General features: G+C 38.8%; 3 protein-coding genes and 1 long non-coding RNA gene across 4 annotated transcripts; 2 read left to right on the forward strand and 2 right to left on the reverse strand.

Moving 5' to 3' along the window:
* The first annotated feature begins 6,939 nt into the window (after positions 1 to 6,939).
* Positions 6,940 to 30,499, forward strand: rps6kl1 (ribosomal protein S6 kinase-like 1). Its single transcript, XM_084393179.1, has 12 exons — positions 6,940 to 6,987; positions 7,841 to 7,916; positions 11,585 to 11,890; positions 13,863 to 13,987; positions 15,800 to 15,892; positions 16,020 to 16,067; positions 17,037 to 17,169; positions 20,364 to 21,602; positions 23,427 to 23,516; positions 23,630 to 23,712; positions 25,327 to 25,422; positions 26,990 to 30,499. The coding sequence occupies exons 3-12, from the start codon at positions 11,746 to 11,748 to the stop codon at positions 27,098 to 27,100; spliced, it is 2,163 nt and encodes a 720-aa protein (XP_084249305.1). The 5' UTR covers positions 6,940 to 6,987; positions 7,841 to 7,916; positions 11,585 to 11,745; the 3' UTR covers positions 27,101 to 30,499.
* Positions 19,004 to 25,367, reverse strand: LOC311280761. The gene is made up of 3 exons (XR_014625724.1): positions 25,303 to 25,367; positions 19,490 to 19,623; positions 19,004 to 19,292 (listed from the first exon to the last, which is right to left on the reverse strand). It is a non-coding gene; the product is annotated as an uncharacterized lncRNA (long non-coding RNA).
* Positions 30,500 to 32,890: 2,391 nt separating the features above from the next.
* On the reverse strand, positions 32,891 to 60,652 carry dlst (dihydrolipoamide S-succinyltransferase). The gene is made up of 15 exons (XM_084393444.1): positions 60,512 to 60,652; positions 57,682 to 57,715; positions 57,508 to 57,550; positions 57,361 to 57,422; positions 53,529 to 53,603; positions 53,400 to 53,455; positions 49,881 to 49,989; positions 49,266 to 49,430; positions 48,496 to 48,569; positions 43,716 to 43,813; positions 40,003 to 40,133; positions 38,788 to 38,861; positions 37,179 to 37,262; positions 34,321 to 34,488; positions 32,891 to 33,539 (listed from the first exon to the last, which is right to left on the reverse strand). The coding sequence occupies exons 1-15, from the start codon at positions 60,572 to 60,574 to the stop codon at positions 33,405 to 33,407; spliced, it is 1,371 nt and encodes a 456-aa protein (XP_084249570.1). The 5' UTR covers positions 60,575 to 60,652; the 3' UTR covers positions 32,891 to 33,404.
* Positions 60,653 to 61,781: 1,129 nt separating this feature from the next.
* Positions 61,782 to 89,211, forward strand: prox2 (prospero homeobox 2). The gene is made up of 5 exons (XM_084393443.1): positions 61,782 to 61,798; positions 62,968 to 64,129; positions 67,115 to 67,222; positions 81,765 to 81,959; positions 88,467 to 89,211. Exons 2-5 carry the CDS (start codon positions 62,999 to 63,001, stop codon positions 88,632 to 88,634), a joined length of 1,602 nt encoding a protein of 533 aa, XP_084249569.1. The 5' UTR covers positions 61,782 to 61,798; positions 62,968 to 62,998; the 3' UTR covers positions 88,635 to 89,211.
* The last annotated feature ends 54,968 nt before the right edge of the window (positions 89,212 to 144,179 follow it).

Raw genomic sequence — 144,179 nt, forward strand, 5'->3', positions numbered from 1 at the left:
CCTAGTTCATTATATGCAAATAAATGATAGGCTGTTACTGGTTTACACAGTGCTGTTTCAAAACGATGCATCTTAAAATTGAGGCATTAAAATTGACAACTGGTCCCTGGAATTTTTTTTCATGAATATGCTGGTCGGGAACCCCTGGTATAATACATAAATTATTCCTTGACTGGCCAGTCTTCATAGAAACTACCAGCGAGTGTGCTTGAGAGACACTGAAATGAATGGGATTCAATGCTGGAACTATTCCGTATTCAGTGTATGGAAGTCTATGGGAGTGTCGTAACTCTGTCGTTTTTCTACGGCTCTGGTGTTGCGTTACACACGAGAAAGAACCTCATTGGTTCTCAAACGTCAAGCAAGCATGCTTGCGCTTATGTTTATATTTGAATAAAACTAAATTCAATCTGTTCATCATATAAACAGCGATCGTGTCTCCTCAGAAAGTTTTGGACTAAACCGCTCAATTCATATGGATTTGTTTTACGATCTCTTCATGAACTTTTTTCTCAAGTCAAAGTGGTAGTTGCGTAGACTGTTAATGGAGGGACAGAAATCTCTCAGATTTCTTTAAAATATCTTTATTTGCGTCTTGAATACAAACGAAAGTCTTACAGGTTTGGAACGACATGAGTATGAGTAAATGGCAATTTTTAGTTTCGGGTGAACTATGCCTTTAAACTTGTTTATTAAACTGTTGTATAGAATCAATTTCATATTTGCAACCATGCAGATATTCGAGAAAAATTGCATTCTTGTGTAATAGTGCTTAACTATATGATATACAGTAAATATAAATAAAAACCCACACTGGCATTTTTGCCCTCAATTCTTGAACTTTAGTGGCATTTCACTGCATTCTGATGGGCTTCATCACGCAGTCAGTCACTCGTATCTAAAAATTTTCTTAAGCTGATACTTAGTTATGTGATTAAAGTCGAGTTGACGTTGACTAATCGCAGATGCTTAGTAAAAACACAAGAGATGGGAATGCTAAATGTCTATTGCACCTACATAACAGCTTATTTTTATAGCTTTGTAGTTATTTAGTCCACGGGTTGCTATATTTCTCACATTTCTGCTCGTTCTAAACTCAGATACAGATAAAGTAGCACAGTAAGAGTGCATTTATTTGAATGCATTAGTGAGAGAGCCATTGCATGTGTGAATTAATCCTCCCTGTCTGTGCAGCGTCTCTCTAATAATAGTGAAGCTGTGGGTTTTAGTTACTTCAAAACAGAAGGAAATATATGGTAGAACTTTTCAGTTTCTAAGCTATTTTATTGATAAATCACAGAACAGTGTTGACAACACATTTCTGCGCTATGAATGTTCTAGTGTGCGTGATCTGCGCGCTACTATCTGTGTACGTGTGTGTGTGTGTGTGTTACGGCGGCGCATTAAGTTAGAACGGTGATTAACTGACCTGTACAATAAACGGTGTAAAACGTGCATTCACCTGATCAATACTGAGTATATAGATGGTACAAACAAACATAACTTGAGGAGCGCTCTCAGAGTATGCATCTATTTGTCATTTTAACTGATGGAAACGGAGCTTCAAAGATTTCTTATCCTGCGGCCCCCTCTATAGAGCAACATTAGTATTACAGCCAATGTAAATCTATGGGATTTGGGGGAGTTTTTGAAGTTACGTGATTTACACGAAAACCTTAAGTCTGATCAGTTAGAGGTCAGAACAGTCTGAAGGACTGTTGTCTTCTGCGAGGCAGCCAAGCTTTTTAGTAGGGCTGTCAACTTTAGTTGTTTAGTCGACTAATCGGTCGATGCCGTCTTGGTCGACTGACATTCTCATTGGTCGACCAGTCGCATCAATTTTTTTTTTTTTTTTTACCAATAAAGAAATTTTCATTGATTTACTCCTTGATATTTATTCCTTTATAAGCAGTTATATATTACTATATTGTAAATATAATTAGCCTATGTTTTATCCCCAACTTTAAATGCTTTAATTTAGGCTATTTTGTAACAGCGCCACAGTTTAGCGCACCACGTAGAACACTCGGGAACCGCACCTGTGGCTGGCTGCACTGCTGCTTCGCGCTCAGTAAGGAATATAGGTAGTAATCTCTATGTGTCTGTCTGTCCGTTTGCATTTTGATTATTTCGAGAACCGTTCATCCAATCGACTTCACAAGGGAGTGCAGTGTCGCATTTGGTGCAATATAGACAGACACGCGAGACGCGACACGTTCTGAATTAATAGTAAACTACAGAACAGCGCGAGCGGGAAGCGGCGCACCTCACGCGAGCAGGGCGGCTATATTCTCCGAGAACGGACACTGCACTAGTGATATAAAACGCACACAGTCTGTTAACTTAAGCAATACTTTTAAGGTAGTCTAATATTTTTCTGACTAACAAATTACTGACACAGTAAAGGGTAGATTTAAATAAAGAAAAACTAAATTTAAATAAAGAAAAAAAACTCAATTTAAATACAGAAAAAATTTAATTTAAATAAAGAACAACGAAATTTAAATAAAGAACAACGAAATTTATTAGAAATTTAATATTATTTATAAAAAAAAAATATATTTTTTTTTTAGTCGACTAATCATTGTGCAGGACAGGACTTTGGTCGACTAAGCATTTCTTTGGTTGACTACAGCCCTACTTTTTAGTGTCAAAATCACATGACCAGCGACTATTCGACATCAAGCTTAATGCGTCATTTCCTACCTTCCATGATGAAGTGTTTTGACGCTCGTCTGACAGTTCTCTTCCTGTTTCCGCCTCTTTTGACTGTGTCCACATGGTAATAGCCACCACTCTCAATGTAGTGCTTCACCTCAATGTGCATCGCAAACTCTGCCATGCCTGTAGAAACAAGCAGATGAGCCATTCCTTTAAATGCACTTTGAAACTAATTCAGGTTTTTTTTGAGAGAGTTTAGTTGAACAAGTTAATCAAGTTCTTCGGTATTACTAACAACCCTGGTCTACATATAATTACAAAAGATTGCACTTGGCTTGTGTCTGACAAATGTGTCATTTGTTTTTAAAACGTTGTGCTGCAACATTAACTAATTGCAACCAAAATAAAACATTGTGAAATCATTTTGTGTTCACCCAAAACCAGTATGACTTTCTTCAGTAGAATGTAACACAAGTAAGACTTGTTTTGCTTATGTACAATATAATTCTTAAAAGAACTACAACGGGGATAAAGGTGCACCGGGGTAAAAGGCACATTTGACTAGTTGCAATTGTTCACAAAAATTCACCTCAGCACTTTTCTTAACCACTTTTGACTATGAGAACAGAAATGTGGCTGATCCTTGACGCGATCGCAGACAGTAGAGCTGCTTGATTCTGGTTAAATTGAGAATCACGTTTATTTTTTTTGTTTCAAAAAGATATCACGATTCTGAACAGACAACTAAACAAATCATAATTTACTAGAATTTCTGACAGTATTTAAAATGTTTAATTAATTGGAATGAATTATTTTAAAAAACGGTTTGAATGAATGATAATAAACTAAAATAACTAGCTTCTGACAGACGGCCGTAGGCATTGATTTACGGCGAAAGAGTGACCTCTGACTAGGGCTGTCAACGAATATTCTAAATTCGAATATATATTCGAATAGTTTTAAAAAACAGAATTTCGAAGGTGAAAATTAATATTCGAATGTGGAAAAACACGCCCGCGGTAGCAGAGGCGTGAGTGGGCGCGCTGCCTGAGGGGTCAGGGACAGGTCACAGAAGTCGCACTGTCTGGCACAGCGTCACTGCTGAAAGTTGACTTACATGGAAGATGGCAGAAAGTGCAGAGCCCAACTCGACCGCAGGCAGGTTCATGCACTGCAGGCTTCCACTGGTTTGATTATTTACCATTTCATGTCAAGGAACAGTTCCATGTTTACCACAGCACAGCTCGCTCGGTAAAACCTCAATTAATGTTAATAATATTTGTTTCAATCACTGAATGAAGCCTGCGCTATATTTGGGACAAGAGTCGCGACCTTAAATTGCTTGCACAAAACTCTTGATCAGCACTCAACATTTGCTTATTGTTGTTGTTAATTTAAACCGTTATGCGCAGAGCGTGAGGGCGAGTTCGAGTGAGCGAGAGTGAAGTCTGCGCTCTTGGCCATTAGTTGATTTACTTGTTTTTGTGTAGGTAATACGTTGTCAAATATGTTTAAACTTAAATAAAAAAACTACCTATACAAGTAGTTATGTCTCTTTGTATTAATTTGTCCTGTTATTGACGTAATGCGCGTCATTGACAAAATGCGCAACCAGATGTTCGAATAGTTTGAATATGTGTTTTTTCTTTAGAGGGAATATTCGAACGTCATTTTTAAGCAATTTTGACAGCCCTACCTCTGACCCGACGCATGACGTATTGATGAATGCGGAAGCGCAGAGGATAGAGCGAAACAAAAAACGAGTCACTAATTAGAAGTCAAAAAACAGAATTTTCAAAGAAAAATGTCGGAGGATTTCGATATAAGAGAAGAGGAGCTTGAGTTTGTTGCCCAACCTTATTAGTTTGAACTGCGAGAAACTTTAAAGCTTACGCTACTCCTACATCATACATGCGTCACGAGTTACTATTTTGGCATAAGTTGACTTGCCCGTCTGCAGGAAGCTAAATAGTTTATTTATATGGATTTTTTGCTTCAGAAGGCCTTTATTAACCTCCTGGAGTTGTATGGATTATTTTTATGATGGATGGATGCACTTTTTTGGACTTCAAAATCAGGAAAGACATTTATTTCCATTATAAAGCTAGGAAGATCAATTATATGTTTTAATATAACTCCAATTGTGTTTGTCTGAAGGAAGATAGTCATATACACCTAGGATGGCTTGAGGGTGAGTAAACCATGCAATAATTTTCCTTTTTGGGTGGACTATCCCTTTAATAATTACTTACGCGGACGGATATCTTGCTGTGAAGCGGGAGCGATCAGGCGGCGGAGGATTCTGCTCTCTCTTAAAGCCTTCCTCGAAGGACTATCTTCGCCAATCAAACAATAATTGGTCCAAAAATAACGAATCTCAATGTAGAATTTGATATGGTCTCTCGGGTGCCATTATAAGCAACATTTGGCAAGATTTTATTCAGATTACAGGCGCCCCGAGTTCTTCGCGCCAAATTCACTCCTCCGCCCTAGACCCCAAAACACCGCCGATTTAAATCACATTTATCATCAGATAAATCTTTACAAGTCTTTACAGCTTCTGATGACAGAAACAATACTATCGTTGAGGTTTAAGTATACGAAATAGTACTCTTCGATCCACGATATTATACACAAGGCTGCACCAATGTAGTAAAAGTAATAACAAAAAGCTATACTTCGCGCAGTGCGTGACAGTGACTGGCGTTTTCAACAGTTACAGTCTGGTAACTGATTTCACATATGCTGTATGCTTTTCTTATTACAGTATTTACAGGTATATTGAACCCACCTCGCTCGTTCTTGTTTGTCCTCGCGGACTCGCGGGCGCGCTCTTCTCAAGGACCCCAGAACGACGGAGTCTGAGTCAGTGCCTGATTGGAAATGAATGTGTTTTTATTACATACATTCTTTTATTACATGCTTTTACTTGTGGTATAAAATACATAAATTCATATATTTTACATTAGGGCCTATCACGTGATACAACCAAAGCATCAGGTGGTTTTGAACTAGATTTCATAAATGTTGTAGCCTAATACAAGATGTAATAGTGGGACTGGGAGCATGACGAATACTTGGCTACAGATCTATTTAAAAATGGGAAGCATTTACCTTTTTAAATATATTTTGTTTCATCACTGTCTGTCTCCTTTACTTTCCACCAGGGCTCTAACCACTGTAATTCATAAGTGAATGTTACCAGACAAGAAACATTTTGCATTTTTGACATGAATAAGAGTGAATGTGTGCATATTTTAAAATAAAATAGGCTACTTTTTTTTCTTTTCTTTTTTTAAAATAAAAAAGACATCAAGACACGGTTATGGCCCTGCTTCACACACACACACACACACACACACACACACACACACACACAGGCATATACAGACTCAGTAAAGAATTATTGGCACCCTTTACGAAAATGATCTAAAATTAACAGTTTTCATAAACAACACATGCAATAAATTATATTTTGTGCTTAAGTTAAAGGATACACTGCATATCTTTATTTTTACACAGCTTTTTTGAACAAAATAATGTTTACTGTGGTAATTAACTCAATTAAAAGCACTGATTTCACACAAATTGCCATCCCCCATTATTGCTAAATCCTCCTCTGACAAGAATAACAGCACTGAGATTATTTCTAACAGCGTTGGAGAAAACCTGTTGAGGAATCTTTAACCATGCTTTGCAGGACATTTGCAGTTTCTTTACGTTCTTTACATTCAGGGTTCAAATCTGGAGACTGAGAAGGCCATTGCAAAACTTTCAATTTGTGCTCCTGAAGCCATTTCTGTGTGGATTTTGATGGGTGTTTGGGGTCGTTCTCTTGCTGAAAGGTCCAAGTTTTAGCCTTCTGGCAGAGGCAACCAGATATGGGGTTAAAATGTCCTGGTATTTCTGAGAATTCATTAAGGCTTCAATCTTGAGTCCCAAGACAGTAGCAGCAAAACAGCCCCAAAGCATCAATGACACGCCACCCTCTCATCTGACCACATCACACAATTCAGGTCAAAGTTACAATAATGTTTTGCAAAGTTCAAGCATTGCATTTTGTAGCTTGCTCTTAGGAAGGGCTTTTTTGGTGGATTTTGAAATGTGAAAACCCCCAAAACTAAATGATGCTTTGCCAAATCTTCTTTGCCTCTCTTATCATCCTCCTCACTGAATGGGAATACTATGTGCTTCCGTCCTCTTCCTGGCAAAATTTAAACTGTTGGGGGGTGGGAATCACGATACGCCAATAGGAAGCGTTTGCTGTTTCTGCTTCCTGATGTTGATGATGCGGAGCGGATGCTGAGGATGAGGATCTCGCGCAAGGTTCGTTTTCTGTTCCTCTTGTAATATATAATGACAGCGCATATTAACTGTTAATAACATAATATTCTACTCAATATACAGGCGTAGTTTAATATTGTAATGTTATATAAAAGTATTTGCTGGGAAAGATCTTCGTCATCACCGTCATATAAGGGGGTCGCGAGTGACATCACACGCGTTTGAGACTGTATGATGGTGATTGTATACAATCTATATACAAGCTATAGCTTCACATGTTCATGTCATTGTGTTCTTGCTGTTTCTGTGTGTCTAACTGAAGCTGCACAGAATATTACCATAAAATACCTCAATTATTTAAAGGAATATGGGATCGCCCTGTGTAAGACGAGTCTTTCATTTGTGGTAATTGTGTCTCAAGCCTTATTGTGATTTATTGCAGTAATTATAGTATTTTTGCAGACACTATTATGAATGCCCTTGGTAAATTATGTTTAGGGAACTTCAGTTATTTTCCCTTGCTATTCTGACTTTAACTTTCATTGGGCAAAATTGAATGAACAGGTTTTTTAAAACAGTCATGTGAGTTTTGCCACACCTCGTCATATTTTGGTAATTATATCATGCCTGTTCATATACAGTGTTATTTTAGTATTATTGATATATACTGTTAGGGTTAGTCCCCAAACTTAGGTACTAATGAGCACTTGTGACATTAATACAGCAATATTGTGTTTTGTAAAAAGAGATGTAAATAAATCGACATGATGTAAAGTGCTTTGTTAGAATAAACATTACAGGATCGCAGTCATTCTTCATCAGAAATCACTGAGTATTTCTCAGTCTCTGTTTGAGTATAGAGTGAATATGAACTTCTGCGTTTGGTTTTATTCAGGATAAAGCCTCTTCCACACCATGATCAGATGGAAACACACGGCTGCTTTATGTGACAGAAGTCAGGGGTCGCAAAGGTGAGTTGTGCATTGTGTTTAATTGCACGAAATATCAGTATTATAATATTACTATTACTAATAAACAGATAGTTCAGACTCTAGATTCTGATTGGATGTGAAATAACAGACACAGTCTAATTTGTGAACAATGTGTTACTCATCAGCTGTAAACAAATCATTCTAGTTCTTCCTCGTTTTGAGCAAATCCTGCTCTGTACTTTGACAGCACTCTATAGTAGGGGTGTAACGGTACACAGAAGGCACGGTTCGGTTAGGGATGCAACGATACCATTTTTTCAGAACCGATCCGATCCGATACCAAAAATTCTGAGTATCGGCTGAATTTCTATAACTCTGTGTTGAACTGATAATAAGAACTGAAAAAAGAAAAACAACAACAAAAAATATATGATCATAATCTGACATAAATGCTATTATAAACTAGATTAGTGGATAATTCAGCAGTAAAATTTAGTCTAGAAAAATTACGAGTGCACAATAATTGTATAAAATTTGAACATTTTGTGAAAAAAAAATGTTTAGTGGGGAACAAATTAGAGACAATAAGTGTAACACTAAATCTGGTAAAACTTTACACATTGCTCTTTGTTTTGTTGTAAAATACATTCATGAAAAACAACAACAAAAATCAAAAATATAAATTATTTTATAGCCTACAATAAAATTGAGACATTTTTTAAATGTATAGCACAGCTGTTTAATGAGGTAGCAACATAATAGATAGGACAGAACAAGAACGGCTATTGATATTGTTTCATTGCGTCACTGTATTATGATATGAAAGGCTCCAATACAGAGCGGCACAAAGCGCTTATGCGCATCCCGAGCGCAGAATGATGCGCTTGAAGCAACATGAGGCCGCCGAGTCCGCATTGAAAAGTTTATAGCACAAAGAAAATACATATTGATGCGTAGTGTATTGTACAGTATCTATCTATGCAATAGTCTATTCAGCATTTTCTTTTAACAGTTTTAAATTTCAGTTACTGTGCGCGTGAAGAACAAATAGTGCTCTGACTTTACTCCAGTGTTGTGATCTAACAGACACCCGGTAGAAAGTAACATGATTAAGGTACAGCAATAAAGTCCAGCAAGATAGAGTTGTTTTATGCGAACCATAGACCTTTATCTACAGATCAAGTATAATAATAGTAACACTGAATCATCTTGGAGAGAGTTTCATTGTGTTAACTGTTGTAACCGAACGCGACGCGCTGTTTGAATGAAGAATGACTGACAGCGCAGCTGAGGGAAACGTTTACGTGATCTTGAATTTAACGACTTAAATATTAATTTATATCTCACATTATACTATATAACGGCTTCAGAACACTTATAATATTGTGCACGAAAACTTATGGTGCTTTATAATGTTTGTGTGCCTTTTGTGGGGCTTAACAATAACACTGAATAGTATACGCACAATATCGGATTTGGATCGGCCTTGTCTGACCGATACCCGATCCGCCAAAAATGGCAGTATCGGAGCCGATACCGATACTGAGTATCGGATCGGTGCATCCCTAGGTTCGGTACGTACCTTGGTTTTGGGATCATCTGGGATCATAATCTGACTGTATTCGTCATCTGACTGTATTTATCATCTGACTGTATTCATCATCTGACTGTGTATTCATCATCTGACTGTATTCGTCATCTGACTGTATTTATCATCTGACTGTATTCATCATCTGACTGTGTATTCATCATCTGACTGTGTATTCATCATCTGACTGTATTCATCGTCTGACTGTGTATTCATCATCTGACTGTAGTTATCATCTGACTGTATTCATCATCTGACTGTATTCATCGTCTGACTGTGTATTTATCATCTGACTGTAGTTATCATCTGACTGTGTATTCATCATCTGACTGTATTCATCGTCTGACTGTATTCATCGTCTGACTGTATTCATCATCTGACTGTAGTTATCTGACTGTATTCATCATCTGACTGTATTCATCGTCTGACTGTGTATTTATCATCTGACTGTATTTATCATCTGACTGTATTCATCGTCTGACTGTATTCATCGTCTGACTGTATTCATCATCTGACTGTAGTTATCTGACTGTATTCATCATCTGACTGTATTCATCGTCTGACTGTGTATTTATCATCTGACTGTATTTATCATCTGACTGTATTCATCATCTGACTGTGTATTCATCATCTGACTGTATTCGTCATCTGACTGTATTTATCATCTGACTGTATTCATCATCTGACTGTATTCATCATCTGACTGTATTCATCGTCTGACTGTATTCATCATCTGACTGTAGTTATCATCTGACTGTATTCATCATCTGACTGTATTCATCATCTGACTGTGTATTTATCATCTGACTGTAGTTATCATCTGACTATTCATCATCTGACTGTATTCATCGTCTGACTGTGTATTCATCATCTGACTAGTTATCATCTGACTGTATTCATCATCTGACTGTATTCATCGTCTGACTGTGTATTCATCATCTGACTGTAGTTATCATCTGACTGTATTCATCATCTGACTGTATTCATCGTCTGACTGTATTCATCATCTGACTGTAGTTATCATCTGACTGTATTCATCATCTGACTGTATTCGTCATCTGACTGTATTTATCATCTGACTGTATTCGTCATCTGACTGTGTATTCATCATCTGACTGTATTCGTCATCTGACTGTATTTATCATCTGACTGTATTCATCATCTGACTGTATTCATCGTCTGACTGTGTATTCATCATCTGACTGTAGTTATCATCTGACTGTATTCATCATCTGACTGTACTCATCATCTGACTGTAGTTATCATCTGACTGTATTCATCATCTGACTGTACTCATCATCTGACTGTATTCATCATCTGACTATATTCATTGTCTGACTGTATTCATCATCTGACTATTCATCATCTGACTGTATTCATCTTCTGACTGTATTCGTCATCTGACTGTATTCATCGACTGTTTTCATCATCAACTATTCATCATCTGACTGTATTCATTGTCTGACTGTATTCATCATCTGACTATTCGTCATCTGACTTTATTCATCATCTGACTGTACTCATCATCTGACTGTATTCGTCATCTGACTGTTTGCACTGAACCCTGACATCTGTACCGTGATGGTTCAGGACAAATACACGTACCATTACACCCTAGAAAATAACATAAAACAGTCCTGCCCACAGATATACCATGTTTTTAAAACAGTATTGAAGAATCATTAACAGTTTGCACATACAGCATATAATAAATAATACCACTTGAACTAATGTGTGTGTATGTATATATATATATATATATATATATATATATATATTGGTAACACTTTACAATAAGGTTCATTAGTTAACATTATTTAACTACTTTAGTTAACATGAATTAAGAATGAACAATACTCCTACAGCATTTATTAATCTTAGTTAATATTAATTTCAACATTTACTAGTACATTAATAAAAACAAAGGTTGTATTTGGTAACATTAGTTATGTTCAACCGTTGGATTTTTATCAACAAAGATTAATAAATACTGTAACAAATGTTTTGTTCATTGTTAGTTCATGTTAGCTAATGTTACAGCTAATGTATACATTAACTAATGTTAACTAATGAACTTTATTGCAAAGTGTTACCTATATATTTTCTCTGTGTTGCACAGGTGGACACTGGCCTCGCTCCACATGTGTGTGAACGCAAGAGAGACCAGAGGCCTTGTGGAGGGTTATTAATGACCAGAAATGTGCCACTTCAGAAGTGTTTTCACAACTACAGATCCATCAGCTGGTTCTGGTTCCTGTGGACATTTGCCCTTTCTAACCGATGACAAACATGGCAAAGAAAGACTATCTGCTCGATGCAGCCCAGCAGATTCGAATGGCGCTGGACAGAGAAGTCAATGAAGATTATGAGGCGGCGTTCAGCTACTATAAGAATGGAGTCGATCTGCTGCTCAATGGAGTTCAAGGTACTTTACTGTTGTGTCCTCTGGCGCTATAGCTAAAAGAGCTCATCAAATTATATAGTGACTGAAAATGATTACTGACTGTGAAAAACACATTTTGACCTGGAGGTTCAGTGATGCTGAAAAACACTTTTGGATCACATGTGCACTTTCAACCGTTGGTGACTTATTAAGTGTAAACTCATTGCCTTGATTCACTTCTAATGTTTAATTTAATTGAGGTCAGTCAAGGTAAACAGAAGTCAAAAAGTGATTATTCTTTACTTATCCTTTACTTTCAGTTATTGTTACCAATCCTTGTAAAAATTTAATCTATCAATTTCAATACAATAAGAAAACTATTTAAATGTAACTATTTGGAAATAAAAATGTTGGTAATGCTTTACAATAAGGTCCGTTAGTTAACATTAGTTAATGTATTAACTAATATGAACTAACCATATGCAATACATTTGTTACAGTATTTATTAATCTTTGTTAATGTTATTTAATAAAAATCCAGCTGTTCATTGTGTGTTCATGTTAGTTCACAGTGCATTAACTAATGTTAACTAATACAACCTTTGATTTTAATAATGTCTTAGTAAATTTTGAAATTAACATTAACTAAGATTAATAAATGCTGTAGAAGTATTGCTCATTCTTAGTTCATGTTAACTAAGGTAGTTAACTAATGAACCTTATTGTAAAGTGTTACCAAATGTTTTAAATTAAATGTTTATGCTGATAATAAAATTATAAGTAAGTAATAGATTTGTCAGGTTGTGGTGGAAGGAGTAATTGAAACGATTTTAAATAAGAAATAATCCAAAAGACGTTGAACACAGATATGAAACCCAAGCATGACGACAAGCAAAGACATGCATAGAGAAGAGAGAACTGAAACATAGGGCTGCAAATAGACAGAGTAAATGAGGAACTAGAGAAGTCACAGATGTGGAGAATCAGTTGCTGAGGGTGAAGAACAACCTTAGAGATCAAGGCAACCATGAAAGCAGAAGCTAAACCACAGGAAAAGCATAGACAGGTACAACGGCAGGAAATAAACTTCAAAATAAGATTGTACAGACAGGGCTGTCGAAGATACATTAAAACAGCATGTTGCCTGCAAATATTTTTCAGCTAAATAAACATTGCTTTGAAAGTGGAAAACCAGTAATAAGAAACACATCGCAGGGAACAGAACAAGTGCACTGCAAGATGTCCTCATCCATTCATTGCTATTGTTATTATCACAATGTCAATCATTGCGAAGTTTTCACTCCTGAAACTTTAGTGTTACAGAGGTTTCTGTAAAAGTCAGTATAAACAAAATTTGTTGTGGGCCATGACACAAAGACGGTCAGCCACTGTGTTCAAAACAAGTTAAATAAATTTAAAAAAGGTGGTTTTGCAATATCAATACATAGAGGTAATCACTCAAAAGAAATATAATGAAACTGTACAAATGAAACTTAACTTGAACACCTCTAATTTATGAGGTAGTAATTGTTGTGTATTTCCAAAATACAGGAAAGTTTTCGAAGAGATTAAAGTCCACAAATAAATGTAGAGAATTTAAACAAATTCACAAACAGAACGAATTACATCACTGTGTGTCAGAACTGGAGATGTTAGTTTAATTTGTGAGCTTTTGTTTGAGAAGAAAGACAAGATATAACTTATATTTGCATATATATTTGGATTCCACCTGTTGCCATCCAGAGCTTTGAAAAACGTTCCACGCGTGACAATATCCCATGAAAAGAAAAAGAGAAAAGACGCAAGCGTAGGTTAATCTGTAATGAGGGCGATACATCATTTAAATCTCAACATGAACTATTTTGATTTGGAAAAGGAAAACCGAAACACTTGCATCCTCTGATCTTTCTGGGAACTATATTGTTTGATCATTTTGATAATTACATGATTTAGATTGGAAAAGTGGTAGGATAGATAACATTAAGACTAATGCAGAGTCTTCCGTGTCTTACAGTGGATCCAAATAAAGAGAGACGTGAAGCCGTGAAGCGGAAGACCACTCAATATCTGAAGCGAGCCGAGGAGATCTTCATCTCTTACTTGCAGGACAACATCTCTAAAGGATCCACTCATTTAGGAGTAGGTGACAAATGTGCATGATGAGAACATGATTTTTCTGTTTTGATTTATTTATTTTTCTTACTTTAATGGCCAAACTCCCACAATTCACCCCTTAAACCCCAATAATCAAATTTCTAAGCAACCACTGAATTGAATAACACAAAATATTATTTTAAAGCTTAGAAACTCCGCTTTTTAATGCATCTAACCATTTTAATAAACTATTAACGAGAGCTGAGTAGTCTCTCTAAACGGGACCGTCCGTGTATATAATAATAATATAATATAATAATAATTATAAAATAAAATAATAATCATATTTTTCAAAACTACTGCCTTGAACAACACAAAATCGATGTCATTTGAAAGCTCATAGTCTGAACTTTTCAATGCATGTAGCCAATTTGATAAACTCCTAAGTTGTGCTGAGTTATTTGCTGATAAATATTTATAATCAATAATTTATGATTACTATAGTTTTGGAGTTATGAGTCCTTAAGTTTAACGTGAAGAAATTGTAACAGAAATATATTACTATTATAGAGTAGAATGTACTTAGTAATACTCAAAGTAATAGTAATAAAACTTTATTTTTCTTCCATGATTTAATTTTAACAGTAAACACACAATTTCTAAAAAGATAAAAGATAAAATGTATTTAAGTTTTGTGAGTTCAATTGAATAGACATATGCGTTTTTAATTACTAAAATTCCTTAAAGGTGCATTAAGCAACTTTTCATGTTAAAAATACCCATTTTTCTAACCCATACATGCTTAAACAATTGCCTGATGGGCTGAATGAGCCCTTCTATGATCACTGCGATTGCCTCTATAATCCTGTACAGTAAAATAAATAAGAGGGATTCGGGACGGAATCGACTGGGCGTGACGTCATGCGCGTTCACGCTTACCTGGCTATGTCTGGCAGGTTTGTGTATTCGCCGCCATTATCCGCATCAGCGAAGACAACTCGAGCGACTTTTGCAAAAGTAGAAGATGGATTAAAAAAGGCCGGCTTCTAGTTCATCCCAAACCCCAACGCAAACTCCACATAACTGCGTGCACAACTCTGGTTGCAGTTTTGCGTGTCGCCAGAAGGGGGCATAGTTCTGCAAAAACTCAGAGACTTGCGCAATGCACCTTTAAATATGTAATTAAATACACACACACACATATATATATATATATGCACACACACACACACACACATATATATATATATATATATAGATACATACATATACATATAGCATATAAAATCAAAAGGAATTCGGGACAACATGAAATTCTAAAAAATGTATTTATTAATTTTTTTTATTAATTGTTCAATAAGTTTCATTATTTCAATCAATTAGACATGCTTTTTGAGTACTAAAATTAAATTGTACAATTTAAATGGAATCCAGAAAAATGTAAATGGGGAAAAAAGAAAAAAAGAAATCCCACACCCCTCCAACTGCCGAGATCCTTCTGTTTATTATAAGCGCTGCAGTTTTGTCGTTTTCCACTTTAAATGCTTGGACTCTTTACAGCAGGATGGATTCTGATTGGCTGTCGATGTTTTTATAGTTAAAGCTGCACAAAATCCCTCTAAAAGTAATTGTAACGATGTCGTTCCTCTGTGGTGTTATAGTTGTAGTTGTGGTGTGGACTTCGCTTTTCTCTTAGAGTTAGAGTGAGTATTAAATCTTTATAATTATCGTTATAGTTATCGTCCTTAGAGTGAACAGGTCTTAAGTGGGCGGTTCTTGGCCAGAATAAGCTGCAATGTGAACCAGATGTTTGCTATTAGTTCATATCCTGACTATGTTTTTTCTCTGACACATCAGGGTTATAGTAGCTTACGGTTTCGGTCAATCCGACATCTAAGTTCGCCGGTGGAGAATCTGGCGATGTGCAAAGTCGTTGGAATCATTGATAAGGTACAGTATGTGAGAAATATCTGCTCCTCTCATGCTTCTCATGGCTTACAACTAGTCAGCAATTCTCTATATGCCAAGACATTAAAGTCATTGGAAGTGCAATAGTTGTAATGTGTGTTTTCCACAGGTGCTGACGGTTGAAAGTCTGATAAGCAAGGAGACATTTATTGTTAAGGTAGGCATTTGAAACAGAAGTATTGTGGTGTATGGGTTCCTTTCAGAAGTGAGCGGGAATCAGGCCATCCGGGCCGACACTGTGTTGCTGTCTGGGCTGTTATTACTGCGAGTCTGCTTGGATTGATCCTGTTAAAAGCTAAATCTGAGTACAAACTCGTCTCGGGTTACTGAAACCAGACACTTGAGATATTAGAATTGGCCAGCTATAGAGACAGGTGGACAAAACAAAAAAGTCATTTGAAACCAGCAAACACTATAGGAAATACAATAAATACTACCATGCTGTTTAAATCATGTGCAATTTCAATAATATATCATTATTTTTCTGCATTACAGTAAAGAAAATTTGATTTTTTTGTTGTTGTTTTTATTAAAAGAAACACTCAACATAGCAATCCAGTAATCACATTCATTTCTGTATAATGCCACAGGTCTGTTACATTTATGCATTTGGCAGATACCTTTATCCAAAGCGACTTACATTGCATTCAAGCTATACATTTTTTCCAATTCATGCATTCACTGGGAATCAAACCCATGTCCTTGTCGTTGTTAGTGCCATGCTCTACTGTTTGAGCTACAAAGCTGAAATATTTAGGGATGCACGATATATCGGCCACCGTATCGGTATCGGCCGATATATGTTAATTTTTTAATGTTATCGGAATCGGCCTGATAAGAAAAGTTTGTCGATATATTAAAGCAGATAAATACGTGATAAAAATTTGTTTTTTCAAAGCACAAGTGACCCTGTTCTTGTAGTTATGGTGCTGTATGTCTGAATCAAGCCTTAGAATTTGGTTAAACCAAGCTATCTTACAAGTCAGCATACCAAAAGGGCAGAACAGTCATGTCAATCCTGACTTTGTGTCAGGAGCTCATTTATGTTGCCCTAAAAGGCTGTCTAAAGAGTCAGCTCTCTAGAAAGGGCCTAATTCTGGTGTGAAAAATTCTGGTTTGTGGACAGAGTTTACCCAAGTCGAGCTGGGAGAGCCGTGAGAGGTCGACCATCATTCCTCAGGGAGTGCCCTTCATGGTGAAGCTGCTAAAATACTATGTCAGTGAAGACACTGTGTTCCTCCATCTAGAACGTGTTCAAGGTGAGTAGCACTTTTCACATTGTATATTGTTCCAAAGCAGTTCGGCATAGTATATCCCCTGTGAACAAGACAAATGAGACAGAGGCAAGGAAAAACTTCACTGGTGTTGATGAGGAAGAAACAGGAACCAAGACTCTGCTGAGGAACCATCATATTCAATGAATATGAGAATCGTCTTTGTTGAACAGATGGTTTTCAGTCCACACTTAAGCTGTGTCTGTGTCTCAAACACCCAGAAGGCTATTCCAGAGCTTAGGATCCATGTATGATAAGAGCCTACATGCTCTCGATTTTGTTAGTTCTATCAAAAGGTCACATCTGATAGAAGATCTTTTAAAGGGATACTCCACTTTTTTCGGAAATATGCTCATTTTACAACTCCCCCAGAGTTAAACAGATGAGTTTTACCGTTTTAGAATCCATTCAGCCGAACTCCGGGTCTGACGGTACCACTTTTAGCATAGCTTAGCATAGATCATTGATTCAGACGAGTCCAGTAGCATTTCCTTCAAAATGACCAAAGAGTTTCAATATTTTTCCTATTTAAAACTTGACTCTTCTGTAGTTAAACCGTGTACTAAGATCGACGGAAAATGAAAAGTTGCGATTTTCTAAGCCTATATGGCTAGGAACTACTCTCATTCCGGCGTAATAATCAAGGAACTGTGCGGCCGTACCATGAGTGCAGCAGGCGTAGTGATATGACGCAGCGCCTGAAAATAGGTCTAATAGGTTAGACAAACTTAGTCCCGGTCACGTTGGAAGAAGTTACCGAGCTGGGGACTAATTTTAGGCGCTGCGTCATATCACTACGCCTGCTGCACCCATGGTACAGCCGCACAGTTCCTTGATTATTAATGATCGGAATGAGAGTAGTTCCTAGCCATATAGGCTTAGAAAATCGCAACTTTTCATTTTCCGTCGATCTTAGTACACGGTTTAACTACAGAAGAGTCAAGTTTTAAATAGGAAAAATATTGAAACTCTTTGGTCATTTTGAAAGAAATGCTACTGGACTCGTCTGAATCAATGATCTATGCTAAGCTATGCTAAAAGTGGTACCGTCAGACCCGGAGTTCGGCTGAATGGATTCTAAAACGGTAAAACTCAACTGTTTAACTCTGGGGGAGTTGTAAAATGAGCATATTTCCGAAAAAAGTGGAGTATCCCTTTAAAGGGTAACTTTCGCCAAATTGCAACCTAGGCTATTTTTGTGAATCTACCCGAGTCAAACATTGGTGTAAAAGCATAATTAGAATGGAAACGCCACTTTTAAGATTGACCGTATTTTCGTTTTCGGTCAAAATGCCTTGTGAATGGGAGTGAATGGGGCACTACAATGATAGCATCAAAATCGCTATTTTTAAAACACTAAGAAGGCTCGACACAACATGAAACTTTGCTCGAAGTATCACCAGGGGCTCTACACATGAACTCCAGCATTGAGAACATTGTTTGTGTACACAGAGTTTACTATAAAGAAAGGTTTTGTACGACTCACTTTATCAGTTAGTGTTTCTGGTGGCTGGAATTTTGTCAGTCAAAAGTAGTCGATCTCCGAATGCAACGTAACATGAGGAGAGTAAAGATGGAAAGACCGCATGACAACGATCACGTGTGTTTTGTGTTTATTCTCACACCTTTAGTTCCACTAAAGCACACAAATCAGTTTTTTTATAACAGTAAACACTCTTTTCATGAAGTCGCGATGTTATATTGTGTCATGTTTATCAAAATAAAACTGATTAAAAAACGTAGACTCCATAGGCTGATAGTAGCTATAGGCTAATGTTGAACTTTATTCTTGTTCAGACAGACGCTGTATGAAGCAGTACATAAAGTATTGAATGAAAATGTCTCTGAAACATCTGTGTATTTGGCAAATATTGCATTTATTTCACTTCAGCTGTGGTAAAGTATGCAAACACAGCGCGAGCGTCACTACGGGAGCCAGAAAGTGTCTGACTTCACGTCTCCGTTTTCAGCTCCTCCCGCCTGCATGCGGCGACTCTCGCCGATCGGTTACATCAGCCGCAGCCAATGTTGAACACACCTATGTTGCTGTTTGGGCAGTGATAACAGGAAAATTATGCAACAAAGTTTGTTTCGGCTGAACAGCAGATCTAGAAGAAAAAAGTGTCATAGTCCAGCTTTAGTAATTTCAGTGATGGTACATTTCTGTTTAAAAAAAAAGTGATTAATTTAGTTAATTTGTCTATATAGCATCTCTGGAGAAAACAGTGATGTCTCATACAATTTCTCATACAATGGTGTCAATGCAGGCAGATCAATTATATTGTTGAATATTAAGTGAACTTACTCTGCAGGAAAGTGTACCTCAAGGGCCAGAGTTGAGAACCCCTGCTCTATAGGACATTGGCCCATCTTAGATTGGACACCCCTGCTCGACAGTATCCAAATCAGTACTGTGGTCTATTAATGAAAGGGACGGATCTAGAATTAGGAGATAAAAGTCAGGAAAAATGTTAAGCATTGCTGTTGCAAATTTCATACATGGGAAAATGTGTTGCACACTGAAAAAAAAAGATCCATATCAATCTATACTCTGCATGACATTGGCCCTAAACTCTACAGCAGGGATTCTAAACTCTGGCCCTCATGGTCCACTTCTCTGCAGAGTTTGGCTCCAACCCTAATCAAACACGCCTGAACAAGCTAATTAAGGTCTGCAGGATCACTATAAATGTCCAGGCAAGTGTGTTGGAACAGGTTGGAGCAACAGTCTGCATGAAAGTGGCCCTCTAGGATCAGGATTGGATACCACCAACAATACTGTGGTCTAATCATGAAATCGATGGTGCAAAAGTCAGGAGATAAAAGTCAAGAAAAATGCATGCATGGCAATATTTGTTGCACACGCTCTGAAAGAAATATTTATATCAGGAATCTTCATATCTAGCCCTGGAAAGTTTAGCCTCAACCCTGATCACAGTAAACTGCCCTTTCATTTTCTAGTAACCCTGTAGACCTTGATCAACTTGTCCAGGTGTTTGATCAAGGTTGGAGCAAAACTCTGCAGGACAGTGGACCTCAAGTTCCTGATTTGAAGAACTTTTATCTATATTGTTTCAACAGGCCATAAGTTCCTCATAGTAGGATAGTCGGAGGGCATTTGAAAGAGTGGTCCATCTGCTCACAATGACATATAGTTTAACAGCTCTGCTTTTCTACAGGTGGAAGACTCTTTTCCAGACTTAACAGGGTCAGAAGTGAAGCAGTCAGGGAGTATCCAGAATGCTTCAGCCCCAACCAGCACAAGATCTACCTGAAGAACAGCTACACCCTCCCTGCTAATATACACCAGGATATTTACCTCAATGAGAAATGTGAGAGAACTACACCTCTTGAGAGGCCAGGGAGCCCAGCTGGTCATTGTCTTGAGAACTGTAGAACCCGTTCCTACTGTGAAGATACGGGGCGCCAACAGGGGGGTTCTCCAGGATTGTATGCAATGAGGACAGATAATGCGCTTCCTTCTGTCTGTCCACACAGTGTTCTTAATTCTTTACCTCAGGATAATGTTCCTCTTCCCGTTCATCCCTGTGTGATTGTGGACACTCGGGATCCTCTTGATGTCACTTCCGACCTTCTAGGAAATGATGTCCGCATTGAGCGGATTGACTCTTGCATGGATCTGAACAAAGCCTGGATTGCTTTAGAACCTGCTCAGGGTTGTGAAAGTTTCACTGTTCCAGGATCAAACTCGGATATTCTAGGATTCAGCTGTGCAGCTCAGATCACTCCAGCCTCTTTATTTGGTGAAAACGCACAACCAACCCTTTGCAACACAGTTGACGTACTTCCACAGAGAGTTCGGATAGTTCCCAACACATCACATTTACCTCCACAAAACCAAGCTCATGACGTATATCCTCAAGAACAGGGTGTTACTACCTGTAAACCCAGTGGAAATGGACAGCTTGGACAGTTTGTGGCTGAGCTGAGCAAAGTCAGTTCTCATCGCTATCCATTTGAATGTACAACTCAAAAGCAAGAAGGTATCTCTTTAGACTTCACAAAGATGACTTCTCGGGGGAACTCTGTTGATATGGTGAGGGAGGTTGGGAAGGAGGACATGGAGAACTGGCATTTTTTCAGCCCTTCATATAAACAACCTCAAGTTGGCATGATCTCTTTCCCATCAGCACCCAGCACAAACAGCTCCTGTTGGAGTGAAACTAAACTAGAATACCCTCATATGGAACAGCTGATTAAGGTGAACGGCTTGGGCCATCACGCACAAATTAAGGCCAAGAACTTCAGTGCCAAATGGAAGTGGGGTAGACAGGGACTCCCTGAGGACGAGGTGCGACTGTGGGGAGCTCAGATTCTGTTGGCATTGGAAAGTCTACATGAGCAGGGCATCATGTGCCAGGACCTAAACCCAAGAAATGTTCTACTTCGCAGCAGTGGTATGTCTTCTGTTGCCAAGTCTTTAGCCTTCAACTCTGATCCTGCAGGGCCACTGTCCAGTAGTGATGTTCAATTCTTGAACAAATCCTTGTTGTAAGCCATTAACCGGTCGAGTCGGTTCACAGAATCAAACTTTATTTCTAGGTTGATGACACCAGATGCACATCCGAAGTACACCGAACACTGATCCCTAAACCTACCTGTCACTGTAACCTAAACCAATGAAATCGGCTGCAGGGCGGGATTTCCACTGAACTGGTTTGGGAAAAAAATCATGCGTATCAACCCGGAAATAAAGTTCGATTCAGGCCACATTTACACATAGCCGGGTATTTAGAGAAACGAATATTTCTCCTCCCTCCGTTTTCAAAAATAACATCGTGCACACAGCATCGTTTTCAAAAAAGTTGTCGTTTACATCAACCCGCATAAATACGCCGTCGAGAAACATCATAATTATGTCAAACCTATGGGCGGCAGTGTAGGGAGAAGGATAAAGCCATGCAAGCCAATCAGAATCCTCAAAATCGACAACAACGAATAGCACGAGCGACTTCCAGTTCCTTTCAAAACTCGAGATTCGTTTGTGTGGACCATAGACTGTGGTGTGGACAGACAGCGAAACAAATGCAAACAGGCCAAAAACGTTTGCACAAAAGTAAAAATGAGTACCACCTTACCAGCATCCATGATCAAATAGTAGCCAAACAAACTCTAAACATAGGGCGCTCACATGACGTAAGCATTTTCTGGCGCATAATGTGACGTTTGAGAACCTAAAACCCCGTTTCTCGCAGTTGACACGGCAACACATAACCGGCGTTTTCAGAAATCTCCACTTTGGCCGGAGTTTTTAGAAATAATCGTTTTCTTGGATAAAAACTGCGTTTTCGTGTAAATGACAGGCCAAAACGCAGGGAAATATCTGCGTTTTCCCATCGTGTAAACGGGGCCTCAGTTTGATTCTGTGAACCGGCTCGACTGGTTACCGGCTTAAAAGAACATCACTACTGTCCAGCAGAGTTTAGCTCTAACCCTAATTAAACACACCCGAACAAGCTAATTAAGGTCTTCAGGATTACTAGAAAGATACAGGCAGGTGAGTTTGATTGGGTTTGGAGCAAAACTCTGCATGACAGTTTCCCTCCAGAACTGGAGTTGAAGAGCCCTGTCCTATGCATCTTAACATTGAAACTATACATATATAATCCTGTTCCTGGACGGCTACCATCCTGCTGAGTTCAGCTCAAACCTGCTCCAACACACCTGAGACTGCAAATCACAGAATTACATGAAAATAACAGGCAGGTGTGTTGGACCAGGTTGGTAAACTTCCAAGAGCAGGATTGGCTAACCTTGAACTACACATTGACAGTATGTAGAATCTTTTTCAGTTATCTGATATAATAAAGGAAAAGTTCACAGAAAAACAAATGTATCCATCATTAATTCACCCACGGGAAACAAGAACATACTCTTGTCCATATAAAGAAATAATCGGTGATTTTTATTGTCAAGATCTGAAGGAAAAAGGGCAGATTTAGATGCGTCACACTAGGTTTGATATCATTGTTACCAAACCTCATTGGTTCATCATCATTGGATTGTGATGGCTTTGTATCATATGACTATTTTGCAATATAGGGCTTATTGTCGTTTATGGAACTATTTTGTCATTTCATTGTCATTTCATTGTCAATTTCATTAGATGGACAAGAGCAGCTCTGTCTAGCATCTCTTTTTGTGTTTCACAGAGGAAAGACAACAGGTTTGGAACGTCATTCTAGTATTTTAAAACCGTTGTTCAAATGTATTGCACACAGGTGAGGCGTGTCTTACGTACTTTGGACTATGGACGGAAGTTCAGCCTGAAATTAACCCGAAAGCAATGGAAGAGATGTACTGTGCACCAGGTAAGACATTCAATTGGTTTTTCACAATCACATCAAACTGCAACGTTTCCAAGACACATTCTGTTCTCTTGAGATGTAATAACTAGTTTTTTTTTTTTACTAATTTGGTGCAGAAATTGGAGGCGTATTGAAAATCACAGAGGCATGTGATTGGTGGAGTCTTGGAGCTTTATTATATGAGCTTCTCACTGGCATGGTAAGCAAAACAATTCTGCTTTAAAAGTGAAGAATTAAAACTAACCCAAGAATCACATGCACTGCAAACAGCTCAGATTGTTGGATGATTTGTTAGTGAACGTCAAATTTATCTGTTTTGTCATGTATAGGCTTTGGAGGTATTTTTGCAGTCGCCTTTGAACAAAATCTACTTCAATTATATGGCGTATCAAAACTTAACCTTGGTTACTCACATAACTCTGGTTTCCTGAGAGGAGGGAATGAGACATTGTGTCAGTAGCTGAAGCTATGGGGAAATAATTAGTTACATTTATAGAAACTACATCATGGGCTCCAGGGGAGGGGCGAATGCTAGCTTCTATAAAATATACTGGCGAAGATAGCTGAGGTGGACAAGGGGCCCAAGGGCATTGAGCCGATGGGAGCTTGTCACTCCCTCCCGGCACATCTGCTTCTTCTGCGGCTTGGCTCAAGTGGTCGATTGGAGTCAGGAGCCCAGCACGAGCGCAAGCCGAGTGCGGAGAATAAGTCCGAGCCACTCAGCGCTGTCCCAGCGTTGGCGCGACCCAGGCAGAAAACACAGTGATTGTGGTGATCCTTGTCTTTGAGAGGTTCCCCACAGGAAGAGCCGGTCTCTCCTTTGTTGTCAGCTACTGGGGGTGTCGAAATGAATCGTTTCTACGATGCAGACGAGGACGATTCGGTATCAGTTCAGTAATAGAACATAACCGATTATAATGTACTGACGCTTTTCTGACGTCACATGCTTTGTCGCTGTAGCATTCAATGGCAGAGGGAGGTGAGACGCGAGTGCGAGTGATTAAAAATGCTCCAACTACTTTAAAAGCCAACATCTGGGCACATTTCGGCTTTGATGAACAACCTGGTAAGCACGACCTGCAGAAGACGCGCTGTGTGCGCTCATACCATAACTTGATAAACCACATTAGCCGTTTTCACCCCGAGCTGTTAACGCCTGCAGAGTCTGACTGCTTGAGAGATGCGCGGATGAGCTCCAACGTCACCCGAATCCGCAGCCAAAAATAAATCATCCACCCGCCCCAATCATTTTCTCTGATTTAAGTATCCGCACCCGATAGTCAAATTACAATTATGATTATAAATGGATGATCGTCACCTTCAACAGCGGATTCGGCGACGGTTGATGCACGCATCTTTAATGGTAACATAATACACTGATTAATGAGCGCTGCTTTTAAATGAATATTTCTTTAAAACAACATTTATTTGACAGATTTTCCTTTTCTTAATGGCATAAACAAGCTTTACTCCCTTGAAACTTAAACTGGAATGTCACTGCAACTTCCCGAACAGACGAGCACACACACACGCACACACACACGCACACACACACACACACACACACACACGCGCGCACGCACATCACTTCTGAAGTAAAATAAAAAATTGAGGATGCAGTGCATCGTGATATCGAATTGAACTGAGTCGATGACATGATAATCGTAATCGAACCGAACCGTGAGACCAGTGTAGGTTCACACCCCTATCAGCTGCTGATGCAATGTTGAGTGAACCGAACTCAAAAAGGAACAGCAAATCTCCTTGGTCTTGAATGTGTTGTTTTCACCTGTTCAACTTTGTTTCTCTCCAGCCGCTGTGGCAGTGCCACCCGACAGGCATTCACCCTCACACGCCACTCCACATCCCAGAGTTCATCAGTACAGCAGCCGCCTCGCTTCTCACTGAGGTAACCGCTCTCTCAATACAAGCTGATAGGACAGTGTGTGCAGTGCTTGCGTCATGTGACAACCACCTATTTACGTAATTAGAACAGTCACAATAGAGAATTGTTAGACAGAGAGGACATATCTCACCAAAACATAATTAAACCTATAATTGTGAACCATAATATGTAAACAAAAAAAACATAATATAACGATGCACTAAAGTGTAACAAATCAAAGTCAACAATGTATTACAAAACAGAGATTAAAAAAAGAAAAAAAAAAAGAAATAATGCACTAACATATAACAAATCTGGCAAGGTTTTTTGGGTTTTGTAAATGTCATTCTTTTTAGGACTCGCGTTTCCGCCCACGGCGCCGCCATTTGGTTTTCGCACACGACAACAGTGACCAGTTCTAACGCAATGGCAAAAGTTCGAGCCAAGCCTGAAACTGTTCTGTGGTTGAGCACAGGCGAGCACTGAACACTACTGACCAGAACATGTCACAGTCTTATAAAGACCTCAGGAACTGTGGACACTTGTGTAGAAGTTAAACATGATGATGAGATGATCAATGTAACTCCACAACAACTACACAACTCTCCACTAACATTCAGAAACTCTTCCTGAGTCTCTCCGTAAGGCTGCACTCGCTACTGGTTGTTCTGGGATTCTGGATGAGTGAGATTCGTGTGTTTTGTTATTGCCGGAGTTTCTGAAGCTCGTGTAAAGACTCCGCCCTCTTCTGAACAGAGGCGGAGCTAAAGCTCATTTGCATTTAAAGGGACACACACAAAACAGCACGTTTTTGCTCACAGCCAAAAAGGGGCACATTTGACAAGCTGTAATAAATGATCTGGTATTTTTAGCTGAACTTTCACAGACAAATTCTGGGGACACCATAGATTTATATTACATCTTGTGAAAAGGGGCATAATATGTCACCTTTAATGGATAGTTTGGCATTCAAATTATAGACAACAACAATGTTTGCATACTTCTTTACTTAAATACAATAAAAGCAAATCCAGATAACCACATTTAGCTATTTACTCTTTTTTTTATTTATTAAAGGAACAACCTTAACCTGCTGCTTAATGCTGCATTCATGGCACACATCTATATATACCTAAGTTAAAATGAAATAGGTTTCACAGTAAACATCCCATCTTGCACACATATTTACTAAACGATTCGAATATAGTTCATACTGTATCTTGTGTAAATTTGGTTGTCGTGAACACTTCCCCCGTCACTCCACTCAAACTAAGTTATTATCACCAGTGGTTTCTGAGTAGTGAGACTCGAACAACTTAAAATCATCATAAATATAATTATACATGGATATGACATAAAACATACATGGATATTACATGGAAAACTAGTAAGAACATGAATCCAGTGAGTAAACTGTACTTGTTAATGATCCGCATGTATAACCTCTACTCATAAATGTGTTTGTGGTGCATCACCGTCTTGTTCTAATGCTTTTTATATTAGTATATAAAACCTTTTCTCTTCTGTCCTCGTATGTTCTCCATGACTGACGGTTCCCTGAACGCAAGCGTTTTCTCCTCGTTTCCCCCAGTTGCTCCAGTGTGATGCGTGCTATCGTCTGGGATCAGGAGGCGGTGGCGTGAGCGACATCAAGTGCCATCCGTTCTTCTCCTCCGTCCCGTGGCTCACGCTCACGCCGTAGTGCCGTGTGAAAGTATTCACCCCCTCCATCTGTTTCTGCTGTCACACCTCCAGATAAAGACCCGGCGTGTTGAGCACGATAATCAGAACACCGAGGCTGAGTTTCCTCTCTTTCTGGCAAATATATATACAGGCAAACCACAATTATTCACACACCAGATGTCATTTTTGATATTTTTTGTAATAGTGGGTGCAGGACACTATATTTAGCTATCCTCTTACATAAATGATCTAAAGTAAACTGTGACATATTATACCCAAAAAGTTTTCATACAGTGACTACCAGTAACATGTATAAACATTTGGGATCAAAAATGATTACGACACTTTGACCTGATCATGTTTTCTTTAATTGCTAATGCTCTTTTTACACACAGACTGAACAAAATTAAGCATTGCTTGGTGATTGGTTGAGCTAAACTGGTATTATCTAATTGTGTAGTTAAATTTAACAGCTGACAGATATTCAACATAATTCATGTGTGAGACAGTCTAACAGAAGATGGACAAAACCAGTCAAATATCAACTGAGTTCTGCTCATATTTTATTACCGTTTTCTAAACTATAGTGAATAAACTGATGATGTGAGAAATGTTGAAGGTGTCGGATAATTTTGGTTTGACTGTATTTGCCCTTGAAAATATTTCACAACTACACAATGTTACCCAGCTAACAAAAATACATTGTAAGGATGTTTTACTAACGTTCACATTAAGTAATGAAAACATTATTTCTGAATGTTCTTAGAACTTTTACGTTTTTTTGTTGGTTATGTGAACGTTAAGTAAACATTTCATTTGATCATTCTTCAAACGTTATGGGAACGTTACTTTTTAATGTTCTGAACGTTCTCAAACTTGCATGATTCTTTATTTTTTTTATAGTTGTACAATTATTTAACTTTTGGCAGGTCAAGAAAATAGTGAGTCTAAATGAGAAATGTTAAAAGCTGATGTGTTAGTGCTATACTGCACGTTTGCACAAATATACAGTCTGCATTTAATTAATTACCATACTTTATGGACATTATTTAAAACTCCATACTAATGAAATGGTAAGAGCTAGTATGCTATTCCAAACATGAGCTGAAAGTGTCAGGTTATCAATTAATTTTTAAAAGTACAAAATCAAATCTTCCCTGTGGTGTTTCAGTTTAACCCAAGCTCAGGAAAACCACATGCAGAATCATTCTAAAGGATTGAGTAAATGCTGATTATAATAGCTTTAGATGGAGTTTAGCGCGTGGTATCTCCAGCATTACTGGTGAGAGAGGAAACACCTCAGCGTGCTTTTATATGACCAGACGGCAGAAACAGTGATGTGGGTGAATCTTTCCTGAAGCTCTGACGCGGAGCACAGCCTTGATCCTGGAGGATTTCTGGATTCATCATGTACTTTACCACCATCTGGTGGAAGCAGGAGATATGTCTCCACATCAGCAGTTTTCTACATCACACACAGAACCTGCAGTGAACAACTGGATCGCAGAGAAGCCCTTTTATGCCATTTAAGAGAAGAAGAAAATCATGCTTTTGTAAATCATAATTTAAAAAAAAGGTAGAAAATCTGACATAAAAAGCCAAAATTATGACATACTGTCATATTTAAGAGACGAAAAGTTGAAATTATGACAATCATAATTATGAGATTATAAGTAGATATATGATTTAAAAAGTTATAATTCTGACAAAAATCATACTATGTTAACATTATGACAAAGTAGAAATTCTGACTTAAAAAGTCAAAATTCTGACATAAAAAGTCATAATTATGATGATAAAGAAAGCCTTAATGACATAAGTAAAAATTAGAACATTCATAATTTCGACTATAATTATGGCTTAGTATGGCAATTTTGACTTATGTCATTATGACTTTTTATATCATAATTATGTCAAAAAGTCCAAATGATGACACTCATATTTAAGAAGTCGAAATTATGACATGCTAAGTAGATATTGACTTGAGTCAAAATTTCTACTTAAGTCATAATTATGATATAAAAATTCTAAATTCTGAAATGAAAAGTCAAAATAATGACTGTCATGAGATGAAAATTAAATATATGACAAAGGGTCATAATTAGGACAAACAAATCTAAATTGACAACGTCGACATTATGACAGTAGAAAATCTGACATAAAAAGTCAAAATTATGACATACTGTCATATTTAAGAGACGAAAAGTCGAAATTATGACAATCATAATTATGAGATTATAAGTAGATATATGATTTCAAAAGTTATAATTCTGACAAAAATCATACTATGTCAACATTATGACTTAAAGTAGAAATTCTGACATAAAAAGTCAAAATACTGACATAAAAAGTCATAATTATGATGATAAAGAAAGCCTTAATGACATAAGTAAAAATTATAACATTCATAATTTCGACTATTTCGATGAAAATTGAATATATGACTTAAAGGGTCATAATTAGGACAAACAAATCTAAATTGACAACGTCGACATTATGACAGTAGAAAATCTGACATTAAAAGTCAAAATTATGTAATTTAATATAGATGAAAAATCTAAATTATTAGTCATAATTATGAGATGAAAAGTAGATATATGATTTGTCATAATAATGACTTGTAAATCATGTTGACATTACGAGTCAAAATTATACCAGTCATAATTTGACTCATAATTTTTTAACTTTCAGAATTATGGCTTGGCATGTCAATTTTGACTTATGTCATTATGACTTTTTATATCATAATTACGACAAAAAGTCAAAATTATGATATTTAAGAGATAGAAGTCGACAATGACTTGAAAAGTAAAAATGATGACAAGTCGAAATTCTGACTTAAAAAGTCACATTATGATATAAGAAGTCTAAATTATGACAGTTAAAATTATGGCAAAAAATCATTTCATCTGAAAGCACATCTTAAAACATGTCAGTGCCACTGATTCATGTTTCTAAGGCTCGTTTATAAAAGCTGCTTAAATGTCCTGACTTCCTCTAAACCCCGTCTGTGAAACCAGGCCTGTACGCTATAATTATGACTTTTAATCAGATTTGCCAAGGCATGACTTTTTCCTTATGTGACATAAATGGTCTGAAAGGTCGATTCGGGGCAACTTTGCCCTTTCTGTTCTGCAGATCACATGCAATATTAGCGAACACCAAACATCTCACGAGTTTAATCCTCTACATTTTCAGATGAATGTCTTTTCTTGATCTGACGTGATTACGTTCAATAAAACACTCATTTCTTACTAGATGTTGTTAATTATTCTGGAAGACAAACACCAAGTGTGAATCTGATTAGAAGCATAATGTGATCTTTGAGATGATCTTTTAAAAGCACCACTGATCTCACATGTTTGTGTAAGTGTGAAGCAGATGTTCATGGTCATCTTTCCAGGCGTGAGAATAAAAAACCCCAGTGACCTCAGAGCATCTTTAGCATGTGAGCATGTGTCACCACACACACCAGACCTGCACTGTACCTTACTTTCATATTCTCCAGAAGCCTTGTGAACGTGTTCAACACAACCACAAACACACACCCTCATCTCATGCTGCATTAGTGATGTGTGTGTGTCCCAATGCAGCAGCATCTCCGCCTCCGAGATATACATGTAAAAAAATAAAAAAAAAGCTTTTTTTCTTACACGTTAGGAAGCTGGTTTCCGCCACAGAATAAAACATTTTAAAAGATAATTGCGACTTTTTAATCACACAATTTTGACTATAACATAATTGCGACTTTATATCATGCATTTCTGACTTTATAACAATTGCGACTTTATATCACAGTTCTGACTTTATATCACACAATTGCGACTTTATTTCTCACAATTCTGACTTTATTGCGACTTCATATATTACAATTCTGACTTTATAACATAATTGCAACTTTATATCACACAATTCTGACTTTATATAACGCAATTTCTGAGATAAAAAATAAAATACAAATATTTTTTTTATTTTTTTTATTCAGTAGCAGAATAATACTTAGCTATGTATATGCAACATATATGTATAGTCCAACATACAAAATGTGAAACAGTGTCGTCTGCTATCTGGACAAGATGACTAAATCTAGTGGAGTAATAAAACCATCATTTGGAAACTTTTTATTATAAACGGCTCTTTTCAACCCTCTTTTCTTAGTGATTTGGTCTTTTGAATCTTAAAGATAAAGAATAAGATTATGTTTGAAAGTTAGTCCATAGGATGTGGAACTTTGCATCACTATGGTGTGTAAAAATACACCCAAAGATTTAAGCACAACTATTTACACACATACTAAGTAGGAGAATATCTAACTGTATATTGTAGATTGTGAACATTATCTGTTTATTTGGGGTCAGAGAACATCCTTAGCTCAAACATTAGCCCTGAGGGGACCTTTGCAAAAAAAAAAAGTATAATACGGACTTTCGCGTGCGCACGCGTTTCAATTTGCAGTTTGGTTATAGTGTCGTTACTACAAATGTGGGAAAAGGGATGAGATGAGAGTGAGCTTGGAGCATTCCTCCAGAGATGTGTCGTCTTATAGGGAGTCTGCATTTGAGATTGTTTGTGGACTGTGCTTTACTGTAAGAAAAAAAGCATGAATATCAGATCACCCACATCATGGATTACATAATCAGAGAGTAGCCTATTTCTTTTCTTTTCGTTTTGATTGTTTCGTTTAAAGACATTTCAAGCTTTCTTCAGATGTATTTCTCATGTCTGTGAGGCACACTGAGTTTCAGTTCATTTATGATGAGATGCTCCAGTTCACGAGCAGTGCAAGTCACCGCGGCGCCTCCATGATTATATTATCTGCTATATTTGCTTCTCATTTATTAAATACAGGCAATTGGTTGATGAAAAATTGATTAAAATTAAGATACAATTTATACAAAATGAAATTCACTCTTTTTTTTATGGTAATAAATATCATGTCCTAAAATATAAAATATGCATCTCAATTAGGAGACATTAGGAGGTTCTGGGCTCATCAAAATACACCTCCTAAACTAAAAATTAATAAAACTAGACACATAAAAAAAAAAAAAAAAAAAGAATAAAAATGACAAACAACAAATTAGTAAAACTTTACAATTAAAATGAAATCAGAAAATATAAAATTATACAAAATATTAAAAACTATAATTAGTATATCAGCGATACCAAAATAAAAGTCATGCATCAAACCTGATAAGCTCATATTTCCCCGTTTAACTCTTTCCCTGCCAGCCGCCAGCGTGTCTGATCATTTTCACAAAAGTATATTATTTTTCTTGGTGAGAATGAATCTTAAAGTCCTCCTGTAGTCCATCATCGTATCCCTTAAAACTCATCTCTGATCACCAAAATGACATATTTAAACGTTTTTCATGCCTTAAAATATCTTGAATGTAACTCGACACCCTTGCCTCATTTAGTATGCGCGGTTCTATGAATATGCAAATGAGCCCCGCCTCCACTCACTCACTCAGCTCAGAGATCCACTGGTTGACGATCACACGTTGATCTGATTGGTTACAAGGTAGTTTGTGACGTCAGAAACACCAGCGATTTCAAAGCGTGTTTTTGAGACTGTCTTTGGTTCACTGCAGTTTTAAGGAGGAAATACTCAGCAATGGTGTCGACTTATGAACTTACACATGCTTTGTCTTAAAGCATATTAAAAACACCACATAGACACATAAACTACATTAAAAGCTGGATTTTCACCACAGGGGGACTTTATTCACTGAAGGCCATCAGACACTCTAGTGAAAGGACTGACTTCGCTTCTGTTTGCTGTAGAGAAACGCCAGAGACACAGCTGGAGCATTTCATCCATTTTATTGTTTAAAATCTCATAGTTTTGGTTCTTTACAGGGGCGGAGAGAACCTGAAGCTCTAGAGTTGTGCGGGACACGTCGTGGTGTGAAACACAAGACACCTGCGACACACTTCTGGAACATAGTGTTCATTACACAGAAGAGATTAAATATAACATACTGTATATTACTATCAGTTTTCGTCATTTAGAAACATAATTGCACAGGTCAGTGTGTGTGCTGAATTGTGCACAGAACAGCAGGTGTTCCTGCAGGGCAACAAACGCCGGAATATTCTGAAACCGTACACATTTACATGGTAAAACAAGTTGAGATGAAGCTAATCAATGCGAATCCCACTCCAGACCCCCGCTGCCATCGGTTACTCGTGTGTGTGTGTGTGGCGTATCAGTGTGTGTGTATGTGTGTGGCGTATAAGTGTGTGTGGTGTATCAGTGTGTGCGTGTGTGTGGTGTATCAGTGTGTGTGTGTGGCGTATGGGTGTGTGTGTGTGTGCGATCACATGTCCAGCAGCATCACCCGAGGGTCCTCCACCACAGATTTGATCTTTCGGAGGAAGGTCACCGCCTCTCTGCCGTCAATCAAACGGTGGTCGTACGTCAGAGCCACGTACATCATCGGCCTGATCTCCACCTGAACACACACACACACACACACAGAACGAGTGAGAACGATACTGATACCATGACCGGTTCCTGAAGCTATACTTCTCCGAGAGCAGTTTAATGAACAGATGATGTTATAACGAGGCTGATATAGTAATGTGAAGAGGGACAGAGCTAGAGAGCTGAGCTGGTGATGCCGCCGGCCGGCAGGAGAAACACACGTCACAACATCCCCAGTTTGATGAGAGTTGATTCCGCTTTTCCCATTTTAATTTTTTTCTGGATTTAATTTTTTCCTCTTCCTGTTTTCATTTTTCTGGTTGGTTGCATAAAATTGTATTAATCAAAAAGGCATTATTAAGTAATTCAAATCATGAAACTTGTTCAATTTAACAGCAGTTTATTAACAGTTTAACAGAAATTACATCCTTAATGTTTTTATTTTCTTTTTTAGTCCATTTTCTTTTCCCCAATTATGTGCTTTCCATTTTATTTAGTCTATATAAGTCATCTGTATAGTCAGTTTAATGGTTTAATCAAAAACATATCTAATTAATTTAATTCATAAAAACTTAATTTATTAATTTGTATACAGTAATAGGGCCCTATCAATCTGTTCACTGCAATTCTCTGATTGGTGGAATTTTCTGCACAGCATCATGGGTAATGTAGTTTTCCAGCCCAAATTCCAATGTTAAATGTGATTATTTTAAAAATACATTGAAATAACGTGAATGGATTAACAACCTCTGACCCCGTCTGTCTATATAAGTTACTGTTAAAATGCCTCTATGGTTCAGCCATCTTACCTTCCCAGCGATGGCCACGGGCCGGTCAAAGATGCCGTGCATGCCCAGGATGGCCGACTGCGGCGGGTTGATGATGGGTGTCCCGAACATGGAGCCGAACACTCCTCCATTGCTGATGGTGAAGGTGCCGCCGTCCATGTCCTCCACAGCAAGCTCATTCTTACGAGCCTATGAGGAACCAGAGCACGAGACTTACAACACACACCACAACATCCAATCCGACCCGTTTCCTTCTCTGCGTTTCTCCCTGATCTACTCGGCCGTTAAACCTGGCAGGGCATATGCCTAATGTTGATGATAAATTGCTTTTTGTTCTTCTTTTGTAAGTCGCTTTGGATAAAGCATCTCCTAAATCAGGGGTTTTAAACTTTTTTGGAGGCAGGGCCGTTTATAGGGCAGGGAAACACGTCGAATCAGGTCAAACTTGTGTTGTGGAGAGACACACACAGAAGTCCACTTACATTAGACTTTTTTTCTTAAATATCCACAACACACAACAAATTGTTCGTCACTATAGCAACAATCCCCCCTCCTCTTTGTGACGGGCCCACACACAAGTCAAGTCAAGTCAAGTATATTTGTATAGCGCTTTTCACAATACAGATTGTATCAAAGCAGCTTCACAGTATTAAATTAAAATAATACAACAAGGTTTGTTTCTAGTGGAATTTATTGATAAAATCAAATTAGATATCCAGAATATCCCCAACTGAGCAAGCCAAAGGCAACAGTGGCAAGGAACCGAAAAACTCCATCAAGTGACCTAATAGTGTCCTAAAACTCCATCAGGTGACCCAATGGAGAAAAAAAAACCTTGGGAGAACCCAGGCTCAGTCGGGGGCCAGTTCTCCTCTGGCGTTTATTAACTAGAGGCCGGATTGTAATTTGGACTGTAAGATTAAAAATATTATATGAATGCCTGGCTGAAGAGATGCGACTTTAATCTAGTTTTAAACTGGGAGAGCGAGTCTGAGCAACGAACAGTATCAGGAAGGCTATTCCAGAGTTTTGGAGCTAAATGTGAAAATGCTCTCCCTCCTTTGGTGGTTCTGGATATCCTAGGTATGACCAAAAGCCTTGAATTTAGTGATCTTAAAGAGCGCGATGGATTATAGGGCGATAGAAGATCCGTTAAATAGACTGGAGCTAAGCCGTTTAGGGCTTTATAAGTCAGTAGCAATACCTTGTAATTAATACGGAACTTTATAGGTAACCAATGCAGTGATGATAAAATCGGTGTTATATGATCATATTTTCTTGATCTAGTAAGAACTCTAGCGGCGGCATTTTGGACTAACTGTAGCTTGTTAATTGAGGATGCAGGACAACCGGCTAATAAAGCATTACAGTAATCTAGTCTCGAGGTCATGAATGCATGAACTAACTTTTCTGCATCAGAAACTGATAGCATATTACGTAGCTTAGCAATGTTTCTAAGGTGGACACACACACACACAGTTATTTAGAGGACATGTTTTTATTAGCCATGTTGTTGCTGTTTGGAGCAGGTCTTAATTCTTTCGCTACTGTAATTTGCGCTGAGTTAAATTATTTTTAAAATAAATTTTAAGTTTTTAAAATTGAGTTAAATTAACTTTAAGTTCACTTAATTAAATTAACGTTACACTTTGTCCTGCAAATGTGGCCATGTCTAAATTGAGCATACTCTTACACACACATACAGACTAACATACACACACTCACACCTGGTTTTGTGTTTATGTGGATAACGTGTTTTTTTGTGTGTTTGTTATTGAACAATAAGCACTTGAACTGAACAACTACGCCCGCCTCTCTGTGTGGCTGACAGCTTTATTGATCACTGGGATAGCATTGACTTATAAAAATGACATTTTAAGAAGTAGCTTCGCTGTCGTAAATTACTTTTGCCATGTTGCTGTAGCTTAGCTTGCTAACTTTCCCAGCAGATTAATAGGAGACGATAGGAGCTACCAGAGGCATTGAAGTGTAAGTCATTCGCTTTGGAATATATGCAGTCAAACCAGACATTATTCAGACACCAGATGTTATTTGTGATGTGTTTTTACTAGTGTGATCAGGACACTATAGTTCATTTATGTGAGTGAGGAGGGCAGAATAAAGTAAACTGTGACATATTATACCCAAATATTCTTCATACAGTGACTACCAGTAACATTTATAAACATTTCGGACCAAAAATGATTCAGACACTTTGTTTTCTTTAATTGCTAATGCTCTTTTTACACACAGACTGAACAAAATGAAGCATTGCTTGGTGATTGGTTGAGCTAAACTGGTATTATCTAATTGTGTAGTTAAATTTAACAGCTGACAGATATTCAACATAATTCATGTGTGAGACAGTCTAACAGAAGATGGACAAAACCAGTCAAATATCAACTGAGTTCATAACTCTGAGTTCTGCTCATATTTATTACCATTTTCTAAACTATAGTGAATAAACTGAGATAAAGTGAGAAATGTTGAAGGTGTCGGAATACATGTTGGTTGGTCTGTATATCTCAGCACATTTCAGATGTGTAAAAAAACCCGACTTGAAGTTTGTAAATACGATATAGCAATATTATTTGCCGACCGCACTTTGAAAACCCCTGTGCTAAAAACATAAATATAAAGGGCTCTGATGGCGCTCTTCACACCGGCCCGAGTCATCAGAGGAATAAACCGCAGCGTTTTGCAGAAATTACAGGGTTTGATTTTTCCCTCCACTTGACATCAGCTCCACCAGTGACACCGCCGCTGTTTTTTTAGGTCATGTAACATATTTACCTAAATAAAGATTTCTGGTCAGCTGCTCCAGTTGCAGATAAATAAGCATGTCTTCAGACCATTCGCTCAGTTCCCATCGGCCTCACCTTTTCTCCCAGCTCGTTGATGGTTTTCTCGATGTCGGCGAAGTTCATTCCCTCCACTCCTCTGATCACTGGCACCACCAGACCCTGAGAGACGAGGAGAGAGACGGGTTCAGATGCACAGTCATGCTCTACCACCAGAGGAAGAGTGAGAACACAGAGGAGAAGCAGAAGATCTGGGAATTATGAGAATCGTGTCACATTTGGGGCTTTAATGTTAAGATTTGTTTATGTTCTTGAAAGAAGTCTCACCAAAGCTGCCGTTATCTGATCAAAAATACAGTGAAATATTATGACAGTGTTAATCAGCTGTTTTCAATGTGAATATATAGTGAAGTGTAATTTATCTCCAGTGTATCTCCAGTCTTCAGTGTCACATGATCCTTCAGAAATCACTCTAATATGAGGATTTTATGTTCAAGAAACATTTATGATTATCATCAAAGTTGAAAACAGTTCATATTTTTGAGGAAACGTTCATACATTTTATTTTTCAGGACTCTTAGATGCATATGTAAACTTCAAAAGAATCTTTCTTTTGCAATATTATAAATGTCTGTGTCACTTTTGATCAATTTAATGCGCCCTTGATGAATAATATATATATATTTTTATCTTACTGCGCTTAAAGGGTTAGTTCACCCAAAAATGAAAATTCTGTCAGTAATTACTCACCCTCATGTTGTTCCAACCGCGTAAGACCTTCGTTCATCTTCGGAACACAAATTAAGCTATTTTTGATGAAATCTGAGCCATGTTTCACTCCTCCATAGGCTTCTATGTGACCGAAACTTGCTGGCCCAGAAAAGTTATTAAAGAGATCGTTAATATAGTCCAAGTGACTCCAGTGGCTCAATCTTAAGTTTATAAAGCGACGAGAATACTTTTTGTGTGCAAAAACAAACAAAAATAACGACTTTATTCCACTTTTCATTTCCTTCTCTCTGGGCCTCGTAGTGTTTTTGCGCTGCGCGTCTGTGTTGCACGTCATCACACAACACACACATGACCGGCGTCGGCCAATAGTGAGCCTACGTGGTGACGTGTAACACAGACGCGCTGCGCAAAAACACTACGCAAACCAACTAGACATCCAGAGAGAAGGAAATGAATAGTGGAATAAAGTCGTTATTTTTGTTTGTTTTTGCGCACAAAAAGTATTCTCGTCGCTTGATATACTTAAGATTGAGCCACTGTAGCCACTTGGACTATATTAACGATCTCTTTAATAACTTTTCTGGGCCAGCAAGTTTCGGTCACATAGAAGCCTATGGAGGAGTGAGACATGGCAAAAATAGCTTAATTTGTGTTCCGAAGATGAACGAAGGTCTTACGGGGTTGGAACAACATGAGGGTGAGTAATTACTGACAGAATTTTAATTTTTGGGTGAACTATCCCTTTAACCCTTTGAACGGTGGCGAAGCATCACTGAACTTCAGCTGTACAGCAGAAGCAGACTTTGATGTATTATTTTCCTGTTATCACTGTAAAGCTAATTTGAAAGCTTTACTGTAATGTAAAAAGTGCAACTTAAATAAAGGTGACGTGACCGGCCTCATGAGATTCAGCGTTTCAGAGTCTTTATAAGAGGAATAAATCTGTAGGAATTACCTTTGGTGTCGCGACGGCCACACTGATATCCACGTAATCCCGATACACAATCTCTTTGGTCGTGTCATCAATGACTGCACACATAAAAACAACCGTTAACAGCTTTATATTTATATTTATATACATACACAACTGGCTTTTTAAATCCTCAAGCATATTAGTGTATTGTGTGTGAATGAGAATGGAGAAGTTACACTGGACTGCTGAAGTGTTGGTGTTGTTACACTATCATTGAGATACTATTATAGTTTTTATTAGCACATTTAATTCATTTTTTTGTAATTTTGTTGTGGTTTTTGTCATTGTTAAATACGGTTTTATTTATGTTTTATTTAATTTATTCAGTAAATCAAGTTAAACAAATTTAAATTATTAATTTACATTATTAATATTTTGATTATTACTAATTAATATTAGTAATTTTATTGTGTATTTGTCATTTGTATTAGATTTTTTTATTTTATTTTTTACATTTTTAGTTATATTAGTACTTAAAGTTAAACAATGTTTTTTATATTATATTTACATTTTTAATAAATATTTTTAATTATTTTTATGTTTTTTATTTTAATTGTTAGTAATTTTGTTGGGTTTTTGTAATTTATAGTTTATAAATCTATATAGTTTTTAATACTTTTTATTTCCGTTTTAGTTATTTTAGTCCATCAAGTTAAACCAAATGCTTCATATTTTCAGTAGTCAACATTTGAAGTGGATCAAAACTTTTCATCAAAGTTAGACATGAATTTTGAACAATACCCGTTCTTATGTTAGGAAAACTTTGATCCACTTCAAATGTTGACTACTACTGTATTTCAGTAAAAGTTTGGTTCGTTTCAGAGTAACAGAAGTGTCTGGTTTCAGTGAACAGTAATAACCCGGATCGTGACAGCCCTACAGGCGTGCGTTTCCTCACCAGCAGGAACATGCAAGTCTCCGATGAAGAACATGCAATGGTGTGTCTCTGGGCAAATATAGACACACACTGGCCTAATGAAACCGTGTTAAACGTGGCTGTCTATGTAGGCCAAGCCAATGAGGTTTGGAAGGAAAGAGAGGAGGGGGCGACTGACAGGTAATCTGTAAAACATGTTCTTTAGACTCGAACAGACAACCACATAACCCACACACAGTGGCTTAATCTGAACTAGCAAGGTGTGTGTGTGTGTGTGTGTGTGTGTGTGTGTGTGTGTGTGTGTGTGTGGAGACACATACCAGCGTTAACGGCAGGCTGATCTGTCAAAGCATAGGCAGCAGCTTTCACAAACGCAGACATGAAGCCCAGTTTGATACTGTGTTTCTTCAGGAAAGCATCTTTATATTGTTTCCTCATCTCTGTGATGTTGCTGTCATGAGGAATAAAGAAACATGCAAGACATTAAACAAGGAACAGTTACTCAACCTCGTGCCAACCCAAACCAGCATGACTTTCAACCATGCAATCCGGAAGCAGACGTTCAGCAGAATGTTCACGCTGCTCTTTATCATCCAGTTAGATATTTTTCATTCGCTTTTTTCTGGTTATGGTGTCATTTTGGACGGTGCCTTGAGGTCTGATTGGTTCGTGTTAAGATTAGCACTTTGATAATGAAAACGAGGAAAATAAATAAGCACATGCTAATTACTGTCTAATTTTGTGTAGATAGACACAAGTTGTAATATTACACCGTATTTTCACCTCAGACAACAACGTTGAAAACTGTTGGAAACGGCTCTTCTGATTGGCTGTGATTTCTGATTGATTTATTTGAAAATGCAGTGCGCATGCAGAGAGACTCCGCCCACACACTCTTCTGATTGGCTGTGATTTTGGATTGATAAATCTCATCTGGTGTTCATTCAGCCTCAGCTCACGCATACCAAACGGAAATAATTTACCCAAATCATAATTGGAATATTTACTTTTACAAAAGCACTGATTATATATGTTAATAATGTAATAATCCATGTGTTATTTTCCTCATCAGCTAAAAAGGCAATGCCGGCATTACTGAATATGACTGGAATATCTAAAAATAAAAAACGATGCTATATTTTTAATAAGTAGTCGTTTATAATAATATTAGGGCTGGGAATCGATTAAAAAAAATTAACTAATTAATCGCACAATTTGCTGTGATTAATCGCATTTCCCCCAAACTTGTAATCATCAATATTTAAACGCAGAATCACTAATTAAATTAAACAACACACAAAAAAAGGGGGATAAAAGAAAAATGTCCACACAAATTGGACAGAAAATATATATTATATTATAGCCCTATATTAAAATATTAAACATCAATATATCAATATATTATAAAATCCAATCCAATCCAAGCACAATCCAATCGGACACAAATAACTTCAGCAATGACCCACAGCCATCAGAAACCTGTGTGTGCGAGGCCAGTGCCATTCCAGGTTAACTTTCCTCACTAAAACCCCAATCGAGGATGTTGTGGACGACAGTCTGCCCAGGTTTAGAGTGAAAAGCGCCGAGACGGTAATTCTCCATTTTCCTGTCTCTAACGCCGTTTAGCCTCTCCGGTTTCTCCGCTAACAGAATTAGGACCGTCCCAAGACACGCGCTCTCAGAGAAAGGAGAGAAGACGCGATAAAAATCTTCACTTTCCAAAGCCTTCAAATCTTATTGGCTTGTCATAATAGCCCATAACGGTCCGGGTTGCCTCGCACGCTCCCTCCGAAGGCCCGTCTCAGGGGACGTCCCGCGCAGATGCTAGCAGGCCGCAGACTAGCGCGCTCCTTCGACTCCAGACCGGCACAGTCTTCCTCCATCCCATCAATGCCAACGAGATTAGCGCACGAACACGAACCCCGAGCAGCTGAAAGGCAATACGGCCATTTGCGCTGGGGAGAAATCCTCAAAGTGTCATCTTCAGGGGCGAGCGAGGGAGGCTGCGGACATTAACGTTTCCTTGTAAATTAATAAAGCCCATTTTGCCCTTCTTATCTTTGTTTTGACCAACATTAGGACCAAATATTTACATTCCGCGCTTTAAGTGGCGATCGGATTTCAGAAATCTCTTCCTGTAGGCCAGATCCCAATCTATAACCATTTGGACGGGCATTGCGGAGCTTCTAATCGGGTTTGGGCAATAAGCAACATTTTCACAGGCCATCGACAGATTTCCTCTGTGTCCGTGTCTGGACACGCTTGACATCAGCTCTGTACACAAACATAATATTATAATGCTAGTGACATTTTTCAGTACAATAAACATCCAGATTTCAGTGTTTGAAAGTCCAAGTGGGGATTTAACACTTACTAGCAATAAAGAACAAAATATAGACATAGAGATCAATTTAAGACTCTCTTCGATACTAAAACATCAGGGATGCTCTGATATGAACATTTTGGCCGATACCGATAATTCTTTATACTTGGAAGCCGATAACCGATATATTGGCCGATAAATCTACTTTTTTTTTATATATATATCATTTTTGAGAGCCTGATTACAAAAACAAAAGTCTCACCATTTAAAGCCATGTCCCAAACACACAATTATAATGATGTTCTCATGATTTGATATGAAGCCGATATGACAGACTTGCGCTGCACATGTTGCACTTTACTGTATTTTTCTTTTTTAAAGTGATTTCAATCATATTTCAAGCAATTCAAAAGCATCATGTTGAACAGTGCGCATCTGAAGTATTTATTGGCTTTAATGTATCAGCCAAATTTTCTTATTGGGCCGATAATGATAACAATAAAAATGATCATATATCGCCCGATACCGATATGGTGGCCGATATATCGTGCATCCCTAAAAAACATGTTAATATTGATAACATTATACGAGCAAGAACACACATTTTCCCAAATATCCACACGATTGCAAATAAACATGATACCAGTTATCTAACAAGAGAAGAGGGATAAAACAAACTGGCGGCTGCTTTTTCTGAGACTAAATATCACCCAGTATCTCCTCCTAGAGTTAGACTCAGTTATCTTTTGTAACTGATCGGACTTAGTTTTCGTAAAACGGACGAACAAAACTACGAAAAATCCCTAGACTGGGATTAAGGGTGTCAAAACTTTTAACCTACATGCACCATATATATCTATCAATCAATCTAACCAACATGAGAAAAAAATGCTATCAATGTGCTAAATCATGCTAACAAGTTAAAACATGTTAATATGCTAAATCATGTTAGCTTAGCAACATGCTAACAACGTACAAAATCATGATAACATGTTAATTCATGCAAACAATGTGTTAAATCATGCTAAATCAAGTTAACAATGTTAAATCATGCTAAATTATACTAATCAACAGGTTAAAACATGCTAGCAATGTGTTAAATCGTGTTAGCAACATGTCAACAGCATACTAAATAATGCTAGCACCATGCTAAAAAATGCTAGCAACATGCTAGTTCATGCCAGAAACAAGCTAGAAATGTGTTAAATTATGCTAACAACATGTTAAATTATGCCAGAAACGTGTTAAATCATGCTAGAAACATGCCTGCAACATGGTAAATCATGTTAGCAACTTGTTAAAACTATGCGTTTAAACATACTAGTGACTTGCTAAAACGTGTTAACATTTTATTGACCGAGTAAAATCTTTAAACTTCAAGCTTTTCAAAGTTATTTCAAACTTTCAGACAAGCTAACAACAAAGTTTGTCATCAAACTTTACTTGCCTAGTTTATTACTCTTTATTTACTTTTATTTTTTTAAATGCATAGAGACATCTAGTCAAAGAAGCAGCTCAAATATAAGTGCTTAGTACGTTATCCCCTGACGACCGTTCATGTGATTTCAGAGTTTATCACTTTTTCTGAAATCCCATTAACAAAAACGAGTAGGTGTGCACAAACTTTTGACGGGTAGGGCATTAAAAACACATTTAAAAGAACCAATGACCCTTTATCTGCAGTTGTAGGCTGATGTTACAGGAACAAACCTCATATCGACTTCATTGAAGGTTGTCAACATGGCACAGGTGCTCTGCGCTTCCTTCAGCCGCTGAGCGATTCGCAGTCTCATGCGGTTCATCTTCACCTGCAACAAAACCACAGCAGAGCCAAGCATTCACAACCAGAGTTTAGGCTATTTTCAGTTGTTTCATCTGTGATATCATATTCATATGTAAATATAACTGATTTTAAAGCACATTTTTATTTGGCTATGGGATTTTTTAAGAGTTATTATGACAGAAACTGATTTAAACCACTGAGAAAAACGGATGATCGAGTTGAATTGGGAATTATTTGTTGTAAACTGTCTGTTTCAATTAATTGTTTTATTGTTTCAACTATGACTCAAAATACTAACGGAAATCTCCAAAAGGCATTTAACATGTTTCACATGTAAATACTGCATTTTATTTGGTGAAAAAGACGCATTGATCATATTTCATTATCTTGCATTAAACATTATCAATCAAATGGCAACAACTCAACATGATCTACTGATTTGGCAGATGATAAAAAAAAGAAAAGAAAAATCACCCTTTTAAGTAGAGATGCACTAGGGCTGGTCCGAATACCATTTTTTGAACTTCGAAGCTTCGATAGGAATTAACATCGAATATTCGAAGCTTCGGAGGGAGGGGGCTGAACATATTCTTCTCTCTAATAAAGGCAGGAATCTCTATGTGTCTGTCTGTTTGCATTTAGATTATTTATCTTGCATTTTGAACCGTTCATCCAATAGACTTCACGAGTGCAGTGTCACACTTGGTGCAATATAGACACGCGAGACGTGACATGTTCAGAATTAATAAACTTTTAATACAGAACAGCGCGAGCGGGAAGCGCGCGCGCCTCACGCACATGGCTCCGAGAACGGACACTGCACTAGTGATACAAAACACAGCCTAATATTTTTCTGAGTAACAAATAACTCTCAAATCAGAAATCAGCAGCACAGTAATTACTGACACAGTAAAGGGTAGGCTAATATATTGTTTCTATTCTATTTCCATAATGTCAAAGCAACGCAGCTTATAGCCTACAAGCTCAGGCATGCACTTCTCCCCATACAAACTCCGCTGTTCTGCGCTCTAAAATAAGAGTATTGTATTTCGCCCAAAAATGCTAAAAAAATAACCGTGTGAGAGCGTTTTAGGCTATATCATGTTATAGCCAGATATGACGACGCTTACAGCACGCGTCACCGCAGATCAGCATCCATTCATCAAGCCAACGTGCAATATCGCAAATCAAAGTGAAAGTGGGTCACAGATGCTTTAACACACAATCAACTTCATTAAAAGTAAAGAACCGAAATGATCTTACCAGGGCTGTTGCCGCTCTCTTATTGCGGTCTTTGATTTAGAAATTTTAGCTGACGATCAGTAAAATGCAGCTTATCTGTTGCTGGTGACGTGCACTCCATTACATCTGCCTATAGCGCGGGATTTGAAGTTCGGATTCATATCCATTTTGCAAAAACACATTTATGTGTTCATTGTTCATATTGATAAATCAGAGAGAGCTATCCGATCTGAGAAAACGCATGACAGCCCCATTCAAGCGCGAATGGGAACCGTTTCTAGGGGGATGCCAGGTGTGAAAAAAAAAAAAAAAAAAAATTTAAACCGAATATTCGAATGTCAAATTTGAAAATCGAATACCAACCCACCGAACGAATACTCGAATATTCTGGTACAGCCCTAAGATGCACAATATATCGCCACCATATCGGTATCGGCCAATATATGTTCATTTTTAATGTTATCGTAATCGGCCCGATGAGAAAATTCGGCCGATATATTAAAGCTGATAAATAATGTATTATTTCCTTCAGCTGAGACACTTCAGATGCCACTGCTCAACATGAGGGTTTTGAATTGATTGAAATATGATTGAAATCACTTCAAAAAAAGAAAATACAGTAAAGTGCAAGTCTGTCATATCGGCTTCATAAAATTATATTGAGAACATTATAAATGTGTGTTTGGGACGTGGCTTTTAATGGTGAGACTTTTTTTTTGTAATCAGGCTCTCAAAAATTATATACAAATTTGGATTTAGATTCATCGGCCGATATATCGGTTATCGGCTTTCAAATATAACAAATTATCGTATCGGACAATATTTTCATATCCGTGCATCCCTAGTAATATTGTACCAATTACATCAAAGACGACTGACTAATTTAGGGCTAATTAGACTGTGTCACAGCATTTGATTACTTCAGTCACTTGTGCAGTTGTATATTAGCATGATCATGTTTGACCACAAAATGTCAAGCCTTCAGTTTCACCTGTCACTGTGATGTGGCTCATTATATCTTGACACTCTTCATGTCTGTGATGATATTCAGAAAGTTTCTATTTGATCTGAAATCACTTAAACGTAGGGATGCACCGATATGAAAACTTTGACCAATAACGATAATTCTTTATATTTGAAAGCCGATAACCAGTATATTGGCTGATGAATCTAAATCCACATTTTTTTATATAAGTTTTGAGAGCCTGATTACAAACACAAGTCTCACCATTAAAATCCATGTCCCAAACACACAAATATAATAATGTTCTCATTATAATTTTATACAGCCTATATGACAGACTTGTGTTGCACTGAACAGTATTTTCCTTTTTTTTTGGAAACTTTTGTACTTTTTTGTACTTTTGTTTTTGTAATCAGGCTCTCAAAACTTGTATAAATAAAATTGGATTTAGATTCAGATCAAAAAGAAACTTTCTGAATATCATCACAGAGATGAAGAGTGTCAAGATATAATGAGCCACATCACAGTCACAGGTGAAACTGAAGGCTTGACATTTTGTGGTCAAACATGATCATGCTAATATACAACTGCAAGTGACTGAAGTAATCAAATGCTGTGACACAGTGTAATTAGTAGGGCTGCAACTAACGATTATTTTGATAATCGATTAATCGGACGATTATTTTTTCGATTAATCGATTAATCGGATAGGTGTTTTTTTTTATTCAATTTGATTTTTGTTTATAACTAAATAAAACCCTAAATCAGGGTATTTATGTGTAAAAGTGTACTTTAAAAAGTGCAAAAGCCACACATTGAGTTTTACTAATATAATCTTAAATTTTTACATTTTAAACCCCAAACACAAAAGTTTGTCCAGTTTTTAAACAGTAAAACTTCTTTAAATATCCAAAATATAAATAAACAAAACAAAATATTGAGTTGCGCTGCTCATATAAACTTCACATTATGAAATTAGGACACAAACATGTTTGTAATAAGATATTAAGCAGCAGATTTTGAATTCCAATGTAGAATGCGATCTGTTATTTCTTGATAACAGACCGTTGCGAAGTATAACACCAGAAAAACAGAGCGTTGCTATGGACACAGGATTCTAACCGTAGAGACGGAACGGACTATTTTCTTTAGCGGAAGCAATACAATCATTTTTAAATCAAGAAACTCCTTTTTAAATCAATATTTTGTGTAAAATTATTGATTTATTTGGTGGGTAGCCATGTAATAAGCGGGATTATCCCTTACATAGTAGACAAATGCTATAAAAAGAGAGCGGAATGGAGGTACGCAGCTGACAACAGGCTTGATTAAAAGTACAGAAAAAATTATGTATTACTGCACAAGCACTGACTACAGTGCTGAAAACCACTGACTAGTGACTAAAAAACAATATTTTACTGCTGCTGTTATTAACTGCCTTTATATTTAGTGCTTCACTTTGTAAACACCATTTCATTTAACCTATTTCTGCAGTAGCGCTATTTTACCATCACTTATGTTGCGAGCGAACTGATTGCGCAACCTGATGCTCGATACAAAATAGATCTAGTGTGACTGCCCCGAAGTTAGTAAACAAAGCTGTTTACACAGTAGCATTGAATTAAACTAGACTATACCATTTTCACATCTTCATATAATGAGAACAGTTTTTGCTTGCCGTGCTGATGTTTCTCTCCGATTACTCTCTGCCATTTCGCGTGACTGCGTTGTCATGAAAGTGACGTCATCAGTAACGCTCCCCGTGACGTGAGCAGACCAACTAATCGACAATGACATTCGTTGACAACGATTTTCATAATCGATTATTATCGATTTTATCGATTAGTTGTTGCAGCCCTAGTAATTAGCCCTAAATTAGTCAGTCTTCTTTGATGTAATTGGTACAATATTACTAGGGATGCACGGAAAATTTTGTCCGATACGATAATTTGTTATATTTGAAAGCCGATAACCGATATATTCGCCGATAAATCTACATTTTTGAGAGCCTGATTTAAAAAAAGTCTCACCATTAAAAGCCACGTCCCAAACACACAATTATAATGTTCTCAATATAATTTTATGAAGCCGATATGACAGACTGACAGCGCTGCACATGTTGCACTTTACTGTATTTTCTTTTTTTGAAGTGATTTCAATCATATTTCAAGCAATTCAAAACCCTCATGTTGAACAGTGTGCATCTGAAGTGTCTCAGCTGAAGGAAATAATACATTATTTATCAGCTTTAATATATCGGGCCGATAATGATAACATCAAAAATGAGCATATATCGGCCGATACCGATATGGTGGCGGATATATCATGCATCCCTAAACATTACCCAATAAAGATCCTAATAGAATGAGCACATTAGGGTCGCACGCAGCAAGAGCCGTCAAACTGAGCTGTGAGAAACACATTCTATAGCAGTGTGTAAAACTCGAGCCGCACTGTGTGTTCCTGCAGACGGCAGGCTATCCGTGTGAACGGTGTCTTACCCTGTGCTCTGACCGGGCAGCTTTGGCCCCAGTATCAGCAGGAGCAGCAGCAACACTGGGTTTAATGGCTGAAACTGTCAACAGACACAACAGAAGACAGTATTAGGAGCATTCAGTCCTGCAATGTTTCGTAACAAAAGCAGGATCTCAAATTTAAGGCTTTTTAAGACCTGCAGAATAAAAAATTAATACAATATGGGTAGGGCTGGGCGGTATATCGAGTTTGTACGATATATATATATCTATCTATCTATCTATCTCTATATATATATATATATATATATATATATATATATATATATATATATATATATATATATATACACACACACACACACACACACACACACATACATACATACATATATATATATATATATATATATATATATATATATGGATTGCCGGAACATTTTAAATAGACAACATGGAATTTCAAAAAACAAAACAAAATAAAAGACATTTCATAAAAATTTGTTTTTTTATGAATTCAATTAGTTAGCAAGTTTTTGATATTCAAATTGTAAAATTTAATTAAACAATTGAGATTGAATCCAGAGAACCTAAAACAGAAATTCAGGGAACTTTGGGAACAAATTTGAGAATTCCCAGAACTTGGGAACAAAATAAAATGGAATTTGGGATGAAAAAAAAAAAAAACAGATGTCATAGGGCTCTATAAGCACCACAGAACAAAAGAAATGACGTTTGAAATCATCAGTGAGGTCTGATTATGTAAGCCGGGTAAACTCGTCCTGGCGGGCACTAACCTGGCGTGGCCTGGATGGGCTGGGCTGGCACAGGGGGCACGGGGGGCATGCTGGAGGGGATGGGGCCTGCAGGACCCGGAGCAGGAGGAGGCGCAGGAGCAGGAGCAGGCGTCTCTGCTGGAGGAGGAGGAGCTGCTGACGCCACCGTCGTCTTAGCAGCTGCAGCTGAAACATGTCACAGTCACAGCTCAGACCACTGCAGCACAACATCACTCACTTACAAACATAACCACTTCCTAGGACACAATGACCTGATACTTTATTTATGGTTGTGGTTAATGAAGATGGAAATTTTTAATGCGGGTATACACATATATATACTTCGCCCTGATAAAGATTTCACAAGTTAGTTTACTTGTTTAGAAGCAAAGTTTTATTCAATATATTATCTCAAAACAGCATCACAGAAAATGCATGTTTCAATCTTAAATTCAGTCAAAGTTATGTTAATATGGCAGTAATATACATAACGTTATGTGGATCGTTAACATAACAACACAATGATCATGTCAGGCAACGATTACAGCCTGATAACAATAAAAGAATACAACATAAGATGCATTTAGTCCAGAACATTCCTTTAATATATTACTATTATTATGTTTTGTGGCTGACCTCCTTTCTTGAGTCTGAAGAGAGGCGTTCCTCCTTCCACTTTCCCTCCATCAGGAACCAGCAGCTCCTCGATGACTCCGGCAGCTGGAGAGGGAACCTGCACCGACGTCTGCAGCGGGACACAACACACACACGTGAGGCCCTCAAACACACTTCAGGCCCTCACACACTCACACACGTGAGGCCCTCACACACACTTCAGGCCCTCAGACACACTTCACAACAACCACAGAGCCCTCTTCTGTAGAGCTGAACTTAACTCGTTGTTGATGAACTTCACACCGTAATTGAACTGAATCAACATTGACTTGTGTTGAATAAGACACTATTGTATTTTTTTTTTACAAGCTGCTTTAGAGCAGAATTGAAATCTGTCCAGTTTGAACTTTTACACAATTTATTATTTTTTTTCAGTCGTGATCTTTTGACTAAAATGCCATTTAATTTGTCATATTTTAGTTGACTAAATATCATAAGATTTGAATTTTATTTTACGTTTCACGTTTATTTGTGTAGCGCTTTTCACAATACACATCACTTCAAAGTGCATGAGTCCACATTACAATTTACAGTGATCTGTTATCAGACGTGACTGTCTAAGTTGAGTATTTCAGAAATGCACATACACAATTCACAGTTAGCTAAACATGTGTTAACTTAATGTAATAATTTAATGCAGAAACAATGAGCTCATTGAAGTAATGAATACTTAATATAAACTTATTATATACTCCTGGAGAAAACATATATTTACCTGTTAATATGAATGATATTAAAGGTATAGCGGAGGATTTTTTACTTCCGGGTGGATCACCTATACTATTGGTCCTCCTAATTGTCAATCATTCTGGTGAATCAATCAAACTTATTCAAAAAGTGGAGAGGGCGGTTCTTATCTAAAATTCGGAAAGATCCTCCACTATACCTTTAAGGTTTGAACATATAACAGAGACACAGATTTGAATCCTGTGACGTATAACATGTCTTTATCTTAAACTTAAATAAAACCACCCTTTTCAATTAGTGATATATGCATTCTTTATAACTACTTGCATACAACATTCTTCATTCTTTCAAGCAGGCATATTTATTTGTATATATTAAATCTACATTAATCCTTATTATAGTTATTCAGTCAAAAACATTTTCTCTTTTGTTCTTTGATTAACATTATTGATGGACAGCAACATGTTTATTAGGCTGCTGTCACTTTAAGGACGAATGCACGGATCCAATGCACTGATACACATCAGATATTCTCCCAACTGCTTACATTCACTTTATGCCTGGTTCAGATTACACGATTTTTCTGTCTGTTACGATAGTCTCTGTGTCAGATTACGCGACTCACACTCACTCACTCACTCACTCACTCACACACTCACTCACTCACACACTCACTCACTCACACACTCACACACTCACACACACACACACACACACACACTCACTCACTCACTCACTCACTCACTCACTCACTCACTCACTCACTCACTCACTCACTCACTCACTCACTCACTCACTCACTCACTCACTCACTCACTCACACACTCACACACTCACTCACACACTCACACACTCACATCGTGCCAAAATCGGGCTAAAATCGTGTAATCTGAACCAGGCATAAGACATAACCGACGGTGTTTACGTGAATACTCGCCAAAAACAGACATTAACATAATTTTGCATGCATTTGTCCATTTAAACATGAAAAGAGAGCTCTATTCAGTACTTGTGTGCCGTGTGAGAGGTGGCTTTCTGTGTGCGCACAGAAAACAAACCTGAATTGAGCTCTCTTCCATTATGTCTGCTCTAGTGTTGCACGGTGCACCGATACTTAAAAAGTATCACGATTCTCGGAAATTAAAACCGTCACGATTCCTAAATTTATTAGTATCGATACTTCTAAGAATGACCGTGTTCCAGATTTGTAAGGGCGGCGACACACTGGATGCGTGGCGTGAGCGTCTCAACTGCGTGGCGTGTCCGTTTTTATTTCGGCTCCCTTGTTAACAGGTTAGAGCTAGCACACCGCAAGCGTGTTGGAAGCATTTCCAGGCAAAATAGAACAGGAAAAGATGTTTCTATGTCATTTTGACACGAATACATATTAATAAATGACATTTTGATGTTTGAAAGTCTCTAGGTTTTGACATAAATGCAGATATAAATGTAATTTTAAAAAAAATATCGATTTTCAAATACTGCACCTCTCAATACAGAACGAAATATTCTGTAGCCTATTTTGCCGTCAACACTGCCGACGTTGTCTTTGCTGCTATATATTTATGTTTAACATGAAGTATAGGCCTTCCACAACTCTCTCCCCACATGTCAAATATATCACCAATGAGGCTTATCATATGTTACCAGCTGTTCATATTTTTATTCTAAGTTCAGAATCAAGATAAAGTTATTACCGGTAACTCTTTTGTTTCTTATGATAACTGATATAATGCTGCTAAATTATTATTATTTTTTTTACCTTGAATGTCATTGCTCTAATTTATTTTTGATATTTCATATTTTGTTCAAATGTTCAATATATTTGCTGTTCATATGTTCATTTATTAGTGTGTTACATGATTAGAATGTTGTCCCGGTTTCAAAATAAAGCACAGCAATGATATTTGAGAGTGTTTCTCCCTTTTCAGGAAAAGTATCGAAATCGCAATTCTTGACTTGGTATCGGTATCGAAACAATAATTTCGGTATCGTGACAACACTAGTCTGCTCTTCTCTTTCTCCCAGACGTTCATATTTCTGAATGTTTTATGAGAGTGTATGTGTATGCCAGCTTACGTCCCGCCGGATAGATCAGCACGATTCAATTTAAATGTGCGCATCCACCACAAACACAGGACATCAGCTCTGACTGCATCTCTTTCCAAATCGTCCCTCCCTAATCTCGTTTTTATTCATAACAGATTTTCATCGAAATTTTTGTTATTCATAACTGTTTTTTATTTATTTATCGTCTTGTTTTGATCTGTTTATCCATGTGAAGCTGCTTTGAATATAAGCGTTATATAAAGTAAGCTGACTTGACACTTACACAGCCTACAAGCCCACAGGAAACAAACGCAGTGTATTTTGCACATGGTCTGATTACTATCATTGATTAGTCAGAACCTCAAGCGTAATCATTTTAATCAAAACATTTGATGTTTAACATCAAATCTAGATTTAAAACTGACCATAATTGAAATTTGGAATATATGCACCTGATGTTTATGAACTATAACTGCAGGAGTACTGACACACACTTCACTGTGTTCAGAGTAGTACGTGTTCCTGCAAAACCACTTCTTAGTCTGTGGTTTGCAACCCTTCTGCTGCTTTCTTTAACCAGTTTATGTTTTTTGTTTTGTTTTTTGCACTGGCATGACAAATATGATATAAATTATTAGAACGGTTCTTAGTTGCAACCCATGTAGTTTCAAAATCACAATAAAAACTTCGGAAAGCGACAGTATTAACAGAATCCCCTAAACCAGACAAAACTATTCTTCTTACCTTATCAGTCTCAATTTCACAGACAACTTCATCCTCAGAGACTGTGTCTCCCACAGCTAAAGGAGACACAAACAGGGTGAATGAGGTCCAATCGGGTTAACCGTGTGTAACACACACCTGACCTCTTACCTTTCTCCCACCTGACGTCTCCCTCTGTGACAGACTCCGCAAACGCTGGGGTTTTTACCGTAATAACTTCATTCCCTGCAATCACACGAGACATTTAATGTGGTGCGCAACAGTAGAAATGTGTTAACCAATAGAGATCTTCACACCACTGAAGACATGACTGCACAGAAAGAAGAGCCTGCCTAAAATGGTTGTGTAATTTAAAACAAACAAACAAAACCAATTTGTTTCACTAGTTAATTGGATTAAAAAAGTGCAGTGGACAATCACTTCAGCATCAAAAAGATTAGAAACGCTCTAAGTACGTCTTAGCATTGAGCAGAGTTTATTACACGTAAGGTAAATAATTAATAGTGCTAATAACTCGATAAACATCACCAAATGACTTAAAGTGCAATGCAGCACTCAAAACATGTCAGGTATCGTGATTTGTATTCCAGCATCATTATTGCAACATGATTCCTCACATTTTAAATATTTATCAGCATCCATGGCAACGATGTGCCTTTATATTATCGCACTTATTACTTCACACAAAATATTGATTTGAGTTAATTAGCAAAGTTTTGTGAAGAAATCGGGTTCTAGCAAGCAGCTTTCAGTCAAGACAAACCACACAATAATAACAATCATGCCACTGAATGCTGAGATTAACGAATAAGAATCAAGTATTCTAGAGATGTGCAATAAAGCTAAATATTTCAAAATAATTTGAGACCCCATCCTACGGCTGATAAGAATTTGAAAGGCTGCATCCATTTGTTCGCACTTTACCAGTGCGTTATATGTAAAGCGGGGTGTCAAACATACAGCCCACAATGATGGCCAGAAAATAGAGATGCACTGGTCGACCAGCCATAAATCACAACGGTTTTCACTAGGGCTGGGTATTGACACAATTTTCACAATTCGATTCGATTTCGATTCGATTCAATATTGATTATTTTGGATATCAGGTATAATACATGGCAAATTTTCTCAAGGAAAACAAATCTCTTCACTAATGCTATAAACTATGGGAGTCAGTTGTGGCCTATAGGCTTCATTAGCCGACTATAATATTGAAGGTAAAAATGAACTGATTTGTATACAAACACTTAAATTACACTTTTATTTATTTTTATAATAATAAAGTTATGTGAAATATAAACATTTAAATGGTGACTGTCATAAAAACCTTCCAGATTTATTCAAACATGCATTAAACATTTAACAACATAAAAAATTATAATGAATATGTAATATGGTGTATATATTTAGCAAAATGCTCCTCTCTAGAGTAAATTTTTCTAGCTGACTGACGAGTTTATGGCCACTGGATATGGTTTTTCTGAGGTAAATGTGACGTTACATGACATTGTTTACTGTCATCTTTCCACGGTTGAAACACTGATTGGGCGACTCCACACATGATACAGACTTCGATAAGTTGTACTCTACCTTTTAACACACTTTCAGATGCTCATTCATGTTTATTTCATGCTGTAACTGGTGTTATTAAGGCGGAGGAGAAGATCATGTGCTTCTCTAGAGCTGAGCCAGAGCGATCTCACGCCACAGCGACAAAACGCTATTTATGTTTTTGAATTTCGTAAGAAAATGGACGTAATTTGAAATCTGAGACTATGTTTCATATCAATTGTAACAAAGCACAAACATTATTGCGATTTATTGGATGGGATGCGCTACAATGTTACATTCATTCATCAACTGAAAACAGGATGACTAATCGATTCTTGGGATTTAAGAATTGATATCGGTTCGTAAAAATGAGAATCGATTAAAATCGAGAAATCGATATTTTTTACCCAGCCCTAGTTTTCAGTTTAATTTAAAAACTACTTGCACACAAACTGCTTTGCAATCATTTCCCAAAATGTTATTTGAGTGGAAACATTCTGAAGTCTGTAAACAGGAAGTTCACACAGACCAGAGACGGGACACGCAGAAGGCGGACGCGAAGAGAAAAGAGATGCGTCAGCAGAGAAAAAACTACACCAGCCATAGAAAGCTCACCGTTTGCGAAATACAGAATAGGAAGAAAAAAGTAAATATTGAAATGGTGGTAGGGATTTATATGAATGTATCTATGAAGCGAACTGTCTTCAGAATGGTTTCGATGGCATTTTCTTGTCCTCTTACGGCCGTATACAGCGGTGTTTATAAGACTGTGTACAGCGCTAAACAAGGAAACGCTATAATGCTGTTCCATAAGCGCCACCTACTGTCAGAGAGTGAATTTGCAATTTCTTTCAGTTCGTTTCCGTTTTTGTTGAACAAAAGTCGAGACCTGCACGATTAAGCGGTAAAAGATCGCAGTCTCGATTGCAACACCAGCGCGATCTTATTCCTAAATGACAACAATTCGTCTGTGTCTATTAAACGACAAAATCACACCAGAACATCTAAATCTGCGTTTGCGCTGCTGATGATCCAGAGAGCAGTGCTCATTCATGGACAGGTATGAAACAGCGTCACTAACAGTCTTTTCAACCACAGTTTCATTATTTAGTCTTACAGTAATTCAGATTTTCACAGAAGCACTGGGATAAAAGTCCACAGTTCAGACGTAAACACTGATGTCTACGGAAGAGATCAAAATGGAGTAAATCATCATTCTGAAAGTAACTTGATGCTTCAAATAATGATATAGATTTCATCGTTACACCAGTAGGTGGCGACAAGTTAAACAATGTAGGCTATTTGTCATTGAAAAAATTCATCCAAGAGATTTTTTTTCTAAATGAAACAAGTATTTATGAGCGAGTCACTGAATCATTTATTCAAACCGTTTTTAAAAGTATTCCTTCATATTAATAGACTATTTTTACAGTATTTTAAATTTTTTGAAATGTAATACATATGTTATTATTGTTCAATTAATAATTTTTTTATTCTTCATTTTTAAAAAATCTGATCTAATTCTGACCTTAATAATAACCAAAATAATCAACAGTGAACCCCACTAATGAGGAGCTCAGGGTCACGCTCTTTTACAGTGTCCTTGTTACATGCACTTACTATAGTAACAGCAAATTATGCATAATTACATACATCTGACCCTAAACCAAACCTCATTCCTAACCCTAAGGTAAGTACATTCATATTATTCAGTACTTAAATGTATAATTCAGGATTCATACACGTTTACCAATAAATCTCCATGACTTTTGAGGCAAATATTCATGACCAACCATTCCATGAAACGTCAATGTGTACATGTAAAATAAGAGGAACATTTACCACGGCACAACTCAACTAAGATTAATGACAAGCAATGCGGTTTAATACAAAATAAACATGCATTTAAATAACGCCGACACACCAGTAAGATGGTCACACAAATATGCCAAAAATATTTTTTCCAATATACAGATATTTGTGAAACAAATTTCCACCACTGTTCCAAAATGTTTTGCATGTATTTTTCCAAAACTTTTGGAAGGAATTAAATCAAATCTGATCACACACTTTGACTCCAGCGTTTCAGAAACACCAAACCAACATCTGAGATGCTGCGATGCTATTGGTCCACTGGTTACTCCAGTTATCCAATCACAGCCTCAGGGCAGTCACATGACTTTATTGTTGCGCATCCAGGGATTTGTGTTTCCATCATAGTTTATGTGCATGTCTTCTTATCGGATAAATTATACGCCTCGATTTTTTTTTGTGCGCATTTATAATTTATACATATCTTGGCGTTTCCATTCAGTGTTCCCAAAAATGGGCATAAAAATAGGTGGATGGAAACACAGCTAATGATGCTGTGCAACACTTTTTAGCAGCTTTACCCTTAGCTTACAGAACCAGAGCGTGAGCTGATACGTACTGTGAGCGGCTGTGGTGTTGAAGTATCTGATCTGGTAGACGCTTGACCGGGTCTCACTCCTCCTAGAAATCAACAGCACAGTCCAGTGAGATCTCACCACACACATCCTCTGGGATCAGTGACGTGTCGGACTTCAGAGATACTTACGGGCTGTTCTTGAAGGAGACGCACTGACTAGCGGATGATATACCTGGAGGAAAAAGGAACATCTAATCATGTTTGTTTGCAACTGTCAGAAAAAGAAAGATACAAGACTGTTAAAACCTTTAGAGAAACACCACCTACGTCATGCAAAACAGAGGCAATATAGTCAGAGCTCACCTGAAGTGGCCCGTCTGGCAAGAACACCGTTTCCCTAGAAGAACAAGACGACACCAATCCATCAATGAGCACTGACAGCACTGAAGCACTCACTGTACCAATCAAAGAGCAATGTCCAACAAACACACGATAATCTCATGTAGACAGGCTCTGGTCAATCATTTCATCCCTTTAAACTCATCTCTGATCACCAAAATGTCACATTTAAATGTCAGTTTCAGCTCAAATGTAATAAATTATCAAATGTAAACGAAATTATCGAAATATCGCAAATGTATATATCGCTATAAGCATATCGCCACCGCTTGCAATAACTGGGGTCATGAACACAAGACAGAGAGTAAATCACTCACTCTCGGCTGAATCACTTTAGTAGCTTTAATAAGAATCAGGATATATTTAATTCATACAGTGAAAACTAATCAGGGTTTATTTTTACATTTGATTATTGAGTTTCTGTCATTAATAACCCTAATGTAGGATAACCTGAACCCCTGAACCCCACTGATGTTAAAGTAACACTTGATTTGATTTGATTTGATTTATTTTGATTTGATTTGATTTATTTCACTGATGTTCACTGTCAGAAGTTTAGGGATGTTTTCTCGTCACAAAAAGAATGTGAAACACATGTAGGTTATATAACTTTAAATATATTTTAAAGATAATTGAAGTTTATTCTACACACTTTAAGCATTATCGTATCGCATATCTAATATCGCATTATTAAATGAGTTATCGCATATCGCATTTTTCTTCGATATCGTGCGGCTCTAATACTGACTATGATTGAGACGGTCTTATCCCACGCTTGATAGGCAAACATCAGTGACGATATTAATAATGCAGTAATAATAAAGTTGTTTCTCGTTATGGCTTTGAACACGCGAACTCATTTCATGAACTCTTCAGCTTCACCTCAAGCTGCTATTCCTTTCAGAGTTTCAGTTTTTCTATTCATACGTTCATGATTTCATGTCATATTTTTATTTGCCAACATTAATTTTCATAACAGTCTTAAAATATGTATTTTTCATGTCGGACACGCCCGCACCGAAGCTTTGTTTTATGATCTATCCCAACAGTGATTATGTTTTATTTCATGAAAAAAACAGGATAAGTTAATATTACAAATGGTTTCTTTGCATTTATGTTGTATTTATTGTCAGTAACGGACTCTATATTCACATGGAGTTGGGAACTTTGCAGTGTGTGTGTGTGTATGATCGTGTCCGTCCGTTACCAAAGAGTATTTTTGACCAAACTATGGTAATTCAAAGCTGCACGTGACTTAGTAGGGAACTTTTCAAATGCACATGGAAAACTAAGCAAAGCCAAGATAAAATAATAATTTGCCAAAAAACAGGACCTGTGAAGTTGCAAAAACTGCATTGCCGTTTTATATTAGAAAAAGTAATATTCAATGTAATACTTTAACGTCATATTGTTGTGGATATATAGTTATATATAGCTAATATATTAGATGATAGTTAATCTTACATCGTTATCTAATAAATCAGTGGAAAAACACGGGCACTGATACATGACTGCGTCTGACAGGCCGTTACACACCACTGCTGTCGGCATGTGAAGGCTGAGTGACAGTCAGGCACACATGCGGGTCATGTGATCTATGCGTGTCACAGGGTCAAAGGGAAGGACTCTCATATCTACTAAATTAAAAAGATAATCAATATGCGTTTAAAGTTTTGGTAAATAACAGACTCATTTGGGGGATTTTCCTCCTCTACTTCTCAATTAATCTGTCCTTGTGTCTGTCCCTGGTAAAGTCACCTTGGAATTAAAAATTCTTATTTTTTTACGGAATATTGTAGGATTTATTATAAATGATTTATCGGTGAACATCATCATTATTGTGTTAATAATCTTGACTCAGAATAAGCAGCATCTCTTCTCTTCTCTGATGACGAGGGCGGGGCTATAACAGGTCACTCACATGAGATCAGCCAATAGCAAACCACACCCATCCAACCAGCCAATCAACGCCCCAGATACACAATCAAGCCCCGCCCACATCTGTTCTTGTTATAGAAGGCCAGTTCAACTTCTGTTTCATGACTTCAAAGCACTGATATATATATATATATATACATAGAACATTTTAATTACTGTAGAGAAGATGTTTGCACAAACTGAAATGAAACGCTTATTTTACAAGTTTTCCTCAAATATCATTAAAATGAATAATTATAAATGTATGTGTGTTACATTTTGAAAATGACCCACAGTAGATGGACTACTGTTAATGCAGCTATAGTCAGTAATATTTATGAAAAAATTACGGCAGATATCACTAATAACAAAAATAATGTTTTATTTAATACAGTCACTTTAGAAGATAATAATAAGAGAAAAACAGGGAAAGTGATGCCCTGAAACAGCAGAGACTGACACACGCGTATGACAGCAGCACACACACACACACACACACACACACAAAACTACTAATGCATTAGCATAACACATGACAACAAATATGAATATTAACATGTTTAGCGCGTGTCGTGTTGTTATAACGTTATGAGGTGACAGCTTGATCACATGAGGTCTTTGACAGCAGACGTTTCTCAAACGACCTCGTTGATCTACAGTATTTATTTAACGTTTAATGAACGCATCATATAAAGCCCGAAAAGCCCGTGTAAGTGTCATGAATATAATGTAAATGTCTGAGTTTGTGCGCGAGTGTCCTGCTGCCCTTGGGCCTGCGCGCGGCCTACCGCTGCCGTCATCATTAACGGTCGTTACGCTCACGGTTCATCACCGGTCGGTCTTCCCGCGGGACACACACGGGGAAAGACACACGTACCTGCCGCAGGGCGGTGATCGAGCGCCCGAGGCTCCGGGAGAGACAGCGGGAATGGGACAACATGTCTTCGGGGTGAACCGCGCGCACTGCAGCTCTCTCACACAGCACAGAACCGGAAACAGCGCCGCCGCAATCCGGAAGCAGTCCGGGACATACCATCACGAATCAGAGAGGGGTGAGCGCGAATGGAATGTACCATCGATTTGTTACTCTTATTTCAGTTCAAATGTCATGTAAAGATAATTGTAATTGTTTAAAATTCAGTCTGCATTAATAACTCTAAATGCGCAATATATACTTTGGTGATCCACACACATTGTGTTTTATACTATTTATTATTAATCTGTTACAATTAGCATACAAAATAGTAATAGTAACACGTTGTAATGCATTATAAAGTATGCTTGTTGAAGGTCATTGTGTATCATCATGTTTATAATGTATACTTTTACGAATTTCCTTTTTTCGTTGCAACATGTGTATAACACGTTTTCATAAATTCTGTGCTGGTTCATGTCCATGACTGTGTGTAATGTATTATTTTATTTTATTATGTTAAGTAATCTCAAGTAAAGTTAACGCCATACCTTATTATACTCATAAATGGGAAATTACTTTTTTATATATATTTTTTATTTTGTAGAGATTTATTTTTCCTATGAGAAACAGGAAAAGTACAAATCAACCTCATCCATATCAAAGTTTAAATATCAAAGTCAAATTAGCCTGTCATTTCAGCAATTCCAGCAATAATAATTAACAAAAACAGTATGTTCTTCCGATAATAGAATGAATGAATTAATGAATGAATTATTTAATGATTTGTTCAAATAAAAGTTCAAATAAAATCCACGAAACGACTCTATGCGCAATAGATACTGTTGTGAACCATACATATTGTCTACTGTTCTATACTATTTATTATTAATTAGATTTTTTTTATTAATAATACAACTTAGCATAGAATAACACGTTGTAATGCATTATAATGTATGCTTGTTAATATCATCATATATACTATTACGAATTTCATCTTTAAATTGCAGCGTGTGTATATCTCATTTGCATAAAATGAATGAATGAATGAATTGTTCACATAAAAGTTAAAATAAAATCCACGAAACGACTTTAGTGACCGAGTTGTTTTCGCCCGGCTGTGTGTCTGGTCTCTGATTGGCTGGCATGTTGATGACGGAAGGCTCTGGCCACGCCCACACCACAGGACCGAGATCAGAGCGCGCGCCCCCGCGAGCGCTCACTGTCACTCAAGCGTCTCCGGAGCAACAGGTAAGCGCGCGCTCTCCTCTCCTCTCTCTCATCATGTGCTGAAGTTTCTCTCATAAAACTGCCGATTTTTTTGGCTTAACTTTGTTTTTTTTTACCTCTTTTTCTGTGAGAAAAAACATACTTTGCGATATGAACGTTGTAATTCTTCATTTTAGTATATGAAACGAAACGCATATGCAGTCACAGGCGTAAGACACGTAACGTTAGTCGTTTATGTAGGTTATGTTTCATATTTATTACACGTGTTTTTACATTGAATATTAACGTTCAAAGTGTGTAAAGAGTGCTAAAGTGTGTATAGATATTTATTCAGATCGACATATATAGAGAGAATTAGAAGAAAATCTGTAGATGAATTCAAACTGATATGAAATGCACTTTAAATATATCAAAATACTTTTTTTTCTATCTAGTTATGAGAGTAGTTAGGATTTTATATCTTATGAAATAATGTTATTTTAATGTAATATAATATGTTATTTCTCTATTCTGTTTGAATAACATAGGAATCAGCACAGAAAAAGATGAACATAATTATTTTCATAATAAAACAGGTATAAGAGACACGTAGTCGAATATGTAGGCGATGTGTATATGTTTCATATTTATAACACGTGTTTACATTGAATATTAACGTTCAAAGTATGTATAGAGTATGTATGTATTCAGATTGACATATATAGAGAGAATTATAAGAAAATCTGTGGGTGAATCCAAATTTATATGAAATGCACTTTAAATATATATGAAAAAAAATGTTATTTTATATAATGTACTGTTATTTTAATGTAATATAATATAATGTAATTTCTCTGTTCTGTTTGAATAACAGGAATCAGCTCAAAAAAGTAAAACATATTTTATAAACAATACTCACAATTCAATGTTTAATAAAAAAATAGTTGTGTGTGCATTTAAGAATAAGATGCGTAATGCATGGTACAGAATGCAGAGTTATTGCAATGCCTAATGTATTTCTGATTTTATTTACTACAAAAAAAAGATGAACCGAATTGTTTTCATATATATATATAATAAACAATACTCACAATTCAATGAATATGTTTAATAAAAAAAACATTTTTGTGTGCATTAGCCGTGTGTGGTACAGAATGCAGAGTTAGTGCAATGCCTAATGTATTTCTGATTTTTATTTACTACTCATACAGATTTGTAAGGCTCAAACGGACTGTGACAAGCATGAATCTGAGTCCAGCAGAGCAGAGCGACGGGTGTGAAGGCAACCGATCCGAGCAGATGCTCCCTTGTTTCCGCAGAAGCGCATACGACGAGCCTCTCGCTCCCTACAACGGCTCCGTCATATCCCACCTCCTGCGGAAGACCATCCACAGCAAGCTGAGCTCCCTCGACATGCTCTACTGCGCCAACGAGTCCGGGGCGACGGACGAGGAGCAGAGCGGGGGCGAGGATCTGTCGGCGGACGTCGAGCAGCATCTACAAGCCAAGCGCGCACGCGTGGAAAACATAATCCGAGGAATGGCGGGATCACACGGGGATCCGGAACGAGACTGCGAATCCGCTCGCTCCCGACGAGACAAACGCAAGCAGAAGCTCCCGCTCCACCAGGAGCCCGACGCCAAACCCAAGACGAGCAAAGACGAGGAGTGCCACAAGCTCAAGGAGCAGCTCCAGAGCATGCAGAGACTCCTGCACCAGCTCCAGGAGAAGATCTCGCACGTGTACGACTCCGAGGGCGAGCCCAAACCGGGACTGAGCCGCGAATCCAGCGTGAAGAACCTCCAGGAGACTCTGAAGTGCGAGCTGACCCGGACCGTGAGCGAGAGCATCGACTCAGTCTTCAAGAAGCTCGCGGCGAAGCCGAGCACGAGTCCGGAGTACAAGCCGAGCCAGGACGATTCCCGTTCCGAGATATCCGACTCGGAGGAGGTCAGCAGGGAGCACTTTGAAAGCGACAGCCAAACCGAAGCGTTATCCTTAGTAGTCCGTAAGCCTTCCCAATCCCAGATGATCCCGGGCGTCAAGCGACCGTTCCCGCTCCACCAAACCCCTTTCCAGTTCGGCTACAGCACTCCCTTACACGACAGCCAGATCCTGGAGCACCTCCTGAAATACGGCCCGCACTCGGCCTTCTCCGGGCTTCCCTGCGTTCCCGCTTCCCTGGAGAGGTCGTCTCCGGACTCCATGGAGCATTCCTGGGAAAGCGTGGCCATGAGGTCCAAGGCTCATCATCTGGGTCAGCACCATCATCCCGCGGGACTGGTCCCGGTGGACTCGCTCTGTCTCCCGCACGTTAAGATGGAGTGTGCGGATCTGCAGAGCATGGAGAGGAGCTCCTTCATGGCCCTCAATATATCCTTTCAATAATAAATAACACTTTATTATTCTCCAGTGTTTTCTGTATCAGTCCGACCTAAAGGGTCTGGGTACCGACGATCCTCAGAACGTCAGTTTAGTCTTTTTTAGGGATGCTCGATATATCGGTATCGGTACGGATATATGATCATTTTTAATCTTATCGTTATCGGACTGATGAGAAGATTTGGCCGATATATCAAAGCCGATATGATAATGATATCAAAAGTGATTGAGTGAAATTCCATCTCTCTTAACTGAGATGAAAGCTCTTAGGGTTCTAAATGGAACTCTAGTGTTCTAAATAACTCTTTAAATGCCAAAAATGTTCCGTATAAGAAGCGCCTGATGGAACTGATATCGGCCGATATGTGTTCATTTGTAATGTTGTCGTGATCTGCCTGATAAGAAAATTTGTCCGATGTATTAAAGCCGATACATTATTTCAGCGGAGACGCTTCAGATTCGCACCGTTCAACGTGAGGGTTTTGAATTGCTTGAAATATGATTGGAATCACTTCAAAAGAGGAAAATACAGTTCAGTGCAACATGTGCAGCGCATAGGCGACATACAATTATAATAAGAACATCATTATAATTGTGTGATTTGGACATTATGAGACTTTTGCTTTTATAATCAGGCTCTCAAAAATTATATCAAAATTTGGATTTAGATTTATCGGTTATCGGCTTTCAAATACGAAGAATTATCGGGTATCGGCCAAAATGTTCATATCGGTGCATCCCTTTCCTTTAATGCCACAACAGAACAATAAATGATATCAGAAGTGATGGAGTGAAATCAGATCTCTCTCAGCCGAGATGAAAGCTCTTAGGGTTCTAAATGGAACTCTAGAGTTCTAAATAACTCTTTAAATGCCGAAAAGGTTCCGTATAAGAAGCGCCTTCTTAGTGTGCAAATATTGGCCAGAAAATAGTTTGGTTTGGTTTTTCTCTCTCCTGAAATTCATTAGTATTGATAAAATGGCAACACTTTACAATAAGGTCCATTTTGTCAACATGCAATAAGTACAAGCAATATATTTTTTTAAAGCATTTATTAATATTGGTTAATGCTAGATGATAGAAAATCAATTGTTTGTGTTAATTAACAAATGTTACAGCTTTTGACTTTTGATCAGTAAATGTTGAAATGAACACAATCTAAGATTTATAACGGCCATAGACTCAAACCTTAATGAAATGTTTCCATAAGAATAGACACAAATGAGTCAGAAGTGGCAGTGTTGATCTGATCTGCAGATGAGAAATGCTTTCATTGACTGAGGTCACAGTCTTTAGTGACTCTGCAAATCTGCAAGTCTTATTGATTATTATTTTTCTTCTCAGATGACAGAGAAAAGTCTCTGTTTAATCGTATCGCTGCGACTGAGACACATTAAAGAAATCTCACTGATGATTTCTCTTTTCACAGTTTCATGAAGTTGTTTGCAGGAAAGAAACAGGAGAGGTTTTTTATCCACGCATGATGTTCTTTGTTTAGCTTGAGCTGCTTCTGAAAAAGCCCCCTCTTTGTTTAGTTGACCGTCTTTATTTAACATCCAGTAGTTAACATTGAGATAGCGCTGAACAAACGACCAGCTCTCCAGCTCGACGAACAATCGCAGGATTGAGTGCAGCGGTGAGCCGTTCCACCGACGCAGACTTCAAGGAGAATTTCTGCTTTGATCTCGATAACCCCAAAGAAAATTGTAGCATCTTCTTTAATCTGGGCTCAGTAATGACTTTAAGTCCAGGAAAAGACAAATAAAAAGGAATACAAGGCTTTGATAAGAATTGTTAGGAACAAAAGCCAATTTTCAAAGGCAGAAAAAGCAACAGTTTCTCTTCTGGAAATTCTCTGATTTTTTCCCTCCTCGGACTTGAAAAGGTGCGGGATACGTTTCTGCACTCTCGATGCGATCGGAGTGGATGAGAGAGGTCACTTTTGGTTGTTTGTGAAAAGCAGGCTCTCAGCCATCATTATACACCACCATCAATGGCCAGAGTCGTACATGTATATATCTGCAGTCAAACCAAAAGATTATTCAGACACCAGAAACCATTTCTGATGTGTTTTTACTAGTGTGTGCAGAACACTATAGTTCACTTATGTGAGTGAGGAGAGCAAAATAAAGTAAACTGTGACATATTACACCCAGATATTCTTCATACAGTGACTACCAGTGACATTTATTAAGATTTGGGACCAAATATGATTCAGACACTTTGAGCTGATCATGTTTTCTTTAATTGCTAATGCTCTTTTTACACACAGACTGAACACAATGAAGCATTGCTTGGTGATTGGTTGAGCTAAACTGGTATTATCTAATTGTGTAGTTAAATTTAACAGATATTCAACATAATTCCTGTGTGAGACAGTCTACCAGAAGGACGGACAAAACCAGTCAAATATCAACTGAGTTCTGCTCATATTTCATTATCATTTTCTAAACTATAGCGAATGAACTGAGATAAAGTGAGAAATCTGAATAAATTAGGGTTTGACTGTATATATACACACACACACGTGACAATATTGCAGCATGCAGAGTGCTTCGCTTTTAAACATCATTAGATTTATATAGTGAATCACTGTTTAATAGCAGGTGTTTGTGCTTTACCTGGTTTCTTTGAGCTAAACAATGTATTTTAAAAAGAAACTGGATTGTAAAAGGACGTAAGCTGATCCTCTTCATCCTCACGGAGGAAAATCATCTGTGTGTTTTGCAGCAAAGCAATTATTATCGGCACATATGTAGCAAACGGCCTTAATCTAATTATTGTGTCTGTGTTTCTGCTGTCGTGTCTTAATCCACTCTCTGGTCAACACGGAGCGGGTCGTTCATTTGGGCCGATGAATTGGACAAATTGATGCGTATTTGTTCGGGAGTGTGTGTCAATGCGCAATGCTGAATCGAGGTTGGTCTCTGTGATCTTTTTTTACCGTGAGGTTTTTGAGGCCTTGACGCTCTTCACATTCAGGAAGGTCTGACCCCAAACCATTTGAAGAAAGCCAAACTGATGTTCTTCTACACACGCTACCCGAGCTCAAACTTACTCAAGAACTTCTTCCCTGACGTCAAGGTATGTCACTGTGTTGCACGCTAGTATGGCTCAGTACGTTTATCTGTATTTTATTTCGAAAGGGACAAAGCACATTCATTTACATGAGCACTTGTGTCTGTCAAATTATAGGTCGGTGTTGCTTCTGCTGTTGTTCATTACTATATTGTGATCACTAGAAAAGTATAGGGTTCTGTACAGAACTCTAGGGCTCTCGACTCAGTTTTAAAGAACCCTTTATACCAAAAAGGTTCTATATAAGGAGGAATGTCTTTCATAATAATTTCATGTTTAACAGGGTTTTTTTTTTTTTTCTAGTGATAAAATATATAAAGCTTTATTGCAGACAAAAAAAATACATAAAAATTAAATAATAGCCTATAGAATATACAGTATGTTTATGAGCTGCTTAATAAAAAATAAAAAATGTAAATAAAAAATTAATATTTTTATTTTATTTTATTTAGGGCCGTATTAAATCAGTTTTATTTTTTTTACAAATCCCGTTAAATTAAAACAAAACCCATTTTAATGGTTTAGTTAAATTTTAGTAATAATAATTTGGATAATTTTAGTGATCTATAAGCATGTCTAATTAATTGAAATCATGAAACTTATACAATTTAACAACAATTTAAAAAAAAAGTTTAACAAAAATTACATGTTTAGGGTTTTATGAAAAAAAAAAATTCTAATTCCGGTAATTTTTTTTACTAAATTCTGTGTTTTCTGTTTTCTGGATTCCATTTTACTGGTTTAATTAAATTTTAACAATCAAAAAGCATGTCTAATCAATTAAATTCATAAAAACAATTACTTTTCTTTTAATTTCTATGATTTTTTTTTTGTTTGCCTTTTTCTGGCAATCAAATGAAAGCATAAAACATTAATTTAATTTATCATTTAATCATATTAATTTAAACAAACTTTTTTGTCAAACAAAGTGCTGCACAACAGAGCTTTACTGTTCAAATAAAAAAATGACGAAAAATTGTGATTGTTTCTTAAAAAATAAAGTTTTAATAATAATGTATCATTATTATTATTATTATTAGTGTTCGTATTATTATCACATTGAGACGTACCTAAAAAGCTACCGTACAAAAGTAACGTTTTTCTGTCACAATTTCTTCAAGTTAAACCAAACTTTTATTTTGACGTGTTGAAATGAAACGAAGACATGCAGAACATGCAGGATTAATTTAGAAATAGTCTTTTTGAGGTTTAATATTCACAGAAACTAGTCTATATCGTGATTTTATTTAAGTGCACTGACCTGCTTTTAATTTATTCATAAAAAATCGGACAAATTCCGTTAAATTCTGCATTATACAGTAAATGCTGCGATTTCGTTCGTGTTTTCTGCATCGTCATCATAGGACCCAAACTAAATGATCCCGTGATGGACGGTTCTTTATATGAAGAGCCTTATGTTTCCATATATAACATTTTCTTCTAAGAGTGTCCAGTAAACCAATTATTTATATTTATATTATAAGTATAACTTTATTACTTTTATCTCTATCTATATTTATCCTACTAATCAGTTAAGCATAAAAGTCACGATGGATTGTGAATTCAGAAAAGAACGTTCCATTGCTTTGGCAGAAATACAGAAAAATAACACAAAATTAGACGCTTGAGCAAATATTCCTGTGTGTTGGGGTGGCGATTCCTGAACCGCTGGTTTAACTCTGACAAAGTTAAAAGAAGAGTTTCTCAAGTCAGCAAAAGGAGACAAAAGAGTCTGTGGAGAGGAGCACAACCTCCTCTATTCAGCGTTAACCCTTCAGCCCGCCAGCTTTCAGCACACTACAATAGCAGAGCGCTGAGCCGCGGATAGTGTGTGTGTGTGTGTGTGTGTCTAGCGGCATATCCTGTGAGTGTGTAACGTGTCCTGAGGCACAAGTGTTGTGATGAGTCAACACAACAGGAAAAAGCTTGTGTGTTATTTCATGACTCTCTCGTTGGTTCTCCATCAGACGGCACATCAACAGTTTAAGACACGATACACATTCAGTCAGGAAACCGAAACATTTGGGCTTGAATATTTCGAGAGGATGGAAAGGCGTAGCGCCAAACATTAGTCCCAAACTGATGAGTGATATCTTCTTCTTGCGGTGCGTAGATCCAAAAGGAAATCAAAAATAAGAAAAAAGAAATCCACACACGAATATAGGCCACGGGATCTTATTGTCCGGAGGCCACAAATAAAGTGCAAGAGTGCAAAACGGTTTCGGGTTCAACCCTTTACCAGTGTCATGTGTCCCTCACATATATTGAGGGACACATCCTTCGAAAAATGTGTTTTTAAATGGACGCCTCTTAACCCGTAAGCTGTCAATGTCCCGCTGCCTTTTCCCCCCATCACATATTTCAGTATTCATCATAAATCATCCTGTGAAAAACATTTTGAAATACTTTAATACCTTTTATTAAGCTCCTCCCCCTTGTGGGCGGTGTCAAGTTTCATATTACAACATTTATTTCACTATTTTATAACCAAATCTTTGTCTAATCTTGACAAAACATGTATGGTCGGAAAGGTCGGAGACTCAAGGTCGCATGATGTTGCTGTTTTGATAGAAGTGATATTGTGACGGAAATGTATTGATTTGTGAAAGAAGAACGCATAAAAAAGGCTATTTACTCTAACTCCGCCCACTTACTCCCTTTTCCCATCACATATGAGATCAGAGAGGCATTTATGTTCAATAAAAATGAAGAGAATATTCAAAAAGTGGAAATAAAGTGTCTAACGTGTTTAATAATAATAAGGTGTTTAGGGTTCGGGTTAGGAAGGGCTTTATTGTCCCAATAAGGCAGAATCCATTTAATGATTTTAATGAATATAATAATTTACTCTCTATGTTATTATTGCATACCGTTTAATGTACAACAACACTGAGTTGCAAATAGTATCTGCCACTATTTACAAGTATAAATGGTAATAATATTCATATTCATCGATTTTGCCGATATATCGGTACCGATAGTTGATTGGTGGAACTATCGTGATCGGCAAAATTCCATACTGATAGTTTTTCCGTGTTGCGTCTGTTGCTGCTGCCATTATACAGAGCGAGAGCGCCCTCTAGAGGACAAATAAAAACTATCACTGGCGACTCGAGTTGTTTATTGTAACACGGTGTCCTAACTACACGCGTTGCGCGATAAAAGGTTATTTTCCATGTTAATCAGAGAGTTTGTCCTAACCAGCCGCGACGGCGACACGCGGCGATTATATTATAGAAACGTTTTTTTATTTTTTTCTGCGACGTCGCGCTGGAACAACAAACACAACGTGTGTCGATGATAATCTCAGGTACTGTTTATGTGATTTATTTAATGTTAAAAGCGTGTCATGTGACTTTGAATATCATTTAGTGCTCCAGCTTTGTAGCTGTAAAAGCAACAATGGATAATTCACCTCAGATCTTGAAATTAAACAAATGGAAACAAGAATGTTCAAACTGTGAACAAACAAGTGTATTCTTTGACAAATATTGGTTTCGTAACTCAGTAGCCTATGCATTTTTAATAATGTTTAAATGGTGTAATATTTGTGAATTTGATTATGTTGCTACTAATCCATTTTCTTGCGAGTGCCGTCAAGATTACTCTCTGGTGCCGCGCATGCGCCGCGAGACTCCGCCCACACGCTGTTCTGATTGGCTGACTCCGCCCACACACTGTTTTGATTGGCTGTGGGTTTTGATTGATTTTGACACATCTCGCAGTCGCGTCGAGTCTAGTGTGGACAGACACATTATTTGACGCTGGAATCTTATCGCGTCGTATCTGGTTAGGACACGGTGTGAGGCGGCACAGAGGGAACAAGCTGCACGGAGAGCGCTGACACTTTAGATGCGCATTTAAAACACAGACAGCGAAACGGTATGAATACAGAACACTACAGTCCATGTTGCCATATCATTATGAAGTAATTAATTTGTTGACTAGATGCTTCATTAGCAGAGAAAGAACAGCAGTGTGTTCGCCGTCGAGGCTGAGAGGACTCTAACATTAGTGCCTCAAGCGGTTAAAACAATGTGACAAAAACACACGCAAACCTAATGTTTAATGTCGCAACTGTTACCGTCTACTTCCATTAGTTTATATCTATAGATATAAACTATCTATAGCTGAAGAAACCAGTAATATTTTTATGTTTAAATTATTTTCTGTAGAATTCGTTCTGTAGAACTTCTCATTTTAATATATTCATATTCATATTTATATGTTTGTTTAATTTAGCACATTTCAGTTCAGCACTGGTTTACCTGGTGTCCAGTATCCATTTTAAAAATATCGGTCGATTAATCGGTTATCGGCACGTACAGTCAAAGCTAAATATCGGTATCGGTAAAATCCACTATCGGTCGACCTCTAATAAATAGCATCTAACTACTACTTATTGCAAAGAAAATACTGCTATTTTTACATAGTGTAAATAAAATCTATCGCTATTTTCAGTAATATATGTATATTCACGGCATATAGCCGCTGCCTAAAAAACTGAGGCCGTCACCCAGTGGCTAGTTTTGGTACTGCGCCTAAACAAAATCTCACAGGAACCTCAAGTTTTGTGATATCAACTTGAGATTTGACAATTAACTGGTTAAACTATTATCCACAGGCTTACAGCCTTTCTAAGGCTACAATTTCCACAATTACTATCCATAAGCCAAACCCTGAAGTTCAACATTATATATTACATAGAACTATATTATATATTTAAATAAGATTCATTTTTGTTTTGTTCTTTTATACTAAATTGCACATTATTGAAGAAAAATCCTTGTTTCATTGTTGAAAGTCACAATTTATACTAAACCTCGTCACACCAGTATTTTGGTGTCAGGAAAACGTGTGGTTGAGATTGAATTACTGAGGTTGATGAACATAAAACACTGACAAAAGATAAGAGAAACTGTTTCAGTTTGAATCATGTGGTCAAACAGATCTGATGATGTTAAAGATATAATGTCAGATAGATAGAGATGTTATTTTTAAAGGCGGAAGTGTATTTGGCTACACGTTATTTTAAGGTGACGTAAGTACTGAGTAATATTAATTAACCATGTACTTACTATAGAGTTACAGAGTTTGGTTTAGGGTTAGTTACTTGTAATTATGCATAATTTTCTGTTATTACTATAGTAAGTACATGTAGTAACGTGTAACTACATCACCTTAAAATAAAGTGTTACTGTGTATTTAGATAATTTCTATTAAATTCTGTTTTAAATCACAGATTCTCCACAGACTAACATTAGAAAAGCGCAAAAGCTTGTCTGATAATATTGGTTTTGAAAGCAGTGTTTCATGAAGGTTTGGTTAAATCAGGAATCAGTCATGAGGATGTTTCTTCACCCAACAATAGCAACAAATATGACCACAACAGTGTGTGACAAATCCATGACGGGAAGTCTATTGTGCCGTATATCGAGTGAAACGCTTCTGGAACAAGAACAGATGTGGGCGGGGCTTGATTGTGTCTGTGGGGAATTGATTGGCTGGTTGTGGTTTGCTATTGGCTGATCTCATGTGAGTGACAGGTTATAGCCCCGCCCTCGTCATCAGAGAAGAGAAGAGATGCTGCAAGAGGAACTTATTCTGATTCAAGATTATTAACACAATAATGATGTGCACAGAGAAATCATTTAGAATAAATACTAAAATATTCCATTAAAAAAAATAAACAAGAGGGAGAGCCGTCACAAAGATCATTAGTTATTACCTTCGGGGCCGCTAACACGACACCGTTCTAACAGAAACCCTTAAAACATTTAGAAAAACGTTATCATCTCCGCATAAACTTCAAAAACGTGAATCTGTGAAAGCACTGACGGCGCTATTACGTATTACTGTATGCGCGTTTGAATATATATGTGCGCAGGCATGTTTGTCTTTCTATACAAATTGACCTCAACAAACTCCTAATTACTTGTCTGGCCTTAAAAATTAATAATACCGAATTTTTTCTTCCGCGTATCAATGTGAACTGGAATCAAGGAGCAAGGAGAGTCCCGGCGAACTCCTGTGGGAAGTCACAGCACACAAAGCCTGGACTAATCCCAGTGCCCGATCCCATTCCCGTCAGCCGAAGCCACTTTCCTCCTGACCCCTTTCTCACACTCCGCCAGAAGAAGCGTCTTTGAGCCCTTGGGCAGCTTTGAGCTCTGAGATCGGATCAGGGTTGTAATAACAGGGCTGATGTGAATAGCGGTTTCATCTGCTGTTTGGATAGATGTGATTCTGTGTGCAAGACATCGCTGGGAAAGACGAGGTGTGACCGCAGCCCTTTAAACAGGAGTGTGTCGCTGAAAATAGTGTGGAAAGCCAGCGCTAGAATAACAACAAACACACTTTATAATAATGGTCCGTCATTAATAAGCAGGACTAATGAGTAGTAACACATTGGGTTACGCTTTATTTTAAGGTGTTACAGTGTAATTATATATTTAAGTACTGAGTAATATTAAGCAACTACATGTACTTACTATAGGGTTAGGGTTTGGTTGAGGGTTAATTACATGTAATTATGCATAATTTACTGTTATTACTATAGTAAGTACATGTAACGTGTAACAATGACACTGTAGAATAAAGTGTTACCCACATTAACACTTCAGCTTCTACTATAGAAACAAGCTTAATTACTAACCACAACATTAATGTGTCTGAGGTCATACAATGCATCAGTAATTACTCAAGTGTTGCCTAGTCACTCTTGGTGATCTGGACCATTATTATAAAGAGGAAAAGATGTGTTTCACTTTAAAATAAGGTAAAATAGGAAACACTTGAGTAATTACTGATGCATTTTATGACTATAATCAGAGTAAAAATGATGACTGATTACGTCACGACACACTTTATAATTTGTCATTTAGTTAATAGTTATTAATAAGGCAAATCCCATCAAGTAATCATTGATTACCTAATAAGGAATAATCTCCTAAATGTGATATTGCTTACTGATTAGTTAAGCTTGTTTCTATAGTAGTTAATAGTAGTAGCTGAAGTGTTAATGTAGTGCTACTCATTAGTCCTGCATACAGGTGAAACTCGAAAAATTAGAATAATCATGCAAAAGTTCATTTATTTAAGTAATTCAATTTAAAAGGGGAAACGTCTCAGGTTACGACTGTAACCTATGTTCCCTGAGAACAGGGAACGAGACACTACGTCAGAATGACGCTATGGGGAACGCCTCAGGCGTGACAGGTGTCTGAAATCAAATATCAACTCACAGCAATCATGCTGACCGGCGACAGCCCGTGAATCATTTGCGTGAATGATTGACATGCGACCTGCAAGTATAAAAGGGCGCCTTGCAAACATGACAAACATCCTATCGTCTGAAGGGACTGTTGCAGGCAGGCCCCGAGGCATGGCAGGAAGACGTAGTGTCTCGTTCCCTGTTCTCAGGGAACATAGGTTACAGTCGTAACCTGAGACGTTCCCTTTCGAAAGGGAACTCTACACTACGTCAGAATGACGCTATGGGGAACGATATACCAACGCCACCATGCTAAGGGGAGTGCATGCCAAAAGGCAGTGACAACTGTCAGAACCGGCAATTCAAATGAACGCTAGTACCACTCACCCCCAGGTCACACTGAGCTGTCAGTGACAGCACTCCCTACGGTCATAGCCCAAGCTAAATGACACCACAGAAAACCTCCATAAACATAGTTTAGTGAAAGGTCTACCTGGGCCTGCTCAAGGGCCAAGGACCACAACTTCAACTTCTTAGAAGGGGTCCCTTCTAGGGAATGTGGCTAGGGAACCTGAGGAACCCCAGCCAGTCACTATTCAGGGGAACGTGCCGCCTGAAACGCCACCAGGCAGGCCTGACCTGGTGTCACTATATAAGACACTACAGTCTGGCCACTTCCTGTCTGTCCGAAGACAGAGCCTCTGGACACTTGCCTTTAGGAAGGCATCCAACCCGAGGGACTGTGAAGCAGGCAGTAAACCACTCGGACCGGATCTCAGAGACGGGATATCCTGGAGAGTATGACTCAGCATAGTGCTTTACAACCCTTGCCAGCGAGGGGAGTTTCTCTACTCGATCCACGGATCAACCCAGTGTTTGTGTTTCAAAACACTAAGGAGGCCTGTGAGGGCCTAAGGACTGATCTAACTGGGAGGCCTCATAAGAGGCCTACGACCGACTGATCAGACTCAGGAGACCACATACTCATACTGACCCTCAGTGAGGGGAGCATTAGATCTACCTGGTAGGCAACCAGGCTGTAGCAGGATAAAGAGGTTCCAGGAGGGAACCCGTAGCAGAGAATACAAACTTGAGTTGAGCCAGGGCGCAAGCTCACCTTCGGTAGCTGCCTGATAAGGTCTGCTAAACTGAAAGTAAGCGGCCACTAGCTTACAAAACCCAGCACCACAGTGAAACTACTCAGGGAGACCTGGAGAGGCCTACTACCTGACAACCACAGTATGTGGGAGCTCACCTTCAGAGAGGCCTGGTGAAGCCTACTATCTGATAACCACAAAACGTGGGAGCTCACTTTCAGAGAGGCCTGGAGAGGCCTACTACCTGACAACCACAGTATGTGGGAGCTCACCTTCAGAGAGGCCTGGTGAAGCCTACTATCTGATAACCACAAAACGTGGGAGCTCACTTTCAGAGAGGCCTGGAGAGGCATACTACCTGACAACCACAGTATGTGGGAGCTCACCTTCAGAGAGGCCTGGTGAAGCCTACTATCTGATAACCACAAAACGTGGGAGCTCACTTTCAGAGAGGCCTGGAGAGGCCTACTACCTGAAACACCATGCTAAGTGGAAACACACAGTAAGTGGGAGCTAACCTTCCAAGGAGGCCTGGAGAGGCCTACTACATGATAACCACAGTATGTGGGAGCTTAACTTCAGGGAGGCCTAGTGAGGCCTACTACCTGATAACCACAGTGCATGGGAGTTCACTTACAAAGAGGCCTAGAGAGGCCTGCTACATGACAACCACAAAACGTGGGAGCTCAACTTAAGGGAGGCCTAGTGAGGCCTACTACCTGATAACCACAGTGCATGGGAGTTCACTTACAGAGAGGCCTGGAGAGGCCTACTACCTGACAACCACAATATGTGGGAGCTCACCTTCAGAGAGGCTTGGTGAAGCCTACTATCTGATAACCACAGAACGTGGAAGCTCACTTTCAGAGAGGCCTGGAGAGGCCTACTACCTGACAACCACAGTATGTGGGAGCTCACCTTCAGAGAGGCCTGATGAAGCCTACTATCTGATAACCACAGAACGTGGAAGCTCACTTTCAGAGAGGCCTGGAGAGGCCTACTACCTGACAACCACAGTATGTGGGAGCTCTCCTTCAGAGAGGCCTGGTGAAGCCTACTATCTGATAACCACAGAACGTGGGAGCTCAAGAAAAACCACATTAAGTGGAAACTCAAAGTATGATGGAACTCAACTCCAGGGAAGCCTGGTGAGGCCTACTACCAGAGAACCATGACATGAAGGAGCTTACTTTCAGGGAGGCCTGGAGAGGCCTACTACCTGAAAACCACAGCTGACAGTGGGCCAGACTGGCAGTCCAGTTGACTGTCTATGGGGCTTTGCCTTCAGGGAGGCCTTATGAGGCCTACTACCTGATAGTTCAACCTCAGGGCCACTTAGTACCACAGTATGAGGGATTCAGCCCTCAGGGAGGCCTAGTAAAGCCTACTACCTGATCCCCACAAAAAAAAATGTGGGAGCCCATCTTCAGGGAGGCCTAAAGAGGCCTACTTCCTGAAACGGTCTAATCAGCTGGATGTGTACTGCTGCTGGGGACTCGCCTAACAGGGAGGCCCGGTCGAGCCTACTAGCTGATAGCGAGTCTTTCTGCTACTTTAATGAACACTGCTGGAACCATACTAATAAAAAACTTTCCTAAAGTTTTGACCTAGTGTATGCTCCACAATGTTGTGACCCACCTCCGAGGAGGCCTGTTAAGACCTACTACTCGGTAGTGAGTCTTCTGCCTGAACTACCAGGGCCAACCAACGAAGGTGAGCTGGCCTAGGAGCCCTATCTTAGGGGCTACCCGGTCAAGGAGGCCTGCTGGGGCCTACTACCTAACTGTGCAGCCTTCAAGGCAGAAAAACTGTTACTACAGCGCTTACAGCATCCTGGTACCTAATCACATTGCCAAAGGCAGTGTACTCAGCAAAAAGCAATACCCTCATAGCAGGGGAGTACAACATACGCCACTCTGCCTAGTGGAGGCCCCATTTTAAGGGCCTGCCTACTAAATGCATGGGCGTCAGCTCATGGCAATGCTCTGGCTTCAAGGGAGCGGAGTTCAAAAACCGGAATGAAATGTAGTTAGAACTCCCTGCTCAACCGGAGCCATCGTGGTGTGAGGTAGAAAACACAGAGCTGAGAATGGATTACTCAAAACTACCCCGTGTTTAGTGGGGGAGTAACACCATATGCCCCTGAAATGTTAGACAGGGAGCGGGCCTGCAAGTGGCTCCAAAGGGTAACAGGGATTTGTCCTGTGCCCAGCCTGGGGAAGCGGGGCTTGCTTGCAAGCCAACCAACCTTCACCCCTCGTACGAGTGGTTCAGCTCAACGGGCTGAGTGGAGCCAGCTCTAGAGGCCTAATCCAAGTAGCTCTGTTCGGCAGGGTCTGGCAAACTATCACATCGCAGAGCGAAAGACAGCCTAACCCTGCCTGAAGGATCATACCTCAACTACCACCCTGCATTACTCTACCACCCCTGAATGCAGTGAAAGGGGCGGGCCTTGGCCAACAACTCCCATTTAAGGGAGGAGGCTGAAATCTAGGGGAGGAAGCCTAACACATAATGAATGTGGCAGCTATACTTAGCAGAACGCCTCCAACATCCCAAACCTAGCCTAGGCCAGCTACAGAGGCGGCCCGGGTTAGGGCCGACCTACAAGCATAGATCTACCTGAGAGCTCGGAGGAGCCACAGCCTACTTAATTGAGAGGCTGAAAAACACTCACCTACTGACACCTTACAGAGCTCAGGGGAGCGAAGTACTCAGGATACCAATGTCACAAACCAATAGGTAAGACATAAGATCTATCTGAAGCGCCAGCGTCAGTCTAAACCTAAAGCAAAAAAGTTTTTTTTTTTTTTTTTTTTTAGGAAGACCAACTACTCTACCCCAGGGTGGCTAATCAGCCCTGCGACTAAAAAGAAATGAGCGGTGGCCCACCACGCATAAAAAATTTTTATGACAGGAAGGCCATCACATACTCAAAACAGAAGCCAATTTTCCTTGAGCTTCTCGTTAGATCGTTCCAGCCACCAACTGGGGAGGCTTCAGGGCCCTGAAGTCCATACTTTACCTTTTATTCTAAGAATGACCCCTAGGTCTATACAGGGAACAAGGCTTCTGTAGAGAGATACAAATAAGTGTTAGTTATACACACAAATTCTCCAAAAACCAAAAAAGTTCACCTGCGGCGTGCGGAGTGAAGACTTCACCAGAAAGGTCTCAACGAACCTGGGGTCCACCACTTTTACATGCCTAAAAGCGGCACTCACATCAACCAGTTGCTACGGCGGGCCATCAGAACATAGTTCTCATCATAGGCCCAACCCCAGGACTGGTGTAACGCAAACGCCTGGGGAGTAAAGAAGAGGGAGAGGGCCGGTAGAAAAAGCCCTCCAGGGAGGTCATACCCTTACTTCCGCTGAGCGCTGCTCCGCTTGCGCTGAATGACCTCCCTTAAGTCCCTCTTCTTGCGGGAGGCTCGCCTTCTCTGCGTCCTACTCCTCCCTGGAGGGGGCGCACGAGAGGCAACACTAGACCTCTGGCCCTGTCTATGGTCCTCGGACCAAGACGGACCAGGTCCTCCCGCCTGCCTGGGCCGGGGCCCGGATCTCAGCGGTATACAAGTTTTAAATGCGGCTGAGCGCGCCTTCGCCTCCCTAAACTTTCCAACCACCGCCTCAACGGAGGTGCCGAAAAGTTTAGTGGGCGAAACTGGTGAATCAAGGAGAAGGGCCTTTTCCTTCTCCCCGATATCAGCCAAGTTGAGCCACAGATGCCTCTCCGTGGCCACCATCGCCGCCATCGACCGGCCGATCGCGGCAGCAGTCTGTTTAGTGGCCCGGAGAGACAAATCTGTGGTCCGGCGCAACTCAGCGACCGCCTCAGGGGACAGCCCTGTCCCCTGGTCGAGATCCCGCAGCAGATCAGCTTGGTAGGCTTGGAGCACTGCCATGGTGTGAAGGGCAGCACCAGCCTGACCTGCTGCCATGTACGCTCTGCCATTCAAGCGAGCCGTGACTTTAAGAGGCTTGGATGGCAGAGTCGGAGCTTTTAGTGTCGACGCCCGCCCAGATACGAGATAGTTCGCAAACGTCTCGTCAATGGGCGGCATCGACACATAACCATACTCCCCGATCCCCTCAACATCAGCGAAATTACCCCGCTGATGTCGATGAATACGGGCCGAGTATGGTTTCTCCCATGCCCTCTCGATCTCTGAATGAAGATCCGGAAGGAATGGGAGGCTCCGTTGAGCTGGTGGTCTATGTTCAGGGAGAAATCGATCGTCTAACCGGCCGCGAGCGATCTCTCCCTGAGCGCGCTGTTTCCATGGCAACTGAAGCTTGTCAGTGGCGCGCTCCATAACTTCCACCAACTCAGCGTACATGGGGCAGGATGGCTGACGAGGTTGAGGATCTGATTCATCCTCCTCAGCCATCTCTTGCCCAGCCTGAAGAGCACTCGCTGCAGTTTCAGTAGGAGAATCTTCTCCATCATCCACCTGCAGCTCACTCTCGTCAGCCGATGACTCGTCCGAGAGGTGAACAACCCTCTCGAGACTGTCAGCGAGCTCCATCTGGGAGCCCCATGAAGCGCGTCGCCGCTCTGCCTCGGCAAGAGCGGGACCCGATCCGCGAGGACCAGATGCTGAACTCTCTCCCCTCGAGAAGAGAGCCAGACGAGAGCGGAGCGTTCTCAAAGGAAAACACTCACAGTTTGCACAGGATGCTCCCTCGAGAACATCCCGTGCGTGCTCTTCACCCAGACAGTACACACACATCTCGTGAGTGTCACCCGGCGACAAATATCTTGGGCACGGGTCAACACATTTCACATAAGTCTTCTCAGGACTTGCCTTAGATGTGCGTTTCATCTTTGCAGTAAGCAGACGTTTAATTACAGACAAAAACAGTCCCTGAAGACGAAAAGGATGTTTGTCATGTTTGCAAGGCGCCCTTTTATACTTGCAGGTCGCATGTCAATCATTCACGCAAATGATTCACGGGCTGTCGCCGGTCAGCATGATTGCTGTGAGTTGATATTTGATTTCAGACACCTGTCACGCCTGAGGCGTTCCCCATAGCGTCATTCTGACGTAGTGTAGAGTTCCCTTTCGAAAGGGAACTAATATATTATATAGAAAATTAAATGCAAAGTGAGATATTTCAAGCCTTTGTTTGTTATCATTTTGATGATTATGGCTTACAGCTTATGAACACCCCAAATTCAAAATCTCAGAAATTTTGAAAATGTTCATAAGCTGTAAGCCATAATCATCAAAATTATAACAAATAACAAATAATCTCACTTTGCATGTAATTTTCTATATATTAGTTTCACCTTTTAAGTTGAATTACTGAAATAAATGAACTTTTGCACGATATTCAAATTTTTCGAGTTTCACCTGTAGTTAATGATGTTTAACCTGTAGTTAATGATGAACCATAATTATAAAGTGTCACCCAACAAACGTTTATGAAACAAGTAGTGCCATGACTCTAGATTGCTGACGCTTGTAATACGGGATTCCTCCTGCTCTTCCCATGTTTTCCGATCGCTTCTCAGGACGGACACTGACTATCATAAGAGCACATTATAGTCTCTATAGTCAAAGTGTTGAAACATGGTCATAGAAAACCTCGAAACTTGAGGCGATTTTAAAATTGTGATTTCCAGGCCATGAAAATGTGTGGAAAACAATAACGTAATTTTTCTAATGAAGTAGTTATTTGCTCAGCTCTAAAATATTCTATCAAATGCACTCTTTTAAATAGCCTGATGTGTTGTTGAAGACGTTCACGTAACAGATGTTTCTATCGTCCACATGACTGAATTCCCCGAAATGACCCCGTTCGAGTCTCACACCGCTGCTGTTCGTATGTTTTATGGTTAAAATACGCACCATTCCCTCTTAATCATGAGCCTAATATGCTGAAACGACTAAGCTAATGTTTCTTCTCTAGTCGCATGTAATTACGAATTCACGTAAATAATATATTTTAAATTCAAAATGGCAAAATAGAAAAAAAAAAAGTAGAGAAGTTTGAATCACAAACAGATTTTCAGAGTCGCGCTGGAATACATGTTTGAGTTTTGTGAACAGTAAAGCCCCCCCTTCTTAATGATTGGTCATCTCAGTCAATCTGACATTGGCGAGCGCTGTCAGACCAGTGATAAAAAATGTATTACATTGATGCCGACAGCGTATAAGAGACTCTCTTAATTTGACACATTGTATTTTTTTAATATTTTTTTTATATATCATTTTTTTGTATGTTTTTAGTTCAATCGCTGCATCACGTCCCAGCTGATCAAGTGGTTCAGCAACTTTAGAGAGTTCTACTACATCCAGATGGAGAAGTTTGCTCGTCAGGCCATCATAGACGGCGTGAACGACGTGAAAGACATCTCCATCACCAGAGAGTCCGAGCTCTTCCGCGCCCTCAACATGCACTACAACAAAGCCAACGACTTCCAGGTACTCACGCCTTTACATCTCTACACGTAATATTGGATGTTTGCTGAAACTAAATAGACCAGTTCAAGCAGATACTGCACTGGTTTTAGGTGGAATGCATGTAAATATGGTCAAATGTGTGAAAGTTCCCCTTTAGTCAATCATTTTATCCCTTAGAACTCATCTTTGATCACCAAAATGATATATTAAAATGTTTTTTCCTTAAATAAAAAATTTAAGGTTTTCATGCCTTAAAATATCTTGAGTGTAACTCGACACCCTTGCCTCATGTAGTATACGCGGTTCTATGAATATGCAAATGAGCCCCGCCTCCACTCACTCACTCAGCTCAGAGATCCACTGGTTGACGATCACACGTTGATCTGATTGGTTACAAGGTAGTTTGTGACGTCAGAAACACCAGCGATTTCAAAGCGTGTTTTTGAGACTGTCTTTGGTTCACTGCAGTTTTAAGGAGGAAATACTCAGCAATGGTGTCGACTTATGAACTTACACATGCTTTGTCTTAAAGCAGATTAAAAACACCACATAGACACATAAACAACATTAAAAGCTGGATTTTCACCACAGGGGGACTTGGTAATCAAAGATGAGTTTTAAGGAATACGATTATTGACTACAGGGGGACTTTAATGTTTACAGATTGGCATTGTTGTAAGTGCCTCACATTGTGCTTTTTTTAAGAAAATGATCAAACCAAAATATTTTTTTTTAGCAGTAATCAACATCATACCATAAATGCTGTCGATTGAGCTCAACTTGAGCTTACTTGATTTACTAACAGCTTCCAGCGCAAACCCTCTTTTAGCGTTAAAAACTACTGTCAGGTTTGCGAAAGACAGTGAAAAATTAGTGCTGAAAAGACGTGGACTGGGTTATTTTTGCGGATGACTTTATTGCATTTGTAGGAGTTTCCCTGTCAGGCGCAGTGTTTATGGGAGGAGAGTAATTAACTGAATCATGCAGGGTGATTTACTAAGGTTTGCGCTCGTCAATTTACTGGTATTTGGGCAATTATTTAAAAAGCAAGATGGTAATTTGCGCTGCCCTTGGTAGATTGTGTTGGTCATTATGGAAATGATCTTGTTCTTTAATATGCGTGTCGTCAGTAGATCACGCGCATAACTTTCGCATAACGCTTTTATGCACTAATTTGTTAATAAATGACATAAGTACAACGATTATTTGCTAGATAAAGTTCAGTTACTGTTTAAATGCACATCAGGATTTAGTGAGGGTTGTGTGTTACTGCTTCTCCAGCGTATAGCATGTTTTGTGTTTGTTTTTATAAATGTGTTTATTGATTTTCAAGCATTACAAACATAACCTAAAATCGAATAAGAGAACAACACAGAGAAAGGAGAAAAGAAAAAGGAAGTATCCAACAATAATTATTACTATTATTATTATGGCTCACCACTCCAATAAATCAATCTGAAAAAAGGTGAAAGGAAATTAAATGATTGTACAAACAATATGCCTTCCACATTTACACTTAAATATACCTTACATATTTTAACCTCATTAAACAAACCCTCTAGTAAGAATAGAGGATAAATGTGACCCTGGACCACAAAACCAGTCACAAGGGTAAAAAATTTTAAATAGAGATTTATACAACCGAGATACAACTATTTGAAAATCTTGAATCTGAGTGTGCAAAAAAAATCTTTAAAGTTGTCCATTTATGTTTGCGATTTTGCTCACAAAAACATTTTTTTTTAATAACAAAATATCTCCATGGAACATGATCTTTACTTGATTTTGATTTTGTATCATGTACTTTACTTTACGTGATTTTTGGCATAAAAGAAAAATCTATAATTTTGACCCATACAATGTATTGTTGGCTATTGCCACAAATATACCCATGTGACTTATGACTGGTTTTGTGGTCCAGGGTCACATATTTAAACCCATATATATCAAGACTGGATCCCAGCGTAGAGCATGTTGATCTGCATCATAAACCAGATTCAGAGATTCGGGCTGGTTCTTTCAGTCCTCGGTCCGTTTTGTCCATCTGTTTACACTGGAGTTTTTATTAATGAAAACGAAGCTTTTTGAAAACGCTCTCCAAAGAAGATAAATGTGAAAACGCTGTTTCGTGCTGTAGTGTGGACTGAGAAACAGAGGTATTTGAAAACGGTGACGTAAGTTTAGTCATGTGACACATATTGTACCAATAGATATTGATGTTTATAGCGGTATTGTGCCTGTTATGTGCTGTTCACTTTCACACAGTTGCTAAAATATGTTACTTTGCGAACTCTTCATATCACAGTCCTGCAAAGATGACAGGATTCACTCGCATTTGCTGAACATGAGAGCAGTTTTAGCGTTTTACACCAAACATATAATGCTGAGTGAGAGCTGGACGCTTCAGTGAATGAGGAGATATTTAGCTAAATAAAATGATCCTGTCAGAATAATTGCGCGATATTATTTATTTATCCGTCTGTATCATCTCAGTGAGCTTTTGTGAGGGTTTACTCATGCGCAGTAAAGGTGAATTTAGCATTTTCAGGCGTTTTCCAAAAGTTCCTCATCCGCAATGAAACGCCTGAAACGCCGGTGTGGACGGAGAGCGCTTTCAAACGAAAACGCCGTTTTCAAATGCATCCGGATTAACGTAGACGAAGCCTCAGAGAGATTCAGGCCGGTCCGAGCCGGTTCTTTCAGTCGGCTGTCCTCGTTCTGACCCGCGAGTGGATCCGCACCTGTATCTGCGCATGATCCCAGATCCCAGATCCAAACTGTGGGAAGAGGAAGCTGCAGCATCTGCTAAAACAACTTGAGATTATGCCCTGGCCACGCCTGACTGCCGTTCGGATTGCTACTGATGCGAAAGAAGCCAGAAATCCCAAGAGTGCCGGGCCGGCGGATGGGAACGAGCCGAGAGAGTTGTCTTTACCTCAGCACCAAGACATTCCTTTCCCAGGGCCTGCTTTTGTGTCTGGAGATGCACGAGAAACAAAACTGTCAACAGCGAAGCGGAGCTACTCTTCGGGAAATAATGCCACCGGATAGATCCACCTTCTTCCCACCCTCACACACACACACACACACACAAGCCCGAGTCCTTCAAAGTGATGCGCCGCCTGGATTCCTGCGATGGGAACCCTGTCCTTTCATGCATTTTCCGAGCAGTTAAGTTCGAAGCAACGATCAAAGCGTCCATCCACGCTGCTCACCTAATGATTCTGACACTGTATTTGGTTTAAAACGAGAACATTAAAGATGCTGCGTAAAGATCAAGAACTTGAGCGCATACCTATAGACCTGATGCGCCAGAGAAACGAGCGCGCAGCTTCTTTAGAATATTGTCTTTGAACTTCTGTTTTAGCGGTCGCTGTGTATATCTCTATGGCATCGCTGTCGAGGAGTGATTAGCTGGAGAAGGGGATTTACTAATTGTAAAGTTACCAAAAGTTATCATGAGGATTGTAATATTTAAAGTTGATGTCTTAACAAATGTCAGTAGACCGGGAAGATATTAAACGAGCCGTTCATTCATAAATACGCAAGATCGTGTCGGCGCCAATGGCCTCGTGGTCTGTGCGCCGACATGAGGCGGCCCGAGTTGCGCCGCTCGGGCGGCCCGAGTTCGAGTCCCGGCTCGTGGACCTTTCCCGATCCCATCCCCATCCCCGTCTCTCTTCCACCTCGTTTCCTGTCATCTCTCTACTGTCCTGTCACAATAAAAGGAAGATCACCAAAAAAACAATATACAAAAAAACAAAACAAAAAAAAACGCAAGATCGCAGTGAAAATACAAGACAACGAGCGCAGCGCTGAAAAGGGGCGGGGCTACATAAGGTCTATGGACTAAACACGTAATACGCATGTGCACGCCGTCACAGTTTGATGTTTACGCAGAGATGATAACCTTTTTTTACTTTTTCAATCAATCAATCAAAACTAACTTTAGCTGGACAATAACTTTATTCTAGAGCTGCTGTAAAGCCAAAACAATCTCTGTTACTTTAATTTCCTATTATGACTGTAAAGCTGCTTTGAGCTGCTATATTGTTAAAAGCGCTATAAACATGAAATAAATTATGGGCTAGGGTGTTCTGGGTTTTTGCTAGGGGCTTGCATTTTGGTTCTGAGTGGTTGCTAAGGCATTTTATGTTGTTGCTAGGATGTTTTGAATAGTTGCCAGGTGCTTGAATGGTGGTTCTGGGTGGTGCCTAAGGCACTTTAAGTTGTTGCTATGGTGTTCTTGTTAGTTGTTAGGTGGTTGCTAGGTGGTTGCATGGGTGTTATGGAGGTTGCTAGGGCATTCTGGGCGGTTGCTAAGGTATTGTTAAGTGGTTTCTGGATATATGTGTTCTGGATGGTTGCTAAGGCATTTTAGGTTGTTACTAAGGTATTTTGGGTTGTTGTTAGGTGGTTTATAGGATAGGGCATTCTGGGTGGTTGCTAAGGCATTTTATGTTGTTACTAGGGTATTCTGGTTGTTGTTAGGTGGTTGCTAGGTGCTGGCATTGTGGTTCTGGCTGGTTGCTAGGGCATTCTGGGTGGTTGCTAAGGCATTTCTAGGTGGTTTCAAGCCTAGTGTGTTCTGGGTGGTTGCTAATGCATTTTAGGTCAATGCTAGGGTATTTTGGGTGGTTGTTAGGTGGTTGCTAGGATGCTCTAAGTGGTTGCTAGGTGGTATCATAGGTGTTCTGGGTGGTTGTTAAGGCATTTTAGGTTGTTGCTGGGGCATTCTGGATGCTTGTTATGTAATTGCTAGGGTGTCCTGGGTGGTTGCTAGGTGCTGGCATTGTGGTTCTGGGTGGTTGCTATGTTGGATGTTCTGAGTAGTAGGCATTTTAGGTTGTTGCTGGGGTATTTTGGGTGATTGTTTGGTGGTTGCTAGAATGCTCTAAGTGGTTTCTAGGTGGTTTCATAGGTGTTCTGGGTGGTTGTTAAGGCATTTTAGGTTGTCACTGGAGCATTATGAATGCTTGTTAAGTAGTTGGTGGGGTGTGCTGGGTGGTTGCTAGGAGCTAGCATTGTGGTTCTTGGTGGTTGCCATGGCATTCTGCCTGGCTACTAAGGCGTTTCACTGCACTTACACACTCAGTCTGATCACAGTAGCATATAGACCCCTTTTCAGTTAGTAAACATTGTAAACATTGTTTTTCAAAAAGGGTCTATTGAGTGTGTAATCAGTGTCTGACTGAGGTCTGTTTCAAACGTTTATTCCTCAGGTTCCTGACAGATTCTTGAAGGTCGCTGAAGTTTAAAATTGTTGTTGCTAAGGCATTTTTAAGTGGTTTCTAGGCATGTGTGTCCTGGGTGGATGCTAAAGCATTTTAGGTTGTTGCTGGAGTATTTTGGGTGGTTGTTAGGTGGTTGCTAGGATGCTCTAAGTGGTTGCCATAGGTGTTCTGAGTGGTTGCTATGGCATTTTAGGTTGTTACTGGGGTATTTTGGGTGGTTGTTGGGTGGTTGCTAGGATGCTCTAAGTGGTTGCTAAGGCATTTTACGTTGTTGCTGGAGTATTTTGGCTGGTTGTTAGGTGGTTGCTAGGATGCTCTAAGTGGTTGCCATAGGTGTTCTGAGTGGTTGCTAAGGCATTTTAGGGTGTTGCTGGGGTATTTTGGGTGGTTGTTGGGTGGTTGCTAGGATGCTCTAAGTGGTTGCTAAGGCATTTTACGTTGTTGCTGGGGTATTTTGGCTGGTTGGTAGGTGATTGCTAGGATGCACTAAGTGGTTGCATAGGTGTTCTGAGTGGTTGCTAAGGCATTTTAGGGTGTTGCTGGGGTATTTTGGGTGGTTGCTAGGATGCTCTAAGTGGTTGCATAGGTGTTCTGAGTGGTTGCTATGGCATTTTAGGTTGTTGCTGGGGTATTTTGGGTGGTTGTTGGGTGGTTGCTAGCATTCTCTAAGTGGTTGCTAAGGCATTTTATGTTGTTGCTGGGGTATTTTGGCTGGTTGGTAGGTGGTTGCTAGGATGCACTAAGTGGTTGCATAGGTGTTCTGAGTGGTTGCTAAGGCATTTTAGGGTGTTGCTGGGGTATTTTGGGTGGTTGTTGGGTAGTTGCTTGGATGCTCTAAGTGGTTGCATAGGTGTTCTGAGTGGTTGCTAAGGCATTTTAGGGTGTTGCTGGGGTATTTTGGCTGGTTGTTAGGTGGTTGCTAGGATGCACTAAGTGGTTGCATAGGTGTTCTGAGTGGTTGCTAAGGCATTTTAGGTTGTTGCTGGGGCATTCTGGATGCTTGTTATGTAGTTGCTAGTGTGTCCTGGGTTGTTGCTAGGTGCTGGCATTGTGTTTCTGGCTGGTAACTAAGGTGTTTCTAAGGTGATCTGGTTTGCTGTTCTCATTAACACATAATTTGAAGATTCACTCGTGATGACTGTTGCACAAACACTCAGTCTGATCACAGTAGCACTAGTGAGGGTTCACACTGCATTATTGACCCCTTTTCAGTTAGTAAACATTGTGACGTTTTTGTAAAAAGGGTCTATTGAGTGTGTAATCAGTGTGTAACTGAGGTCTGTGTGTTCCTCAGGTTCCTGACAGATTCTTGGAGGTCGCTGAAATCACACTTCAGGAGTTCTTCAGCGCCGTCTCCCTCTCCAAAGACTCCGACCCCTCCTGGAAGAAAGCCATCTACAAGGTCATCTGCAAACTGGACAGTGACGTTCCCGAGGACTTCAAATCCCCTTCCTACCTGTAAACCCAGAGCGCCACCTACAGGACGCTTTATTTATCATGAGTGTCAATCACACATGTGTCTTTTTATAAGTGAATCGTCAGCTTTATAGACAAATCTAAATATATATTCTAAATATTTTGCTGTTGACTGCCAGCGAGTTTGTTTCATTTTGTCTGTGGAATAGGCTTGTTTATTAATAATAATAATAATAGTTTGGATTTTGGTTTTTCAATGTAATATATTTTGCTTTTATAATGCCACTGTAGACAAATGTGTGGTGTGTTTTTTAGTCCTGGTAATGAACTGGAAAAGCAGTTATGATTTGTGTTTTTAATGTGCATTTGTTTCTTCTGTGAAGTATCTCATGAAGCATCTGTAATAATAAAACAAGGTGTAAATAAGTATAATTTAGCTGTATGATATGAGTAAAGGTGGAATATTGCTGTTTATGTGGGACCCCAGAGTAAAATATATTGCATGTAGAAGCATTTCCCTCAGAATTTGCCAATCTCATGTATACTGGTTTTCATATTCTTGTTTATCATTATCTAGCAGTGTGTGGTTTTTCATTTAATAATAAAAGATTCATATTGCTGCAGTTAATATGGGGTTAATTTTTTGAGGGTTCTGATATAAACGCTTTCTTTCAACATAAAGGAATAATCCCCCCCAAAAAAATTAAATAAAAAATAAATAAATTGTGACAATCCAAACCTGTTTGCTGTTATTTTATTGTAGCAAAACATGACCAAATTGTGACCTGTTTGACAGTCTTCCATCTCTTAAAGGCAGATTTAACTGGTCAAAAAAAAAAAAATTTTTACTTCATCGAAATGGTTCGAAACTTGGTAAAGGTTTTGACACTTGCTGTGTGAACTAAAAGAAATAATTCATGGACATGATTCGAAAAGGTTAAATGGTCCTGAAATACAGTCACATTTGAGCTCACAGTTAAAAATGAGCGCATTGGAAATGAATGTGAGACGAATTTCCTCTAGTGGAAGCGTTCGGTACTGCAGCCGGACAACATCTCACTGAAAGCTCATTTTCTGAGATATCAACCTCAAACTGGGATCACAACATGTTTAGATTTATGGCTTTGATTTTCTCACAGTTTTAGATTAAAACGAGTGTTACAAAATAGTCATTTCATATACAAATTGAAAATAGTATTTATGTGCATTTTTCATAACAATAAATACAAACTTTTAAAAAAAAACTTTTTTCACTTCAGCAATAATCTGCCAAGTGTCGTCTTTAGGGTTAAATATGGGGTAAATTTTTTGAGGGTTCTGATATAAACGCTTTCTTTCGACATAAAGAAATAATCCCCCCCCCCCCCCCCCCCAATTTTTATAAAAAATAAATTGTGACAATCCAAACCTGTTTGCTGTTGTTTTATTGTAGCAAAACATGACCAAATTTTGACCTGTTTGACAGTCTTCCATCTCTTAAATCTCGCCATTGTGTTCAGATTTAACCCTCTGATGCTCTTCGGTCATTTTCGACTGAAAAAATTTATGTTTTGAAGTTTTTTACTTCATCGGAAAGGTATGAAACTTGGTAAAGGTTTTGACACTTGCTGTGTGAATAAAAAAAAAAAAACAATTACGGACATGATTCGAAAAGGTTAAATGCTCCTCACAGTTAAAAATGAGCGCATTGGAAATGAATGTGAGACGAATTTCCTCTAGTGGAAGCGTTCGGTACTGCAGCCGGACAACATCTCACTGAAAGCTCATTTTCTGAGATATCAACCTCAAACTGGGATCACAACATGTTTAGATTTATGGCTTTGATTTTCTCACAGTTTTAGAGTAAAACGTGTGTTACAAAATAGTCATTTCATATACAAATTGAAAATAGTATTTATGTGCATTTTTCATAACAATAAATACAAACTTTTTTTTTTTTTATTCTTTTTTTTTTAACTTTTTTCACTTCAGCAATAATCTGCCAAGTGTCGTCTTTAAAGAAGAGACCAAACTTCAGTCTGTGATCCAAAACATCGACAGTTTTAATTGGAAATGTCAGTTTCAGGTCTATGCTCAAAAAGTGAATAAATGAAACTACTGCATAAATATTATTTAGTATTATAACAAATACAAAATATATTAAAAACATTAGTCTCAAAAACACGCTTTGAAATCGCTGGTGTTTCTGACGTCACAAACTACCTTGTAACCAATCAGATCAACGTGTGATCGTCAACCAGTGGATCTCTGAGCTGAGTGAGTGAGTGGAGGCGGGGCTCATTTGCATATTCATAGAACCGCGTATACTAAATGAGGCAAGGGTGTCGAGTTACATTCAAGCTATTTTAAGACGTGAAGAATTTTTCATTTCATTGAATTTTTTTCAAGGATTTTTTTTTTAAAATATGTCATTTTGGTGACCAAATTTGGGGATAAAATGATTGATTACAGGGGGACTTTAATAATCAGACTGATGGCTCCTTAATGTAAAACACCTCAAACGATCTGAATGAGCTTGATCCGAATTTCAGTCTGATCGAAAGGAGTAGATCTTAAATAGGAAGATATTTAATGAATAATATGTAAACCTTTGAATCCAAATGCTTTCTGAATCAAAACCTTGTGCAACATGCGCAGTGTGTATATTCACGAAATATTTGCTAAACAAGCTGAAAATGTTGCTGAACATTCGGTTTCATCGTTCTTCAAACATCATTAGAATGTTACTTAGTGACAGGTAGTGACATTTAAAACAAGTTTGACGAAAGTCCGTTTCAGAAAAAAAAGTCCCGTGATGAATGATGTGTAAATAAGGTTTTTGTGCTAACCTTTTGAGAACTTATTTAACTTTGAACGAACGTTTCATTGATGTTACGGGAAGAATGTTTGCTCAGTGCACTGCAGCGTCTGTCCCGTTTGGACAGTTGTGGTCACTGTGGTAAAAGAGCTGCGTGAAGTTTCTCCTTCAGCGTTTCACCGAGCAAACAGCAGCATACGTGTCCGGCACAATGACACACTGACGCCGCTAGGCCTCCTTTCCCCTTTCAAAGCTCCTGACGGCTGTGTTCCTGTTCTGCTAACTGGACATCCCCCATGTAAGTCCCTACAGCTCCATTCAAAACATCTTTCCCCGATTCCAGGCCACTAAGGTGCAACTAATCCACCAAATAAAGGCCGTTCAGGAAAGTATGCTGCTCACATTGTTTCCTGTGGCCAATTCAAGGCACATTTCTAAGGCCGCATTCATTGTGAGGGACACGCGAGCTCTCACTACGGCCGTGTCTTAAAAACAACAACAATGCATTCTCTCCTCATGAGTAATGTGCAACATGAGCTCATAGCAGAGATGTGCCAGCGCAGCAGAATCCCATGCGCTCCTCCTCCAAGCACCCGTGCAGTCGACTCATCACTCCTGTCACTCACTGCCTCACAAACACACCAAACGTCATGATCTGATTCAAACATTTACATTTATGCATTTCACTTTTATCCAATGCGACTTTGCATTGCATTCATTGCATTCAGGGTCTATACTTTATAGGTTCATGCATTCCCTGGGAATCAAACCCATGACCTTGGTGTTGCGAGTGCAGCTTCTGTTAATTGCCCTGAAGGTTATGGCCTCTCGGTCATTTTCGACTGAATTTTTTTTTTTTTACTTTATCGTAATGGTGTGAAACTTGGTAAAGGTTTTGACACTTGCTGTGTGAACACACATCCTAATCTGATTCAGCTGTTCTAGTACAACAAACACTTACATTTATGACCATGGACCACAAAACCAGTCGGGTCAATATTTGCAATTGAGATTTATGCATCATCTGAAAGCTGATCTGTTCCAATGATGTATGGTTTGCTAGGATAGGAAAATATTTGGCGGAGACACAATTATTTGAATATCTGGAATCTGCGGGTGCAAAAAAAATCTAAATATTGAGAAAATTGCCTTTAAAGTTGTGCATTTTTGTTTGTGATATTGCTGCATCCACTCACAATTATTATTATTTTTATATATTTACAGTAGGAAATTTACAAAATATCTTCATGGAACATGATCTTTACTTAATATCCTAATGATTTTTGGCATAAAAGAAAAAATTATATTTGACCCATTCAATGTTATTTACCCGTGCGACTTGTGACTGGTTTTTGATCCAGGGTCACATTTATGTATTTCGCTTTAATCCAAAGTTTTTGCATTCATTGCATTTGAGATCTATACTTTATAGGTTCATGGCATTCCCTGTGAGTCGAACCCATGACCTCTGTGTTGCGAGTGCAACTTCTGTTAATTGCCCTGAAGGTTATGGCCTGCAGACACTGATCGATTTTAGCCCCAATTTTCACTCGCCAACAGTTTTGTGGAAATCGCTGAGAAATGCAGAAATCAGAGGGAAATCAGTGCTCAATATATATTTTTTTAATTAAGACATTTTTTGCTAACTGTGATTTGTATATGTATATTTCTGAAATACATAAGACAGTCACTTTAACATGTTTAACATGCCAGATATCTGGAAATGCTGCAGATTTGTTATGTTTGCTTATTGTACACCTCAGGTCTCAGTTTCCCAGCACACGCTAATATTAATTACTATGTTATTAGAGATCCAGGAACTGAAGGTGCTGGAAAACTATTATATTTGTATCATTTTGCCAATTATTCTTTTCCAGCCCTAAAAGGATCTGGTTGTCAGAGACCGTAAGTCGTAGAGATCCCAAACTTGGTGCGATGGTTCCAAATCCCCCGTATTACTGACACACACACACACACACACACACACACACACACACACACACACACACACACACACACACACACACACACACACACACACACACACATCCGTTGGACACTAGGTAGCTTTTTTAAAGTTTTTTTTCCCCAAAATGTTCTGAAAAGCCTACTTTTTCGAACTGCATATAGTATAATCTATTGTTTCAATTTGCACAAAAATCAGCACACATCATGTCAAGACCCTCATGACAAAAAGTTTTGAAAATAAAAATGTTTTATGAAGATTTCTTTTTGTTTTTCTCTCTTGAATATTTCAGCCAATTAAATGGTCTGGCCTTTATCTGGTCAATGCAATGTTCAAACTTTGAATAGTTCAAAGTCCCCCAGTAGTGAATCATTTTATCCCTTAAAACTCATCTTTGATCACCAAAATGACATATTTATATGTTTTTTTCCTTCATGTCTTAAAATATCTTGACTGTAACTCGACACCCTTGCCTCATTTAGTATGCGCGGTTCTATGAATATGCAAATGAGCCCCGCCTCCACTCACTCACTCAGCTCAGAGATCCACTGGTTGACGATCACACGTTGATCTGATTGGTTACAAGGTAGTTTGTGACGTCAGAAACACCAGCGATTTCAAAGCGTGTTTTTGAGACTGTCTTTGGTTCACTGCAGTTTTAAGGAGGAAATACTCAGCAATGGTGTCGACTTATGAATTTACACATGCTTTGTCTTAAAGCATATTAAACACACCACATAGACACATAAACAACATTAAAAGCTGGATTTTCACCACAGGGGTTGATACATATAACAAAACTTGATACATCTAGACAGAAGGTAATTCTGAGGACGCATGTCAAGTTGCATCAAAATCTGCGAATCAACGGGAGGCGCTACAACGAAAAACATCTCATAACTTTCTGAAACAGTTTGTAATAACCTGCTGTTAGGCTGCAACAAAAAAGGAGACGGACACGCCAGTTCTCATCGAAACTCCATGACGAAAGCCGTTGCAAGACATCGCGAGTCTATAACAAGGCCCCAAACGCCACCTGACATTTTTTATTTTTCAAAACCTGAAACACGGTTATTTTGGTTAATAACTCAGTAACTGTGATGCTAGATTAATAATTTTCTTATCCATTTACATACGAAATGTTCTTCGCCACTGACTTTTTCTTCTTTTTCAAACTCGTCCTAGGCCGTTTGTCCAATTTGCACAAAATTTGGTATGCACAATCTGGATAAACTCGACAAAACGTTTTTAATCATTTTAATTGTCATTTAATCAGTTAGGAGATTATGGGCCAATATGCTTCTTCTTTTTTTTTCTTCTTTTTTGTGCATTTGAGATTCCAGAAATAATGATCATAAAGTAAATGACCATTATATATAATACATTTTTGGCAGTCTATGATCATGATGAAAAACTTAGCTGAGTATTTCTCCCAGTTTCTAGTAATGATATTAAACTTCTACTTACCCATGCAAATATCAAGTCATCTGTCCTTTATAGTTTAACCTTCACTAAAGAAATTTGCACCTAATAAACGAGGACATTTTAAAGAAGAATGCGTCTTTTAAAAGGTATTATTGGGGGTCCAAACACAGCCTATCACACCGTGTGACGACATGCCCCATTAACATGTCTCTCTTTTTTCTGGTCAATATCAGCAGAATATTTTTATATTGTCTGTATAAACATTGACTTGCAAAGACAAACTCACCCTGAGGAATATTCACTGGAGTCAAACAAGTGTGCCGACTCAGAAGAGCCCTGTTTATTTCTGCTTACGTGTTTCGCATCGATGTTTTCCTCATATTGGCCGTGGAACACATTAGACCGGCGGCCCTGCGAGGCACTCAAGCAGCAATTACTCCTGAAGTGATAAAATTAAAGAAATTAAAACGTTAGTTTAATTGGTTTGCGAGGAAGAGCACAAAATACAAACGTAGTAATCATTTAAGCAGCGTTCTCTTCCAATTAGGTCAATCTACTACACATTAATTGATTTGTTTCCAATTAAAATGTACACACAGTTGTGTCAAGGTGTGTCTCTCAGATTAATTTATTGTGGCTGTTTTTTTTGTGAAGTGCAAGACGTTTCTCTGATGAGTTCATACAGTTCTCAACGTTCTGCAGACATTCTCAGATCTGGCACTCGACAGGTTCAGGCTAACAGCAGAAATATGCACATGAATCATATCTTTCACATAAAGCACAGCTCGAGGAATAAACAGGTCTGTGTCTGTCCAGTGAAGAACAAGATTAGATATACACACTAAAAAATGCTGGGCTGTTTCAACCCAATTTTGGGTCAAATATGGACAAACCCAAACGTTGGGTTAAAAAATGTAATTTAAAAATGTAATTTGTCCGTATTTGACCCAACATTGGGTTGAAACAACCCAGCTATAAAAACGATTTTTCATTTTTTTTTCAGATTACGTTTAACAATAAAATACTATTTCAGTCTTTCTACTTCAAAATTTCAAGTTTAATTCACTGTGTTGCTGTTTCTGTGTAATGAGTTGTGAAATTTCTGAGTGAGAATTGCATGAAAACCATGCGACCAGTTTTGAATGCAAAACATTACAGCTTTTATCCAGCGTTTTCCTAAAATCATGGCCGACATTGACGTCAGTGAGTGTACAAGAGGGAAACCAGATGTCTAGAACAAAAGGGTTCAAAGGTTATGGGATGAAGAACAAACACACGTGCAGAACTGAGACTCTGATGAAATAGCGCCACCATGTGAATCACACACGTATATTACCAATGCGAGTATCAGAGTCAGAATGAACATTTTGACCGGAATAAAATCTCAAAACCTTCTGCCTCGGGTTAGAAAGTGTCCGACTCATTCAGTTATTTTAAACATATGCTTTTCTAAGGGTTTATCAAACGTTTGGTCGAGCTCAGACTTTATTGATGACAAAACAGCACATTGATAAAGAGCCACTGTGAAGTCAGTCAGCGAGGGATTTACAGTTAACTTACACGAGGACGTCAAAATTGAAATTAATTTTAACCATCTTTTGAAATGTTAATAACATCAACCATATGATAAAACATGAAAGAAATCACAGAATTCATCATTGATACTCACTGATTTCCCTCCAAAATGACCTCATTTCCTGCAGGATGATGTCATGAACAGGCTTTTGTGTGTTACCCTAACCCTAACCCTAACCCTAACCCTAACCCTAACCCTAACCCTAACCCTTGACATTGAGGACAGGAAAAACTTGTAAAACAATATTACCAAAAAAAAAAAAAAGATTTTAGATTTGATAAATTACCTGGAATATTTTTATTCTATTAATAATCTTTTTTTCCCCTTTTCACAGAATTTAATAAAGTGTTTTTGTAGGCCTAGTTATTAAATTTCAGCAACGTAAAACATAAATTCATTGTCCCTCTTCACCTGAAAACAAATCATTGAAGTGAAATGCAACACATAGAATCAACATTGATATATTCACGTTCAGGATAGTTCGCTCTATAAAGGGGACATAGAAATATCACCATATTAATGATCCAGATAAACAAAAACATACATAGAGGAACGACTCTGGTGTTGTGCTTCACTACTGTGACCACAAGAGGGAAACACTGGACTGTGAGATCAGTGTAGATGTGCGGCAGGATCATCAGTCAGACAGAGATCATAGTTGCTCTGAATAAGTGAGTAAACACATCAGTTTAGTGGATTCACTGAATGTAAAACTATATTATGGCAACACCAGTATAACTTATGATTACATGCAGCCAATGTGCTCAACCTGGCCGTATTTAAAGTCACCATGAAATCAAAATGGAATATTGTAGGATTTATTCTTAATGATTTATGGGTGCACATGATTAGTGTTTTAATAATCTGGAGAATAAGTTCCTCTTGCAGCATCTCTTCTCTTCTCTGATGACGAGGGCGGGGCTATAACCTGTCACTCACATGAGATCAGCCAATAGCAAACCACAACCAGCCAATCAATTCCCCACAGACACAATCAAGCCCCGCCCACATTCGTTCTTGTTCCAGAAGCGTTTCACTCGGATATACGGGAAGAAAAGACTGTCGAACTGACTTTACCGTCCTCCAGTGGTGTTTTCCTGGTTTCCGAGGACGGGATTGATCTTGGGATCGTCGAGGGCTCAGAGAGCAGAACTTGAGCTCGGAGACTCCTGACTTCTGCCTAACCTTCACACGGAAGCTCCTCGCCGTGGTTTTGTGTGATCACCGGTAAATCTTTATTAATTTTAATTGGGGCCTCCATTTAAAAGAGCAATTAAAGCGGATTAATGGAGCCCATCCCGTATAATGTCTTCTGTTAATTAGTTTGTCAGCACTGTTTTAATATCGCCTAATGACTTCATATTTCAGGCCTGACATTAAAGAGATGCTGCAAGAAAAGAAATGGGCTTATCTGAATCTGAACGCGGGCCTTTAACGGGAGATGTCCTCGGGCGGCAGGGAAGGTCAAGGGTCGTGGAGACACCAGACGCTCTACACACTCACACACCGTTTATATTTTCAGTAATTCCCTGGATTGGATGTTTTGATATCAACAGTTCAGTTTTCACTAGTTAACTCTTTCCACGCCATTGGAGGTTTCTGTCATTTGTGAGAAAACGCTTTCCGTGTTTACACTGTTATACAGTAGGGGGCGCTATTACACATCTTCTGAAAGATTACTGATCAAAACACAGGAGAAGAAGAAGCAGAAACAAGTGAATATGTAAAATAACGTGATCATCAATATTAAACAGCATATAAATCAAAACGGCCTAATGTTACTGAATTCGTTTTGGGGGTGTTGATGGACTCGATCTGCTCCATCTGTGTTTTGATCATCGTTCTGAATCTCATCTGGATGGAGGCTAGGATGCACAAAAAACATTAAGCTTTTCAGCTCAAAATGTTGCTTTTTTAATGAAACTTACCCAGAAGTGCTGATAAAAAAGGAAAGCATGAAACTAGAATAAAAACATTTATTCGAGAGTCTGTTCATTCTATTGATATACATGTTCAGATATTCATACAACAAAATATTCTGGGGTCCATGAAACCTTTGCGAAAATGATCAAAAACGCTGGCAGGGAAAGAGTTAAATTCATCATTCATAATATTAAGGAATATTAACACTAGTAATGGTCATTCTTGATATCTGGAAATAAATGACGTCATCACTTGCAGAAATCCAGTTCTTGATATAGAAAAATTACATTTCTGCTAATTTTGATATCAGTAATTACATTTCCACTAGTAAAATACTTCTTGATTTCAAAAATTGAATTAACTAGTAGAAAATGTGATTCTTGACATCAGCAATTGAGTTAATGTCACAGTGATCTGCCATTAAAAGGCAGTTACAGACACAGTATATCAGTAATTCATTTCTTATAGCTGAAATTGCAGTTTCACATATCAGAAATGCATTTTTACTAGTATCACAGTATCAATAATGATCATTTTAACAAGTGAAAGTTGAATTGTTGATGTCAAAAAATCATATCTTGGGAATGATTAAAAGCCGAAACGGTATAAACTAGTAACTTTCAGTACGAACAGAGTTCACCCAAAAGTCGAAGATCTGCCATCATGTTCTCACTGTGACGTCACAAACCTGTGGAGGAACACATGAGCACTTCATAGCAGGGTTATTATAGGTAATTAAAACATAAACCATAAAAAAACATTCATTAAAATAAACGTTAACTTACTCTGAAAATGTAAATATATATATAACACAATACAATACAATAAAAAAAATACAAAAATACAAACTAATTGAATATATATATATATATATATATAACTATAATATTATCTCAGTGATATTGACCACGTCTGTCAAGCTCAAAAAAGACAAAAACACCAAATCTTTGGCCAGTTTCACAGCATTCAACATGTGCATTATATAACTCTCAGCTCTTCTGAACACATGCGACAGCGTTATGCTGTAATTCCCTGAAACTCGAGCCATTTTATGTTCCATTGGTGAAAGAAAGTTACGCAGGTTTGAAACAACACCAGAGAAATGCATCTGTGAAATTGACTTTTAGTTTGTAATCTTGGTTTGCAGTCCCTCTGTTGACTGGCTGTCTTTGATTGTCTCAGTGATTGTCTTTGTTCCCGTGTTTCCCCTTGTCAGCCCTGCCTGTATTTACAGCCCTTGTGTTTGATGCTTTTGCATTGCACTCGAGCAATACATTTCATCAGTTCATGCAAACCCATGATGACCTGAGTGTTCGAGCGACAGGAATAATGTACGGACAAGTGGTTTGGAAAATGGATAGATGGACGAATAAAGCAAAATAAAAGAGTATTTCTTGCTTTTTCATGTACGACCAATAAACGTATGATGAATACTGCTGTGAAATGCCCATTATTGCGTGCTGCTGGATGAAGTAAAGCGAGAGAAACACTCGTCCATCTGCCAGGCCAGCTGAGGATCCTCCATATGTTCACTCCTTTCTTTCGGCTCTCATGACCTGTTCCTGTTCACGCTCGTAGACAGAGAGCACTCAGTCCGGCACAAAGACAATTTACACAAGACCCATCAAATCAACAAGCCATGAAGAGACAGCAGTTTGAGACTCGAGCTGTCGAGGAGAACACGCTCAAATACGACGGGGTCTTTCTATGGAAAAGGTGCTTTTCCATTTCATTAAAATCAGAGTAAACTAAGTGTTTACAAATAGCATTGTGTCATCTCAGTGTATGCATTATGCAAACACTTTCATCCAAAGCAACTTACACTGTAAAAAAGTTGAACTATTATTTACTCAATTTTTTTGGTGAAACATTTTTACACTCAAAAAAACTGAGTAAATTTTAAAGCTGTGAAATCAATGAAATATACTGTATGAATTGGGTAAATGCAAGTAAAAAAAATTAAGTAAATCTGAGTAACTGCATCTGGTACATTAACAAATAAAATTGAGTAGAATTAATTTAACATTTAAACATTTAAAAAACAATATTTATGAGTAATATTAACTTGTTTTATTTCCTCTAAACCTTTGTAAAATAGTCGCCTATTCCATACAACCACCAGTATACGTGACATGACATGGGCCTTTATTGTCGATGAGCAATACAGCACATTTTACACTGTTTTTAACATGTATACAATATTGCCTACATTTAAACTTTATTTTAACTTAATTTTAGAAGTAAAAATGAAACATTTAAACATTCAGGTCAATAGGATATCATGGTGATGGGGTTGATGGTGTAAAATTGTCCCTTACTGATAATATAAAATTAAAACAGTGTCCTGGCAAAGACAGAGAGCAGCATAATTACACAAAATAAGACACATACATACATAAGGAAATATAAATTCATGGCAATATATACGTTAACATGCATTTCTTGTTAAGTGTGTTATATGATTGCACCTGTTTCGGTTGCAGTTGATCAGTCTGTGTATTTAAGCTGTTGGTTTTCCTCAGTCCTGTGTCCTGTGGTAAAGTGATGCTGCAAGTTTGCAGTGGCTATAGTTTTTTTATTTATGTTTTTATTAAAATAAATGTGGTGAATCTACAATACGTTACACGTTCTCTCTGTGGATACAGCTACACGTATCTCAATGATGAGTGTTCAGGTCAAAGTTGTGTCTCAGTTATTGGTTGCCCCACATGAATAAATACATAAATCAGTTTCACCGCATGAATACGGGTCTCGGTCACGGCTCCCCTGCTGGAAACCTCTGAAGAAACACTGTCTAATACGTTATGGACAGATTTTAGAAGTTTTCATCTCGAGGCAATTTCAGTCTTCATATGAGGAGAGCACAGGCACACAGTTATTCCAGATGTTTAATCTAAAAGTGAACTGAATACTGTTACTTTTTGTGTCATTTAAGAAAATATGTTGTTTGTTACTGGATTGTAATGTAATACTTTAAAAAAAAATTGTGTTGCATCCTAAAAATTGTGTTGTTGTGCCTTTCTTTGCTTTACATCATGTGTGTGTATATATATAACCCATTATAATCAAATTGGAGCCATTATGATCAATAATTCTGTGTACAATGGATGCTTTTTTTACATTTTCCCATTAATTTAGATAGATAGATAGATAGATAGATAGATAGATAGATAGATAGATAGATAGATGGATGGATGGATGGATGGATGGATGGATGGATGGATGGATGGATGGATGGATGGATGGATGGATGGATGGATGGATGGATGGATGGATGGATGGATGGATGGATGGATGGATGGATGGATGGATGGATGGATGGATGGATAGATAGATAGATAGATAGATAGATAGATAGATAGATAGATAGATAGATAGATAGATAGATAGGTAGATAGATAGATAGATAGACAGACGCAGATAGATAGATAGATAGATAGATAGATAGATAGATAGATAGATAGATAGATAGATAGATAGATAGATAGATAGATAGATAGATAGATAGATAGATGGATGGATGGATGGATGGATGGATAGACAGACACAGATAGACAGACATAGATATATAGATAGATAGATAGATAGACAGACATAGATAGATAGATAGATAGATAGATAGACAGACATAGATAGATAGATAGATAGATAGATAGATAGATAGATAGATAGATAGATAGATAGATAGATAGATAGATAGATAGATAGATAGATAGATAGATAGATAGATAGATAGATAGATAGATAGATAGATAGATGGATGGATGGATGGATGGATAGGCAGATAGACAGACATAGATAGATAGATAGATAGATAGACAGACAGACAGACAGACAGATAGATAGATAGATAGATAGATAGATTGATAGGCAGATAGATAGATAAATATATAAATATATAAATAGATAGATAGATAGGCAGATAGATAGATAGATAGATAGATAGATAGATAGATAGATAGATAGATAGATAGATAGATAGATAGATAGATAGATAGATAGATGGGATGAACATCAGTGATGGAAGGAGGAGAGAAGTTGATTAAAAACAACAATGTGTTGAAGAGCTCATTGCATTTATTGCGGCTCTGGCTTGCATCCCTGCTCATTTGCAGCAGCTCCTCAACAGCACCGGATTCATAAATCTCATTCCCATTATCCCGCTAATTAGCCAGGATTACAGGAGCATGTAATGCCCCCGTTTCCCGATAGATTGATTGGAGGACGGTCTCTTTGTTTTGAAAGCACTTTCTGATTGATGTACAGAGCCCTAGTTTGCAATTGTAATGGCCCAGATGTTAACAATCAAATGCGTTTCCGCTTCAGGAGGTAACAGTCTGTCATGGACGAGGAGCTAGCCGAGTGTGTAACGACACATCACTGGAGTGCAGAGAGAGAGAGGGAGAGAGAGAGAGAGATAGAGAGAGAGAGACAGGGAGAGAGAGAGAGAGAGAGAGAGAGAGAGAGAGAGAGAGAGAGAGAGAGAGAGAGAGAGAGAGAGAGAGAGAGAGAGAGAGAGAGAGAGAGACAGGGAATGGGACGCTTACCACCGATTCACAAAGACGAAAGGGGAAAATCTTTCTCCTGCCGGCTGGTGGTGTTTTACAACATGTGTAGTGTCTTCAGCTCCATGCAAGACTTCCCTTGCTTGAGATTTAAAGGAGACGACTCATCAGGGATCAAGGAAAAGCAGGAGAACACTCTAGAATCCCAGCTAACTCAGAACTTAGTCCAACAGTCTGGAAAGGTTCTCTCAATGTTATGAACAAGCATTCTTCCAGTAACATTAGTATAACGTTCAAAGTTATCTGGTCTTTAATAATATTATTTATACATTGTTCGTGGAACATTTTAACCTGAAACATTTTAGGTGGATGTTCCTGTTTTTTTTTTTTTTTTTTTTTTTTAACGTTACTACTTGTTTCAGAACATTCAGAGAACAGTCAGAAGCAACATCCCATAATGTCTGCAAAATTCTGAAAATAGAAAGTTCCCTTAACGTTCTCATAACCAAGAAAGAAAGTTTTTTAAACATTTAAAATCTGGACATTTTGAACATTAAGGGAACATTCAGAAATAAATGTGTCATCCTTAATGGGAACATTAGCAAAACATTCGTAGAACATGTTGTTAGCTGGGAATCAATTGTTAAAACAAGTATGAAAAGATTGTTTGACATGCAAACAGCAGCTGAGCACTGGAAATAACAGTAAGGTCTGGAAATAACAGCTGAGCACTGGAAATAACAGTAAGGTCTGGAAATAACAGCTGAGCACTGGAAATAACAGTAAGATCTGGAAATAACAGTAAGATCTGGAAATAACAGTAAGGTCTGGAAATAACAGTAAGGTCTGGAAATAACAGTAAGATCTGGAAATAACAGTAAGGTCTGGAAATAATAGCTGAGCACTGGAAATAACAGTAAGATCTGGAAATAACAGTAAGGTCTGGAAATAACAGCTGAGCACTGGAAATAACAGTAAGGTCTGGAAATAACAGTAAGGTCTGGAAATTACAGTAAGGTCTGGACATTACAGTAAGGTCTGGAAATAACAGTAAGGTCTGGAAATAACAGCTGAGCACTGGAAATAACAGTAAGGTCTGGAAATAACAGTAAGGTCTGGAAATAACAGCTGAGCACTGGAAATAACAGTAAGGTCTGGAAATAACAGTAAGGTCTGGAAATAACAGCTGAGCACTGGAAATAACAGTAAGGTCTGGAAATAACAGTAAGATCTGGAAATAACAGTAAGGTCTGGAAATAACAGTAAGGTCTGGAAATAACAGCTGAGCACTGGAAATAACAGTAAGGTCTGGAAATAACAGCTGAGCACTGGAAATAACAGTAAGGTCTGGAAATAACAGTAAGGTCTGGAAATAACCTAAGGTCTGGAAATAACAGTAAGGTCTGGAAATAACAGCTGAGCACTGGAAATAACAGTAAGGTCTGGAAATAACAGTAAGATCTGGAAATAACAGTAAGGTCTGGAAGTAACAGTAAGGTCTGGAAATAACAGCTGAGCACTGGAAATAACAGTAAGGTCTGGAAATAACAATAAGGTCTGGAAATAACAGTAAGGTCTGGAAATAACAGCTGAGCACTGGAAATAACAGTAAGGTCTGGAAATAACAGTAAGGTCTGGAAATAACAGTAAAGTCTGGAAATAACAGCGCAGCACTGGAAATAACAGTAAGGTCTGGAAATAACAGTAAGGTCTGGAAATAACAGCTGAGCACTGGAAATAACAGTAAGGTCTGGAAATAACAGTAAGATCTGGTAAATAACAGTAAGATCTGGAAATAACAGAAAGGTCTGGAAATAACAGCTGAGCACTGGAAATAACAGTAAGGTCTGGAAATAACAGTAAGATCTGGAAATAACAGTAAGGTCTGGAAATAACAGTAAGGTCTGGAAATAACAGTAAGGTCTGGAAATAACAGCTGAGCACTGGAAATAACAGTAAGGTCTGGAAATAACAGTAAGGTCTGGAAATAACAGTAAGGTCTGGAAATAACAGCTGAGCACTGGAAATAACAGTAAGGTCTGGAAATAACAGTAAGGTCTGGAAATAACAGCTGAGCACTGGAAATAACAGTAAGGTCTGGAAATAACAGTAAGGTCTGGAAGTGTTTGATGCTGTCAGTGGGTAATGCACACAAATGCTGCTGTACTGTTAGAATTTGTGACTTTGTGAATTCAGTGTTTTATAATAGGTTTACGGCACATGATATAACTATACGGTGGGTAATGCTAATACTCCATACACTCCATTTAACCTTAGCATTAGCATTTTTACACAGAACATCTCAGTTACTGATGTAATCCTTGTTCCCTGAAGGAGAGAACGGAGACACTAAGTCCGAATCCGATTCTGCTCATCGATTCCAATAAGGTAAAAAAAAAAAAAACATAGATGATATTCTCATTTAGTCTTATACTGCAAAACATTTAATTGAATATCATGAACAAAAGTCAACAGGCTACATAACACTTATGCAAGGTACGTTTGCCTGTGGCTTTAAAATACAAAAGAAAAACAACTAGCCAAACTAATATACATTTCAAGCATTATTTCAGAAAAGTAAACACTCAGTAATTAAAAAAAGAACAAATAAAAAATTAGCAATCGCAACAAATAGATACAACTGAACAAAGATACGCTTGAAATAAACAGTGTTTTAAGATTTTCAGGTGTTTGCAATCAAATGTAAAATAGCACTGCACTTTATAAATAAAATATACATTAGAAATATAGTTACAAAAGTTATTCAGGCAAGAACGAGTGAATTTTCTCTTTGTCTTTTGTTGTTTGATTAGTGTTATTATAGAGACGGCAGCAGGAATATTAGGCTGCTGTCACTTTAACAGTTGCTCAGTATAGTTACACACGCCTGCAAAGCCTGAAGCGTCTCGCGCTTGAATCGTTTTAAAATCACATTTTCTGTGAGCTGATTTTCTGCTTCACACAGAAAACAGCATGTGAGTCGTCTTGCACTTAAATTGTATAAAGTCATATCGAAATGCTCACAAAGGAATCGATAAGAGGAATCAAAATTTTTATTTTATAACAAGTATACGATTCCTGACCTCAAGTATTCGAGTCCAGAATTGGAATAAATTTTCGATTCCCAACCTTATCGTGGAGAGTACACATAAGTGATTACCCAGGGGGAATCACAGCATATATAGGCATCTATTCCAGTACAGGGGCCGACTGGCTGGACATGCACCTCGAGCACTGGGCCTGGTGTCAGACACTTCCACCGCGTCTGACTGCCGAAGGAGACTGGAGGAACTTCAGGGTTCAACAAGTGGGGAACTCAGTTCCTGGAGGGCCACAAACCTACAGAGTTTAGCTTCAGCCCTAATTAAACATGCCTGATCCAGCTAATCAAGGACTTCAGGATTACTATAAACTTCCAGGCAGGTGTTTTTGGAGCTGGTTGGAGCTAAACTCGGCAGGACAGTGGCCCTCCAGGACTGGAGTTTGACTTGTATCCCCCTGTCAGAGGGGAATGGCGCTGCAAGCGAGACACAGAGCCAGCCTTCCTGCACATTACCTGCTTGTACCCAACACACGGGAAGAAACCGGCTCCACTCTGAGATTGTAGAATCTCACAAATTATTAGGTGTTAAATTGTATAAGGTTTTGCCCAGCTCACGGCCCTGTCGAAGAACAGACATCTGCCCTGGAGGAGGCAACGATCCGAGTGGAGTGAGTCTTGGGACTGGTATGCCAAGGTGATGGCATCCACTAGTGGGCCATCCTCTGCTTGGAAACAGCCTTTCCCTTCTGCTGATATCCAAAGCAGACAAAGAGCTGCTCTGAGCTTCAGAAGATAGTCCATATAAATATGCAGGGTGCGAATGGGATACAGCAACACGAGCCCTCCTTCAGGCAGCGCTTGCAGGTTCATCACCTGGTCCCTGAAGGGAGTGGTGGGAACTTTTGGCACATATCCGGGCCGAGGACTCAGGATCACGTGAGACTGGGCCGGTCCAGACTCAAAGCACGATTCGTTGAATTTTAAAAAATGGATTCTTAAAACACCTCTGATTGGCCATTGTGTTGACGCACTCAACACACATGTCTGTGATTGGCTACAATGATCAACATCTTTGCTCTAATATAGATACACAAGGGAGCGTTCAAAAGCGGTGTCTACCAGCGGATCCGTCTATCAGCGGATATATTAGGGATCAAATGATAGACGCCTGCTTTTAAATGCTCCCGTGTTTAAGAATCCGTTCAACAGCGCTCAAAATGCTGGTCTCGTCACATTTATACATTTCAGTACGGACTTGGTAACGAAGCCGGTACTTTTGACAGCTCTATTCCGCACAGATGAGCGCGCGAGCCTTTCAAAGTTTCAAAGCTTCTTTGGCCATGAGCGCGGAAAGACACGCGTTCAGCGTATGCGCACTATCTAGTGGATAGAAGCACTCAAGTCACTCACACATGCTCTGTCCCCTATCATCTGTTCCTCTTTACTAGTTATAGCACGAAATAAACATGAATAAACATCAGAAGAAATATGTTGAAAGATTCAATGATCATGTTACATATAATTGATCAATCAGTGTTTCATACGCGGAAAAACGTAAATGAAACAGCTAATAAACAATGTCACTTAACGCCACATTCACCTCAGAAAAGCCATTCAATGACCATAAACTTGATAGTTAACTAGAAAAATAACTCTAGAGAGGAGCATTGTGATCAATATTTGCATGTTATTACATATTAATTATTTTTCATTAACCTGTTCATTATGTTTTTACCTAATGCAATGATTCTTTCATTATTTAATGTAGCCTGTTAATGTAAATCTGTCATGAAAACAAGTTAGGCGATTGCCGCCTGTGTTTAAATGTTTATATTTCACCAACAAATTGGAGTAGAAACATAATTCTATTATTACAAAGTCGATATAAAAACTGCCTTATGTGTAATTTAAATGTTTGTTCAACTCAGTAGCCTATTATTTGAGTGTTGATTATTAATAAATTGCATTCATTAATTGATTATTAAATCACATTTTTTTGTTTTTTTGGCCAAGTGCATCCTGAATTTTCATTTCAGTACATCACTAGTATAAATGTATTTACACAGGAATTACAATAGCAGGAAAAGTGAATGAGCTTTATGTAAAATCATCTAAATTAACAGGTTTCATGCAAGTCTGCATATCTGCATATCAACCTGACAAACTACACTGGCCATATGGCTGTATGATTTAAGCTCTATATGTTTGATCAATGGTTTGATTTGATAGAGAATAAATGACCACTTAAATTTTGCTGTTCATACTTGAGTCGTTTGAGTTACATTTACATCGTCGTTGCCTTTCTGTCCTTTTTGGAGCTTGAAACATTTGGACTGCAAATTTCTATATTTTATTCAATGTTCCGTAGAGGAAAATCATACGAGTTTGGAACAACATTAGGAGGAGTACATGATTTTGCTTTTATGTTTAGAAATGTTATTAAAATGTAATTTTGACATCAGTTTTGGACATTTTGGACTGTCCCAGGTGAAGCAGTGCAGGTGTGTTACCAAAATGTCTGTGCGTGTTTCAGACCTTCAATCCAAAGTTCACATTTCTGCCATACAGGTTATTTTGTGCATTCTGAACAAAACAGAACATTAGTGTTCCCAGCACTTGCTGTTTTGCACTCAGGCTCAGAACTATGAGTTTATGGGCCAGTAGAGGGCAGGATTGACCCACTGAAGCCTCTGTCACTTACTCTTGCCCTGAACTTCATCAATAAATCACATCCTCAGATAGTTACCGGACACTCAAGCACATTATTAGTGGAAGGGGCACTTAAACCGGAAAGCGTGGAAATTGGGTTCACTTTGGTAGGAAGAGAGGGAATATCATGATGCATATTGTGCAAACTTGTCTGGTGTGTGAAAGTATGAGTCTGTGATGAGCATGTGCATTAGGCAATTTTAAGTGTAAATAGCAAGCTTGGAAAATTACATCGTAAATATAATATATTAAATATACTACGTTTTCTTGCTGCCAGAGCTCATTCTGTATAATACTGTTTGATCGGCATCTCTTAAAATGTGCACTTTACCATAAATGATGTTATGTACTATGCACATACAGTACTATATTGCTTTTTGCACTTCTGTATTTCACTCACCGATGACAGATGTAATCACATTCACTTGTTTTTGATCTGCACTTATTGGCTGAAAATGCTCTTTGTGAGTGCAAAGTCTTTTGTAAAAATCCATATCCATAAATAATGAACAACTGGACTTTTTGTTTTGACCTTTCTAGCCTTATGCTTTTATTCTGTCTATTTGTAATACTGTGAAAACTTTCACTGATTTTCCCTTTCTTACAATGGTCCTCTTCTTAAATATTCACCATAGCACAGAATAATTTCCATTTTCACCAAATACATTTTATGGTAAGCAACTATAGTACCACATACAAAAACAAATATTTTGGTGCCGTTTATAAGATAAGTGTGATCTTGGGAAGCTTGCTTCTGCCACGGAATAAAAAAAAATATATATATAAATAAATAAATAATAATAACTCGCAATTCAGATTTTTCCTCACAATTTCAAGTTTATATCTTGCAAAACTTTATTTCTCAGAATTGTGATTATTTAACTTTACCATTGTAGTAGAGTGCTGACTTTGTACATTTGACTGAATTGTTTACTTCTTTATTTCTTATTGTATAGCTTCTTATACTTTATAATGACATTTTATAAGGAATATTGATCATTAAAACTGACATTTAACAAAAAAGACAGGGTTGTGTTTTGTCATGTTTCATTATATTCACATTTCATTCACATTTCATTATACATGTACATACAGTGAAGATAATCAGAGTACATATGCACATATTGCCTGGACCACATATTAATATGTTTAATATTTTTTTAAATGAACCGAAAAGAGGCAGTGTTGTGTTTACATTTAGTTTTGCTATAAACATTCATGCAGTGAAGATAATCAATGTACGCGTTGCCTGAACCACATTTTTGTGGCTATTAATAAGTTTAAGATTTTTTTAAATGAAAACAAAAAGAGGCAGGGTGGCGTTTTATAACATATGCCGTTTTATTGTAAATATACATACAGATAACCGCAGTAGCCAAGGCGAAGTGAAATGAGTGACATTACCAAGAACGCTGCAGAATTACCGGACTTGCATCTTCCCGTCCTCGGGAGTTCATTCTCCTGAGTCGAACTTGCGAAGTCCGAACTTTGTGTACTTGGTATTGAGAAACGCCTCATGTCTATCCATCACTAAGAAACATGCAACTATGAGAGGATCAGTGAACTTTCTGTGTCCCTTAGGAACATGCAAGGGGTTCTGTCCCTTTAATTTATCCCCCTCCTGGAAACACGGAGCGTGAGCACCACGCTTAGCATCAGTGTACTTTTTCATTTTGTGTTGCAGCTGAGTAACCAGTTAGCAAGTGCACAGGAGCAGATGGCAAAATAGACAGCCTTTTGTGCATTTGCCTGCCATAGAAGAGCTGAAAGGGTGAAGTACAAGTTGCAGCATGTGGAGTGGCATGGTACACCTGCATGAAGTCAGTTACCACAGGTTCCCATGGCTGATGTTGCTGGGTGGCCATTTGGACAGTGTGTTTGAGCACAGTTGAATCTCTCTACAGGACCATTAGTTGCTGGGTAGAAGAGAGAGGAATGATGGTGACGAATTTTCCTTCCTTCCAGAAAAGCAGTGAGAGCAGTAGACGAAAACTGAACACTGTTATCAGTAACAATACTCAAAGGATTTCCATGGCAGCTGAAGACTGATGACAGACATGAAGGCCGGAGAGGAGCAGGACATGACCCGACAGTCCTCCCACACGCGGCAGGAACGTACAGCACCATGAACCCAAATATACATCCCTGGCCACCAACAGAGACCACAATGGCATTGCCCGGCTCTCACCTGTCCCTGATGTCCTTTGCATGCCACAGAGACCAGCACATATTGAAGAGCAGCAGGTGCAAACAACCATGACAAAGTTGTCCTTAACAGACACACATTATAGTACGGCAACAACTCAACGGCCAGTCCCTTAGGTGAAGGAGGCCAACCATTAGAAATCTGTGTACGAAGTTTGGTAAGAGCTGGGCAAGAAGCACAAGCAGCATCAACATCTGCAGCAGACAGAGAATAAAAGCAACACGCTCCTCATCGACTCCATGAACAGGAGCTGGAGCAACATCTGCAGGAGAACCAGGTAAAACCAAACGTGACAAATAATCAGCAGGGGCATTTTCAATCGCTTGTACACGTGCTTCTTCAGGAAGAAGACCCTCCCCTGGTACAGTATGACCTAGGAACAGCTGTCTGGTTAGACGGACGTGACACCTGTCTTTATTGAGCTTCAAGCCAGCAGCTTTTAGTCGTTGTAAGACTGCTTGAAGTGCTTTGTTGTGCATAGACTTGTCACGTCCATGGATGATAATGTCTTCCAGGTAATTTGCAATCCCTGACAAGCCAGTCAGGATTATCGTCATCATCTTCTGAAATGCCGCAGCCGCTAAAGCCAAGGATCAAGACAAAAACGGAACGGTCCTTCATTGTAAGATCAACGCACATACTAATTTTACCTGACCTTTTCTACAACAGTTGGTGACACCCATGCAGAGGCGTTGATGCGTTCTATCACCCCAGCTGCTTGCAAGAGATTTAATTCCTCTGACACAACAATACGAACAGAGAGTGGCAGACGGCAACGTTGTGATGGGTTTATCTGGCTTTCTGCGGTCTAAGTTTTTAGCACTGAAAGACTGGCACAGGAGAAGCAGGCACCGGAAGGGCATTAGGAGGCAGGACTCAATTGTTTTCAATCCTCTCATGCAGTGCAGACATCAGGTCCCTCCCCATGAGTGGTGTCCCTCTGTCCACAATGAAGAACGTAGCAGGAACTGAGTGGTCGTGTAGGGAAACGTTCGCTGACAGACATCCAACCAATTTGGGCTTTCGAATACGTCACAAACATGGCTGTGGGTTGCGACAGCAAAGCATTACTGAAATTACATGCATAAGTGTCCCATGTCCCACTGTTATCCACCAAATTAAGTGCAGCTGATAGCCCGGTGCGAGATAGCCCGGTGAAGCCATAAGGACGATGGTCCCAGGTGGAGCCGACTAGTCGACGAGCCGAGGTGGAGTGAAGGCTTGTCGGCTGGAAGCGGGGCCAGGGAATCTTCCTTAGGCTCGGGCTCCGGGGCGATGGTGGGCTCAGTCTTTATCTCTGGCTCTTGCATCACGGCAGAGTCGGGCTCTCTGTCTGCGGTGGGCTCTGGCGTTTGCTCCCTGCAGTGTGTGTAAGGCTCTGGGTCCGGAGTGGGGCTGGTTATATCCCCCTTGGCATGGAAGATGGTAAACGCCAATCTGTTGTTCACCAGCACCCACTCCACAAATGCAGCGAAATCCTCTCAAGGACCGTTCATGGGCTTACTTGTGGAAAAATACGCAGAGCGAGCGGTCTGGAAGTAAGCAATCTCTTTGCTCCAGGCAGAGTAAACGGACTGCAAGTCCATTGTTTTTCGTCTATTTAATCTTGTCTGGGCCCAGTATTCTATTACTAATAATGTAATGTAACTAATAATGACAGGGAAAACGAGACCGTTACAGTGCAGAGGCAGTAAAGCAGTACAGCTCTCCATCTTTTGTCTGGCCAGGCATCCCCTGTAGCATCGATTACTTGTAGGTAATTTTCAAAGATCCGCTGCCATGTGCTGAAGTTGCTCTCATCTGAACTACTGCTAAGTCGCTTCATTTCCCACTAAACCACCTAGTCCAAATGACTGAAGGGTTACCCCTGCTTGGTTTAGTGGGTCATTTGAGTCAATGCACCCATTTGAGTCCAGAGCCCATCTGTGTGACCCGCCGCCATCCTGCTGCATTTCCCAAAAGCATCGCTAGCCAACTATGGTCGCAAGTTCTGCTGAATTGTGTTGGTAATGAAGAAACTTGCGACCATAGCTGGCTTCGGGAAGCACACCCCTGCTTAGTTAAGTTGAGCATCTTTGAGTAATTTGTCATTTGTAAACCTGAAGAATACATTTTATTTTTTCCCATATTTAATTTGGGGGAAAATTCAAATTTTCCCCATTTTGATTCTATTTTAATTGTTAAATTAAAATTTTCTTTAAAAAGAAGCCTAATTAATTGGAATCGTGAAACTAATCCTTTTTTTGTTAAACTAAAATTCAACAACAAATTATTAAAAGTTTAACAAAAATTTAATTTTTTTTAGGGCCCAATGAAATCCGATAAATTGTTTCACAAATTCTGTGTTTTCCATTTGAATATTTTTAATAATTCCATATTAATGGTTTAATTAAATTTTAATAATCAAAAAGCATGTCTAATCAATTGAATTCATAAAACTTTGATAATTAAATATTTTGTTTAATTTTTTTACAATAAAAAGGACCCTGTGAAACCCCGCATCACCACATTGAAACGCAGACTTTGGTGATTTGTTTGTCATGACAGTAACATATTTCACAATATAAATGTGAACAATATCAAGGTTTGTTCAAGGCTTGTAGAGCCGCCACTTCGTTTTAACCGCATCAAATCAGGCGGTTCTCTGCAAATGGACCGCATTTAATGCTCAAAATGGAGCTTTTGTGAGACCAAGAACAAAACATGAGTGACAAAGTGTCTCTTCTCTGCTTATTAAAGAGCGAGGGTGAATGATAACCTGTCCGTTATTAGAATAATCAAGACGAATCCTGACCAGCTCTGCTGATTCCACCTGCCGCCCCCGATTTTTCCTCCCGTATCACCCCCAGCACACCCCCTCGCCATTCAAAAGCTGTAATTGAATGAGTCTTTGTCATTATTGTGATTAATCATATTAATTTGTGCTAATTAAGAGATGGTTTGAAGTGATGACAATTAGATTAATGAAATTAGTTTTAACTTTCAGCACCCCACCTCTCCTCCTAACTTATAACAAAGAAGGGGAAATCATAGCACAACTGTTATGAAACAGTTGGCAATCTGGATTTTGGGACTAATTGAATGTCCGATTTTATTAATGATGAAATTTATAAAAGTCCTTGGGGGGAATATTACCGCAGATTCAGCGTTTGGGGGAGGGAAATTAATTAAAATTCCCAGAGATACTCTTCGCATTAAAGGCCCAGACCCACCGCAACCTCGGTCCTCAGTGCCTGCCGTGATGTTCTCAAGGCATAAAGCAGACATTTGACTTTAGTAGGACGTCTGATTGTGACTGGTTGAAATCAGCATCAGGGATTCTGATACTGATCGGATAGAGCCAAAAAAAAAAAACCAAAGAATCAAAATGAATATAGTATATAGTAAATTTGCTAAGTATACTTGCAGCCAGACTAATTTAGTATACTTCAAGTGTGTCAATGATTAGTTATCTTAAAGTGTGCTATTTTGAAAAAACTAATTTTGTACTAAGTGTATTTTAGTTGTAATTAAATTGTAGTAAAGCATAACTTTAATTGTATTTAGTGTACTTCTGTGTACTAAATTGGAATAACTTCAAGTATATGCCTGTGTAGGGACTAATTACATGCTTGATTAGTGATATTAAAGTGTACTTTATTTGTGTTACAAGTACATTACAAATTCATTGCGAGTGTCTTCGAAACATACAAGCATTGTATGTGCATTTAGTGTGTTTATATATATATATATATACTGTATATATATATATATATATATATATATATATATATACACATATTATTATTTTTTTTTTTTAAGATTTATTTTTTGCATAGCACAGTAGTTAGGCAGGAAGTGAGGTGAGAGAGAGAGAGAGAGGGGATCGGGAAAGGTCCACGAGCCAGGATTCGAACTCGGTTCTCCCAAAGCAAATGTCGGGCACACTTACCCACGAGGCTCCGACCATAAGTTTACATTACAAATTGCACAAATCTTCACTTTGTCTTAATGCACATTAATAGACGTATAATACTTAGCAAAATACTATTGTATACTATAATGTAATTTGAAAGTATACTTTCAATGCATTGTTACAATGATCATTTCCAGCACAAAGTTTAAATATACCTATATTTTTTATAAAGTGCAAATAAATACACTTTTAAAAAATAACCAGAATTTTCACTTCAAGTATATTTTTCTAAAATATGTATATTTTTAAAAATACTAAAGTACAATTAAATTTAAGGTGTGTTAAAAGTTGTATTGTGAAAATAGGTAAAAGCATGATGCTAATATATTGAATATATTTAAAGATAGTACAATTTTTGTTAGTATATTTGCAATATACTATTGAAAAAGGCAGTATATTTCAAATACAATAAAGTATCCTTTTTTTCCACTAGGGTGATTTAAAAAGAACTGACTGAGAAGTAATAAAGTAATAAAGTTGGATTCAGTTTGATTCTGTGTACCGGTTCCTGGCTTAAAAGAAGGATTCATCCAAGAATCAAACATCACAGCCCTTACGAAAAAGACGTTTATTCAAGTTTGCTATTAGTATACTTCTCTTAAACTAAAAATAAGAACGTATACTTTCAGTCTACTTTTTAAATACTTCTCAGAAATGAAAGCTTTAGCGTAAGTTCTGCCGGGAAGACTCAATTGTTACGTCACTTATTATCTTCTCATCTATCCAATCGAGTTCTAATACTTGTAGTATAAAAGATTGGTACTTACACATGTCTGAGTTTGCAGATGCTGATGCCTACATTCACCTCCATCCTCCCCACCACCACCAGGATGGTCCCGTCCCCTCCATCCTCCCCACCACCACCAGGATGGTCCCCACCACCACCAGGATGGTCCCGTCCCCTCCATCCTCCCCACCACCACCAGGATGGTCCCGTCCCATTCCTCCCGGGGGGTCGTCTGCGCCCCTGCCTTCGTCTTCAGGCAGGAAATGCAGATTCCGGACCCTCGGATTACGAGCTACGGGCGGGGCCTACGCCAAAGAACTTTATATCAATATTTGCTTGCTGGGCTATTAATAAATGTATACTTGTTACGGTATTTTGCCTCCAGAGTCTTTCTGGTAGAAATATACTTATGTGCTTCTTTAAGAAATATTCTTAAAATTGCACTTAAGAATACTTGACTGATACTGACAGAAATGTCTAAATATGTTTGGCCTACTTGTCCCTATCTTTTGATCGAGATATACTTAAAAGTATAATTAAGTATTCTAAGTATAGCCTACTTTGCTTGTAGTTGTGTTTAATCTTTCGATTGAGTAGCCTAATAAATACTTTTTTCACATAGTTTTACATACTGTCTTATAAACTTACATTGTTCGAAAATATTGATTTATGAAGTACTGAATCTTCGGATTAAAATACAGGAGAAGAAAAAGCTGAAACAAGTGATAGAAGATTGCTGACGTACATGTAAAATAACCTGATCATCAACTGTTTAAACAGCATGTAAATCTAAACTGCCTAATGTCACTGAATGAAATGTCAACCCAGGACGAGCTACAGGACTGTGAAGCTTTGGGGGTATTGATGGATTCAATCTACTGCATCTATTTTGATCATCGTTCTGATGGTCTTTGACAAAAAAAGCAATTTTCTCAGCTTTTTTTTTTTTAAGTGTTGACTTTAAAACCTTTTTTTTAATTAAACTTACCCACATTCAAATGTTGATAAAAAAGGATGCATGAAGATAGAATAAAAGGTTTTTAAAATTAGTTAAAGTGCAGTTAAAGGTATATATCAAGTATAAAAAATTAATACCTAAATAGGAACATAGTAGTATAAGTACAAAAATAATATATACACTTACAATAAAATAATAATAATAATAATAATAATAATTCGTTACATTTATATAGCGCTTTTTCTCGGCACTCAAATCGCTTTACATAGAAGGGGGGAATCTCCTCAACCACCACCAATGTGCAGCATCCACCTGGATGATGCGACGGCAGCCATATTGCACCAGAACGCCCACCACACACCAGCTTATTGGTGGAGAGGAGACAGAGTGATGAAGCCAATTAGTATATTTATATAGGGATGATTAGGAGGCCATGATGGACAGAGGCCACTAGCCAAATTTGGCCCTGCAGGTCTCATCCTCCAGGTCCCATGGAGGAAATGTATGACCAACTGATGTCTTCCCAGAGGCCCATCACTCAGAGGAGTGTGGAAAGCCGCAATGGCAGCCACGTACACCTTGAGTGTGGACAGGGTAAGACCAGCAGAGAAGCGGTCTTGGAGTAACTCCAGCACTGAAGCCACCGGGCAGTTAACTGGGTCCATGCAGCAAGTGGTGAAAACATTCCACTTTAGGCCATACAGCTTCCTGGTGGACAGAGCTCTGGAGCTGAGTTTGGTCTCGACGACTACTGCTGACAGGCCAGCCTCTAGGTACTGTGCCCCCTCAGGGGCCAGACCAATAGCTTTCACAGCTTTGGGCGACGGTGGAATATTGAGCCCTCTGCCTGCGTCAGTAGGTCCCTCCTGATGGGAATCTCCCATGGTGGGCCTGCCAGGAGTGCTATCATGTCAGAGAAAACCACAGTGGACAGTGTGTCGTCTCTTGAGACGCAAACAGATCCACTTCCACTGGGCTGAACCTCTCGCATATAGACTCCACCACATCTGGGTGAAGTCTCCATTCCCCCGGACCTCAGCCCCTGCCTCGACAGGATGTCTGCTCCCCGATTCTGGTCCCCAGGGACATACATTGCTCTGAGAGACAACAGTTTCCCCAGGGACCACAGGAGGATCTGATGCGCCAATCTGGATAGAGGGCGCGATCTCAGATCCCCCTGGTGGTTTAAATAGGACACCACTGACGTATTGTCTGTTCTCACAAGAACGTGGTGACCTTTGAGGTCTGGGAGGAAGCTCCTCAGAGCCCGGAAGACCGGCAACATCTCTAGGCAGTTTATGTGCCAAGAAGAATGCTGGTCCTGCCACAGACCTCTTGTAAAACGGCCGTCCATGACCGCGCCCCAGCCCGTGGGGGACGCGTCTGTCGAAACGGCTTTCCGGCGACATGACGCTCCCAACACAGGACCTTAGGACAGAAACCAAGGTTTCTTCCACATTGATAGGGAACGAAGGCATCTGCACGTAACCCTTATCATGCAGAACGGATTTCTGTTGGTTTTGAGAACCCCTTGGTTTTCAACCACCACTGTAGGGCTTTCATGTGCAGCAGACCAAAAGGTATCATGTTGGATGCAGCTGCCATGAGCCCCAACAGTCTCTAAAACTGTTTTACAGTGATGGCGCAGTCTAGCTTATCCTGGTCACCGTGGCCAGGATGGACACGATATGTGCAGGAGACATTCGTGCCTGCATCACATCGTACGCTTCGCCCCTGAAAGCGAACCTCAGGATCTTCCTGTAAGGTTCACACAACAGAGAGCGCTTGCTGAAGAGCGAAAGCTAACGCTGTTGTGTGCCGGTGTCCCTTTGTAGCTTCCGTGTATGCCATCACACGCTACGTCATCACGCAACACCAATAGGATTGGATTAGTTTCATTCATGCTTCAGACGCGTTAAGCTAAAGGGGGGGGTTCCCCACAGTGTCGTCATCGACGCTGTGCGAGTTCCCTCGAAAGGGAACACCTTTGATTCAAGATCCAGATTAGCCAGCTGTACATACACAAATCTGCATCTTTATTCAGAGGAAACTCACAGTTAGAGTTATAATGCACCTGTTACTGTATATATGTGTAAGATGAAATTTGTATGTATAAAATTTAATCTTAACACATTTATAAGACCACTGTCATCAATGGGTTGCAAATAAAGTTGAAAGTAGGATGTATAAGCAGCAGTAAATATTTATTTAACATAGAACAAGAAACATGAAAACAATGAGAACAATACACAGAGGTAAACGGGGGAACTAAATGAAAAACAGGTAAACGTAATCAGTAATTAAGTGAACAAACTGGCACAGACTAGAAAACTAGGTCAGCTTACAATGACCGGGAATACAGGCAAACAGGACCAATAGGGAAAACAGAGCCAAAACACAATGACACTAAACAGAAGATGTTATAGTTCCAACCCCCCCAAGGCGAAGCCGCATTGATGAGCGTCCAAGGTAGAGCTAGGGACAGCTCGTAAATCCATGCCGCAGGCAGGGTGACGTCTGACCAAGGCGGAGTTGGAGGGACAAGGGAGCTGCAAGGACAATGGTATCTGGTGGAACCGAGGGAGGATGGAACCAAGGCAGAGTTGACGGGATCAGCAGCTGGAGGCTAAGCCGGGGGTTCCTCATGCCTCGTGCCTAGGCCAAGGCCAGAGGCCGATACAAGGGAAGGGAACCAGAGGAGGCGGCTGATAATGGCTGATAAAGGGGCTGATTATGGAAGAGGAGGCGGGAGAGGGAGGCTTGGCGGGAACTTTGGAGACACAGGAGACTTTGAGCTGGATGGGATTAGTGGGGATGGGAGAACCATGAAAACTTTAATTTCAAAAAAATTCCCAGAGGCCAGGCACAATGGCAGGAGTGTGGGCGGGGCTTCCCTCCATGCCCTTGAACGCCACAAGCAACCCCACAGGGACAGATAATGTAGCCGCTCATACACCTGGTCAGACTCGTGGGGCTCGGGCGATGGTTGGTTCAGTCTTGGTTTCTGGCTCTTTCATGGCGGCAGGCTCTAGCTCTCTGTCTGCGGTGGGCTCTGGCATAATGCCCGTGCAGCGGGGTGGTGGCTTGCTGCTGGGCTTTGGATCTGGATCTGTGGTGGTGGTGGGTGAGGACATCGATAAGGGAAATGCAAAGTCCAAACAACGAAAAAGGGCTTCCTACCATGTGAGATCACCCATCTCTGGCTAGTCCAGCAGTCTGTAATAATTTGCTCCTATTAAGTAAATTGATTTCAGAGTGGTATCATCCAGACAGGAACGCTGGTCCAAATTACAGAACTGGGCAGAGTATTTCCATAAAGGCAGATCCTCAGTGAGGGCAATGAAGGCTAGATCCATAGTTAATTGGTCTGTTCTTCTGTCACTGATGGGTTGCAAATAAAGTTGAAAGCAGGATCTATAAGCAGCAATAAAGATATATTATCTAACATAGAACTCAAGAAACATGAAAACAAAACAACGAAGAACGGACAACTGAACAAAGGAAACCGAGGGCTTAAATACACAGAAGTAAACAAGGGAACTAAATGAACAACAGGTGAACATAATCAGTAAATAAGGGAACAAACTGGCACACACTTGGAAACTAAGTCAACTTAGGCCTGGGACACACTAGATGATTTTCAAATATTACCGATTTTAAAACCGTGGGAGACCACAGACATAAGGGCAGTTTCAACAGATTTTTTGCATTATAATCCTCCGAACACACACACCGAGAGACCACACACCTGTCGATTGTAGTAACATTTTCACAGTGAGACGAGATCAAACAGGACTTGAGAAGAAAAAGGAGACAAATGGAGGACAATCAACGTCATCAGCTGGTTCTACTGGCATGAGTTTTGTTTTTCTGGAATAAAAACAAAGGAGAAAAACTTTCAGGGTACCACTTTCATGGCTGCCATCATGTTTCAGCTATAGAAGCACGCAACATCCTCGCTCTCATTGGCTATCACAGGTATCACATCAGAGGCAGCCCGATCAAGAGTTGTAAATGTCAATTATGTTTGATATTTACGATTTGGGATTGTGCGGGCTCCAAGGCGATCGGGAGCAGTAAAATAATCGTAATGACACCACACAATTGAGGATTTTTTGGACAAAGAGTAAGTTGCGAGAAGCCTCAAGTCGGGCCACACCTCCCAGATCGGTGGGTGTATCTTGGGCAAATCTTCAAGTGTATGGTCAGCCTTACAGTGACTGGGAACAAAGACAAACAGGAATAGGGAAAAACAGAATCAGAACACAATGAAACTTAACAGAACAGAACATATGTTGAAACCACCCAGAGTATGTGATTTTTTCGTTTGTAAATTAATTAAATTAATTTGACTAAAATGAAATTCGAAAATGCTCTACATATCAATCAATCACATTTATTCATAGCACGTTTAAAACCATGGCCAAAGTGCTTTACATATACTTCATAATCCTTGCTTGTATAAATGTGTAAGACAAATACAAAATTACACAAAATAAAGTTGCAGTCGAATGCAAGTGAGAAAAGATTCTTTAAATGAGATATAAACACAACATATACATTATGTTTCTGACAAATATCAGCCAAAGGAAGCATGTAGATGGAAAATAAGACAGGACCCAATATTGATCCTTGAGGAACCCCACATTTCATCATAAGCATCTGAAGCGCCTGACAGAACCCTTTAAAGTCCCCCTGTGGTGAAAATCCAGTTTTTAATGTTGTTAATATGTCCATGTGGTGTTTTTAATATGCTTTAAGACAAACCATGTGCAAATTCATAAGTCTGTCGACCCTAACCCTAACCCATTGCTGAGTATTTTCTCCTTAAAAAACTGCAGTGAACCAAAGACAGTCTCAAAAACACAGGTTTGAAATCACTGGTGTTTCTGACGTCACAAACTACCAGATCAGCGTGTGATCGTCAACGAGTGGATTTCTGAGCTGTGTGAGTGAGTGGAGGCGGGGCTCATTTGCATATTCATAGAACCCCGTATACTAAATGAGGCAAGGGTGTCGAGTTACATTCAAGATATTTTTAACATTTAAATATGTCATTTTGGTGATCAAAGATGAGTTTTAAGGGATAAAATGATTAACTACAGGAGGGCTTTAAGTTTGTATAAAAACTTTTCTTTCAAGAGTGTACAGTATTTTCTTGATTTGGCAGTGGAAAACAGAAGTTTCCCAACTCAGGTGCGCAGCCACACGGAATGATTGACGTTTCCGGGAGCCGCGGGTGCAGGGTGGGAGTTGACACGCGTGTGTTGGACGGGCCCTGGCCGCTCCTCCTCGTTTTGCATATTCACAGCTCTGTCGACTTCTCGGCAGGCCAATTCATAATTAACAGCTGTTGAGATGTCAAACGCGGCTCCGGCCGTGGCACATGCAAATATGTTTGTATTCCTAGCTTGCGCCTCAGAGCCGTGGCTGTGTTTCCCGGGGTCACGATCTCTGTCCCTCTTTCTGTCGGCCGTTCGCACACACACTCGAACAGACGCTCACACACACACACACACACACACACACACACTGATCGACACGCACCTGTAATCGGCAACACATAAAGCCGACTCAAAGCCCTTCTCTGGCACGCTGTCAGGTCCCTGGACTCGCGCTTCAGCCGACAACTTCTGCATAAAGTCCATGCCGTCTGAACGGGGGAGAGAGGGCCGTATTAAAATGAGGCCTGCTGCGGTGTGTGTGTGTGTATTTGTCATGCTTGTTTAGCCAAAGTTGAAATGTAAATATGGACGGTGAAAGATCTCAGTGGCGATATGCTGCTTGAAATTCTAATAAACAGGTAGCTGTCTGCTTGTTATAAATGATACCCATAAAAGGAGGGTGATTCCTTTAACTGATAAAGATGAGAAATAATTGTTTGAGCTCACACAAAATTAATCAGATCAAAACAGGTGCAATCGTTTCACAAAGACAGAGGCCGTATAAAATACAAAATAAATGAAATGTGATAAAGCGTTGGTTATCGGGCACCTCGACTGGAGGTGAGCATTACAATATTATGAGTGGACTCGAATTCCAGAGGCGATAGCATTATTGCATGTATTTAAAGCGCGAGGGAGATGTATTTATGCTAAAGTGAAGACATCAAAGATACAAGGTCATCCATGATTCACTTTACTAGTGGGAGAACTGCGGCTCCCGACCACAAACTTTTCAGATCTCATGCAAGACGCAGAGGGAAATGTATTGATAACTCGAGATGCTATTTTTACCACTACCAGAATGATTAGCGTTTGTCTTTGTCATAGCTCTAGACTGTGAAATTGCACAAATTATGGTATTCAACAATCGACACTTTTGATATTGGACTAACTGCAAAAACACTTAAACACACAAGCTATTGAAATCTGCCATCAAATATCTCCATATGAACATTTCTCATCACAACTACCAACAATCTAATGATCTGCTTTGCTCTAGACCACACACACACTGATAAAACATGGTAACATCTGAATTAACAGCGTGGCTAGACTAACAAATAAACAGACATCACCGGAGCAAAATATTCCGTTACAGTTTAGTAGTAATGATTTTATGAATTTCTTCACTGAGAAAATAGAAAGCATCAGAAACACAATTGTAAATGTACAATCTTTAATGGTGTCTTATGATTCAGCCTCAATTATCGCCCCTCAAGAACAACTACAGCGCTTTACAACTATAGGACAGGAAGAGCTAAATAACCTTATCATTGCATCTAAACCAACAACATGTTTATTAGATCCAATACCCACTAAACTACTGAAAGAAGTGTTACCTGTAGTGGAAGAGCCTCTTCTCAATATTATTAACTCGTCTTTATCTTTAGGTCATGTTCCAAGAATATTCAAGTTGGCAGTTATAAAACCTCTCATTAAAAAACCACAATTAGATCATAATAATCTAGCAAATTACAGACCCATTTCAAATCTTCCATTTATGTCTAAAATACTAGAAAAAGTTGTGTCCGCTCAATTGTGCTCTTTCTTGCAAGAAAATGATATCTATGAAAAGTTTCAGTCAGGATTCAGACCGCACCATAGCACAGAAACTGCGCTCGTTAAAATCACAAATGATTTACTTTTAGCTTCTGACCAAGGCTGTATCTCAATACTAGTTTTACTCAATCTTAGCGCTGCGTTCGACACTATAGATCACAAAATACTTTTAAATCGACTACAAAACTACAACTGGTGTTCAGGGACAGGCATTAAGCTGGTTTAGATCGTACTTATCAGAACGCTACCATTTTGTCTGTTTAAATGGGGAAAAATCGAAGATAATGTCAGTAAACTATGGAGTGCTGCAAGGATCTGTGTTAGGCCCTCTGCTATTCTCAATATATATGCTGCCACTTGGTAATATTATAAGAAAACCAATAGGTCAAAATAAATAGTGATGTTAAAGTGATGTTCAGTGATGTTAAATCCTATTTTTGACTTTAATAAACCAGTTAATTCAATTCAATTCAATTCAAATTTATTTGTATAGCGCTTTTCACAATACATATTGTTTCAAAGCAGCTTTACAGAAAGTGCATTTCAGAAATGTACATAGAAAAATACAGTTAGTTAATCATGTATTAATTTAGGGCATAACATATCGCCAGCGTTGAGTCGTCTCTTCACAGGCGTCGAGTCGTCTCTTCACAGGCGTCGAGTCGTCTCTTCACGGGCGTCGAGTCGTCTCTTCACAGGCGTCGAGTCGTCTCTTCACGGGCGTCGAGTCGTCTCTTCACGGGCGTCGAGTCGTCTCTTCACGGGCGTCGAGTCGTCTCTTCACAGGCGTCGAGTCGTCTCTTCACAGGCGTCGAGTCGTCTCTTCACAGGCGTCGAGTCGTCTCTTCACAGGCGTCGAGTCGTCTCTTCACGGGCGTCGAGTCGTCTCTTCACAGGCGTCGAGTCGTCTCTTCACGGGCGTCGAGTCGTCTCTTCACGGGCGTCGAGTCGTCTCTTCACGGGCGTCGAGTCGTCTCTTCACAGGCGTCGAGTCGTCTCTTCACAGGCGTCGAGTCGTCTCTTCACGGGCGTCGAGTCGTCTCTTCACGGGCGTCGAGTCGTCTCTTCACAGGCGTCGAGTCGTCTCTTCACGGGCGTCGAGTCGTCTCTTCACAGGCGTCGAGTCGTCTCTTCACGGGCGTCGAGTCGTCTCTTCACGGGCGTCGAGTCGTCTCTTCACGGGCGTCGAGTCGTCTCTTCACGGGCGTCGAGTCGTCTCTTCACGGGCGTCGAGTCGTCTCTTCACAGGCGTCGAGTCGTCTCTTCACAGGCGTCGAGTCGTCTCTTCACGGGCGTCGAGTCGTCTCTTCACAGGCGTCGAGTCGTCTCTTCACAGGCGTCGAGTCGTCTCTTCACGGGCGTCGAGTCGTCTCTTCACGGGCGTCGAGTCGTCTCTTCACGGGTGTTGGGGCATCTGAAGTTTCCATGAGAGGCTGGATACAAACTGGAGCTGACAAACTCTATTTACCTCGGGACGCAGCAGAAAAGCAGATGGGAAATAATTAGCATAGCTGCTGTTCATAATATTAATGCATTCAATCCGTTTCAACTGTAGTATAAAAGGTAAGTATTATGTGAATGCTTGGCTAAAGAGATGCGTCTTTAATCTAGTTTTAAACTGGGACAGCGAGTCTGAACCTCGAACAATATCAAGAAGGCCATTCCAGAGTTTAGGAGCTAAATGTGAAAACGCCCTCCCTCCTTTAGTGGACTTAGATATCCTAGGAATGACCAGAAGCCTCGAATTTAGTGATCTTAAAGAGCGCGATGGATTGTAGGGCGATAGACGATCCGTTAAATACTCAGGAGCTAAACCATTTAGGGCTTTATAGGTCATTAGTATTACTTTGTAATTGATATGGAACTTAATAGTTAACCAGTGTAGAGATAGAATTGGTGTTATATGATCATATTTTCTTGATCTAGTAAGAACTCTAGCGGCGGCATTCTGGACTAACTGTAGCTTTTATTGAGGATGCAGGACAACCAGCTAATAAAGCATTACAGTAATCTAGTCTCTTCGAATTTTACACTGGCAGACTCATATTTACATGCGTTAGAGAAGGAAGATTTCTTACTGGCCATTTCGAAAATATATATTTATAAGACTTGTCATGAAACTGTATTTCATAGTTTTTAGATTAAAAATATATAATTTTGACTCTATGACAATATAATTATTTAGTGTTGAATGTCTGCTTTATTTACTCATTGCAGGTCATTATGTTTACGAAGTCTGAAGTTGTAGATTCAGATTTTGTTCTTCCTATTTTTATGTTAGTTGCTCGATGTAAGAAATCTTCAGCATAGATGACAAGAAGGTAGAAGTTACTCAAAGTTTCGATGATTGATTGATTTTTTTTATTATTATTTTTTAAAATAAGTTGTACCTTACTGAAATTGTCTTGATAACATTGGAGATTGGGCAGTGGATTTCTAGTTCCCCGTATGCTTTGCATAAGACAGGATCAGGAGAATAAATGTTGAAATTAAGTGTAATTATTATTATTTATTTATTTTATTTTTTAAGCGACGCGTTTGTGTAAGAAAAATATTAATATTTAACACGTTACAAAGTAAAATTCTAGCTTCCGGCCAAACAAACATATGCAGTCTACTTGCGCCTACAGCGCAACTTACACAAATTGTGCACTTTTATGATGGACAGATGCACTTTTATGATGGATAGATGCACTTTTATGATGGATAGATGCATTTTTATGATGATAGATGCACTTTTATGAAGTGTAGATGCACTTTTATGATGGATAAATGCACTTTTATGATGGATAGATGCACTTTTATGATGGATAGATGCATTTTTATGATGATAGATGCACTTTTATCATGGATAGATGCACTTTTATGATGGATAGATGCACTTTTATCATGATAGATGCACTTTTATGATGGACAGATGCACTTTTATCATGGATAGATGCACTTTTATCATGTATAGGTTCACTTTTATGATGGACAGATGCACTTTTATGATGGATAGATGCACTTTTATCATGTATAGATGCACTTTTATCATGGATAGGTTCACTTTTATGATGGATAGATGCACTTTTATCATGGATAGATGCACTTTTATCATGGATAGATGCACTTTTATCATGGATAGGTTCACTTTTATGATGGACAGATGCACTTTTATGATGGATAGATGCACTTTTATCATGGATAGATGCACTTTTATCATGTATAGATGCACTTTTATCATGGATAGGTTCACTTTTATGATGGATAGATTCACTTTTATCATGGATAGATGCACTTTTATCATGGATAGATTCACTTTTCTCATGGATAGATGCACTTTTATGATGGATAGATGCACTTTTATGATGGACAGATGCACTTTTATGATGAATAGATTCACTTTTATCATGGATAGATTCACTTTTATCATGGATAGATGCACTTTTATCATGGATAGATGCACTTTATGATGGACAGATGCACTTTTATCATGGATAGATGCACTTTTATGATGGACAGATGCAGTTTTATCATGGATAGATGCACTTGTATGATGAATAGATGCACTTTTATCATGGATAGATGCACTTTTATCATGGATAGGTTCACTTTTATGATGGACAGATGCACTTTTATGATGGATAGATGCACTTTTATCATGTATAGATGCACTTTTATCATGGATAGGTTCACTTTTATGATGGATAGATTCACTTTTATCATGGATAGATGCACTTTTATCATGGATAGATTCACTTTTATGATGGACAGATGCACTTTTATGATGAATAGATTCACTTTTATCATGGATAGATTCACTTTTATGATGGACAGATGCACTTTTATGATGGACAGATGCACTTTTATGATGGATAGATGCACTTTTATCATGGATAGGTTCACTTTTATGATGAACAGATGCACTTTTATCATGGATAGGTTCACTTTTATCATGGATAGATGCACTTTTATCATGTATAGGTTCACTTTTATGATGGATAGATGCACTTTTATGATGGATAGATTCACTTTTATCATGGATAGATGCACTTTTATCATGGATAGATTCACTTTTATGATGGATAGATGCACTTTTATGATGGATAGATTCACTTTTATGATGGATAGAGGCACTTTTATTGACTTCAAAACCATTCACTGCCATTAGTAAAGCTTGAAAGAGCCAGAACATTTTAATATAACTCTGATTGTATTTGTCTGAAAGAAGAATGTCATATACACCTAGGATGGCTTGAGGATGAGTAAATCATGGGCTAATTTTCATTTTTGGGTGAACTATCCCTTGAACGCATCTCTCTGCCATACATCCATACATTATCCATCATAAAAGCACATCTATCCATGATAAAAGTGCATCTAAAAGCGAATCTATCCATGATAAAAGTGTAGTTATCATCATAAAAGTGCATCTATCCATCATCCATCGATTTCCAACACACAGCGCTGTTGTGGCAGAGAGTCTGTCCCGAGCGCCTCCATCCCTGAAGCAGCGTCTCTTCTATTAAAGGCAGACGTTCGCATGTGAAAGGTGGATACTCGCCTCTCTCTCTCTCTCTCTCGCTCTCTCTCTCGCTCTTCAAGTATGGCAGAGTTGTAATGAAGATAATTGTACAATAAAAGCGCCTCTCTAAATCATTTCCCTTCTGTCCATACAAGATTGATCACGAAAGCGATTCTTCAGACCGCTGTAATTTTCATATTTAATGAGCGTGACTCCAAAACTATTACACTAATTAGTCAAATCTCACATATCGTTAATGATGCTCGCAGTAATTAATATTGTATTTAATTAAAAAATGACCCATTTCAGTGGCTTGCATGCAGGCAGGCAGGCATCACCGACCGGTTGCCTTGCCTTAGGCGTGTGTGTGTGTGTGTGTGTGTGTGTGTGTGTGTGTGTGTGAGTGAGTGAGTGTGTGTGTGTTGTTGTTGTATTATTAGGGAGGATTTGCTGAAGTTCTTTTTATAAAGAGTTCAGTTCTGTTGCTGATTTTAAGCATGTTCTGTTGTTAATTGTTTTCCACTGTTTCCTCTGCTTGCCAGAGAATAAAGGAAGAGAGAAATTCAAAATGAAAAAGGTGGTCAGTATCATGGTTTGATTTTAATAAAGTGTTAGCAGATTGGCTTATATGGTTGTGTTATTTGCAAGGTTATTAATCTTAATCATTATCATTAATTAAGGTTATAACAATGTGCTTTTGGAATGACATGATAATTGAGCATCATGTTGTTTCGAATGTATTGATGTTTCTTCTTTAGCAAAACAAAAGATGTTTCCATAGTGGTTGACCTATATTGATTATTTGATGGTGGCCGGTGGCCGAAATATATATTATATTATATTATATTATATTATATTATATTATATTATATTATATTATATTATAATATTATATTATATTATATTATATTATATTATATATTAGTTTAAAGATGAAATTGATTTTACATTATATTTACTAAATTAAAAATAAATAATTTATAAATGATTAGGGTTAGGGTTAAGAATACTAATACTAATAATAAAGCTAATACTAAAGGTAAATCCTATAATATGTTTTCATATACCATTTACTTTCTTTGTTTTACATTTAAAAGTCCTTGTATTGTTCCCGAGTGCAAGGATTCAGAGTAAATGTTTTTCAGGAATGAGTTACTGTCGATTTCCAGTGAAGGTTCCTGTGTTTTGAGGGCGGATGCTGAAGTCTGCAGAGAATTGTAAATACGGAGAGAACGCCGCAACAAAAAATCTGACAAAACCTCTGTGTTTGAAGACATTTCAAACTGGATGAACACAAACACAGTGTTTTAGGCCAAACGGAGGGGAAAACGCCGTCGAGTACAAGTAAGACAGCTGTTGCCATAGTGCTCCATTTTTACCATAATGTAGTTTAAAGAGTAGACAAAGTATGATACAATTCTTTGTGATAAACCTACTCTTACAACAAATGTTTTGTTAATAACCTTCTGTTGATCCGACTGTTCGTGGGCAGGAATACAAAAATGTGGAAGTATAATCTGTAGTTTTCACGGAAGCCCTGGAGTCAATATTATATTCTTGCAATACTGGAAGCTTTTACCGCATTTCTAGGACTGAAATTTGTTTTTGCGACAGTACCACCAATTCTACTCCAACAGATTACTAGGGAGAGGCAGTCGATCCGTCACACAAGGAAGTTTGTGACGTCAGAAACACCAGCGATTTCAAAGCGTGTGTTTGAGACTGTCTTTGGTTCACTGCAGTTTTAAGGAGGAAATACTCAGCAATGGTGTCGACTTATGAATTTACACATGCTTTGTCTTAAAGCATATTAAAAACACCACATAGACACATAAACTACATTAAAAACTTGATTTTCACCACAGGGGGACTTTAAAGCAACACAATTGCAGAACATTTCTTCTCTATTTGTGTCCAATCTACTTAAATACGATTTGGGACTACCTGAATCATTTTTGTAGCGTTAACTAAATGGGCGGTGCATTTCCCCAGCATGGTTTGCATATCATTGTGATTGTGTGTGAGAGACGCGCATCTGTGTCAAGCAGCGCGTGGCGTCACAGTCGAGGAGGAGTCGAGACCCGCGTGATTTATGGGAGCCCCTTCACAGCAGAGCGGATAGTCTGGAAAATCTCCCGTTTACACAAGAATTGCCTGAAAAATGAGATCTGTGACTACATTCTTTTCATTAGTGGCTTACGCCAGCATAACATTTGTGAGAGAGCGACACGGAGACACAGAGACGGGGTTCAATGGTTCAACGTGCCGCGGCCTCAGCAGCTGTTCACCGCTTTCCTGATTACCCACCACATTCATTTCACAAACAAACTGCTCATTACATTTAGCCAAAAATTAAAGACGGGGAAATGGGAATCAGAGTTTGTAAACTCGGCGAGACAGACAGAGGGAAATGCAATGGACTGAGATGAGGAAAGAATTAATAAAAACAAATGTTCAGTGATTATATTGCAAGCTGTGGATGCATATGGGGCATAAATGTTGTGATAATACTGCACCATTCGGATTTGACTGTATTTATTTAGGATTTCTGGTGAGACCACAATCATCATTTACAAAAAATGCTGAGGAATAGTGATTAAAGTCACTGCAAGTGAATTAATATTCGTATTATTTTGGGAACAGCACCGATAAAATGACGCTACATCTTCTGGGACAGAAATAGACTCTGTAAACAGTGATGAGGTCTGTAATATCTGCAGTTTCTATTCCCATTCATCTCAATGGCAGTTGCTTGGCTGGCACAAAGCTGAATGTTCAGCATCATTACTCCAGTCTTCAGTGTCACATGATCCTTCAGAAATAATTTTAATATGATGATTTGATGCTCAAGAAACATTTATGATTATTGTCTACGATTTTGCTGCTTCATGTTTTTGTAGAAACTATGATACACTAACTTTCAAAAACTTGGGGTTAGTTTAAAAAACAAAAGGAGAATTGATTACTTTTATTAAGCAAGGATGCAATAAATTGATCAAAAGTTGCAGTAAGACATTTATGTTTTATTTTTGCGACTTGTTAGAATACATTTACGTGTTTTAACCCTCTGGGGACCAAGCTGTTTTTGGGGTCCTTGAGATGTTCTGACATGCCCTGACATTTGTGCTTTTTTCAGTTATTTATAAACATGTTAATGGCAAAGGTGTAAATTCACTCTATATAGCACAAACAGGGCTACCATAATATGCGAGCAACGTGTATTTAGATGTTTGTATTTTTAAGAGAATAATGTTTATGCGTGGTTATTGGAAAGAATTTAAATGAAAGTTGCTGAATTAAGACCACAAAACACATATTAAATATGTGTCCACAAGACTTTTGACTAATGGATGTTGTCCCTTTGAGTTCTGGCTTCAAAACTATGTGACAATAGTCTTGCTTTATCGTTCACAAAAAAAAAAATACATTGATTTAAATGGTGTAAAACAGGTTTTGCTTGGAAAGCCAATATGCGAGGGGGAGGAGTAGTTTACACCTTAGATTACAATGTCCCACCCACTCTGCATAATGACTCTGCATAATGAGCCATTCATTCAGGTGTGACACTGACTGAGCCACAATGCAAGGACAAAAGATGTATTTAGAAGAAGACTTATATTGACCATTTAAGATTTCGCTTACATCTATCTTGTAAATATGTTTTGCTATTTTATTAAAAATGTTACAATTAAAGCACGGAAGCTCTTAACGTGGGGTTTGCAAATGGATCTCAACGGGGGTATGAGACAGAACCTGCCCTTTCTCAACCTTTACTCGTGGGAGGATGAGAGAATGAGAGGAAAAGCCATGTTTCTGAATCACAGATCCTAGTGATGTCATGTAGATGGAGAAGAGAAGTGGTCCAAGCACTGGGACCTGAGGCAGCCCAGTAGCTAGATGTTGGGAGACCAAAGAGGATAGGCGAGAGGGTGAGAGTGTGCGTAGGTTTCGCCGAAAGGTGACCTGTGGAGGAGTGTGTGTTGTGTTCTGAGGCAGATGACCTGTGGAGGCGTGTGTGTTGTGTCCTGAGGCAGATGACCTGTGAAGGAGTGTGTGTTGTGTTCTGAGGCAGGTTGAGGTTGAGAGTGAGGAGGAGGTGATCTGAGGTGTGCAGTGGAGTGACCAGTATATGGTCAGTGGAGAAGTAGCGTGTGTAAATAAGGTCTAATTGGTTACCTGATTTGTGAGTAGCCGCAGTAGATACTCGTTTGAGGTCGAATGGTCGAATTCTAGGTGGATGTTGAAGTCTCCAAGAACTATGAGAGGAGTATCATCCTCAGAGAAGGATGAGAGTAGCACATCAAACTCCTCCAAGAAACTGCCAAGCTGACCTGGTGGACGATAGACAACTACAAAATGGATTTTAATAGGACTAGTGATGGTAATTGAATGCGATTCAAATGAGCTGTTGTCACACAGAGGTGGTAAAGGATCAAATTTCCAATCGTTTGAGATGAGAAGACCAATACCTCCACCCCTTCCGGTCAGGCGAGGGGTGTGTGAGAAAGTGAAGTTAGTGGAGAGGGCAGCAGGTGTGGCAGTGACTTTGAACGGTAGTCAAATGCTTTGTTTCAATCGTCCTGTCTGAGCGGGACGATTGCAACACAGGGGTGGGACGGATGAAACATAACAGTTTAAACGGCAACTATTCATCTAATGCTTGTTTTTGTGAACAATACCTGACAAGTAACTTACATAAGATCTACACTACTTGCTTTATACTCACCTGAAATGTCGTTATTGAAGCAGCTTTACTGTGATAACAGGAAAATTATGCAACAAAGTTTGTTTAGAAGAAATCTAGAATCTAGAAGAAAGTAGCGTCACAGTCCAGCTTAAGTAAGTTCAGTGGTGGTTCATTTTTGTTGTAAAAAATATATAAATTTAGTTATATATCTAGCCGCTCTGGAGAAAACCCTGGTGTCATCGTCCAGCTCAGTTCAGTTCTCATATAATGGTGTCAATGCAGGCAGATCAATAATATTGTTGAATATTAAATGTTAAGTGTGTTTTAAATGTTTATTGTTGCACAATGCAGACTGTTTTGAATAAACAGTAGGGAGTTTGCGGTTATAAACAGCACAGTATGTAGTGCAGCCTAGGCCTTGTTTAAGAGAAAATGGACTGTGTGGAAGAGACCTCATTTTATCTTATTGATGTCACTGAACTGGAAGCACTGAACCATCTCTCTGTGTGTGTGTGTTTGTGTGTGAGAGTGTGTGTGTGTGTGTGTGAGAGAGAGAGAGAGAGTGTGTTTGTGTGTGTGAGAGAGCTTGTTAGTGTGTGTGTGTGTGTGTGTGTGTGTGTGTGTGTGTGTGTGTGTGTGTGTGTGTGTGTTTGTGTGTGAGAGAGAGCTTGTTAGTGTGTGTGTGTGTGAGAGAGAGAGTGTGTTTGTGTGTGTGTGTGTGTACAGATTTATATTACATTGTGGGGACCAGCCAGCGGATCCCCAAGGGTATAAAAGCTTATAAATCATACAGAATGAGTAAGTGCAGTAAGTTTTGTGTGATGGGTAGGTTTAGGGGTCAGGTTAGTGTGTGTGTGTGTGTGTGTGTGTGTGTGTGTGTGTGTGTGTGTGATGGGTAGGTTTAGGGGTAGGGTTAGTGTAAGGGGACATAATATACAGTTTGGTCAGTATAAAAACATTACGTCTATGGAGAGTCCTCACAAAGATAGCGAACCAGACGTGTGTGTGTGTGCGTGTGTGTTTGTGTGTGCGGCAGCGCGCTCAACAATGTAATTGGAGTGATGAAAAATTACCGTGATTGGGCAGAGCGTTTTCTCACCCTTCCCCCCGAAACGCTCCCGAAACGCCACGTTTCCCCTCGCCAGCCGCCCAGCTGCGGGACCCCGGACCAGCAATAACATCTCCGGGCCCATCTGTCACCATCTAATGTGACAAAGTTTTTATCGTGTGTATTAAGGCGGCCAGATTAAAAAGTAAATACGGCAATCTCGCTCGGGCCGCTCGCGCTGGCAGGTTATGGTGCATTTCACGGTGGCCTGAGCAGCTCATCAGCGGCCCCAGACAGGAGAATCAAACAGCCCTCGAGGGAACGGCCCCGGGGCCGCGGGGTGGGGGGGCGAGGGGAGTCCCGCGCGCCGGGGTAAGGAGATGTTAAAGGATACTATTAAAGTTATACGTCTTTTTTCTGTCTGAGGCGGCAGCCGCTGTTTTTCTCACCTCGCTGTCGCATTCTTCGGCTTCTTTTCCTGAGGTTTTTCCTGTTGGGTTTTGTGCCTACAGAAAATTAGATGATTTATAAGGCAAAATATTGCTGTGACCCTAAATCTCTGGTTGCCAGACGTTTAATTGAGCTAATTTCTCCTGCACATATTCTAATATTGAGCAAAGACTATTGCAGCTCTCTAAAAAATCGTAGGTTATTTTTTCTACTCATATCCTGAGTTGAGCCTTTTGGGTAATTTTTTGGGGTTATTTTTTAAGTGTTTGGGTAGTTTTTGTGTAACCCAGCCCCTGGGTCAGACGTAACAACCCAGTGTTTGGGTATATTTTGTGTAACCCAGCCCCTGGGTCAGACGTAACAACCCTATGTTTGGGTAGTTTTTGTGTAACCCAGATCCTGGGTCAGACGTAACAACCCTATGTTTGGGTATATTTTGTGTAACCCAGATCCTGGGTCAGATGTAACAACCCTATGTTTGGGTAGTTTTTGTGTAACCCAGATCCTGGGACAGACGTAACAACCCAGTGTTTGGGTAGTTTTTGTGTAACCCAGATCCTGGGTCAGACGTAACAACCCTATGTTTGGGTAGTTTTTGTGTAACCCAGATCCTGGGTCAGACGTAACAACCCTATGTTTGGGTAGTTTTTGTGTTACCCAGATCCTAGGTCAGACGTAACAACCCTATGTTTGGGTAGTTTTTGTGTAACCCAGATCCTGGGACAGACGTAACAACCCAGTGTTTGGGTATATTTTGTGTAACCCAGATCCTGGGTCAGACGTAACAACCCAGTGTTTGGGTAGTTTATGTGTAACCCAGCTCCTGGGTCAGACGTAACAACCGTAACCTTAACTTACATATTATTCACTTACTGGATAATTAATTAATCAGTATCCTTCTAATTTTGATCATTATCTGGTGTCTCCAAATAATAGTTTTCATGTGAAGTCACACCTGTTTACTAACGCCCACCTATGGGCAAAACAAGGCTTTCCTCCATTGCCCGCAAGTCATTTTCACCAGGTTAGTACTAAGTACTAATGTGTTAAGACACTGATTTTAAAAGACCAAATTCAATATAAACCTCATTGATGATCCATACTATAGACGGGCGAGCAGATAAACTCAGAATATAAATGCAACGTGAAGTTTCTCGTTAAATGTGTTTTTCTATAGTAAACCATTACAAAGAAAATGCTTAACCATTTAGTGCATTGCTTTCATATTGGCCTGTATAGTATGCAATATAAATACTGAATTTGATCATTTAATATCGCTGTTTTAGCACATTAAGGCACTTTAAGTGTTTTTAATGTTAGTGTTTCCCTCTGTTTTTAGTGATTTTTTCACTTTTGTGACTTTATATGTAAATCTTCAGTAAAAACAATTAGTTTCTCAATGGATTTTAGACTTTGTACTTGCTTGGTGTGCAGATTCCCTGTTGTATTCTACTGTGTGAATTCAATCTACACACCCAGGAAATACTTGTATTATACAAACTGGCTCAGGACTCTGTTTGTATTTCTTGCCGTTTATAAGGAAAAGATTGCATTTCACACTTTGTTGGCCGAAGCCCTGCAGTGACGGCGTTCTACATGTTCTCCTGGCTGATTTGGTCTCACCTGTGCTCGTGTGTTCGGCTCCATTTGCTCTGGATCCACTCGGATGAAAGCTCTGGAGCTCCATCTGTGTCCCTGTATGAAGTCCTGGCAGATGGGGACGCGTGCGACGGCTCATTGGGGCTCCTGTGAGGAGACATCAGCACGGGTGTTTGACAAGGCTGTGCTGTAACACTTTAACAGGTGACGATGTTAAAAGAGTAAAACATAAATAAATGCATTGCTGTAGTGCATGGAGTTTGTAATGGCGAGTTCATGGGTTCGATTCCCAGGGAAATGCAAGAACTGGTAAAAATGTGTAAATACCTTAAATGCATTGCAATTGTGGATTTCACTTTATTTTGATGGTCCCTTTAACACATTCTGTTGACTATAAGTAATGTTGCACCTACATGTCTACAAACTCTCATTAGAGTATTAGTAGAGTATTAGTAGACTGGTAGGGTTAGAATAAGTTGACATAGTTGTAAAGTTACTTAGAATATCTGTTGAGGAGCATCAAAATATAGAGTTATCAGATATTAAGCAGAGTCTACTAATCCTCTAATGAGAGTTAGCTGACATGTAGTTGCAGAGTTTCTTTTAGTCAACAGAATGTTACAAAGGGACCATCAAAATAAAGTGTAACCAAATTGTGTTATAGATTATACTCAGAAAGGTTTGAATTGAGCTGAATAATGACACTATTGTCTTCTGTGGAGCTGCTCATAGTTAAAATTGAATGCATTTTAACATTGATGAATTTGTCAACATTAACACTTTTTAATTATTTTGAAGCTGCACTGAAAAAAACAACAACAATATTATGGACAAACGTGAACAAAAATACTCTAATTTGTCACAGCCAAATGTATTATATTATTAACTCTCAAATTATATTTATGGTTTGGTTCAATCCTTACATTTTTATTTAATATTTTCCCAAAGACAAAGCAAAAGTGTTATGTAATGTAGGCCATAATATATATATATTTTTGGCTTAATTCATCATAAACAATAATGAAAGTAGAATTTTCACTCAAGATAAATCATTTTGTTAGTCAATTTCACAAGTTTACTTACTATTAAATAGACAACTTCGAAAGACCTTAATGTCTTTTTAAAATATGCACAATCTTTTCTGGAACTGTATGTACAAAAAAGAAGAAAAACACCAGAAAAATGAATTTCTGAAATTAATTTCTGCAGTCAGTAAAGCGAGTCAGTAAGTGTTCTGCACATCAACAAAAAATAATGTTTAAACAAAATTGTTTCATTTAATTATTTCTATGGGAGTGTTTTTGCTTATAACTGAACAAAACTAGTTTAAATTGGAATCCATGCAACAATGACACTGTTATATACTGAAGTCTCTTCTGCTCACCAAGGATGCATTTATTTAATCAGAAATTATGAAAAATTATGAAAAATGATTATTATTATTAAAACAGCTGTTTTCTATGTGAATATATAGTTGCTGTGATCAAAGCTGTATTTTCAGCATCATTACTCCAGTCTTCAGTGTCACATGATCCTTCAGAAATCACTCTAATATGATGATTTGATGCTCAATTGTTATCAAATAAAATCAAAATTATTCCAAACTTTTCGTTTTCAAAGAAATGGCCCAGTTTTCATGCTGACACCGTGAATAAAAGCCGTAAGCACATAAAAAGACAACAGACAGAGAATACTGAAAATTCACAGCTCATGTTCAAATTGATTTCCTGTGTCCTATACCAAAGTCAATGTCTTCTTGCCTTGTTTCAATACATCGCCTGCTTGACCTTTCCTTCTCATCTTCTTTTGGCTGAATTTACTCCTTAGCGTTTGTCTGTGGCCTTTTCAGCTCTCTGTGTCCAAAGCAGCTCACATTACACGTCCCAACAAACTCAACACCTGCGCAGATGATGACAAACCAATCGCATGTGAAAAACACTCAGACTTAGTGTGAAAGTCGAGGACTTACCAACATAACACACACACAGACCAGCCTAAAATTTCATTTTTAAAGCTTTACTCATCCAAACAACACACAGAGTTCTGGTTCACTTTCTGCCTTATATAAAGCAGCTGCTGAACAACCAATATGGTCGTTTCGAGGCTTTTTTATTGAATCTCTGACAAACTTTTTATGCAAAGATGGCAAATGTATTCACAGCATTAATGTTTGTGCAGTCCACTTTGATTTCTGGTGTTTATTTCCCTGGCATCTGTTGTGCTCTCAGCAGTCTGTCAGACGCAGCCTCACGCTGAGCTCATTGTTCCTGGAAAGATGTGTTTTTATCTGGCATTAACCACACCTCTGACCACAGACAGAGAGACAGATACACACGTGTCGGACCTCTCGAGTCTGTCACCGCAAACACTCAACATAGGGAGTTTGATAAGTTAAGCATCACTATTACTCAGTCAGTCAGCATCTAAGGTCTATACTGAGCCTTCTGATCCGTTACTGTACAAGCCGTTTGTCCTTCGGTTGGGTGGAAAAAGAGACATGCAAGACAAGTCAAGTCACATTTATATATATATAGTGCTTTACACAGCTTTAAATAACCGTGTCATTCACTAAAAGTGCATATATTGCATATAGTAATAACAGTAGATTATGCATAATTACATGCAACTAACCCTCAACCAAACCCTAAACATATAGTGAGTGCATGTAGTTACTTAATATTTCTCAGTACTTTTATAAGTATCAGAAAAACACCTTAAAATAAAATGCAAAAAAACATTAGAAATACGCCACATTAGTAGAGAATGCCACTTCTTGTCCTGATCTACAGCAGTGTTTTTAGCGCGTCACCTTTTGCCCCGGACCGGTCAATACGTCTTCCTTAGTGAACAGTGCACGTACAACAAGAAAAGCCTTCTGTAAGAGAGGATGATAGGTCTCGCTTGAGCCCTTGAAAGGTAAAAACCTCCCGAAAGCCATTGCCAATGACCCCCATTATCCTATACACGGCACTTTGTGAAGATTTATATAAATATGGAGGCCAATCCGGGTTATTGCTGTTCAGGACGGAGACTGTAGCTTGCGGCGCATTAAACCCGGGTGGGCGGACACACGGTCTAATTGACGAATGATCTTTGTGTTCATTACTTTCGTGCGCACGCCGCTCTTTCTTTATTGTAGTAAACCCCGTTTGTATCCCTACGCCGCTGATTCTGTGATGTCCTCATTATTTAGCATTGCAGATATACAATACTGTAATGTCAGGCAAGGTCAAGTGTGACAGGCTCTCTCTTCTCCTCTGCATGGCAATTAAGCTCGACCCGAGGGACGGATACGCTTGATTTTACTAGAGGACAAAAGTGCCACTCACCTCTGATTGGTACCAGGATCCATCTCTCTCAGGTGCATCACATGGGACAGGTGAGTGATTCTGGGGCGACGGAAGTCTTCAGGGGTCTTTTTAGGTTGTTATTAGTGTCGTTGATCAAATCCTGTCAAATATATATGCAATCATAACACAAATTCCAGACCCCCCCTCCCCTCCCCCTAATCTGCTCATCATTTAATTAACACTTCAATTAGCTGTAATTGCATTGGTGCTTTTCCTTGAAATGTGTGGAACTGGCTGGGAAAAGGGCAAATGTAGTTGCATTCTTCTTTAAGACAGCCAGAGTGCCATAGAACTCAGTCAACACAATAAATATGAATATGTTAATATAATGTCACAAGTGCTTTACTGAATCGTCACTTTTATTTTTCTGTGGTAATCGACAGCAGTTACACAGCTTGAGTAGCATTGAAGATAGAATAATATATTATTAACCTTTTAATAGCAATTTCTTCTTATATATATATAATTTTTTTTTTCATAGCCACATTTCAACACTGTATATGCCACTGAAAAAAAAATATATATATCTATTATATCTATTATATTTATATTAGTTCTGTCAAATCGATTAATTACGATTAATCGCATCTAACAAAAAAAGTGTGTGTATATAATACAGTATATGTGTATATACACACACACTCACACACCCACATATATAAAATATACACATATATTATATAAATAAACTTTTATGTTATATGCGATTAATCACGATTAATCGATTTGACAAAACAAATATATATATATATATATATATATATATATATATATATATACACAATTGTGGTCAGAGTTAATGGCACCCCAAAAATCGAACCTTTTATTGAAGTAAAAAAAAATGTAAGTGGGGGGGAAATCACATTATGAAATAAATGTTTTTCTCCAATACTCATTGGCCATAATTATTGGCACCCTTTGATGAAATACTTTTTGCAAGCTCCTTTTGCCAAGATAACCGCTCTGAGTCTTCTCCTATAATGCCTGATGAGTTTGGAGAACACCTGACCAGAGATCAGAGATCATTCCTCCAGATCCTGCAGATTCCCAGATCCATGTTGGCTCTTCTTCTCCTCAGTTCACTCCACTCATCAGGTCTGGGATGGGACGCTCATGGCTTCATTTTGTGCTCCCTAACACATTTTTTTGTTGATTTTGATGTTTTTTTTGGATCGTTGTCCTGATGGAAGATCCAACCACGGCCCATTATAAGATTTCTAGCAGAAGGCGTCAGGTTTAGATTTTTTATCTGTTGATATTTGCTAGAATCCATGATGCCATGTGTCTGAACAAGATGTCCAGGACCTCCAGCAGAAACATATGCCCACAACATTAAAGATCCAACGATATATTAAATTGTACACATGGGGTACTTTTTATCCTTGTGTGCACCAGACCCATCTAGTGTGTTTGCTGCCAAAAAGCTCTTTTTTAGTTTGATCTGACCACAGAACCCTGTGCATCCCTGAAGATCCAGTCGTGTCTGACCACTGAATTTGCTGGAGTTTGTTTTTGGAGGAGCGAGGAGGATCTTTCTTGTAACCCTCCCAAACAACATGTGGTGATGTAGGGGTTGTTTGATTTTTTTTTTGTGTGTAGGCTTCTGACCCGCAATTCTCCATCTGTGATCCCTGGAGAGTCTTTGGCCACTCAAACTCTCCTCCTCACCGTTGTCAGTCACCAGCTCAGTCACCAACTCTATGACCTGTCTGCACTACACTTCCCAGCATCCCTTCTGGTCCCCGCCTGCCATCAGGTGATGGTCAGCCGTCACCACACCTGATCATCACCAGATACTGATTCCCTGCACCTGCACTCCCTCATCACCACAGCCTATACCGCCCTGCATCACCCTCACATCAGTGTCTGGTCTCGTCAGCGTTACTCCTGCCTAAACAGTCAGACTCCTTACCTGAACACTCACCTGAGATCGTCCTGTCAAGTCTCCCGTCTTCCGTCTGTCTCCTGTCCGTCATCCCGATCCAGATCTCCAGTCATCGTGTTCATCCTTCACCTGCACAGAGTTTCCACTTCAGTCATCGCCAGCTAAGTCTTCATCACACCTCAAGTCACCATCCTTTCACCATCGCCTGGTTCCCGCTGTTGTCCCATCACTCTGCTTTTACTTGAATAATCCATTTCACCATACCATCTGTCTGTTCCCTTCTGTGAGTGTGACAGCCGTACATTAAGACAATATAGACACACGTCCTCTTCCTGGCAGATTCGTAACATCTTTAGTTGATTATAACTTCTTAATTATTGCCCTGATGGTGGAAATGGGGATTTTCAATGCTTTAGATATTTTCTTACAGCTCTTTCTATTTTGTGAAGCTCAACAATCTTTTGATGCACATCAGAACTATATTCTTTGGTTTTACTCATTGTGACGGATGATTAAGGGAATTTGGCCTTTGTGTATTTGTCATATTTAAACTCCTGTGAGACTGGAAGTCATGGCTGGACAATTTCATGTTCCTAGTCACCCTGGTGTACTAAAAAAAGTAAATATTAATGGGAATATTCTTGTAAAAAAATTCTAGGGGTGCCAATTATTGTGGCCAACGTGTTTTGGAGAAAATCATTTATTTCATAATGTGACCCCCCCCCCCCCCCCCCCCCCCCCCACACACACACACATTTTTAAATTATTTTACTTCAATGAAAGGTTATATTTTTTTGCTTTTTTTTTGCTTTTTTTTATGAAAGATCAAAAGGATAAACAATGCAGATTTATTTTTAACAGCCATTTTTTTATTTACCAGGGGTGCCATTCATTCTGACCACAACTGTGTGTATATATAATAGTCTATTATGGAAGTTATTAGTCAATGCCAATAATCTCAAAATGTCGAATATAAGCTGATACATGCTGAAAGCTACTGCTAAAAGAATTTGTGTGAAAGTATTCACATAGATATGACTACTACTGTACAACAAGGTAAAAACTCGATTCACCTTTTACATTTTGAGTTATTTTCTTCAGTAAGCCCATCCGACACATGTGACATGATTATTATTCCTGGATGGTTGTTTTCTCAGCGCCTGCATGTGCTCCAGTGAAGACAAATGCGCGCTCAGGGCCGCGGTGGCGCGCTCAGATTCTGATACTCTTTAGAATAATTGCATATCAGCGCCCAGCATCTGCGCAATGCTCTCCAAACACACTGTTATGCATGGTAAAGACCCCACTGTTTGCATGAGCCCATTTATTATGACTGATAGCGCTGCCTTCCCTGACATTTTGTAAACTGGAAGCACCTAATCTTGTTTGGGTTTGATGCTTATTAAAATACAGCGGTACAAATAAAGCCGCGCCACTGGCCGCACTTCCCTCGTCCTGATAGACCCCGCGTGGTTTCCCGTTCAAAATAAATACATTTGTCTTGTTTGTCCCTGTCCGTGTCCGAGGTGAGAGGGGTGTCTTCGGCTTCCTGCTTCGATCGCATGATTTATGATCTCTCCGTTCCCATGAAACACTGCTGGGATTGCAGGAGTTAACTAAACGGCCCGACTCCTGGGGCGCGTCCCAATCCCTCGTTAGTGCCCTGCCAAGTGGAACTCAAAAGACATTCGACCATATTAAATTTGAGTTGTAGAGAGAGGATATGTTCGGTCTGAAGTGCACTACGTAGGGAACAAGTGTAGGCTAGTGCTTCCATATATCTCTATATAGTGGAAAATACCCAGCAGTCATTGCACACCAGCAGTACATGTAGATTAGCCTACTTACAAATTGTAGTCCATTACCAATTGCAAATTACATGGCGCAAATGGTTGCTAGTAAGTAATACATTACACATTTTTGCTAATAATAATCAGACGGTAACAATTTATTATGATGGTCCCTTTTGAACATTCTGTTCAATACTATACGTTACACGTACGTTACACGACTATAAGTAACTTTGCAACTAAATGTCAACTTATTCTAACTCTACCAGTCTACTAATACTCTACTAACACTCTAATGAGAGTAAGTAGACATGTAGGTGCAATGCTACTGGTACAACAGAATGTGTTAAAGGGACCATCAAAATAAAGTGAAACCAATCAGACTACTTTTGGATTACTTTTAGTTTACTTTTGACCTCACATGTTTATCACATTGATTTGAATAGGACAATCTATTCAAAATAACTTATTGATATAAAAATGTAAAGAAAAACAGGAATATATATTCCAGTCTTTGTTATCAACAACATGAATTGCATTATTTTTCACATTACAGGTTTTAGGTAACGTCCTTCGAAGGATGCAGCCTCTGAACTGGGTTACAGAAGATTAGAAAGGAAAATTTTAAAGATAAAAACAAAGCAATAGATTATAAATAATTGACCAGCATTGTGTGAATAACATGTAATCAATAGCAAAAGTGGTCACACTTCTCCCTATTAACTAACTATTAACTATGCCTTTTGCCTCAATAAACTCCTAATTACTTCTTAATAGTTGGAAAGGTAGTTGTTATGTTTAGGTATTGTAGGATTAAGGGATGTAGAATATGATCATGCAGGATAAGGCATTAATATGTGCTTTATAAATACTAATAAACAAACCAATATCCTAGTAATAAGCAACAAGGTAATAGTGAGAATTGGACTCTAAAGTGTTACCAAAAAAGTCACTGTAATCTGATTATGAGTGTTTTAAAACATAATATAATCCAATTACAAGTATAGTTTTTGGAATCTTCAAACTATTAAAAAAAAAAAGTTATATATAGAACCTTTCAGGGGTTCCCATCATTTTTTTGGATTTAATTTTAATTAATCGATTTTGTTTTAATTCACTTAGAATTGTAATTAAATTATTAATGTAATTATCTTTTGAAATAAACAGCTCAGAAACATAGGCTACGTTATCATACAATTAAATGTGAAATTAATATGCAATCATGTAAGACGTAGAACCTTCTTGGCATAAAGTGTTCTTTAATTGAGTCCAGAACCCTGGAGTTCTATATAGAACCCCATTGACCATTCATTCTAAGAGTGGCATAATCCAGATACCTATAACCAGTTTGGCTGTTGATGACATTGGAGGATGTTCCAAAACGTGTCAGATTTGAAGTGAACTGCAGATACATGCGAGTCGGCTCTTCTGCTGTCGGCGCTGCAGGATATCTGTCAGCTTTAGAGGAGGACAGACAAAGA

The sequence above is a fragment of the Rutilus rutilus genome, assembly GCF_951802725.1.
Source record: "Rutilus rutilus genome assembly, chromosome: 21".
NCBI classification, from domain to species: Eukaryota; Metazoa; Chordata; class Actinopteri; order Cypriniformes; family Leuciscidae; genus Rutilus; species Rutilus rutilus.

Excerpts from the sequence above, each read along its gene's own strand:
- rps6kl1 (XM_084393179.1), top strand. The coding sequence starts at position 11,746 with ATGACAAACATGGCAAAGAAAGACTATCTGCTCGATGCAGCCCAGCAG. Across the intron at positions 17,170-20,363 it reads CCATCTAGAACGTGTTCAAG|GTGGAAGACTCTTTTCCAGA; the intron begins GTGAGTAGCACT and ends GCTTTTCTACAG. Across the intron at positions 23,517-23,629 it reads AGAGATGTACTGTGCACCAG|AAATTGGAGGCGTATTGAAA; the intron begins GTAAGACATTCA and ends AATTTGGTGCAG.
- dlst (XM_084393444.1), bottom strand. The coding sequence starts at position 60,574 with ATGTTGTCCCATTCCCGCTGTCTCTCCCGGAGCCTCGGGCGCTCGATC. Across the intron at positions 43,814-48,495 it reads CTGCCCGGTCAGAGCACAGG|GTGAAGATGAACCGCATGAG; the intron begins GTAAGACACCGT and ends GTTTTGTTGCAG. Across the intron at positions 34,489-37,178 it reads TCAACGAGCTGGGAGAAAAG|GCTCGTAAGAATGAGCTTGC; the intron begins GTGAGGCCGATG and ends GGTTCCTCATAG.
- prox2 (XM_084393443.1), top strand. The coding sequence starts at position 62,999 with ATGAATCTGAGTCCAGCAGAGCAGAGCGACGGGTGTGAAGGCAACCGA. Across the intron at positions 64,130-67,114 it reads GCTCCTTCATGGCCCTCAAT|ATTCAGGAAGGTCTGACCCC; the intron begins ATATCCTTTCAA and ends GACGCTCTTCAC. Across the intron at positions 67,223-81,764 it reads ACTTCTTCCCTGACGTCAAG|TTCAATCGCTGCATCACGTC; the intron begins GTATGTCACTGT and ends GTATGTTTTTAG.